The sequence below is a fragment of the Gavia stellata genome, chromosome 8 (genome assembly GCF_030936135.1).
Source record: "Gavia stellata isolate bGavSte3 chromosome 8, bGavSte3.hap2, whole genome shotgun sequence".
Lineage (NCBI taxonomy): Eukaryota > Metazoa > Chordata > Aves > Gaviiformes > Gaviidae > Gavia > Gavia stellata.
Window position 1 is genome coordinate 45,267,825 of NC_082601.1, and position 141,675 is coordinate 45,409,499.

Below are 141,675 nucleotides of genomic sequence, written 5' to 3' on the forward strand. Positions count from 1 at the left end.
AGCGGGGATTCCAAAGTTTCCCATTACCAGGGCTGATGCCTTTAGAAAATCGAATGTTAATAGAAAATCTGACTTGGCGGGTGGAAGCCTTATCGAGAGCCACTCAGAAAGGATTCCAAATTATCAACAAACAAATCCGAGCTAACACTGAAATGATGTTACAAAATAGGCTGGCCTTAGACTTGCTATTAGTCAAAGACCAAGGAGTGTGTGGCTAACTTAAGTTAGACAAAGAGCACTGCTGTATCCACATCCCAAATATCACTGATCACCTGCAAGAACAATTAGACAAAATGAGAAAAGTAGCAAAAGACAACAGAGCGATAAAAGAGGCAGCGGAAAATAATCGGTTCAACAAAAGTCTCCAAGAATTAGGTGGGCGGTCTCTAAAAGGATGGTTAGCTACATTGTTGGAGGGAGTAATTTATGTGATCGTGATTGTGATTATTATAGGAATCTGCATAGGCTGTACTAAAAGAACCATTGAAAGAAACATATGGAAGTAATAAAAATCTAACTACTTCAAAAGGGAGGATTGATACCAAAGAATTAAGAAAAAAACCAAAGTGCCAAACCTAAACCGTGATCATATACGAGCAATTAATGACCCTAACTGCATCGCTGAACTCATATAATGATAATCCCAGAACTTCAGACTGAACTAATATCCAAACCACTGAGAAGACTTGGTATCGACTATGCATAAGATAACTGATTTTTCCACAGAATTGCTTCAATAAGGCTCTTAGAAATTATTATTAATAATATTGATACTATTATAGTATTAATAATATTAATGCGTGCATAATCAGGTTAGAATTGAAATATTTTATATTCTATTTCTTTTTCCAGGTTGTAAGAGGACAGGTAGATTTGAGAATGTGTGACAAGGTTAATCACCTTCTGTTTAGTTGGTGAAATCCAGGTAAGAAGGATTGAGACTTACGGAAATTCTAAAGTATATCCAGAAGTTTCAAAGGGGGGAAATGTTACAGAATATCTTGAAAAACAAGGTCAAAAACAAGTGTTAAAAACAAGCAAGAAGAATCAGAAGAATGTAAAGAAGATACTTCATAACAACTGCACCTGGCACTTAGACATATTACAGATAAAGACTGTCTTCACTAACTCTCTGCTAACTAGCAATAACGATTAGCACAAGGACGAATCGTAGAAAAATAGAATGGACTGCCAAAATAGTACCCTAGAGTTAACTTGTCTCATTATAATGTCATTAGAATGCTAAGGAACACACCTCCTAGCTAGAAAAGCCCCAACCCAATTAAGCCCCCTACTCTCTGAGCATGCGTGGTGAATTAAAAGAGAACTGTAACTTTAAGATGAAGTGAGAAAAGTATTAACCAAGAGTTAATTAAGGGGTAGAACCAGTAGGAATAACTAACATTGTTAACTGTTTTAAATACCTGTCATGATTTTAACCCGGTGTGCATGTCAGGAGGAGAAATCCCCTTGCACCCGGTGCCGCAATAAACATGCCTGCTTTATAACTCTGTGTGAGTTGTGAAGTTTGTTTCCGCGTGTCAATACCTCTTTCCCAGGCTCTCAATTTTATTATTTCCATTCTCAATCATTGTCAATACAAGCACAAGGGAGAGGAACATTTGAATATGCACAGGCATTCTACAATTCAAAAAATAACTTTATAAATAAGGGGAATGATATACTTGGCAATGAGGTATAAAGCATAGAGGAAACCCACAAGACCAAGGGCTGTTGCTTAGCACATACATCACACCTGGCAGAGCCCACAAATAAGGGGTCTTGCTGCATATACTGCAACGGCACCAAAAGATCCAGGACCAATATGTCACTTGCAGAAAAATCACTACCAACTTCAGCAGCGCTAAGGAGGTCTGCTACACACCTTGGGTTTCTCCTCCTCCACAGACATTTGCAGGGAATAATGTGCAGAGCATAGCCCACGCTGCTTGTAACTCACAAACTCACCATGTGGCTCCGTCTCTTTCCTCAAGGGTGGACCAAATTTTACTTGACCAACTAAAGAGGAGAAAAGGAAAACAAGAATCTAAGCTGGACTGCAATTAGTCCCAATTCAGCTCCAAAGGCTAACAAAAAAGACAAATCCCGTTTAATGAGTGCATCACAGCCCCACTGATGGAAACTTCTGACACAGGCACACCCCCAACTTGTGCCTGCTGGAAACTAAGGGGCACAGAAAGTACTCTTCCATCACAAAGGCAGCACGATCGCCACTTGCCCCACCTAGTCATTAGAAAGAGGAGGAAAACCATTCAGCAAACAGGGCCGTCAAGTGCCCTCTTTAGAGCAGCAATACAGATGTAATTTAGATAAAACACACAGCCATTGTGGGAATTCCCTCTGGGACCTGTTCTCTGGGGGGATTCACGAGCACTAAAGAGCCGTGAATGGAGTTTGGAGAGAGCTTATCGCATCTTCCAGGAAAGCTCTTTGGCAGACGCTCATTAACACTCCTCCCCTCAATTTTAGCTTCAGGAAAGACAACTAAAGCGCCAAGGATTGCTCTGATTTAATTCAAACAAAAGAATGACTACAGCTTGGGGGATGGAGTCTGCTTGTAATGGCCAGCGATCAACCACCTCCTCTCCTGATTTCTACAGGACTGTTTCAGTTCAAACTACAACAAGAGACTAAATTAAGGCAGAAAAATCTTCCTCTGCCATTCTGCTACCTAGCACAATCTGGCATCACTCTGAATATCTCTCCTGCAGTGGCATATGAAGCAATACCAGCCAGCTCTCAGAAGAGCTCAGGTTGCGTCCTGTTCAGTTAAGATGAAGCAATAGTGAGATTTGCTGAAGTGCTGACAAAAGGTGTATTCCAATGTTTTACACTAATGTTTCTTTGGCATAGTCATCTAGAACCTATATCCGTAAGTGAAACACCATAAGCTTTTCTTTTCCTCTGTATCGCTAAAAATGTTTCTATATACGCCAGCTATGCAGAATACTAGTTGAAATATGTGAATATCAATGATTATTTTAAGAATATTTAATGTTGTCATATTACACGTGCTTACAGTTTATTTCAGAGCGTGTCTTTTCTCTTCTCCCATTTCTACTTCTCGAGTGAATCCTATGAGGCACTGCCAGAAGCTAGAGGTGAACAATAAAAGACTTCAATACCAAAATATATTCACTTGAAACCCAGTATTGTGTACCTGGTTTTTAGCAGGTTTCTTTAGCATAATAGCAACAAAGAAAGACAGAAATCAAACAGAAGCTAAAAATAAAGATTGCATGTACGTTTTTGTACATGAAAGTTAGAATTATTTGGAGACATTTTATCTGTAGAGTGTCCTCACCTTCAACACAAGGGTTTTTAAAACACTGGATTTGAGCAAGTAAAGACAATGCTGGCCAGCATTTGTCTTTGCTCAGATAACATTTCCTTTTTGGCCTCTCAGTTTAACGGTATTGACAGTTGGAAAGTCTTCACTAACATACAGTTAAGTATGAAGACAGGATGCAGTAACAGAATATCTGTTTTCTCTTGTTTATGAAACACTTCAGTCCTGCACTGCTTATCATCTTACATAAGCGTGTTGGTTTTTCCCAGCTGTTAAAGCAGAAAATCAGAAATTTTGTCTTTGACAAAACCGTAGGTGAAATGGAGTTTCAGAGTATTCCAAGATAGAAAATAGAATCTGCAAGAAACACATACCAAACCCCTTGGCAAAAACAACTACAGGATCATTCTCTTCTTCTCATAGGAAAGTAAATTAGGAACAAAAGAACAAGTTCTACAGAGGTAGAAAATGATTTTTACGAATGCTTGCTTTGCAGATGAATGGAAACATAATTCCACATAGAAACAGAAAGCAGAATGCACGACAGAACTCGGGACTGCAGAAGCAGTCCACACATACTGCTGCAAAATTGTTGAAGGACAACCACAAACAAAATTTTAAAGTGTTTTCATCTCTTTCTCTTTGAGCGTCTCTCCCCCAAATATAATGAATTTTGCTAAGGGCCTGGACGTGTGACAGAGCAGCACAACCAAAAGTAAAAGCAACCCTTCAGCCTGTTCCCAGATCACAAAACATTCTGTGCCTCAATGAACCATAAGCATTTAGTTTTGTCGGCAAATGAAACCTTAATCTGATCCTGCGATTAAAACGTATTCCTACCTCAGGATCATCCTCATCAAAATCACGGTAAGTGGAATGATCAGGATTATTCATTTTATCCAAAAGTTCAATAGCAAGACTTGGATTTAAGGGCTGGGTAACAAAAAGGATGCTGAAAGACAGAAGGAAAAACACCGATTAAAATTCCAACCACTCATATTAAGCACATTTTAATGTTAGAACTTAAAAAAAATCCCACACATAAATTTATACCTGTAGTAACTTTTCAGCTGTCGGTCTTTTTTCAGGATTTTTTTCTAAGTACCGTTTTCACAGAATGATTCAAACTACTGGACCTGTAAAAGGAAGTGGTAAACATGAGAATCAATTCCCAGTGAAATACATGATCATTATCTACTGAAACAGAAAAGTACTTGCCATTTCATTTTGTCCTTTAACTCAGGAGGCTGGCAGTTGCTTTTCATCATTAGCAAAAGCGCTCTAAAAAAACCAACAGTATTTCTGTGGGTGACATGGCAGTACATTATCTGCCATGAATTTTGAATACATTGTTTAGTTGGCAGGAAGAAGTCCATCCGTTTAAGAGACGCTACCAGGACAGCATGACGCATTTATGCAGCAAAAGGAGTCATCACAATTTCTATCACGTACATCCAGAACACTTACAACCCAACACCCCTGCAGTACCCCCAAACACCACAAGCACCCATGCAGCCACTACTCCAAATGGATGATTTGGGAAGCTGTACTTACACACCGCGCTTTAACCCTTTGCTCACCTCACGGGATGTAGGTCAAACATTGGAGGCTGAAGCTCAGCAAGCTCTGTAGCAGTTATTCCAGCTGCCCACAGATCACAGAGGTGCTTATAGCCACCTTTTCTTCCTACTGCAGCAACTTCTGGCGCCATCCTAAAGGGTAAAAGACAGTTTTAGATAATCTTCTCGCCATAAATCAAACATTCTTCTGTATGCAGTGGTTTACTACTCTTTTTCCTAAAGCTCTCAATCTATAAGCTCACAGCATATACACTTCCACATGTGGATACATACACAGGCGTGCGTGTGTGCGCGCACATGTGTGTGCAAAAAGTTACGTAATGTATACATGAAGTTCTCCTCAATCACCTTCTCGTAACTAACAGGCAGTTTCCAAAACAGCTATTTCGCTGTTTTCAGTGGATGAAACCAATCTGCCTCAGGCTGTTCTGCAGGCACACAACAAACTGCCCCTCCACAGCCAAAGAGCCTAAGGGGTAATTACTCAGCTACAGTAAAACCGAATATACGTCTGGATCCGCGTCGCCTGAAAGGAAATGACTCCCCGCTAAAAGGCACAGAAGGGGTCCAGAATGGGACTCCTGTTTCAGGGCGGAATGGGGTTTTTTTTTGGGGGTGGTGGTGTTACACAAAGACGTACCTGTCCAGTGCCAGCAGAACACAAGCTGGCGAGATCTCCGTTTCAAACGTTTATAAAGCCGTTTTCAGCACTAAACAAGCATCGCAAACACACGTCGGTGAAGGATCCACAGCCGTCAGTAACTAAACGGAGTAAATCAGACACGAATTCCACACCTGGGACGTGAACTGGGGCTCCTCGCCCCGCGCACCCCCCCCGCGAGCCAACCCGAGGGGCGGCCCGAGGGAAGGAGGCAGGGCCCCCCTTCTCTCCAGCACCTCCAGCCGGGGCTTCTTCCGCAGCCGCCCCCCAGCCCCGCGTCTGCTCCGCCCGCCCGCCCCGCTCCGTGCCGGAGAAGACCTTTCCCGACGCCGTTCCCCCCCGGGAAGAAGCGGAGCCGAACCCCCGCGGGAAGGCGTTCCGGGCGAGCGCTGCCCGCAGCCCCGCAGCCCCTCAGGCCCGCTCGCCCCGGGCAGGGCGGAGGGCAGCGCAGCCCTCGGCTCAGCGCGGGGGGCGAGGGGACGCGGCCCGCCCGAGCGGCAGATGTCCCTGCCCGCGGCAGGGGCGGCCCGGACGGCCCTGAGGGGTCCCTTCCGACCCGGGACCGGGCCCGGAGCGAAGCGAACGAGGCCGCGTTCCCCGCCGCGCCGCTCTGCTCCGCTCCGGGCCGGTCCGGGCCGCCCCGCCCCGGCCGGGCGCCGCCCCCCCCTCACCTCCGCGGCGCCGAGCCGCGCCCGCCCCTCCCGCTCCAGGGAGGGCTCCGGCAGCGCCCCGCCGCCCTCAGCGCGGGCCGGGGGGCCCGGCGGGACCGGCCCTCCGCGGCGGGGCCCCTCCTCGGGGGCGGCTCTCCCCCCTCGTCGGGGCCGGCGGGAGGCGCTCGGCAGCGCCCGGCCTGCGGGAGGGCAGTCTGCGGACCCCCCCGCGAGGGGTTCCGCGGCCCGGGATGGCGCCAGAAGTTGCTGCAGTAGGAAGAAAAGGTGGCTATAAGCACCTCTGTGGTCTGTGGGCAGCTGGAATAACTGCTACAGAGCTCGCTGAGCTTCAGCCTCCAATGTTTGACCTACATCCCGTGAGGTTAGCAAAGGGTTAAAGCGCGGTGTGTAAGTACAGCTTCCCAAATCATCCATTTGGAGTACTGGCTACATGGGTGCTTGTGGTGTTTGGGGGTACTGCAAGGGTGTTGGGTTGTAAGTGTTCTGGATGTACGTGATAGAAATTGGGACAACTCCTTTTGCTGCATAAACGCGTCATGTTGTCCTGGTAGCGTCTCTTAAACGGATGGACTTCTTCCTGCCAACTAAACAATGTATTCAAAATTCATGGCAGATAATGTACTGCCATGTCACCCACAGAAATACTGTTGGTTTTTTTAGAGCACTTTTCCTAATGATGAAAAGCAACTGCCAGCCTCCTGAGTTAAAGGACAAAATGAAATGGCAAGTACTTTTCTGTTTCAGTAGATAATGATCATGTATTTCACTGGGCAATTGATTCTCATGTTTACCACTTCCTTTTACAGGTCCAATAGTTTCCATCATTCTGTGAAAACGGTACGTAGAAAAAAACCCTGAAAAAAGACCGACAGCTGAAAAGTTACTACAGGTATAAATTTATGTGTGGGATTTTTTTTAAGTTCTAACATTAAAATGTGCTTAATATGAGCGGGTGGAATTTTAATCGGTGTTTTTCCTTCTGTCTTTCAGCATCCTTTCTGTTACCCAGCCCTTAAATCCAAGTCTTGCTATTGAACTTTTGGATAAAATGAATAATCCTGATCATTCCACTTACCGTGATTTTGATGAGGATGATCCTGAGGTAGGAATACGTTTTAATCGCAGGATCAGATTAAGGTTTCATTTGCCGACAAAACTAAATGCTTATGGTTCATTGAGGCACAGAATGTTTTGTGATCTGGGAACAGGCTGAAGGGTTGCTTTTACTTTTGGTTGTGCTGCTCTGTCACACGTCCAGGCCCTTAGCAAAATTCATTATATTTGGGGGAGAGACGCTCAAAGAGAAAGAGATGAAAACACTTTAAAATTTTGTTTGTGGTTGTCCTTCAACAATTTTGCAGCAGTATGTGTGAAATGTGTTCATCTGATTCGTGTCGATATGGAACAATGCTAGGGCCGCATGATGAAATGTGACTTTCTGTCCTACATACCCTTGTTAACCATAAGCCTAAGAGACACAGAGTGGTTAATGTATATAGTTCCCATAAGCCTAAGAAACACAGAGTGGTTAATGTATATAGTTCTTGTATCTTGCAAGGGTTGCCTGTCAAATATTCCAAAACTGGTTTTGTTGCTAACCGCATAGTATTAAGCAAAAGAAGTCTAATGTGAGGGATACCCCCAAAAGCGATTTTATGCGAGTGTGATTTGGATTTCGATCCGAGTGACTATAGTCACGGGGTGGATAATGTGGAGTTTGGATAATGAGGTGGGATTCCTGTGCACAAAGAGCTGTTAAGACTGCCCTTGCTATCTCTTGTGCGACCTGGGGGAGTGGAGACTCACCCGGCTAACACAGGGTGCAGATAAGGAGGGGGCCCTGTGGAGGCAGGATAGCCCTGCTTATGGTCAGCAAAGACAGTAAAATAACAGGAATGTGAGAGGTCCTTTGTTCTTCGAAAAGGCTTCGTGTCCGATAACTGACCTTTGCTTCATTACCTGTGAAATGCATATTACAACTCACACCCCTGCATATGCTAATGAAGATTATAGAGGTCATGCTAAACATATATGACTATAGCACTCGTCTCTCCACCCAAATCATGCTACACGTCACATATGGGGGGGGATGACACCTAATTCATTTACAAAGACCAACCTTTCCTATGAATATGTAGCAGCAAGAGAAATATAAACCGAAAACAAGAACTGTACGGTGTGCGTCTTGGTGGAGCAGAGACTCCCGGCGCACCCAGCGCTGTTTGCTTGCCTTTATTCGTTTAATAAATTGTAAACTTTAATTGCAATCCTATTTGGGGTTGAGTCATTTATCACAGTATGTGTGGACTGCTTCTCCAGTCCCGAGTTCTGTCGTGCATTCTGCTTTCTGTTTCTCTGTGGAATTATGTTTCCATTCATCTCAAAGCAAGCATTCGTAAAAATAATTTTCTACTTCTGTAGAACTTGTTCTTTTGTTCCTAATTTACTTTCCTATGAGAAGAAGAGAATGATCCTGTAGTTGTTTTTGCCAAGGGGTTTGGTATGTGTTTCTTGCAGATTCTATTTTCTATCTTGGAATACTCTGAAACTCCATTTCACCTACGGTTTTGTCAAAGACAAAATTTCTGATTTTCTGCTTTAACAGCTGGGAAAAACCAACACGCTTATGTAAGATGATAAGCAGTGCAGGACTGAAGTGTTTCATAAACAAGAGAAAACAGATATTCTGTTACTGCATCCTGTCTTCATACTTAACTGTATGTTAGTGAAGACTTTCCAACTATCAATACCGTTAAACTGAGAGGCCAAAAAGGAAATGTTATCTGAGCAAAGACAAATGCTGGCCAGCATTGTCTTTACTTGCTCAAATCCAGTGTTTTAAAAACCCTTGTGTTGAAGGTGAGGACACTCTACAGATAAAATGTCTCCAAATAATTCTAACTTTCATGTACAAAAACGTACATGCAATCTTTATTTTTAGCTTCTGTTTGATTTCTGTCTTTCTTTGTTGCTATTATGCTAAAGAAACCTGCTAAAAACCAGGTACACAATACTGGGTTTCAAGTGAATATATTTTGGTATTGAAGTCTTTTATTGTTCACCTCTAGCTTCTGGCAGTGCCTCATAGGATTCACTCGAGAAGTAGAAATGGGAGAAGAGAAAAGACACGCTCTGAAATAAACTGTAAGCACGTGTAATATGACAACATTAAATATTCTTAAAATAATCATTGATATTCACATATTTCAACTAGTATTCTGCATAGCTGGCGTATATAGAAACATTTTTAGTGATACAGAGGAAAAGAAAAGCTTATGGTGTTTCACTTACGGATATAGGTTCTAGATGACTATGCCAAAGAAACATTAGTGTAAAACATTGGAATACACCTTTTGTCAGCACTTCAGCAAATCTCACTATTGCTTCATCTTAACTGAACAGGACGCAACCTGAGCTCTTCTGAGAGCTGGCTGGTATTGCTTCATATGCCACTGCAGGAGAGATATTCAGAGTGATGCCAGATTGTGCTAGGTAGCAGAATGGCAGAGGAAGATTTTTCTGCCTTAATTTAGTCTCTTGTTGTAGTTTGAACTGAAACAGTCCTGTAGAAATCAGGAGAGGAGGTGGTTGATCGCTGGCCATTACAAGCAGACTCCATCCCCCAAGCTGTAGTCATTCTTTTGTTTGAATTAAATCAGAGCAATCCTTGGCGCTTTAGTTGTCTTTCCTGAAGCTAAAATTGAGGGGAGGAGTGTTAATGAGCGTCTGCCAAAGAGCTTTCCTGGAAGATGCGATAAGCTCTCTCCAAACTCCATTCACGGCTCTTTAGTGCTCGTGAATCCCCCCAGAGAACAGGTCCCAGAGGGAATTCCCACAATGGCTGTGTGTTTTATCTAAATTACATCTGTATTGCTGCTCTAAAGAGGGCACTTGACGGCCCTGTTTGCTGAATGGTTTTCCTCCTCTTTCTAATGACTAGGTGGGGCAAGTGGCGATCGTGCTGCCTTTGTGATGGAAGAGTACTTTCTGTGCCCCTTAGCTTCCAGCAGGCACAAGTTGGGGGTGTGCCTGTGCCAGAAGTTTGCATCAGTGGGGCTGTGATGCACTCATTAAACGGGATTTGTCTTTTTTGTTAGCCTTTGGAGCTGAATTGGGACTAATTGCAGTCCAGCTTAGATTCTTGTTTTCCTTTTCTCCTCTTTAGTTGGTCAAGTAAAATTTGGTCCACCCTTGAGGAAAGAGACGGAGCCACATGGTGAGTTTGTGAGTTACAAGCAGCGTGGGCTATGCTCTGCACATTATTCCCTGCAAATGTCTGTGGAGGAGGAGAAACCCAAGGTGTGTAGCAGACCTCCTTAGCGCTGCTGAAGTTGGTAGTGATTTTTCTGCAAGTGACATATTGGTCCTGGATCTTTTGGTGCCGTTGCAGTATATGCAGCAAGACCCCTTATTTGTGGGCTCTGCCAGGTGTGATGTATGTGCTAAGCAACAGCCCTTGGTCTTGTGGGTTTCCTCTATGCTTTATACCTCATTGCCAAGTATATCATTCCCCTTATTTATAAAGTTATTTTTTGAATTGTAGAATGCCTGTGCATATTCAAATGTTCCTCTCCCTTGTGCTTGTATTGACAATGACTGAGAATGGAAATAATAAAATTGAGAGCCTGGGAAAGAGGTATTGACACGCGGAAACAAACTTCACAACTCACACAGAGTTATAAAGCAGGCATGTTTATTGCGGCGCCGGGTGCAAGGGGATTTCTCCTCCTAACATGCACACCGGGTTAAAATCATGACAGGTATTTAAAACAGTTAACAACGTTAGTTATTCCTACTGGTTCTACCCCTTAATTAACTCTTGGTTAATACTTTTCTCACTTCATCTTAAAGTTACAGTTCTCTTTTAATTCACCACGCATGCTCAGAGAGTAGGGGGCTTAACTGGGTTGGGGCTTTTCTAGCTAGGAGGTGTGTTCCTTAGTATTATAATGAGATTATAATGAGACAAGTTAACTCTAGGGTACTATTTTGGCAGTCCATTCTATTTTTCTACGATTCGTCCTTGTGCTAATCATTATTGCTAGTTAGCAGAGAGCTGGTGAAGACAGTCTTTATCTGTCATATGTCTAAGTGCCAGGTGCAGTTGTTATGAAGTATCTTCTTTACATTCTTCTGATTCTTCTTGCTTGTTTTTAACACTTGTTTTTGACCTTGTTTTTCAAGATATTCTGTAACATTTCCCCCCTTTGAAACTTCTGGATATACTTTAGAATTTCCGTAAGTCTCAATCCTTCTTACCTGGATTTCACCAACTAAACAGAAGGTGATTAACCTTGTCACACATTCTCAAATCTACCTGTCCTCTTACAACCTGGAAAAAGAAATAGAATATAAAATATTTCAATTCTAACCTGATTATGCACGCATTAATATTATTAATACTATAATAGTATCAATATTATTAATAATAATTTCTAAGAGCCTTATTGAAGCAATTCTGTGGAAAAATCAGTTATCTTATGCATAGTCGATACCAAGTCTTCTCAGTGGTTTGGATATTAGTTCAGTCTGAAGTTCTGGGATTATCATTATATGAGTTCAGCGATGCAGTTAGGGTCATTAATTGCTCGTATATGATCACGGTTTAGGTTTGGCACTTTGGTTTTTTTCTTAATTCTTTGGTATCAATCCTCCCTTTTGAAGTAGTTAGATTTTTATTACTTCCATATGTTTCTTTCAATGGTTCTTTTAGTACAGCCTATGCAGATTCCTATAATAATCACAATCACGATCACATAAATTACTCCCTCCAACAATGTAGCTAACCATCCTTTTAGAGACCGCCCACCTAATTCTTGGAGACTTTTGTTGAACCGATTATTTTCCGCTGCCTCTTTTATCGCTCTGTTGTCTTTTGCTACTTTTCTCATTTTGTCTAATTGTTCTTGCAGGTGATCAGTGATATTTGGGATGCGGATACAGCAGTGCTCTTTGTCTACCTTAAGATAGCCACTCACTCCTTGTTCTTTGACTAATAGCAAGTCTAAGGCCAGCCTATTTTGTAAAGTCATTTTAGTGTTAGCTTGGATTTGTTTGTTGATAATTTGGAATCCTTTCTGAGTGGCTCTCGATAAGGCTTCCACCTGCCAAGTCAGATTTTCTATTAACATTTGATTTTCTAAAGGCATCAGCCCTGGTAATGGGAAACTTTGGAATCCCCGCTCAAAATGTACTGCTGCGGAAGGCTCCGTCCAAATATCGGTGTCCTTTTCTGTCTCGGTATCTCTTTTAATTCATCCCCAATATTGAGCTTTGATTGGACTCTTTTTCCATATAGGACATAAGGTCAATAATCCTGAAGTTACTTGTCTAGTTATTGTACTAAGTCATAGTCGGGTAGTCCAATACCCATCTGATGTAACCCAGGTCGTGTAGCCTGGGGATGGAACGTCTTGTTTACAATCATTAGTTGAAAAATTTTGGTTCTTACAACATTCTATCATTGTCAAGGTAGAATTTAGGATTGATATTTCACTATAATTTAGAACATTGGGGCACATCCAATTGGTTTGGCTAACATAAGTAGCCTTCGTTCCCCAATTAAAGCCCCAGTCCACATTCCCTATATATTTCCAATGTCCTTCCAAAGGTCTGGTCCAAATTCTGAGTTTTGTTCTAAGGTTAGTACATTCTGGAGCGGTGGTTACGTTAGGTACTGTATTATTAGTGACACAGAGTTTCAGTAATCCTGCGGCCTGTCCGCCGGAGGCTGCCAATGCTATTTGCAGAAACTGGGCATGTAAGGGATGTGATCCCTTGGGGCATTGTTTTTCTGAGCCTCTCTCAAATACTGTTCTGTTGTCCCCTCATCTCCAAAAAGTAGCATCTTGTAAAACATCGCTTCCTCTCTGTCTACGTTTATTGTCTTTGTCTAAATAGTAAGAGACATTGGCCTGCTTAACGGCTCCTGTGATGTTGTCGTGTTCCTCTAGTAAAGATAAATTTACCTGTATGGTGCCCCATGGGATGGGCTGAGCAGCCGAGTGAGGGACTGGGATGCACGCTGTAACACTGGTAAGACTATGCATTTTGCCAAACCCTTGTATCAAAGTTAGAATTAGGTTTTCATCCAAATCTGTATTGACCTCTCCACCTGTATCAACTTCCGCACTTCCTGACATCGCTGCAAGAGATATAACCCAGAACTTCATGATTCCCACGTTAATTTTAAACGTAAAGGTCCCTCTTGTTTGACAGTCCATTGTGGTGACGCGGCTGGCTTGATGCTGCTGCGATGTATCCACGGAGCGACTCCCTCAAGCTTGAAAGCAGTATGGGTGGTGAGTAAAACTTGAAGAGGTCCTTTCCACTTCTCTTTCAACAGCTCGTCTGACCATGTCTTCAGATACACCCAGTCCCCTGGTTGGTAGTGATGCACAGGCACGTCCAAAGATAGTGGCGTGCTCACAGTGATGTACCTGTGGAGAGAGGACAAAACTTTCCCAGAGAGATAACATATTCTTTTAGGTAATGTCTTCCTGCAATTTCAGGATTAACTCCTGTTTCAGTCATCTGATAAGGTTTACCATATATGATCTCAAAAGGACTAACCTTTTCTTTGGTTCTAGGCTGGATGCGTATCCATAGCAAAGCTAAGGGTAAAGCATCCAGCCACTTTATCTGAGCCTCCTGGCAAATTTTACTTCTCTGTCTTTCTAGGCTTTGGTTCATTCTTTCTACTTTTCCACTTGATTGAGATCTCCGTGGGGTATGGAGATCCCATTTTATCCCTAATGCTTTAGTCAAACTTTGAACAGCTTCTGCTATGAAGTGTGGGCCCCTATCTGAAGATAGTCCTATGGGTACCCCAAATCTCGGTATTATTTCTTTAAGTACCACTTTTGCTACTTCTTTTGCCTTGTTGGTGCGACAAGGGAAAGCTTCTGGCCAACCTGAGGAAGTATCTAACGTTACTAAAAGATCTCGGTATCCATTTTGCCGTGGTAATTGGGAAAAGTCTATATGCTAATAGTCTCCTGTTTCGTCTCTTTGTCACCCCTGGTAAAGGTCTTCAGGGTAGGCGAGGATTATTCTTCAGGCATAGCTCACATTTCTTCGCTATGCCCTTAATTATTCCAGTCATTCGTACACTTAGCACTTGTGTTTTTAATGCTTCAACCATTGTTTGAATTCCCCAGTGAGTTTCTTGGTGTTGCCTATTGGCTATTTCACGCATGATTTCTTGTGTAACTATTACTTGGTGTGAAGGAGTTACCCACCATCCTTCTTAATTTTTGTTTGCTTTCAGTAGGTTAGCCAATGGATTGTCTTCTGGTGTATACTGCGGATTCTCAGGTCCCAAGCTCTGAACCCTTTCTGGCAAAACTAGCAATATTTGACCTTCAGCTGCTTCTCTCGCAGCTTTATCTGCCATGCGGTTCCCTATATGCATTGGGCTATTTCCAGTTTGATGTGCCTTGCAATGCATAATTGCCACTAATCGGGGTAGATTAATTGCCGGTAGTAATTGTTGGATCATTGGCCCGTATTTGATTGGGGATCCCTGAGATGTGAGGAGTCCCCTTTCTTTCCAAATGGCTCCATGAGCATGCACCACTCCAAAGGCAAATTTTGAATCTGTCCATATATTAACAATTTCACCTTTTGACAGTTCTAATGCTCTCAGTAAGGCTATGAGTTCTGCTTTCTGGGCCGAAGTGTTGGATGGCAGAGCTTTGGCCTCAGTCACTTCCTTACCAGTTACTACTGCATAACCTGATTTTCGTGTTCCATTCCGCATAAAGCTGCTACCGTCTATGAACAGGTCCCAGTCTGCATTTTCTATCGGTAGGTCTTTCAGGTCTGGTCTGCTGGAGCGCATCTGTTCTACAGTTTGCAAACAGTCGTGTGCTAATTCTTCTCCAGCAGGATCAGTAGTTAGGAAGGTCGCTGGATTCAGGATCGTGGTTACCTTCAGCTCCACGTTGTCTTGTTCCAGAAGAACGGCTTGATATTTCAGCATCCAGCTTGGTGACAACCAGTGTCCTCCTTTTTGTTCCAGCACTGCTGTAACTGCATGGGGTACAAATACAGTTAATTTTTGCCCAAGCGTCAGTTCTCAGGCCTCTTGGATCAGTAATACTGTAGCCGCCACTGCTTGGAGACATGCTGGCCATCCTTTGCTAACATTGTCTAGTTGTTTTGAAGAATACCCCAGGGGTCTTTTCCAGGCTCCCAGCTTCTGGGCCAGTATCCCTGAGACAATATGCAGTCTTTCATGCACAAATAATTCAAATGGTTTTTCCAAATGCGGAAGGCCTAGAGCTGGAGCATTCATTAAAGCTTGTTTCAATTTCATAAATGCATCTCTGCACTCCTGAGTCCAGAAAAGGAGATTTCCTTCCCCTTGTACAGCTTCATATAGGGGTTTGGGAGCGAGTCCAAAATTTATTATCCACAGGCGACACCATCCAGCCATTCCGGGAAATGCTCTGAGCTCTTGTTTCGATTTAGGTTTGGGGATCTGGCCAATGGCCTCTTTTCTTTCAGTTCCAAGACTACACTGGCCCTGGGAAATTGTGTACCCCAACTATATTACCTCCTGCTGAGCGATCTGTGCCTTTTTCGGGGATACTTTGTACCCTGCCGTCCCCAAAAAGTTTAGGAGTTCTATTGTCATTTGTATGGAATCCTTCTTGTCATTTGTTGCTAGCAGTGTGTCATCTACATATTGCAGTAAGGTGGTATTTTTATGCCTCTTTTGCCAGTCTTCTAATTCTCTGGCTAATTGATGTCCAAAGATGGTAAGACTATTTTTAAATCCTTGTGGTAATACTGTCCAACACAATTGAGTTTTTCTTCTGGTCTTAGGGCTTTCCCACTCAAAAGCAAACAGTTCTTGACTTTCGGCTGCTAGCGGAAGGCAAAAGAAAGCATCTTTCAAGTCCAGTACAGTAAACCATTGGTCTGTTTCCTTCAGGATGGTCAAGAGAGTATACGGGTTTGCCACTACTGGGTGAACATCCTGTACAATTTCATTTCTAGCCCTTAAGTCCTGGACCAAGCCATACTCTTCTGAATGCGATTTTTTAATTGGCAAGATCAGGGTGTTGTATTCTGGTTGACATTCCTTTAGTAATCCAAAATTTATGAATCGTTCTATTAATGGTTCTAATCCTTTTCTTGCCTCTAATTTAATTGGATACTCTTTTTGTCTTACCTGTCTGGTGTCTGGTTTCAACTGAATGATTACCGGTTCTGCCGCTCGGGATCGTCCTGGTGCTCCTGAAGCCCATACTAGAGGTGTTACAGCATTTTCAGCTTCTTCTGGTATTTCCTGTAACTCGGCTTCCTTCTGTAACATAAAAACTTGAGCATCCAAAGCTTTATTGTCAGGAATATGGATTTGGATTTTTCCTTTTTCAAAAGTAATTTGTGCATTCAATTGACTTCATATGTCTCGTCCTAATTAGCGGCACAGGGCAATCAGAGAAATCGATGGGTTAACACCCTTTTCCCAATTGTAAACTTCAAAGGCTGGAAAAATGGCCGATTTTCTTTCTGCCCCGTGGCACCAATAACTGATGTACTCTGATTACTCAAATTAGCCTTGCATGTATTCAATACCAAATAAGTGGCCCCCGTATCTACTAAAAATTGTACTTTTTCATTCCCCAACTTTACTCTAAGGAGGGGTTCTGTTGGGGAGGGTTCCGATTCTTCCCCCGGTCTCCCTCAGTCTGAATCTATTGTCATCATGTTAGCAGCCTGATTTGGCATCTCCTCACGACCTTGTCTTCTTAACTGCAGGCACTCCCTTTTCCAGCGTCCTTTCTGTTTGCAGTAAGCACACGGATTTATCTCCAGCAGCTTTCCGACCCTCCGTACTCCACCAGGAAATCTTTTTCGCTTTATGGGAACTCTGAACTTGCTAGTTTCTTGGGCTATGGCTACTGCCAGCATCTTACTATCTTTAAGCCTCTCCTTTCTCTGCTTTACTTCCTCCACCTTTTCCCTGTTGTTGTACACTTTGCAGGCACGCTCTAACACTTTGTGCAATGAGCGGGCATCTGCCCCCTCTAGTTTCTGTAATTTCCGTTTTATGTAGACTGTCCCATAAAGATGTGGCCCAACGAGACAGCGTCTGCTTCATTGTCTGGATTCAAATCAGTGTATTGTCTTGCAGCCTCCATTAGTCTTTCAAAGAAAGAAGAGGGCTCATCATTGTTTCCCTGAATGACCTGATACAATTTAGACCAATTCTTTGATTTTGGAATAGCATTCCAGACACCATACAGAATCACTCGTTGGTACTTGGATAATAATAACCTTTGAGCCTGGATGTTAGGATCCCAATTGGGATTATTGGAAGGGGAATGATCCTATATCCATCCTGCTATTGCAGCTTGAACATGCACGCACTCTGCCTCCTCCTTAGCCAAAAATCAATCTTTTCTCATCATAAGACACTAAATTATTCAAGACAACTTGCAGATCTTTCCAGTCCGGATCCTGATTTTTGATTATAGTCTCCATAACCTTTGCCACCCGCTCGGGGTCCTCCCTATATACACCTGCCATCTCCTTCCATGCCTTTAAATCCGATACCGAAAACGGCACTTTTACCCAAACTGGTGCTCCATCTGGTCCTACGGCTTGTCTGAGGGGGGCTTGTACATTGGCCTGTACATTCCGAGCATTTCCCCTCCTAGTTCTCCCCGCCACCAGACTAAAATCCTCTTGGCTGGAACTGTCAGAATCATTGTCTCACTCTTCTCTCCTTCTGTTCCTACCCCTCCTTGGTACAACCAACACCTCTACCTCTTCCTGTTGCTCTTCTTCACAACTCTCTTTATATTTATTGCATCGCTTGCTGATGCCGCACGCTGAACAACACCACTTAGGCGCTTTCTTTTTCTCTGCCTCTAGGGCTAATACACCACTTTCACTTGCAATCAAGCCACACTCCTTACGTATGTTATAATGATCCCGCAAAGCAAAGAACAAATTCACGTATGGTACCTCATCCCATTTTCCTTCACGCCTACAGAACAGCACTAACTGTAACACAATGTTGTAATTTATACTTCGTTCTTAGGCCATTTCTCCTGATCATCCAGAGTGTACAGAGGCCACCAATGATTGCAATATTCTATCCGTTTTTTCCGAGTAAGGGGATCACCCCCAAACTTGCTCCAGTGGTTTAGTATACACCCCAAAGGGGAACACTTAAGAATCCCCCCTTCAGTAGATTGTCCAGCACCCATGATGTAAAATAACCACGTAGATGTGTCCAAATCAAAATCCAGATTCCGGGCATCCCCATAGTAGCATACGGATTACGCAAAATTATGCAGTAGTGTACTCCCGATATCAATACCAGCAACTTAACAACACGTACTGAATTCAGATACGACTTATTTGCAAGCAACCAATACCAATATCAATATTAATATCAAATACCAATGTTGTTAGTCTCCCAGAGAGCTGTCACAGAAACTCACCCGACCAGGGAATCGGAGGACCTCCCCGAAAATGCTCCAGTGCGCTCAGGAGTCCTCACAATTCGTCTGATCCATCAAGATTCTGGAGAGCAGGTCCCATCTGGGTCGCCAAATTCTGTTACCGAAAATAGTAACGAAGAAAACTCTCCAAACCAAATGATAGTTTAGAAAGCCGACATTGGTTTATTGCAGCGGCGGGTGCATGGGGGATTTCTCCTCCTAACATGCATACCAGGTTAAAATCATGACAGGTATTTAAAACAATTACCAAAGTTAGTTAGGCCTACTGGTTCTACCCCTTAATTAACTCTTGGTTAATACTTTTCTTACTTCATCTTAAATTTGCAGTTCTCTTTTAATTCACCACACCTGCTGAGAGAGTAGGGGGCTTAATTGGGTTGGGGTCTTTTCTAGCTAGGAGGTGTGTTCTTTAGCATTAGAATGAGATTATAGTGAGACAGGTTAACTCTAGGGCACTATTTTGACAGTCCATTCTATTTTTCTAAGATTCGTCCTTGTGCTAATCGTTATTGCTAGTTAGTAGAGAGTTGGTGAAGACAGTCTTTATCTTCAGTATGTCTAAGTGCCAGGTGCAGTTGTTATGAAGTATCTTCTTTACATTCTTCTGATTCTTCTTGTTTGTTTTTAACACTTGTTTTTGACCTTGTTTTTCAAGATGTTCTGTAACATCAAGACCTGATCCAGACTGCCCAATTCTGATTGAAATTGTGTCAGTTGCTCCTGCTTGTGTCTGAAGTAAATAGGAGTTAGGTCAGATTTGCAACTAATACAGATGTGTGCTCAAAACCTCCCCTGAGATCCTAAATTGGTGACTGCTGCTTTCAGGGCCATTAGTTAATGAAAATGCCCTGAAGGCTGCCCAAGTGCAGCAGCCCTCCTGCCTCTGTGTGTGCGTGTGTCTGTGTGTGCGTGTGTGCGTGTGCGTGTGTGCGTGTGTGTGTGTGTGTGTGTTCAGAAGTGCCTTTCTCCACCTTGCTGCTTCTCGGTCTGTTAGTAATTGAGCTGCAAGTCATCTGTGAATGAATGGGTGCTATTTCATTCTAGCCCATGTTGCCACGTGGCTGAACGGGGCTTCATCTTCTGTCTCTGAGCACGGTAAAGCTAGGTAAGCATTAAAAAAGAGAGACATGGAAGTACCATCTTTTGGCGGCGGTCCTCCACTTTTCACAAACTGGAGAGTTCGTGAAACTCTCCAGGCAGGCGGCTGTACCTGACTGCAGATATGCTGGACATCTAACCCCACAGCAAATGTGGAGTATGAGACCTTTTGTCTGCTATGGGACAAGACCCTGCTTGTAGGCAGTTGCTGGAGAACAGCTGATTCGTGTTAAACTTATACCTTAATTTTCCTGTGCAGTATCGTCTGCATTGCAGTTCTATCCACAAAGCCGAAATGCTTTTTCCCCTGCCTTTCAGGATTGCTGCAGGCACGTGTTTTAAAGATATGTTGATCTAGCCAGCATGCTGTAAGGGTATGGATAAGATCAGGTTTCTCAGTGATACTTTTTCTTCCCACCAATTTAGACTGGTAAAAGAGATCATTTTCTACTAAGAAAGCTCATTCTATATGTTGCTAAAAACACTGGGCTGCTCAGACATTAGAGAAGGGGGCTAATTACAGAGAGAGAGGCTAGATAAGTCTCTCCATAGTAGTAACAGCACTGTGTTGAATGTGAGTTGTTTGCTAGCTCTTGTGACTGTCCTTTTCCCAAATAAGTATTGCTGGACTTGCCTCGCAGGTAGGAAAGCTGAGTCCCTGCGAGATCAAACAGCTTGCCTGGTCCCTGGCAGAGCTGTCATTAGATGAGTGCGAATCTGCGACCGTCAATGTCATCCTTGGTGCATCTTCTGTGCTGCCTGTGGCACGGGAGGGATTTTTTCTATCTGTAGGAAAGAGGAAAAGGTTTTGGGTTGGTTAAGAAAATGGGGAAGGTTTCTTCTCTGTGGCCCGGTTGTCCTGGGAGTCCCCGTGCTGCTTTGTAAGGGAAAGTTGCAAGGCTGTCTCTGTGGTGGAGCCCAAGGGGGATGCTCTGGGGACAGCAATGGAGCAGACCCCTCCATTGCAAGTTGAGCCTCAAGGAGGAGAAGGTTTCAGCCCAGGTCACGTTGCCAGCTTTTGGCGGCAGTCCTCCACATTTCACAAACTGGAGAGTTCATGAAACTCTGAGAGGCGTCCCACTGCGAGGAGGATGCTGGTGGCAGCCCACTGCGGTCCAGGAGAGCTCACTTGGGATGGCTGTTTGTAGGTTTGTAAGATGATTGGCTTTAGTCATCAGGAAGTTACTGGAAAGTTACTGGAATTCCAGCAACACTGGTACTGTTTCACTCGGGCTACAGCCCAGGTAAGGGATGTTCCAAGGCTGTCAGGGGATGGCTGGTTATTCCCGCTCTCGTTACCGCCTTGAGTTGGGTAACAGGAGTGCTTGGTACAGTCAGTGCTGCTCCCCACCTCAGCCATGCAAGAGTTCCTGGTACAGTCAAGGGACGCTTAACCGCCCAACTCGTTGCGCAAAGGCCGAGGCCCAGCTGGAATTCCTGAGATCATAGAGCAGCCCAGGAAAAAAGTGGGGGGGGAAGGAATGCACCACCAGAGCCCGGTACTCCCCAGCCTGTGGTGCCCGGTGGCACTGGGTGGGATGGAGAATGCCCTGGCGGGACCCTGCCAGCTGAGGAGAAGGGCTGGGTGTGCGGGAGGGGAGACTGACCCCTGCTCTGCCTCTGTGACCGTGAAGGACCACTGAGCCCTGGTCCTACAGTGTGGTGGTACCGCAGCATGTTTCTGTCCTCAATATCACGGGGACTTAGATGGCTTTTAGCTTCCAGAGGAAACATGAGGCCAAGACTAAGGATTAAGGTAGTGTCAGTCCCAGGAACAGCTATCGAACCGTCCTGTAACTGCGTAAGTGATCAGTGCCCTTGACATCTTTGCGTTTCCTTGTTCAGGCTGAGATGCTGTGGCAGTACCTTGCTGAGTCAGGCCTGAACTTCCATCCAGAGCCTACCCATCTTCTTGTGCATTGTCTCTGGGCAATCACAGCCCCAGTTATTGCCTTGCTAACCTCTATGTCAGACATTCCCCTTGAAATGGGATTAACTTCTTGAGGCTTATAAATGTTCTTCTGCATTTGCGCAAAGACAGCTGGCTGGATTAAATGGTTTCATAGTATTAAGGAAAAAGAAAACCTAGGAGGCATGACACTTGTTGGGGCCAAGGACTTTGTTGTAAAAAGCAGTGGGGAAAAAACAATTTATTTTTGGGGGGGGTTTCATGGCTGTACGGCAAATGGCAGGGTCTCCAAAATGTAGGCGTTTGAAATCTTGTTTTGATTCAGAACAGGAGTAGAGAAGCAGTTCAGGGTTTGGAAGTGAGATGTAAACTAAGTAAAAAGTGAGGAAACAAAATGGATTCCCAGCATGGGAATAAAAAGGGAGAAAGCAAATCCAGGGCTGTGCCTTGAGGTCTGTGCTACCAAAAAACCCGATGTTCTCCCCTGCAATGTGGGATTGCATTGCTCAGAGGAAGGCAGGGGGGAAAATGGCTGAAAGGGGCCAACTCTATTGTCCTTCTTTTTTCAGAAGAAGACAAGTATGAACGCTGCCTGGACAAAGAGGGCTATGGGCTGCCTGTTTGGGACTTCATGATTGGCACTTCACGAGGTTGCAGTTAGGTAAGTGATGTCACTGCAGTTATTCGGGAGGAAGAGTTTTGATAGCATCTAAAATGACTGAGTGTTGCAGTCGTATTCCTTTCTTTAACCAAGTGCTGGAGTTTTACCTTTATGGGTTGAAGTGGAGGTAGTGGATGCTCCCATCTGCATCCCTGTGACGGTGTAAGCTGTCTGCGCCAGCACTTCCCTGCTCTCCCTGGATCCTCATTGCAGCTCTGGTCTTTGCCTTTGCTGTGGCTCTGTCCTCTGCAAGACACCAGATGTGCCCAATTATTCTGTGGGTTTGATCTGGTGAGTGCAGCACTGGTGACAGGACAGCTATGTTTCTGATGTGCCTGTTTCAACCCCCGCCAGGGGCTCTGGTGTTGGTGTTCGGAAGCTAGACAGTGCCTGTGCTGTCAGGTCTCATCTCAGAGCCTGCAGCAGGGCTTTTGGGGATGCCGGCTGATAGTGCTCTGTGTCCCTCTAGCACTGCAGCAAAGGAGAGGTTACTAATGCAACATGGCTGCCTGTTGCCCTTGGCTGTATGCTCTTTTGTTTCTGCAGGAGGGTAAGAGCTATGTAAACAAGGCTTCTCAGGGGATGGGGGGCAGGATTTGGAGCCCTGTAGAGCAGCTCCCTGCATGGACTGTTACCTGTGCCTCTAAGGAGACCAGGGCCAAGAGCCTGGTTTGGTCAGACCCTGCTAGGGTGGAGAAGGGTGGCTTGTCTGAAGTGCTGAGGTGGGTGGCTAGCTTCTGCGCTGGGCTGTGTGCAGGTGTGATCCCCCCCTCTCTGCTTGCTTGGGACTAGCTGCAGTCTGTGCTGCTTGAAATGTGTCCTTTGAGCCAGAAACGCAGGCAGCCGACTGAGAGCCAAGTGTGAATTGGGAATGGTGGCTCCAAGGTGAACCTAATGGTGAGAGTTGGATATTGTGAAGGAAAACAGAGGTGAGCTCATGGGGCAGAGAGGGTGTTGGCAAGGGAAGAGGGGCTTGTTGGTCCCTGTGGGGTTGTATGTACAGCCCCAGGAATGGAGAAGGAGCAGTGATGTAAACCCTGTACCTCCTCTGAGCTGGTGGTCCTGAGCATCCGTGGTGGTGTGAATTTCAGCTTCTGGGCTCTCCTTTTGAAAGCGTGGGTCTCCCCTGGGGAAGATGGCTGATGCTTCACTTTGTGGCTAGTTTGCAAGTGTTCTTGGAACTGATAAGCCCTGTCCTGAGGAAGAAGCCTGGAAGGGACTTGGTCTTCCCTGTCTCAGCTACAGCTGTGTCTCTGGCAGCAAGCTCTGTGAGAGGGATGATCTTTCTACCTCCAAGCATGGTGAAGCCCAAGACTGGGTCAGAAAGCGGTGGCTGCAGTCTTCTACATCGTGCAGGACGTCCTGAACCGTGTGTGTAGGCTTGCAAAGTATGTACACCCATGTTGATTTTAATTTCGGGTCCGTTGCTGTACAAAAATGGCAGCTTGGCAGGGCTGCCTGGTGTCTGTATCCATCAAGAGCCATGGTTATGGTGAAGAAGCTACTGGACAAGCTGGCTGTGGCCTCCCCCTGCTCAGCTGCCAGCACTCTGGCCAGTAGCGTACAGCTGCAGCGACACCTCCCCGCTGTGCTCTCTGGGAATGCAGTGTATTCCTACCCCTCAAAGTCCCCGTTAGCTCGAAAAAGTAATAATCTGTAGTGTTCACCTTCTCTGCCATTGGAAATTAAGCAGCTTTGGCAGAACGTGTGTGTTTTGGGAAACGCTGGAGCCCCCCGAGGGCTTTGTGTGCAAAAGCCAGGAGAATCCAAGAAAGCTGCTTTTTGCAGAGAGCACCGGTCCCCTTCTGCTTGCTCACCAGAGCCTTAAGTTTGGGTGTTAATAAGTGAAAATGAGGGCCCTCGTTCTCCACGGAGAAACGTTCTTGGGCACTGTGGTAATTTCATGCCTGGAAGGAGTCATATTTGCTGGATAATTTTTGTAACTTCAACCAACCAAATTAGCCTTGAGAAACTATAGTTCTTAATCAGAGTATTGAACTCTACGCTCCATTAGTTGGAAGCATCACCAGGCTCCTTGCACAAAGGGTGGACATCGGGTTTGCAAAGTCAGCAAGTAGTCTGATTTTATTAACGCTGGGGGCAGCAGCGATCCCTGGGTTTAAGGGTGTTCATAGTACTCTGAGCACTTAGTAGGGTCAGGCACACAGTCACATCAGGTCAGCTGCCCTGGCAAAATGAAGCAGCTAAGTGACATTTACCTTCCTTCTGTTCCCACCGGAAAACTTGTAAAAAGGAATAAAGGACAGTTTGGCTGCTAATAGAGATTGGGTTAATAATTCCAGTAAATGGGATTCCAAAAGTAATGGGAGCCGGGGAAGGTGAGAAATGCCAGCAGGCCCTGGTGTGTGTTTGTGGCTCGTGGGACAGCACCCACAGCAAGAGGCTGTTTTGGCTCAGGGAATGTTTGTTCTGGGGTTTTACTGCTATGAATGTTGACTGTGCCACTTAAATATGGTCTAATCACGGAACAGGGTGGGGAGGAGGCCTTAAGTTCTCTACTTCGGAAGGATGCTGCAGCCTGGAGACGTGGGTGTGTCCTCTGGCTCTGCCGTGAATGGGATTCTAGAGTTTCAAAGTTCCGTTGTTGCTCCTTCCAGGTGAGCTGAGAGATGGCCACTGGCAAGATGCATCTGTCCATGGGGTCTTCCAAAATGGCTGATGGATTCCAGAGCAAAGTGGTAGCACCTCGTTTTCCGAAGCTAGTCAGAGAGACAGAGGAGTCTGTAACTGTAAGTACCTGCTGTGGCTGGGCAGGCCCTGTGTTAAGGCTGGAAACTCCCCCTGTGTCCCTCCTTCGCCTTCCCCTCCTGTTGTCTAGCAGCACTGTGAAGGATGGAGTTTAGGGATTTCTGATAACTCCTTGCCACTCTCTTCAAAGGCTCAATCTGGCTCAATCCAGCAAAACTAAAGAGAAAACAAATGTCCGAAGAGCAGAAATCCCCAAACATGTCACATCAAATCACGAAGGAGAAGCTAACGGCAGGGTAGAGCCACTTGGTTAGAGCGTGTGTGTTCAGCTCTATATCATTAATTTACTGATGTTAAATATTTCAGCAGGTAACTTAGGGGACTTCCAGGACTATCCTAGTGGCTGTGATCACAAATTATTCATCAGTGGCAGTTGAAGAAGAAAAGTCTTTCTGACCAAAGGCATCTGTGTAACTCTTGCTGGTGTTTTGCATTTCAGCTGACTCCCTCGGCCTTCCTGAAGGAGATGTCTCTCACCACGGAGCAGAGGCTGGCCAGCACTCGGGAGATGAGGCGGCCCCGGATTATCCAGCTTCTAGACATGAGTGAAACCTCCCATCAAAAGGTAGCCTTTTCCTGCCCTTTTCCTTGCTGTTGGTGACATTTGAAGAGGGTGCGTGCTTGTGACAGGCCTGACTCCAGCTTCTCTGAATACCTCGGTGACTAGGTCCTGTTGTCCTTCCCAACTCCCGAGTGACTAGCGATAGGACAAGAAGAAATGACCTCAAGTTGCGCCAGGGGAGGTTTAGACTGGATGTTAGGAAAAATGTCTTTCCAGAGAGAGCAGTGAAGCATTGGAACAGGCTGCCCAGGGAGGTGGTGGAGTCACCATCCCTGGAGGTGTTCAAGGAATGTGTGGACGTGGCACTGCGGGACATGGTTTAGTGGGCATGGTGGGGTTGGGTTGGTGGTTAGACTTGATGATCTTAGAGGTCTTTTCCAACCTTAGTGATTCTGTGAACTGCTGGTGGTGGTGGAGTTCCTTCTGCTGGGGGAAAAGTAAAACATTTTTCCCCCATGAGGCATTGAAGTCCTGATATGCTTAGTAGCCAATACGAATAACCTCTGCTGAACTTGGTGGGTTTTGCTGGAATTTAGCTACCAGTGCTAAAGCACGATACTGGGGGAAGGCTGGGGCAGGACACCAGGGTGCGAGCTTGCCATTTTCCATCCTCCTGCTGAAATAGTCACATCTCGCTTCGGTACAGTTGCTGGCAAATGCTTGGGGCCATAGGACTCCCTCAACGGTGGCAGCATTGGCCTTTGAAAGCTGAGGGCCTACGGTAATTACTCAAGATTTAACAAAACCAACTGCATTAATGCTTTGGGTTGGAACAATGTGTGGGACCCTTGCAGGGTGTTAGAAATTGCAGGCTGCCAGATATACAGGGGAATCACGCCGGGCAGAGGCGATGTGGAGGTGCTTTATCTGGATCAACGTTTACTTTAAAGCTGCTTTTCTTACAGGACTGCTCAGTACAACACGCAGTCCAAATGGGTAGATTGCTGAGGTAGACTGTTGAGTGGAAAATTGCCAGCCAGAGACCTGTAACGAATTGGTTAAGGATTGCCCTAGACAGCACGGGAGGTTGGGAATGCGTCAGACGAGTGCACAACTAACTGGCAGTGTGCCGCCGCCACACATGGAGACCTGCCCATGTTTTTCGAGGGGGAGCAGTGCAGCTGGAAGAGGGGAGACAAAGCAGGGAGGAATTTCCTCAAAGTAATGCCTGTGCTCTGTAAGCATTTGTTGTTTGTGTATGTTTTCAGCCATGCTTCTGCAGTGGTGTTAATTAAGAGCAATAATAGAATACAGTAAAGAATCCCTTTTAAAGCTCATGGCAAAAGGAGATCTCAAGTCCAGTCTTACTCAAGTTGCCCAGTAATGCTGAGAAAAGAGCTGAACCTTATCACCATCCAATGTTCCCCTCACATGTCTTTTTCCTAACTACTGTTACTTTCTTGTTGGCCTTACCTCCTCTGGTACTGTTCTCTTCTTACTGATTTCTAGGCTCTATATCAAAAAATGATATCTGGGGATGTGTGGGACTTGGTCTCTCTGTCTCAGAATAAAGATCATCCTGAAATGGTTTCCCACGGAGTCTCACGTAAATTCTTGGGTTTCGCTTTCTCCGTGAGCGCTCATGGCTCTTTCAGTAAGTGCTCCGGAGCTGTGTGACCCCGTTAGCACAGGGCTCTGCTGGAGGTAAGCGCTGCCTTGTATTTTGGAGAAGGAAACCTGGAGAAACACCTACCAAAGGAGCTTCTTAGCTTGAGCGCGCTCAGCGTGGCCCAGAAACTTTTGCTGAGCTCAGAACACAGGTGGGTGAGCTCCTGTTTCCCTAGTGTGAGCTGGGCAGACGTACTCACCAAGAGACTGTACTTCCCAGGAGATCAATGTAGGAATCTCATTCATGAATCTTTTTGCCAGCAGCTGAACCTCTCACTGCTCTCTCTTGCATCTCCAGTTCTCCTCAGTTGACCTGGACCAGAGCTTGTTTCAGCCTTTTCCATCAGAGGTGGTGTTTCAGAGCTACGTCCCCTGCGAGGTCTATGAAGCGCCGCTGATTCTGAGGAACACCGACAAGGTAAGTGCTGGGACGTGGAGGTTTAATGCCGTGCTGGAAGAGGAGAGCAGTGTAATTCACGTGGTATACAGCATAGCAAGTTATCTGCTGCAGCGCAGCACATCAGAATAAAATGTCTCACCACCTTTATTTTGCAAGCTGGTGGAAATCTTCCCATGCTGGAGATTCTCCCCCTGATTTTGGCCATGCGTTGGTGGTATCTAGCCCAAAGGAGCTTTTCTAGTGAGCATCCTTCCTCTCGAAATCCCCGGACTGAGGGGAATGTCGAGGGCTGTACAGTCCGTATCTGCCCTCATGCTTTACCTCGAGTGTGTATCGTGTCCTGGTGGCTCCTTGGTTAACCTTGGTTTCTGGCAGGGCATCTCTGCCTCTCACAACCTGTTTAGCTGCCTCTGCAGCTCACTGTCAGAGCACAGGGGTTGAGTCTTCTCCGCTTTATGCTGGAATAAGTTACAATTAGTGGTGTTAGCACTCCAGAAAGGGTGTTTTGAAACAGCAGTGGAAGCGGACTGATTTAGCAGGAGCAGTGGGAGGCCTTTAGGGGCCACTTTAGGCTCCTGGTAAGTTTAATTCAGTTCTGCCCAGGTTCTTCTAAGGCAACGTGGCTCTCTGCTTTCCCTTTGGAGAACCACAGCCCATCCACAGTAACATGCTCTTGAAGGTCTCCACCTTTCCTTGAAAAAATTGTGATCATTTTGAGATTTCCCAAGGAAGTTGAGAAGGGAAAAGTTGAAAAACGTCAGCAATTTTGTTCCACTGTAAAGAGGAGAATTGAGACCTTCTGAATTTCATCAGGGGAAACATTTGCTGGAGTGAGGCATGTGCCAAGAGCAAGGTGGTGGGAAAAGAGAGGAGCGAGGAAAGGAGCTGAGTTAGAAGGTGCTCTGGGAGAGAACATTGTACAGGCAAGGGTTTCTCTTGACACTTAGCAGTAAGTGTGCTGGAAGCAGAGAAGGGTCAGAAAAAGAAAGGTGTAATTAAAGACAGTCTTGTGTACTGAAGAGTAAGACGTATCCATGAGAGGAGGGCGGCAGGATGGGAAGGTGGAAGTGTGCACGAGAGCAGGTGAATTAACCCCCTCTCCAAATCTCCCTGTTGGGGGAAACAGGTGGACAAAAAAGCGCTGTTGGGGCATATGGCAGGTGGAGGAACAGCAAGAGAAGTCAAAGTATATTGTGAGATGACAGGTTTTGACAGGGACCCGGTTGAAAAGAAGCCCCTTTGGCAAGGGAGGATGCAGGCATGGCCCCTCAGTTATTCCTGGAGAGTGCTGCGCCATTCCTGGTCTGGCGTTCAGCTCAGGGATATTGGAAAGATGCAGCGTGGATGCCCATGCCCCAGGGATACCATTTATGTGGTCCACAGTGATTCTGGGCACTCTTTGCTGTAGGTATCCTTTCCTGATTAAAGTGTGCCTCAGTTTCTCTTTCCCTATGGCTCTGCTTCATTCCCACTAAGTGTTTTGGCTTCAGTTGCTCCGTTATCCATGTGGCACTTCAAAATGTTTGTCTTTGCCAAGTACCAGCCAACAGGCAAACAGTTAATTTGCTCTATTCCTGCTTCCTCAAGTGGAAAAGAAGATCTGCATCAACATTTCTGCCTTTCCCGGTAAAAAATCCTAAACTTGTACAGCTGCACCTTGGGATTTGTATGCCCTGTAAAGAGGAGGCAATGTGTGAACTGTTGATTTTTTTTTCCAAAACGAATTCGTTTTGAAGCTAGTAAGACCTCAACCATGGGATAGTGCTGGTGTGAAAGTAAGATCGGCTCTAAGGAAAATCCTTGGCATATTTAAGTACACAAAGTTAGAGATGATAGTCCTAAGAGAGGTTATTATATTTTACTTTCGTTGGCTTTTGATAATGTCCTAGAGAAAAGCAACATGTGCTCTGTCTCAGTTTTCTCACCAGTTTCCCAGATTCTTCTGGATCATACTGACTTATACTGCATGGTAGCCTGGTGCTGTCTGCTCCATCAAAATCCAGCTGACAGCAAAGTGTATTCCAAAGAGAGGCTCTGTAATCATTCAAATACAGAAGCGCTTTGCTACATACTTCCTGTTTGTACCTGTGTTTTGTACAAGTGCTTTTCTGTCTTCAGGCTGCTCCTCACGTCTTCTGGGTGGCTTTTGCTGAAGGTCTTAACTCATCTCCCAAGGGACTTGGTGACCAAAATGTTTGTCTGCAGTGTGAAATTGGCTCTGGGAACTCACTGCCCCAGGGCATTGCTGGGAGCAAAGAGTGTTTGGAGAGTTCAGGACTGCCTCAGCCGTGGGTTATCAGGCTCGGGTGGGTGGTGCAGAATGAATCTCCACTTTTGCCAAGCCTCATGTGGGTTCGTTGTTTCTCAGTGAAGCTGCCTGTCAGTCAAAATCACCTGTTTTAGACTTTCTGAGATGAGGTTTGGTGCTCAGGGGTTGATATCCGTGTGCTAGAAAATGCCTGTGTGCAGTCTCTGTGTTTGTGGCATCCCAGAGGGCAGAAACTTGCAGCAGGGTGCCTGCAGGGACTCCCGGGTGTGGGGAGGAATGCCCAGAGATCTGCCTTGCCTGCACTGGCAGCTGCCTGGCTACAATCAGCAGGCAGCAAGAGGCTCCGGAGAGCTGAGATTGGCTTTTAGTAATGAAACCACACTGTGAGTCAGTGCTGGTCATGCATCTCAAGGCAGAAAATGCCTTTGAAGCCCATAATTGATAGGCACAGCCTGGGGGGGTCGTCTGGCTTGCCATTGTTGTGGTAAGTTGACTGCTCTGATCTTCTGCATCAGCCTTTCCTTGTAGAGTATCATGCTTCTTCCTTGCTTCTCTACAGCCCCCTTTAAATTCTCTTAGCCATCTCCTTGTTTCTGGGGTTGTCCCTTTGTTTTCCTATGTTCCTCCTTTTGCTCCTCAGCTTGCTTTTATTCCCAGTAAGGCCACAATGTCTGTGGTCTCCTTCTCTTGTTGGTCTGCCTGCATGACTCTGTAGCATTGCAGCTTGACTGCCCTGCTCAAACCCGGTATGTTAGAGGTGAATTTCTTCCTTGCCCCAGTATAACACGTCCTGTTTTGCCTTCAGATGATACATTCCCCCTTTAGAGGTGTGATGGCATGGATGTGCGCAGGCAGAAGCAAGCAGGTTCTCTGGGTTTGTTGACTATGCAGATGACTTGATTATGGTATCGTATCGCCATGCTGCTGGTGTCTTATCTGCTTGGCACTTCCTTCACAGCAGGGCATTGCCCTACTGCCTCTGGCCTGGAGCTATTTTCCCCTGGCAGAAGGGATTCAGGTCCACCCTTGTGTATTATGTGTATGTACCTTGAGAGGTAAAAGTGCTTTGGAAAGGTGGTTGAGGAAGGATGTCACCAGGGCATGGCTAGGTCTCTTCTCCTCGTGTTTCCACAACTGGCAAAGTCATAGTTTCATGTCTTTCCTGCAGGTTCCTCGGCTGGTGAAGGTCGTCCTGGAGAGCTCACCTTATTTCAAGTTGATCAGCCCCAGGGATGTGTACCGTAAGGTAGCACCTGGCATGCGTTCCACTTTCCGCATTCTTTTCACCCCTGAGGAGAACAAGGTGAGACTGGAGGTGCCAAGAGGTCGGTGCCTTCAGGGGAAGGTGCACCTGCAGGGCCTGATTCAGACCAGGGCATCTGGTGTGGGGTTTGTGGAACTGTCCTGGTTTTGGTGGGGTTGCACTGGATCTAGAACTGGGGGAAACTCTTTCCCCATGGTGAAGATTATGCTCTCACAGGCTGGAGGCTCTTCCGTGTTCCAGACTGTTTTTATCCTTCAGCGCTGGCACATTTAACGTAATGTCTATTGGCTTCAGGGATAAGAGAGTCTACTGTCTGTGGTGGGGCAGCCTCTCAAGGTGTCGGTTTGTAGTATCTGTGCGTTGCTGCATAATTATGGGTTTGCTCCACTAATTATAAATACAAGGCTCTGTTTAAAAGTGACCTGTTATTTGGAGGACCTGAAGTGAGCCTGATCAGAGTGAGGACCACCACCTTTGAAAACTGCCGTCACCTTAACTTATATCACGTTGGACACAGTAGTGACACAGCTGAACGTTGTGTCTAAAGTAATCGCTTTTTTTGCATGCCGGTTCTAGTCCACACCCTGCTGTGAGGTCTGCTCCAGGCTGCAGCTGGTCACATCTTGGCATTGCAGGGTGCTGCTAGGCGCTGCAGCAGGGACTCGCAGGCTGTGCTTTCCCTCCCTGTGCTTTCTTGAGCGTTTGTGAGGGAAGGTGCACGTGGAACAGTAGGAAAGTGGCAGGGAGGGGTGTTGATAAGATGTTTAGCCATCTCAATGGCAGGGGTGTAATTATTATGGAAAATCCTAGAGGCATGAGTAGATCCAGAGAGGTTTTCTCTTTCCCACTTGGCAGCCACTTCCCTGCCTGGCTCTGGACTGGAGCAAAGATGATGCTTTTTCATCCCCTGTGTTTCCAAACCTTGCAGCCGTGCTGTCCCTGAGGATACTTGCCTGTCTGCGATCCAGCTGCGAGTGTAGGGGAGAGGGAGTGCTGTGCCCGTGGCAGGGAGCCAGGCTGGTGCAGAGCCACTGAGCTCTAGATGTCCTTAACTCAGCGGGAGGTTGATGTGCTGCAGATGACAGTGAGACATCAGCCTGGCAGAGCACGTATAGGAATAAAGGGGCAGGTACAGTCTGCAGGCAGACCCCTTACCCCAGAGCCTGTGGGCAGAAATACCAGTGTGGCTGTGTCTTCATGCGTGTTATTGTGGTTGCTCTGTCACCTGGCGCCTATTCCGTGCCACACATACTTTTGCTTGGAGGTTTGAACACCAGTGCCGTGGCCCTGGAAAGTCTGATTCTCAGTGCTGTGATGCGAAGGGTCGGTGCTGTTACCTGGAGGCTTGTTAATACAGAGGATTTAGTCCATGGCAGGGAAGGGAGGAAGCATTGCGGGCAGACAAAGACAGGCAGGCTGACTCCTTCCACCAGCACCCTCCCACCCCTTAGCACTGTTTTTCGCATGACTTTGTTGGAGAGGCAAGGTTAGGGGATAGCTCTGAGCCAGCTGGTGTTTCTGCAGCAGGCCAGAGGTGCAAGATCTCTTTGGGCATAGCTGTTTTCTCATCTTCCATTTGCAGCTGAGATTCAGTTTAACACTTTGTCCTGTCCTCAAACAGTATGGATATAGAAAACTGAAGAGGAAATGCCCTGTGGTGCCTGGCTCCCCATGCTTGTGAAATAATCTGTTCCTTTGGAGGGACTGAGAAATTATTTAACATCATTAATATTTAGGGTAAAAATTATGTTGGCCTCGGGCAGTTCTCCATGCTACCCAAGTGACACGAGAGCTTAATGTCACTGAGGTAGGCTTTGCAAAGTACACTGGTGCCTTTAAAATGTGATTTGTTAGTATAAATTAGTGTTCATCTTTGGGGTGGAAGAGGTAAATGGGTGCCCATGAAGGGTGGCAAAGTGCTGCTCTTCAAGTTTCGAGAGGCAGCAGAGCAACACGTGAACATCACCACAAGTAGAAGTAGGGTGAGATAACTGCCAAGAGCACTAATGTCCAATACTTTGTCCCTTGTCTTGCCCTTGAACAGATGAGCATCTGGAGTAGGGAGCTCTGCCAGCGAGAGGTCCTCCGCACAGCTTCGGCGACAGCCCGGCGGGTTTCTGCTGAACTGGGTTTTGTGCCCCGTGCAGGGGTTGTGCAGGGCATTGGTAGAGGGGTGCGTGCTGCTCGGTGAGGAGCACGTGGGGGTTTATACAGCAGAATCATTTTGTACAAATCGAACATTTTGTCTCGTCCTTGGTGGAGCGTGAGTCAACGAAGTACCCAAGTGCTTTAGCTCAGCTAGAAATGCATCAGTAGCACGGTCAGGAGGTGCACAGCACCTTGAAAACCCCTTAGCGAAGAGGCAGGCTCTGGGAAATGGTTCTGTAAAGCCACCTGCGTTGGGCTTGCAGTTGCTTGCATGCAGAATATCTGTGGTTTAGCTGTGGAAGGCTTATGAGTGCTCCCTTGGCACAACCTCTGCCTCTCTGCTGCTCCATGATCCACTGGGATTGTGGACAACCCAGTGAATCGGGATGCAGGTACAAACCCCTCTGTCAAGGTTGGCGAGTCTTCCTGGTGTGGAGCTGGTTTCTGTAATTCTCTTGATTTGAATCTGTTCTTCCCCAGGGTACGTCTGACTTCAGTGAAGTCGCTCACGATTCAGGGGAGTAAAATTGCAGCTAAGCCCTAACTAAAAGGACCATGGGAGTTGTTAGTGGCTGAAATGCCATGTGCCATGCAGACCTTTCTTGAAAAATGAGCCGTTTCCTATTGTCTCGCAGTCATTTGGGAATGTGCCACGTGATTGGACTGTCAGTGAATAAATAGCTGACATGTCTCTTTGTTTATTGGCACTTGTGTTACAAATATGAAATGCTAACTCTTCTGTTGGGCAACATATGCAATTAGTTGTTCTTGCTGCTTCTGATTGACGCATTTCTGTTTTATGGCTCCGGTTGTACAGCGGGGGTGTTCTCGTGCCACCTGTGTTCCCGGGTGTCCTTGCGCGATGGTCTGACAGTCTCTGCCTAACTGGAAACCATCGTGGAACTGACTGGCAAATAAACAACAGCCAGAAATACTGACGTTTGTGTGTCCTTTAGGCTTATCAATAGATTATCTTAAAGGAAGAAGGAAGGAAGACGACTACAGAACCACAGCACAGCCTATTCTGTTTTGTCCTCTTGCTCTTTTCACTGTAGCAATACAATATTTTCGGGCAATCCAAGTTCAGTCTGTAAGGTTTGCAAAACTCATTGCCGATGCTCAGTGGAGGCTGAATTAATGCTCATTGATTAATATGAAATATGACAGGACGATGAGTTATTGCATTACTGAAATGAACTCCTTTAAAATTCAGTCCAGCCGTGTTAGATGTTTTGTAGCACACGGAAGCTATTCCAAGTATACTTTTAAGAAGACTCCGGGGAGGAGGAAAGGGGCAGAAGATCAAGGCAAATGGCCCTGCGCAAAATGAACCTGGAGCGAAGGGGCTGATTTCAAAGCATCCTGTGACTTGGTAGCTGAGGGAGGCAGGAGGAGGGGTACCCCTTCTCGTCTGAAGCCATCTTCATCCTCCAGCCTCCCTCCTCTCTTTTAACAGCCCTTATTTTCCAGCCTTGATGGTATCATGGTTTCAGCAGGGAGCTTGCCCTGTTTGACTTACTATGCTACCTCCTGCTACAAGGATCTCTTCTTTGCAGTTGCCTGCTGCAAGGAACCCAGTGAGGTGTTTCGGATCGGTTCTACAGTAAAACTGACATCCGAGTTTGCTGGCGTACTGGGCAGTTAAGGCTGCTATCCCTGTGACAGTAATGAATGTTAGCCTGAGTTTGCAAAGAGCTTGAAGTGACACCTTTGATACAAGCAGTTGCTTTAATTTCAGCGGGTGCTAGTTCAAATGCCATCGGTGATGCTTTGCAGGCCAGACCTTGTAACTTACTGCTTATCAAAGGGGAGTAAGAGAAGAGGAACTATCGTACAATGAACTGTATTTTCCCTGAAACTGAGAGCGGAGCTGTATGAAGCATGAAGTTGTATTTTCATGAAAATCTATAGCCTGAAGCTGCATCTAAACACAACGGTCTTTAAAGCATGGAAGTGATGCGACCCCTCCCTCACCCAGGCACGTTTACTTAGAGACCTGGTTTTAAACAGCCTGCTAAGGGTTTGCAGTTGCAAAGTCAAACAAGATTTTAAACTGGCTTGGACTGTACCCCTAGACTGTGAGTAAGTGCATAGCAGAGTTGGTAAGACAGGGCAGTGCTGCAGTGGAGAATTGCAGCCTTGATTTTCCAGGGGAGGGCGATTCAGCTTTCAAAAGCTTACAGGACCATGGATTCACAGCAGCGTGAGCAGCCAGCTTCTGCCTAGCAGCCCTCTTTCCTTGGTTTTTTCCCCCCCCGTTTGGCCTGACGCTGCATTCAGCTTTGCTGCGAGGTCCCACTTTGGGGTCCTAGAGCGCGGTTGAAGGGGCAGCACGTGCTGAAGTGCTTTGAGTCAGGCTTTGTAGAGGATGCAGCGTCCCAGGGTGTCCCTGGAGAAGGGGCTCAGCACACAACATGTGTGTATGTGAATGGCAAGAGGCAGCTTTCTCTCTCAAAGGTCGTGGTTGTCTCTGCGAGGCCAAATCCTTGTTGCTTTAGCCTTGTCTTCGCACACCTGGAGAAGTCCCTTCCCCATGCATTGCTGTGCAGGCAGTCCCAGTGCCCCTCACTGGCAATGGAGCTGGGAAGGCTGCCTGTGCTTGCTTTTGGGGAGGATTGATTCCTTGGGCTCTTATTTACATTGCCGTTGATCCATTCCTTAGCAATGACAACGGCTTGAAAATTGTTTCCTTTTACTTCCCTCAAATGGCTCCAGTTGTTGAAGTTTTCTTTTTTCTTTATCCCCTTGCTGATCTGAACTCCTTGCGTCCTCCTCTGTCTACCTGGCATCTGGAAGGGAGAGATAAGTAAATATGGCATGCCAAGACTTAATAAGGCACGCAGATTTCAATTGGATTTACAATGCCTTTGTTACAGTAGTGTGGCCAAAATAACAAAAAAAAAAGTAAATAGGATTCTTTATTTGCTAATGCAGTTTCTGAGGATCTAAACAGTCCAGGATGTGAAGTACCCAGCTAATAGGTGCTTTAAATTCACATGGACTGCCCATAGCTTTTATTTTAGAGGGCTTAGGCTGCAAGGTTGAGTACAAAATTGCTAATTCAGAAGGCCTTGCTGAAGATGAAATGCATTCCTGAAATGTGATCTTCCAGTCTGTAGGTCGTTTGCTGCAGTTCCTTTCCTGGTATTGTACCTTCCAAATATGAGAAGCAAAAGCCCTTCTGCAATATCCAGTGTGAATATTTGAGATACCCAGAATAAAAGATCCTTCTTTATTCTTTTTCCACCTTGGATGTGACAGCGTCTGTTACTGCAACCTTAAACCCCAGCCGAGCAGGCGGTTGGTAGGCGCTGGGTGTTAGCTGTTGTGCTGAAGCTGTAGGTATGTGTCTGTGCCTCGTCTGGCTGCTGTAGGTCCCTTGCAGGCTTGGAGAGGATGGGTATGGGAGCAGGAAATCCCAAGGGCAGAGGAATCCGAATCTTGTCTGGTTGAGGGGGTTTGCTGCTGCGTGCAAATCCTAAATTGTTTGCTTGCTGCTTCAACAATTATAAAAATACCAAACGAGATAAAAGCACTGAGTGGAAAAAAGATCAGGAGAGGAAGTGAGTGATAAGAGGCAGAGCTTTTATCAACTGGTCAATAAGAGCTGCTGGAGGTAATGGCTCCTGGCCCTACTAAACAGTTTTACCACTGCTTTCAGCGGGGGGCAAGGTGATACTTCCAGCCCAGCTATGCCACACTGTAGATCTGGAGATCGATCTGCTCAACCCTACAGCAGAATGATTTTGGTGATTGGATTCACCTCCCTACTGCTAAATGCCAGACAGCTTGAGGGGGGGGGGGTGTGTCTGTCTGTCTCTTTTCTGAGCAAGCCAATGACTGGGAATAGCAGAGCTGAGTTTGCTCTGGTCGGGATGTCTGACCTGCCTCAGGGAGGCGTGCTAGCAAGGCAGCAAGTCGCTTATTCTGGAGACTGTACAAAAGAGAGGTGATGAAGACATCAGCCATGCAGCGGAGAGGAAGCAAAGCTGTTTGCTGCCTCCCCTGAGGCTAGCAGGAGATGTAAAGGGAAATTGAGATTAGACAGAGGAAGAGCTCTCTTTAAGCCTAGGCCAGAGCTGGAACAGGCTGCTGAGGGCAGGGGTGGAGTTGTTAGTGCTTTCAAGTACTTGTCAAACATCTCTTGAGTGGTTTGGGTACAGAGCTGAGCCAGTTCTGGGGTGGGGAGGTGGATCAGATAGCCTTTTAAGAGTGTGTGTCCCCAGCTTTGTCTCCATAATGCTATGGGAAGGGGTGGGAAATACACCTGTACCCTACACTCAGCTGATATAAACCAATTATCGTGTCCAGCTTGTTAAGTATTTCACCAGACTGACTCTTGATCATGCATGTGGCAAAGTCCTTCTGAAAATGTACCTGAGCATCCCCTGCCAAGCTTCAAGGAGGTCACTGCATTGCTGGGATTGGAGTTGGCCCTGTGGCACAACTGGGTTCTTAGTGGTGCCTTTAATAGTCTGCAGTGGCGATCAAGGCAGGTTCTTGTTACTGCTGTAATCCCGTACATGAAATGACTCTATTTTGGTGCCTCAGAATCCAAGTGTCAGATGATTTTTGTCTGGATCTGCCAGCTTGCTGGGAAAGCAGGTGACTCAAGGGGGTTGTTCCTTCTTTGCGAGTTAGCAGCCCTGTTCAAGTCGTGCTACTGGACTGAAAGGTCATTAAGGCAAAAAGGACTATTATATTATTGGATGCTCCTGTTAGAGTCCTAGAAAACAGCAGCTTTCCTTCTGCCGTGGGGATGGTACTAAACGGACTGTGCTGAGATTGCTTCTTTCCCTGCAGGATTACTTCCACCAGGTCACCTGCATCACGGAAAGGGAAAAGTTCGTTGTGCCGATCCGAGCTATAGGTGCCCGAGCCATCCTGGACTTCCCTGACCAGCTGAACTTCGGTGTCTGTCCCGTCAAGTACAGCACCCAGAAAACACTGCTGGTTCGCAACATCGGGAACCGGGAGGCCCGCTACCGCATGAGCACTCAGAGGTAAAGGAACTCAACATCTTGCTTGTGCAAAACACTGTTGCGTGATTATAGATTTGGTAAGCAGTAACAAAAAAGAACCAGAGCATCTGAGCTGCTGTATTGCAGGCATAGCTGGAACTGGGCAGGACATGTGGGTCTGGCAGTTGCTTACAGTGTTTTAAGCATGATACAACCTTCGATAAAACTCGGCAAGCTGCAGGGAAGTTTCATACTGCAGTGGTGTCTCCAGCACAGCATCTCACAAGACCAATTGTGTTAGTTTGAAAGAACAAGTAAAGGAAGGCAACCTGACCGCCCTTGGGCTGTATGGGATAGTGCGTGGCAGATGACAGCTCTAGGAGCTCAGTTCATGTAGACCAAATGCAGTGTTAGGAAATGACCAGCTATGAGCTGGTGGAAGAGACATTTAAGAGTTTATCAGCAGCTGTGTCTCTATTGGCAAGTAATTCTGAGCAATTGGAGATCAGTCGATCAGAGCTGAGGGTACTGAGGTCCTGACAGTAACACTGTGTGGTCCAGGAACTTTGTTTTCCGGTAGGTTTGGTCTGGTCCCTGGGAGCAAATATTCTTAGGTAGAATGAGCTCTTAAGTGGAGACGAGCAGACACGGGCTTCAAGACTGCACTACAGCCCCCAAGCAGAATGCTACTGAGGGCCCAGGCAAAAGATGCAGCAACTCTGTGGTGCAGGGGTTGGGGGCATTTTCTCCTAGAGCTTTATCTCTCCTAGGCTTCCTGGAGAGTGCTAGAATGTTAGTAGCTAGCTTGCAACCTGCTGATGGTAAGTACCTTCTGAAACGGTTGCATACCACTCTCAGCCAATACACCCGTGCTCTGGGAGGCCACAGCACAGGGTATTCCGGTGGTCCCCTATCAAATGCCTGATGTGAGTGGTGTTGCAGTCAGCCTGTGCTGTTCCTTTTGGTCTCAGAAGGCAGTCACCCATTTTGGGGTTTGCTGAATTGGAGAGGGTAATGCGTTTTTGACACCGCATCTGCAAGGAAACCAGTTCAGTTGGTTGATAATGAGCTGAGAGTTGTTTGGTCCCAGAGGTCTTGGTGTAGGAGCCGAGGTCAAGAATGCAGCAAAGACCCGCTGTCTGACTTGGTGCACCTGAGTAGCCTCAATTTCTTCCCCACGAAAGCAGGGCTTGAAAGAAGACTTCTTACTTTGGTCCTGTGAAACGTGAGGGTCCAAGAGGAGCTTCCACCAAAGCCTGGCAAAGCTATTTAAGCAGGCTTCCAGGATGCTATTTCAGCAGGCTGCTGCTTATCGCTGTGGAGAATACATAGGCAGGAACTTGCAAATCGGTGTACAGTTTTCCTCGGGGCTGTCCAGATCTAGTTGTCACCACCAAACTAAATACCCAGTAAAGTCAGGCATGTTTTTGCAGTGTCCTTGCCAACTGCTCTATTGAGTGCAATGTCATCAGCTGTCACTACTTAGGTGAGCAAAGTTCAGCTGGCGCATGGCTCCAGTTGTTCTCATTATTTTGGTGTGCGCATTGCGTCCTCTAATCATGGTAAAACTCTCCAGAACGTGGTTTTAAGGTGACAAATTGACCACCAGCAAAGCACTAAACCCAGTAACTTTTGTTTTCTAAGTGTGGCTGTACAAGAGCCATGAAGCGCAGCTGCCGTTGTGCAGAAGCATGTTTTATCTGACTTAGCCCTAAGCATTGAAGCATCGAGTTTTGTTTCTATCAGCCAAGAGCTGTTTACCTGGTGACAAATCATAACTGCTCATATTAAATCCACAGTATGCCAACACATTTTCATAATTATTTCCAAGACATTGCACAGACTTTGTCTGGTGGGCCAGGCAAACAGTTACCGAGCTTGGAGTACAACCCGGAGTCCCAGATTGCGTTGCTTGTGAACAGAGAGAAGACCTCCTGTTAAACTCGCCTTGCTATGCTCCTGTTAATGGTGCTTCATTTCGCTAGGGATTTAATTGTTCAGGCTGTAAATGGGATACTCCTTTTGTGTTTTGTTTCCATGCTGTGGTATCACTCCAGTCTGCATTTGCATTCAGATTTTTCCTGTTGTTCTTTTCTTCTTAGAGCAGCTTTCATTGAAATGCCGATAAAACTCGCCCTTTCTTAGGCTAAACCAGGATGCTTTCAAGGTAAAAAAAAAAAAGGATTCTGCAAATTGAACCATAACTAGTCCCGGGTCTTCAAAAAGACTTTTATTCTCTGTCTGATTTCTAGGCTGTGATCTCATTGAAACAGGTATTGCCTTGACATTTGCATCTCTTGAGGTGAGGTTTCTGGGTGGCAGGAAAAGACAGATTCCTGAGGAAATCAGCATCAGGTTGTGCATGCGAATAGCTGTTACCATTTCTGTGCTCTTCACAAGCCGTTCTCTGATGGTATTGCTAGCAGTTGGACTCCTGAGGCTGCAGAGAATCGGACGCAGAGCATGGGGGAGATGAGGTCATTTTATGCCATGGGATCTTCTGAGGGCTGGATCTCTGCAGAAGCGGGAGTCAGTCGCTCTGTTTCTGATCCTGTATGTTGTGTTTGTCTTCTGCTGGCTGTGGTTTGTTTGCTCCTTGCTTGTGCAAGTGAGCTGAAGGGAACTAGACTGCCAAAGGAACACAGTCCCCAAATCTCCCGCAATAGTCCTGATAGCTCTCTTTGCCTTGCAGCCCTTTCTCTGTTGATCCCTCCGTCGGGACTCTTGGGATTGGTGACGCCATGCAAGTGACAGTGGAGTTTCACCCACTGAAGACGGGGCACCATTCTAGGTCCTTGGTAGTTCACTACGACACAGGTAAGTGCTGGGCGCTGCGTGGTGCACGCTCTCTGCGTCCTTCAAAGCAGAGCCCTTTCTAAGCAGAATAATGTTAAGTTTGCTTTGTGGGCAACTTCTAAAACATTTTCTTCCAAAAGCTCTGCATGTTTCAGTGCTTAGAAGTGAACAGATAAGGGGCAGAGGCTGAGCCTGTCCTTGTTCTGTATGTCCTGTGCACTGGTCCCTCGCTGGGGGAGCCTGGTGTCAGCATGGTGTTCTGCACCCAGCACCTTCTCGTGACAGTCTTCTGCCATCCTTCCCCGTTGTCCCAGCCACCTCAATTCCCTGTCCAGGTGTACCTGCCCTGCCCCAGCTTTACCTTGGATAAAAGTGAAGAGTAGTTGGTGTTGAGGGGGTTGTTAAAGTAGATCCCCTTGAATGGGAATGAGATTTTGGAATGCTGTTTTTCTGGGAGTTGCTGAGTGGAGGAGAGAGAAACCTCGACTCTCCATTGCAGCATGCGTATGCACGCATGAAGTTTTAGTCCATGACAACGCTATGTTTGAAGCGTAATGTGGGGAACACATGTCTCTGTCAGACTCTCTCCAGTGCCTGCTGTCTCTTACACACCTCTGTCCCATGTACTGCTTCTCCATCGTCTTGCCACAGACCTTTTTTTCCATGTTGCCCTCTACCCATCTACAGCCCATGCTTCCCAACATCAGGACTAAAGTAGCCAGGAGTTGAGGGCTCTTGGGATTTGGCAGGAAGTGCTCAGTGCCTCCCGAGATAGGTGTGAAATGTATGCTAGGGTACGAGAAGCCAAGATCAGGCCACAGAAATACCGTCAGCTTTGTAAGTCACTTTAAGAGTAAGTGGGGAAAACTCAAGAAAAAGGTGCGACATGTTAAAATGCTTCTGTCGGCCTTGGTTCAGCAGAGGTATCTCGTGATGCTGAACGAGACGCTTTCTCGGTTGCATGTATGCATTTGGTGTGCGTTTTCTCTTGCTTGAAAGAGAGGTTTGTTTTGTCCCTATTCCTGACTGTTGGTCCTGGGGAGCATGATGTCCTAATCCAGGTGATAGTGTGATGCTTTAGCCCAGCAGTGAACATTTTAGTTGTCTCGAGTTTGTAGGAGTTACAAAAATGCTCCTTTATCTTCCAAATGCTCTTTGTGGCTTTATGAGTTGTCACAGCTTTGTTCAATATTTGTCAGTTAATGACATATTCCCAGAGAATGGTTTATGCTCACTCCGAGAAGCTCATGGGATGGGTAGCGCTTTCTTGAAAGAACTACTGAAATTTCAGGTAGAGAAGCACAAAAAAGTGCCTCATTTGTATGCATCTAGAGAATCTATAGGGTAAAATTCCGAGGGCTAGATCTTTCTTTGACTCTTGTTCTTAGTGAAAAAGAGTACTGGAAAAGTACTACTTTTTCCCTGGAAAAGTACTAGTACTTTTGTGTAATTTCTGACTAATAAGATTATTTCAGGCCCTCAGGTTCCTGTTTTGTGACAAATCATGACAAGTCTTTCCTTATTCACATTTCCTGGGCCATTCGTGCTTTTACAAACCTCTCCCATCTATCTCCCATACGGATTCCTCAACCGAGAAATCTGTTCAGTCTTCATGTAGAAGCTGCTCCATACTTTTAATTGTAGTTTCTGCCCTTCTCTATTAATTTCAAATGCTTCAGCTAGTTTTTTTGAGATCAGAACTATACCCAATACTTCAAGACCCATGTGGCCATGGGTTTAGACAGTGAGGTGACAGTTTTCATGGTGTTTATTTTGTAGTAGTTTGTCTTGATCGTTGTGGAGGATTAGCTTGTGTTTCCATAAACCTGAGTTGTGCATGCTCGAAGCACTGTGCCTGTCTCCCATTTCTTGGGTCCTGGCTCATCTGCTTGCCAATGTATGCCAAGGATTCAGCGCAGGGGAAAGGTAATGCTTATAAAGCATGGCCGTCTCTGTAACTCTTCTGAAGTTCAGTTATTTTTATATGCTAAATTGTCCATTCTAGGAGGCAGATTGTCCAGTCCTTGGAAACATTGCTGGTGTTCTCCCAGCGTAACTCAGCTCTGGCCACAAATCCCTGCCACTCCAGACTCCCTTAAGAGCCAAGAAATTGAGGATTGTACAGGCATGAAGGCTGAATTCTCCATGTGCAGACATGAATGACTGACTGTAGAGATCTACTGTTTTAAGGGCGAGTCTTGCCTCATTCCCCAACCCGGCTCCCAGAATGAATGTGATTCTGCTGCATTGCCTGGCTTAGGATTGAAGGAGTCAGTCCAGCTCTCCCCTTGTGGTGTTGCACGGTAGCCTTTTAAAGGCAGGTCCATCCACTGGCTGCCTTGCTGTAAGCCCTGCAGTGAGGAGAAGGCTCTGCCTTTGCAGACGGATGCCCTCCAGGCCATGGCCGGGCTGCTGCACTTGTCAGTTGGGGCTGGCTCGGAGGCTTTAAGCACCACTCCCTAGAAATGCCATTTCTGGAGAGCATGTCTGATGTTTGCTGTTTGCATCTCACCTGGGAAACACTCACCCACAACAGGAAGAGTGGGCTTGGTAGTGATGTTTGAGCTCGGTTGACTCCCAGGAGTTTGTTGGTTGGGAAGAATGAAGGTTTGAAAGCTCTGGGAATGAGGGAGCCTTTGGTGGGAGTCTGTTCTGGAGGGTGCGATGCTGGCAGGTACCCCAGCAAGACTCCAGCCATTAATCAGTTGATGTGCACAGGCAAGGCTCTCTCCTCTTCAGCTTGTTCTGAGGTGGAAAGCAAAGATGTCCTCGCTCTGGTCGTTGAATAGCTTGGGAATATTCAGCGTAGACTTGCACCCTCAGGCATAAGCAACAGGATCCAGGCTGAAGAAATGGGCTTGCAGGACTGTAATGGGCGGGCTGGTGTGGACCGTGCCCTACCAGTCTCATTTTGACATATCTTCACAAACAGCAAGTGATGGCACTGCTTCTACAACACAGTGAAGTTCTCTTCTGCGTGCCATCCTGCGGTGGGCTGTCCCTTCACTTGTTCCTCTGAACCTCCCTTTTCTGCCCACATGCCCCCAGGCATCTTTGCTTGCCAGCAACAAGGGATCCTCAGGAGAGACCCACCACTGGTGGTGTGCCTGCAGGAGACCCTGGTCAAGCTATGACTGTGGTGGGACTCCTCAGAGTCACCTGAATGACTTTGATGCAGAATTCCCCATGACCTGGGTGGGATGGCAACCCAAAGGCCACCTGGGCACGTCTGAAAAATCTCACTGTAAATGCTGTCACCTTGGGGATAAACCTCTACAAACACACCCAGAAATAAGGTGGTTTAGATGGTGTCCAGGACATCCTTGTGCTGTACACAGGCAGCTCTCAGGATGAGATAAATGTGCTGATCCGTGGAACTGCTAATACAGCTAAAAGCTGTAACGCTTTCTTCTGTTACGTGTGGTTTGCTCTCTTCCTGGTACTTCCATCAGCAAGTGAGGTGAGCAAAGACTGCCCTTTGCTTTGTTGCAGGTGAAGATATTCACACGAGCCTTTATGGAGCAGCTGGAGATGTCAACATCAGGCTAGACAGGAACTCCTTGGCAGTTGAGAAGACTTACCTCTCGCTGTCAAACCACGGATCCGTGGTCATCCACAATCGGAGTGAAATCATAGCCCACTTCCAGTGGAAGGCTTTTGCTACACAGGAAGAGGAGGATCAGCGGAAGCTGAGGTTCGTTTGAAAGATTCGCTTCCATAAGATACGCTGCCCAAGGGTAAAACTGACGTGTGGGCTCAGGGGTGTTGGTGCTTTTGAATGGTTTAGGACAAGTAAACCATCCCCAGCATCAGGGTGCGTGTCACTGAGTTTCAGGGTACTGGAGCTCAGCACTTCCCATTCCAGTTCCACCCGTACTCCAGCTGAGGAAGATGTTTTGAAGAGGAAAGGTTGGTTGCAATGACTGGATAGCAAATTGGTGGTTTGTGGGAGCACAAACCACTGAGGTCCAGACATCCCTGGGCTACAGAGGGTCCATGAGGCTGAGGAAAGTGTCAGCACTCGTTACCTGGGACATAATGTAGCTGCAGATAACATAACTATTACGATAGTCACTGCAGTTTATTCCACTCCAGCTTTGATAAGGTGGCAGGCTCCTTTTCCAGCAACGTGCAGGGTAGGGTGAAAGTTGAGGCCACCCTGCTGTAGGGTGTTAATTGCCTCGCGCTGCCCTGGTTTCCAGCACAAGGAGGTATTTGTGCCCTTCCTTCGAGGCTGGGGAGAGTTTGGAGGTGGAGGGTTCTGCAGGGAAGGTAGGGCACCACAGGACCTGGAAGTGCATTTGGGCTTCAGCCACCCATGTCTTCATGGTGGTGAGAGATGGGGCAGGTTCTTGAAAGGGTGTCTTTGCTCAAGCTTTGAAATTCCCATTTCAGGCAGCAGAGAAACACTTGCAGCCCGGGGGGGTGAATTGGAAATGACACTTCAAAGCTTGGGTGATTTAGGGAATCCTTGTGTGACTTTTCAGACTTGGATGGATGTAGGTATATAGGAGTTAGTCTGAACCCATAGCTGGTCAGGAAACTGCCTTAAAGTGGAGCACTTTCTGAGGGCCTCTGAGCAAATAAAGTGCAACGTAATTAGGTCAGAAATGCCTTGAAGGCCAAAACTCATTTTCCACTGTTCTCTCTTTTTAATGACACAGTGTGTGACTTCTGTGCAAGCTCAGTGTGTTGAAAGGAAACCTCCTGACCTTCTCTTGGTACTTCCCTGGCCCATTCCTTGACCATCTCTTCCCAGCTGCCTGTCTCAGCCTGGACCCTGAGTGATCCTCTTTCCCCTCAGAAGCAACCAGGTTTCCCCACAGTAGACTTCAACCGGATTTTTTTTTCTTTTTTTCCAATTACATTTGATCTCGTGCCAGTTTGTGTCTTAGAGTCTGAGCAGGAGGTTTTGTTCTTCCTTACTTGGAAGTCTTAGGGATGGTCATAGCTCTAAGGCCACTGTCCTGCTGTCAGAGAAGCAGGGATCCCCTGGTGGAAGGCAGTCTAGGGAACTGGGAGCAGGCATTGTTTGCTTATCCCCGCTGGTCCAAAAAGGAAGGAAAAAGAGTGATGCTCGTAACCTGCAGCTGAACCCCAGGTGCTTCTCCCCTTGCCAGTGAAGCCCTGCAGTGGGTGCTCCTTGATCTTTATCTGCCTCCCCCGAGCAGCTCTATGGTGGGAAAAGGCAGTTGAGGTTGGTGGATTCTCCATCAGTTGTGGCAGTGGCTTTGAGCCAGGAGGCTCTCTTGAGGGCTGCTAGCTTTCCAAAACCTCTTCTTAACTTGTGAGTGTGGAGTAAAACTACCTGCCACGCCAGGGAGCAACAAGTGATCATCTGATCCATTTGGGACCCCATGGCTCGGGGTCAGCCCCTTGCTGAGCTGCTGCTGGTGCTGCTGTTCCTCCCCGAGTGCGTTGCTGCCCCTGCACTTACCTGGCAGTCTCTGCAAATATGTTGCTTATTGAATTATCTGTTTGGTTTGTCTCTCCCCGTGGCCGCAGGCTGTGTCGCAGGCTGCAGAGGCAGGAAGAGGACAGGACGGATTGCTTCCTCAAGGAGTGCACGGTGGACCCCACTCTCCGAGAACGCCTTTCCCTTCTCTCCCGCACCTTCCGGAACCAGAGGGCAAAGGTGCAAGGAGACTCCATGCTTTTCTCCGATGATGTCTTCACCATTGAGCCGATGGTAAGCTGTAGCTGAGAACCTCCCCTCCTCCTCCTCCTGCTCCTCCCTGAATGAGGTCACTTGGCAGATCCCTGCATCAGCTGCCTTGACGTGCCGAGAGAAAAGGTCAGGTTTCTGGTGAGGCTGGGAGAGCTTGTTACAAAAACCACTTCTGAACTGCGGGCTCCTGACAGGCAGTGAGAGCCTGCCTAAAGCTGAGCTACTGCAAGGGCTATAAATAAGTGTTCTTAGAGTGCTCAGAGGTATTGATTATTATATGTAAGGGCACACCTGAGGCATACTGTATGGGCAGTAACAAAGGGTATTAGAGCATTGTCAGTTCACATATTGACCTGAAGAATGAAATGGTCCTGTGTGGAAAGGAGGCCAAATTCAGCCCAAGTTTAGTCATGGAAACACCAATCCCTTTGTATAAGCTGGACTTACACCATGTCTGAATCTCCCTTCCAATGGCATCTGTGAGCCTGGACACAAGACTGGCAGGTTTTTTTTGAGTTGTATGGCACATAGGTACAGAAAAACCTTTGCTTTTCTGTTTCTGCAAGCAAAACCCCATGCCCTTCAATCAACCAGAGCTCTGATTCTGAGTATTTGCATGGTCTGAGACGAAGAATGCCTGCTGTCTGAGCAGTGCAAAATCCCTTCTCATCTTGGAGTGAACCCTAGAATAAGCCCAACCTCTTCTTTTTTTAAAATAGGTGAAACTAATTTTTTTTTTTTAACCAAGGAAGGGGATCGTGTTCTCTTCTTGGTTACTCCTTTAGCCCATCGAAGGCTGAGAGCCAGCAATGTCAGCACAACTGCAGTTTCACACCACTGTAGCTGACAGCAGCATGGTGTGACCAAGAGACTGTGTCAGAGCAGTAGGAGTATTGTAGAGTGGGAGCTGATGAGCTGAGCCTGAAGGGCATCGTGCGATGCATTAGAGTTGATTTTGGAGTGTGTCCCAGGGCTCCTGCTTCGTTACAGTTGGAGTATGACTCCAGAACTAGCTCAACCCCGCCTTGAGCTCCTGAAGTGCATTAAGGTGAGGTGCAGAAGTCTGGCTGCCCACAGTACTGCGTGCTGGTACTCCATGTAATGATGTACAGACATGAAGTGTAGCCAGGTCCCTTTTCCTTAGACTGGCTGGTACCTCTGAAGAAATCCTGCTTGATTCGCTGGAATTTGTTTGCCAGTTGGGTTGCTTCGTTGTAGCCCTAATTTAACAAAATGCCTCTCCCGGGTGCCAGTAAAGGTAAGGGACTTGGGACAGTTTTTTGCAACTGCTTCCAGACTCTTTTATAAATGTTGTTGGCAAGTGTTGCTTGCTCCTTGCTCTTCACTGATGCTCTAAATATAGGCTACAGGGCTGTGGTTGAAAACAAGACATGTAACGTTTAAAGATAAATGGTTTTCTGTCTGCTTCTCTTTTAGGAGGGAGATGTCTGGCCAAATTCTTCGGCTGAAATCAAGGTGATCTTTAAACCCCGAGAAGCCAGAGTGTATCAACAAGCGGTCTACTGTGAAATCTCAGGTACAGCTCCTTTCTCCTGCTTCTGTTACCCATGGTGAAGGCGAGGCACAAATAGTCTTCCAGCCCCCTCGGTTCTCGTGTAGTTGCTGGGAAGGGTGGGTGGTCAGCAGGTCAGGGCTGGCACATGCCCGCTGTCCCTGCGGTTTCCAGGTGATCTCCTGTCCAAGGCCAGCCCTCGCGATGCCTGGCTACAAGCTTGGATCACTGATCCCAGAACAACCAAGGCAGTGAAGGGATAAGCTTTCATGCCATGGGTTTGCCAGCATTTGCTCTGCTGCAAGGTGCCTGGAAAGGCCAAAGAATGACACAGCAGAACAGCTTTCGTGGACGAGCACTAAGCCCCTATAGACTATATACTTCCAAGATGAATCTTTATTACACGGATGCATCATCAGACGCCTGAGGCAGCAGGAGCTGAGTTACAAATGTGCTCCCAGATCCTGGCTCACCTCCCGCTCCCCAGATGCTGTCAGACCTCAGGTGACTGAGTCCCGCTGAGTGCGGGGTGTCTGTGAAAAGACCACTTCTGGCCAGCCTGTGCTTCTCTCCCTGTGTGGGAATTGTCACCTCGTGGCTCGGCGTCTATGGTGCATACGGGTAGCGTTGCACAGGCCTTGCTGTACTGAGCAGGGTGAACGTCCTCCCTGGGAATCGGAATCCGAGCAGGCCACTAGACAAGCTTTATGCCCATCCTGTCTTACAGAAGTGCTGTCAAGCCTTCTTCTGGGAGCGGTTACTGTTGATGTGCGTATGGCCGTTAGCAGGGAGCTTCGCCTTGCTTGGGCTCGTACTTCTCGGCTCCTGTGCTGTTGTCTCTGATTGCATCAGTATAGATGGCAGATTTTTATCTTCAGTTCTGTTTTGTGAGCTTTGTGCCTTCACTGCATGGATTTCAAAGCTCATCTAAGTGTGTGGGAAGAAATTCAGAGATCGTGTTTTAAACTCAGCATCCCGTTTTCAGGGTGCAAACTGATCACTAAATTAGAAACCAGCCCAAGGGCATATGTCCTGAGGGAGGAGAAGGGTCCCGTATCTTCTCCCTGGAGCATCTAGAGCTGGTCCCATCCATCGTGGAGTCAGGGACTAGCATTGAGGCAGGCTGGAAAATCCAGGGCAACAGAGGGAATTACTGTACTGAAACGGCAATCTCTCCCCAGGCCGAGAGGCCAGGCTGCCCCTGCGCATCAAAGGTGAAGGCATAGGGCCCCGGCTCCGCTTCAACTTTGACCAGCTGGACATCGGGAAGGTTTTCATTGGATCAGCCCACAGCTATGAGGTGAGCAGGAGGGGTTTGCAGGGGTTGGGCTGGATCCTCACGGCTCCCGGGGCAACGCTGAGCCTCATGGACCTGGGGGATTCCTGGCAACTGAGGCAGTTGTGAGCAGGGAATATTTGACATACTAGTCAAGTTTGGGGGGTTTCACAGAATCTGGATACTTTTGGTGGGGTCTGAAAGGTGTATATTTTCGTGAAGCCCTAGTCCCCGCTTTTTGGCAACATCCATTTGAGATCAGCTGGGAGGCTTCATGCAAAAAAACCCCCCTTGACACATGAAAGCAGCACTGGGTCAAAAAGATAAGTATTCAGAGGCTTTTGTTTCAGCCCTAGATGCAAAGCACCTTTGTACTCTGGCTCTTAAAAAGCAGCTGGAACAAATTTACTGTGTTTGAACTCAAGTCCCTTGCAAAGAGTTTTCAGTTAAGTGCATCCTACCGATTCCTGGGAGTCAGAGGAAAGCCGTCCAGCCTCCTGGCTCCGAGCTGTCCCTAGGAAAGAAATTGGGAGTGCTTCCCCTCGCTGACGAGCCCCTCACCACGCTTCGGGCTTGGTGCACCTCTGGCTCTATGAAGAGCAAAGCATTTCTGGAAATGAAGCAAAGGCACTTTCTATATATTTGCCTCCCCCTAATGGTGTCAAGTCTTCTGCAAAAAAAAAAAGATAGAGCAAGTGAAAGAGGTAGAAGATGAGGCAATACATCATGCCAGACACTTTCAAAACCTTGACTGTGGCAGGGAAGGACACATTAAGGTGTTTTCTTACGGAAATACTGTGTGCTCTGTGCATTTTTAATGCTGATACTTAATTGATTCTCTCTCTATCAATTTATGATTTTCATTACTTGAGAAAATGTGATGAAGTAGATGAAGCTGTTAGTGCTTTCCTAAGCAGCTAGACTGGAGGTAAACCTCAGCTCAGCGTAGGATCCCTAAGTGCAATTTGTAACGAAGGTGTAAAACACACAAGAGGCGAGAGTAGTGTTCAAGTTACCATTGTGGAGTTTGAATACATGCATATTTTCAGCAGCAGCTGCAAAGTTGAAAAACAAAGGATGTTTCTATGCTTCTGTCTCAGTTTTTCTGACAGGTTTTGCAAGGACAAAAAATAGGGAAAAGAAATTGAAAGCAGATAGCTAAGTCCACGGAAATGGCAGGATTTCACCCTGCAGCAATCAGAAACTACAGCTTTGCTTTGGGTAGGTTTGTTGGTGATGGACAGCGTGCTGGTACTCACAGGCAGATGTGGGCATTTCTCGCCCAACATGAAAAGAGCTGAATTTCAACAAACGCTGCGGGATTGTGTTACTTGTTCGAGGCAGTAGATCTCTCGAGCGTTCAACAAAATATGGCTTGGTTCTAAATTTGCAGTTTATTCCAATAATGGTAAAATCTTAGATGATGGCTGTGTATATTTAGGAAAGAGAACTTCTTTGGAATAGATGGAGCTGCTATGCACCTCACGCTCATTCTTTCCTGACATGTCTGTTGGAGCAAAGACTAAGAAAGTATCACCTTAAAGAAGAAAGAAGAGAAACCTAACTTCTATACTGTAGCAGAGTTGGGGAGTGCTTCTGAAGTTGGTTATAGTGCTAGCCTGAGGGGTCTTCTACATGCAGTGAACTTGTTGGCTGCAATGGAAGCTGCCCATGTTCTGCCCTTGGCAGGACCAGGCTCATCAGGAGCAGAAGCAGTTGTGTGATGACCCACTAGTAACTGCCCTTCGTTGCTCTTAGGGACAGGTCTGAATCAACTCGCTGATGCTGAGCAGGTCCTCTGCACTGCAAGTCAGAGTGGACTGCTCTGTATCAGTGGAATAAACCCAGCGTGACTCTGTTTAGATGAAGTTATCACTGCTTTGCATGTAAAAACCCAAAGGCAGAACTTGTCCTGTTGCATATTCTTTGGCTTCTGCCAAGCAGCAGCACACGGCATCTTCTGTCTTTTTACAGATGTTACTTGTTTAATGGGAAAGCAAGTCAGCCTTGTGTAAGAAAGGAAGATTCCTTATGTATTTCCATTTTGCTTTCTTGCTGCTGCAGGCGGTCCTGTTTAACAAAGGAGCCATCGATGCTTTCTTCCGGTTGGTCCCTCCAGCTACAGCTCTGGGCTCCTGCTTCACCTTTCTGCCCCGGGAGGGCACCATTTTGCCGGACGGGCTCCAGGTGATCCGGATCTCCTTCAGTTCCACCATCCTGGGGCAGTTCACAGAAGAATTCAAGTTCAGTGTGAATGGATCCCCTGAGCCTGTGACCTTGACTATCAGGTGAGGAGGGTTATAGGAGCTTGGTGGGCACATCTGTAGCTCTCTCTGGGTAATCAGCTCCCCCCTACCTCATTTGATGATGGAGCAGAGAAAAAAGGGGTTGTCTAAGGTCTTTGTCTTGGCTCAGATCCTAGCACCCCCCACTAAGAGCCAAGGCTTTTTAACCTTGACTCCAGTTTGAACCTTGCAATTGCAGCAGCCAAGAAAGTGTAATTGTCTACGAGAGGAAATCATAGAATGGTTTGTGTTGGAAGGGACCTTTAAAGGTCATCTAGTCCAACCCCCCTGCAGTGAGCAGGGACATCTTCAAGTAGACCAGGTTGTTCAGAGCCCCGTCCAGCCTGACCTTGAATGTTTCCATCTACCACCTCTCTGGGCAACCTGTGCCAGTGCCTCACCACCCTCATTGTAAAATATTTCTTCCTTCTATCTAGTCTAAATCTACCCTCTTTCGGTTTAAAGCCATTACCCCTTGTCCTATTGCTACAGGCCCTGCTAAAAAGTCTGTTCCTGTCTTTCTTATAAGCCCCCTTTAAGTATTGAAAGGCCGCAAGAAGGTCTCCCTGGAGCCTTCTCTTCTCCAGGCTGACCAACCCCAACTCTCTCAGCCTTTCTTCATAGGAGAGGTGTTGCATCACTCTGATAGTTTTCGTGTCCCTCCTCTGGACCTGCCTCAACAGGTCCGTGTCTTTCCTGTGCTGAGGACTCCAGAGCTGGACCCAGTCCTGCAGGTGGGGTCTCACCAGAGCGGAGTAGAGGGGCAGGATCACCTCCCTTGAGCTGCTGGCCACCTATGACCATGCCTCCTCTGCTCTCAATACGCAGTTTAACTTTCAAAGTCTTGGGTTCCTCTGGGAAGCAGCTTTACCTTCATGGTTGAGCCAGGGTGGCTCTGTGACTTTCTAGGACACTGTTTGCCCAGAATTTGGCAGCAGCAGATTCCTTTTGTGACCCTTTGACATCTCTGTGTGAGGACCGTGGGGCTTTAAGTGACTGCCCGTGCTGGAAAAAAGTTTGACTGGAGGCCGTACGGGAAAGGTGTGGAGATGCCTGCTGCCCTGTCCCGGTACCCAGGAGCTGAAGTGACTCCTTGCTACAGGTAGCTCATTCCCCCTTGGGCCATGGCAGACAGTGTGATGATGGTATCAGCTTTGGGCAGTAGATGGTCTGGGATGTCCCCCTGAACACCCAGCAGGGCCAAGAGGGCTTTGGAGAGGGGCCAGCCTGGGTGATTCTGCAGCCAGAAGCAGTGTTTTTAAAATCCTCTGTTAACATTCCATACAAAATGGGTAGCAGCAGCATCAACATCATCTCTCATGCTAATGCGTTGGGACAAGCTGTCCTCCCGGCTCTTGTGCAGCGAGTGCTACGGTACCTCCTTTCTGCAGCCAGAAACGTGCTGATGCAGGAGACAGGAAGCTCTGCAGCAAGGACTGTCACAAGGACTCGGGCATCATCCCCTGGGCTAGTGCCATTGCAAAAGAGAATCCTCACCGAGCAAGAAGGGAGAAGGGAAAAAACAAAAAAGCTGATGAAAGGAGAGGCAAAGCTCATTTCTCAGGACCACAGCAGCATGCGAACTTGTCCCAGCAAGTCTTAACCACGAGCTGGTGGGATCATGTGGTGTAGGCAGGGAAGCTGATGCTGGGTGCTCTGGAGCTTTGGGGCTGGTTGAAGTGGTCCTTTTTTCCCCACTGGTGCCCTGGCTGCCAGTGCCCAGCATGTCCTCCCCTTCTCTGTGGCTGCTCTGCCCTGTTCTGCCAGCACGGCCCTGAGCTCGGTGCAGACCTTATGTCTCAGTGAAAGAGGATTGCTGGTCCTTTTTTATTTATTTCTTCCCCATCCTTGTATTCCTCCTTTCTAGGTGGTGGCTCCTATGCAGCCCATCTGAGGGTACCCCAGCATGCCCACCTGCTCCGGTACAGCTGTCCCTCAGCAGTAATTCCCATTGCAGTCCACTCTGCTCTGAGATGTCATCTGCGTCCTTGACTTCTGCCTTGCCTTAGTTTCAGGGATCCCTATCCAGTCCTTATCTCTCATTCTCCAGACCCGTAGCTCAAGCTGTTTGTTTTCAAAGGCCTTTGAGATGTCCACCCACCAGGTCAAGCTGAGCCTCCCTCGTCGGGAAGTTTTAAGCACTGGATTTAGTCCTCCATGGAGAAAAACTCCCAGCTCTTTTGAATGGAGGCAAGCTGGCTGGTGGGAGACTGGGCTGCAAAGGAAGGAAGGAATGGGGATGAGTGTTGAAGCGGTTCCTCTCCCACCTTGTGTTATCCTTCGTGCTCTGCAAGGACCCTGATCTCCCTTCACAAGTGCATTATCTAATGCTACTGTAAAACGCGGTAGTTGCCAAAACCACTGCCTTTTCCCCCATTTTTTTGCAAGCTGTACTGTTATCAGCTGTGGTGCACAGGGTTCTGGGTTGGCTCCTTGCTCGAGCCTTCTGGGCAGTCATTCAGGTTTAACTTCCCTGAGCACAGATACGGTGCACTCAGCAGAAATGGCAGTCATTTCTCCGCTTGCCTGGCAAGGCTCATCCTTGGCAGTTTCCCAGTGTGATCCCCAGTCATGGTTGGTTTGGAGGTAGTTTTCCATCGTCTCGTGGCAAGTGCTGTGGCGGAAAGCACGCCTGCTCCCTTTGCTGTGTCCAAAGCAAGGTGTTAGGGCTTGGGCGGTTAGGTCTGGTTATGTGAGGTCCTTGGAGAGGGAACTTCATCATCATCATCATCAGGGATTTGCTCCCTGACTTAGTCTCAGGAGCTGCTTCAGCTCCAAGAATCGAGAATTAGTATTGGATTGAAACTCCTGAAAGTCAGTTTTTGAGTGCTTTTTAACTATGCAATCAGAAGATGCCCAAACCATAGGTGATTCTTCTTGGGAAGGAACCCAACCTTACAAGGTCCTGAATGCTTGTTTCTTTGGTGTTTAGACAGGGATGCTGGAAATGGGACACCACAGATGAACGCAGGTCCCTCCTGCGGGATGCTGGGGTCTGTTCATGTGCCAAACAGAGTCAGTGGCAGTCCTGTGACTAAAACTAGAAGGCAGCGTTCACTGTGGTCCTTGATTTTTAACTAAGAGGCAGAGCTGGCATTGATTGGCATCAACCATGAAATAAATTAATAGCTGTTGTGCAGCTCCAAGTGCTGATTTCAGGGGATTTTGGTGAGTTTTGGAGTTTGGAGCCTGGCTGCTGAATTTAAGGACAGGTGAGGAGGTGTGGTGGGTTCAGGACACCCGTGTTCGGTGGTTGGAGACGTGTGTTGCTCTTGGATGTGTCAGCTGGTGCACTGGTGACAAGCTGATCCTTTTCCCCAAGATTCAGCTGTCCACTGTGTAGAACTGTTGCTGCTGTTGTTGTGGCCAGTGGGTGTCTGGGAGCTCCCCTGGCATCATGCCTCCAAATCCTGCATGCCTCATGATTGCATGGGTCAAGATGATCTGAGGACAAGATGTTCATATACTCCATGGGAATACCAGTTCCAGCAAAGAAATACCAAAGCAGAGAACCTGCAGCTGGCAAAGCTAGTACAATGGGTCCACTTTTGTGTGGAGACCTCTGTGTCATCATGTTACAGATGGGGAAACTGAGGCACGGAGCCATCACTTGTTCAGGGTCCTTCATCAGGCCAGCAGCAACTTGGGGGCATACCCTGCCTGACATGGTGCCCTAAGGCACATCAGCAGCTATCAGCTGCTGACCACTTTGCTTTGGCTGTCTCCTGTCCACATGGATGCTGTGCTGAGCAGAAAGGCGACGGGTTGATTTGAAACCCGCTGTGGTTCTGAGACCAGCTTTTATCCCTCCGAGCAGTAACGAAAGCCGAACACTTTGCATTTCTCTTTAACTAAACCAATGCCTCCTCTGCCTGTCTTTGTCCTCACAGGGGCTGTGTCATCGGACCGACTTTTCATTTCAACGTACCTTCCCTCCGCTTTGGTGACGTCTCCTTCGGTGAGTGTTCCCTGGGCTTGGAGCATAGGTTGAGAGGTCTGTGCATCACCAAACAGAGCACCTGAACAGAAGAGCACCTGTCACTTGTGTTCCTCCGTAGCAGCCTTCGAGGTGTTAAAACCAGGGCTGCTGGTGGCTTAGGCAGTGTTGTGCCATCATGAGGTCAGGTAGGACCAAAGGAACAGAAAGTCAGTGTTTTCTGGTGTCCCTCATAGTCTGTTCAGCCCCAACCTCCCAATGCTTGGCAGCAGAATGGCTGTGAAAGTCCTTGTGCCAGAAGGGCCCAGGGGATGGGACTGCAGGAGAAGGGAGTTGAAGCCCCATGCTAGCCTGTAGCTGCTCTGGGTCAATGTGCGTGTTGCAAGGGGAGGACACCATTTCCCCCACCTGACCTTCAGTGTGAGCTGTTGATTAGTGCTGTGAGGGCACCTCATTCTCACCTCCCAGGTAATATGCCCAAGCAATAGCTCAGCATCGGGCACTCGTTCTCCACCTCTGTCTCACAAAAGGCTTTGTACTGAGATGTTCTAAAGTTGAATTGTGAAATCAATTGTGATTGAAGGGCCATTATCATTCTGCACCCAGGATGCCTCTGTGTTTTCATGCTGTTCATGGACTTTCTAAGAAAACTCATTACCTTTCCTGAGCTGCTTCCTCCCCTCCCTACATCACCACTCTGCTATTTCTTTATTTCCTTTTGAATAAATAAAACCAGAAACGCAGCAGGCAGAAATATGGTTATGTAATAGGAGCTTCATCCTACTTAATCTGATTTCGTTAATAAGGCCTTTTGAGCTGAAGGCAGCTACTGTATTTTTGCTTCTTTTAGCTCTGCTGCTGACTGTTGTCTGCATCTGGAGACTTCGGTCTCCTTTGGGACTGTGAAGTCTGTGTTTGTCCTTTCTGTGCGCCTCCTGTCTCCCTGCTGGAGTAGTTGCTGGAGGTGGGCAGTGGTCACTGTCGATGGGCATGGATGAACTACCTGCTGTGTCTGCAGTTGGTTTTCCTCCCCACCTGTGTTCAAGTAACGCTTGGTAAGCAGGCCATGGGAGATGTCTCCTTCTCACAGAGCTGGCCATCCAAGGCAGATGTCCACTCCAGAGCAGGCTGTGGGCTGATGTCCTGTCTCTGCAGCACATCCCCACCAGGTGTGGTTGTATCACTGCTTTTCCATTATGGAAAGCAAGTATCAAAGGTAAAGTGACGTAAACCCTTGCGGCAGTAACCAAAGCCAGTGTGCAACATGCATGCGATGTCCCTGTTTGTTAGGTAAGGTGAGACATGGTTCCTGCTAATTTCTAAGCAAGCATCAGGCTTGCCTCCTGTGAAGTGGGCTGCAGGTTGTCACGAGCTGAGTCTGATTGCCCCCAAACAGGAGATGCCTTGAGGATGCTGCCTAGAGAAACTGCATTAGAGTGCTTTGCATCGTGCTGTAGTAGCCAATTGCATCCATCCTTTCTTTTACTGGAGCTTCTCCTCGATGTCAATACACTGCTTTTATATATTGAAAACTGTGGGGGTGTTCGTGGAGTTAACAGGGAATGTTACGGACTGAATTTTCAGAAAAAACGGTCTGTCTGGATGTACGCTCATAAGTGAGAAATAACTGATGCTGGTTTTGGGGCATGTGAGAGCGCTCCTCAGGTAAAGAGAGACAAAATTCTGGTGTTCGGCATCGCTAAGAGTGGGCATTGCCAAGGAAACAATCTCTGTGATCAGCATAAAAGAGAGCTTAAGTGACGATGAATTCCTTGCTTAGCTTCTCAACTAGCTGTGGTTCAGATTGAGAAGAGCTAAACTCCAGGCACAGTTTTATCATAACAGGATATTCACACCAGGACTCAGGGGGATAACTGGGGTGTAAATTCATATTTGTGTCATTTCCTAGGCTTTCCTCGCACCTTGTCGTGTCGCCTCACTAACACCTCCTTGGTGCCCATGACCTTCAACCTTCGCATTCCTGGGGACAGCTCGGGAGAGCCCAGTGTTACCAGTTTTGTTCCTTTGTTGGACAACACTCACTCATACTGGAGAAGGGGAGCCCAAGGTCTTGTGAAGCCAACCGAATTTACCATCACGCCGTGCAGAGGGACCATCCGCTCCCAGGGGGTCGTGGATATTCAGGTATGGAAAGAGTCCGGCCATACGTGCTTCAGCAGGTGGAGCTGAAGCTTCACTGATGCATGAGAGGGCTTTAGTGCTGCCAGCATAACGCGAGTAAGATATATGCATTAGTGTTAGGCTTTTGTTGGCTGGGTTACTCTGGGACGTTTCAGAAGGAGCACCGTTTTGTTTCCAAAATCCTGAGCGGAAGGTCTTGTACCGTATAGTCAGGTACAGAAGCCACTCCTGTGTTTTTGAGAGCTGCTTAGAGCGATCTCTTGGATTTACAGTGGGCAGAGGAAGGATGAGGACAGAAGGTGGCTGTTAAAAAGAGAGATGTCATTGGATAAAGCAGTTTGCCTTTCTTCCCAGTCTAATTTCTCCTGTCCTGTTGAGCAGGAGGAGCTGTATTCACTGCAGCGATCCCCAAGGGGGACTGCAAAAGCTCTGGCAGCCGTGAACTGCACAGCATCTGCTGGGCCACGTTTTGCTCTTTGCTCTCAGCTTCCCCCTGTAAAGCTGAACTCATTCTGTTCAAGTCAGCAGATTTCCTCTGGATTTATGCTATTCTAGTCGAGATTACAAACTGGTCCCTTAATTTTAATACAGTGGTGAGTAGAGCATTAGTCTAATTGTGCTTTAATTTAGCTTGCATATACCCTGATAACTGCACGGTGTATTTAACAGAGCAGATCTTGTCAGAAGACTTTTATTACTCGCAGAGCCTGTGCTCTGTACATGGACCAGCAGAAGAATTAGGGCAAAATCCTCCCTTTCCTTACTGTGGAAGGAGAACCGGAGGACACCACACATGGACGATGGCTTTTGGGAGCGATGAAGTATTTGATGGTCTTCTCTTCCGCCAGGTCACCCTGTGTTCCAACACCGTGAAGAGATACGAGCTGGCACTGGTGGTGGACGTGGACGGTGTTGGCAAGGAGGTGTTGGCATTGCCTCTCACAGCCAGGTATCACCGCTTCCCTTGCAGCTCATCGTCTCTCCTCGTGCACCCCCCACCAGCACACTGCCTTGCACGCGGTTTTCTGGCTCCATCTCCAAATGAGAAGCGTTGCTTAATGAGCTAGTTCTACCCAGCTAGCTAGGAGAACAGCAGTGCTTTGAAAGCAGCCCACGTTGAGAAGCACCTGTGCTCAACGGACAGGCATGGGGCTGAGCCTTTTTCTAAAGGGAACAGTAATTATATTCATGTTTGGCCTGGCTTTTGGTGCTTGAGGTGTAAGAAATTTCCAAAGGGCTGCCTCTCCTTCTTCCTGCAAGTGGTGGACTTGTGCTGGGTTGCAACCAAAATGCAACATTCATTTGGGACACAGTGATCAGCCGGCTGAAAGCTGGTGTCTGGTTCAGTTAACGAAGGCATGTGCAAATGGGGAAGGGGCTTGTGTCAGGACTGGTGAGGGGAAGTAGAGGCAAGATCTTAGGACGGGGAAAATAGTCCTTGATGTGGAAGGTGAGCTCAGGTTTCTCTGCTTTCCTCTGGTCCTTCTGAGACGTACTGTTCTCAGATTTAAGCCAAAAGCTGTTCTTGCTGCAGCCAGATTCGATGCTGTTGTGCTGCAGTGGGTGTCAGTTGAATTGCAAGAGGCAGAGTCTTCCAGTCAGTGCCTGGGCTGCAATTCCGTAAAAGAAGTGCAAATGGGAGCAGACAGTGTATGGACCCGTGAGGGTCAAGGAGCGAGGTGGCTACAGAAGTGGGGAAGGGGTGACCAGCCACTGCGTGAGGCAGGTGGTGGCTTGTGCCCTCTGCTGCTGGGGTAAATGGCTGAGTTTTCAGACAGGGCAAGAGAGGTATGGGAGAGGAGGGAGTAATTTTTACTGAGATTGTGGGGTCTTGTGTTCCCTGAGGCTTGGTGAGCCCTGGTCATGGGTGGGAAGGCTCCCCTGGAGCTCATGCCTTGCTGGGAGCGTCAGGAGGGTGCAAGGTGTCTTTGCAAGCCTCCTGGGGCAAAGGTGCCCATCAGACAGCTCTGGGACAGGGCACAGTGCTCTGCCTGGGCACTTGGCAGCCCCTACAATGCTGAGACTCAGGGTTTGCTCCTCCTTTACAAGAGGTTGTTGTATAAAAAGAAATTAAAGGCAATTTATTGCTGTAGGGGTCTTAAACGTCCATTTGACAGTGACACGTGTTATGCTCCATTTCATGCTATTTGGGGAGTAAACAAATTCTACGTTCTCTCAGTACCTCCAATTCCCTTTTGGTCATCTCTTTGCCTAGATGCATCGTTCCTCAGCTGCGAGTGCTCAACCCGGTCATGACATTTGGACGGTGCTTTCTAAAGTACCCGTATCGGCAGATGCTGACCCTTGAGAACGACAGCAATCTCCCAGGCTGCTACGCAGTTCTTCCTCAGGTTTGGCATCGCATCCACCTCCTTTCCTCAAATGTTGTCAAGGGGTATATTAGGAAACAAGGAGTTTTGGAGAAGACCTTGCTGGTTTATAGTCAAACCTAAAGGTTTGCTGAGAATAGGAACCTACCTGAATAGAAACTTTAGAAAGCAGTTAAATAGGAACCTGCGTGAATATAAACTTTAGGAAGCAGTTCATAGTCTAGTCTTTGGGGTGCTTTCCTGTAGGAGAACTTAAAAGGTCATGAAAGGCTGCTGCAAGGAGGCTGCCAGCACAGGAGCGGGTGTTTGTGCATGCAGCAGCTCTCGGACCCCCTCAGGATGCTAAGCCCATACTAGTCTTGCATCTGTTTTTGTGCCTCTCTGCTTTCTCCTAGGGATTTTTAAAAATGTGCGTGAATTGTCATTGTGGTAGATGTCAAGGAGTTTAGAGTGACCTTTGAGGAAGCTTTAAAGTTGGTTTTGATTCTGTGCCTTATAGGAACACAAGAAGGATGCTCCTGTGTGGTACTCCAGCCCCACGCCATGCGGGATTATCCAGCCTCGCAGCTTGGTGGAGGTCCCGGTTACACTGGAAGCCCAGGTGACGGGAGAGCAGGACACAGTGGCTCGTGTCGCGGTGTTTGGGAGCGAAGGATCCCCGCTGGTGAGTGCTAGGGGAGATGTGTGCCTTTGCGCGACTCATCTTGGTGGGGCATAAAGTGTACAGGGATTCTTCCTGGGAAAACAAGAACTTGTAATATATGGCTGGCGTGGACAAGGAAAGAAGGGATCTGTGGCATGAGCAATGGCTCATGCCCAGAGAAGAGGAGGGATGGTATTCTCTTAGGTGGTAATCTAAGTGTCTGACACAGCATTTCATTATGGATATGTGAGATGGGATAACAAGCCCAGTCTAAAATGCAGCACGATCCCTGCCTCTCCTACTCTGCTGTATTATTAGATGAGCAGCAACCGCTGCTTCATTAGGACTTTTGCTCAGGAGCTCACAGGGACCTCCCTGAATCCTGCTAAAGCAAGCACGTAAGAAAACATGCTGAAGTGATGTTTTGTGCAAAGCTGGATTTAAGCTTTTCTGAAGTCAGGCCCATCATGTTTGAGAAATATCCATCAAATCTCTTTGCCAAAACTCCCAGCCAAAGACATGTGAGTCTCCACATCATCTGCATACACAACAGCAGCAGCGACAACAAAATGTAGTCAAGAGACCGTTGTATGTAGTGTCCTGGCTTCATCTAGCTGAAATCTAGATGAAATTTAGTTACACTTTAAATTAAAAGGATACTAACTTTTGAAGCAGCTGTTTTAAAATGTCTTGTCATCTGTCTGAGCATGAAGGAGGATGTCAGAGGATTGCTGGGAACCTTAAGCTTTCTGTAACAGAAAGGAAGGCTGACATGTTGAAAGTAGTTGCGGGATTTAAACTTCCATGAAAAGGAATGGAAATGATGCTGCTAAATCCCCTGGATGCCACTGAACCTCTCAACCCAGGCCCTTGTGGGTGTGCAATGTAAAGCAGTCAACGGGAAGGCCAGGCAACGCAGGCTTTGCAGGGAAATGTGAAGTTTGACAAAAGAGTTGCTCGTAAATATAAGGCATGCTTCCCTTCAAAAGAAGGGTTTCCCCCCACTAGAATTTATGTCTGTTATTCATATAATACCAGGAATACACACAAGCACAAATCAGAGGCAAGTAACTTGCATGATCTGTACTCTGAAGAGCCTGCTTTGCTTCTGACTTGTGCTGGTTGTCACAGGTGTTGCTTTGGGAGTGTTAACGAAGTTAGTCTCCAAGTGGGGCTGTGCAGCAGCAGAAGTCAGGGAGGGTGGTTTGGGGCAAGGCTGAGCAGGAAAAGGGGTGGGAGCAGGCACAGGGTACAGGGAAGAGAGCTAACAGTGTGGAGGAGGTGTGAAAAAGCAAGCATGGGAAACTGGGTTTCTTTACCCCCTGATACCGGGAGCTTGTGGCTTTCAGATGGGATGGCTCCAGATCCCACACGTGCTCCAGGCCTTCTGTTTCAGTCTTACCACACTGAAAACTTCAAACCACCCTAATTATCCCTCAGTCTAGGAGTACCCTTAGAGCGGTCTAATCTTTTTCAACTTTCCCTGTTCTTTTTGATCTTTCCTACCTGCTTCCTGGAGCAGAAGATCCATTTAGTGAGCGTTGGAGAAGGACCAGTTGTCTCCGTGCACCCGAGTAAAATAAATTTTGGCTGTATCCAAGTTTTACAAGATGCTTCCCAAACTCTCCGCCTCTGCAATCAGACTGTCATCCCTGCATCCTTCTGGGCAGAGATGGTAAGTATCTGTGGGGCTCTTTTCCAGCAAAAATGGTCCATAGCAGCCTGTGACTTGACCTTTCTATGCAACATTTCCATATTGCTCCCCGAGGGAGAAAGGGAGATATTCCATCACAACGCGGGAAGAGGAGCCTGGCTCTGGGGGCAGTTTTCTCTGGGGAACCCCTCAGTAAAATAGAAAGTTTGCGTAGATGTTTGAGCAGAAATGAGTCTGGATCACTTTTACAAGTTGTCCCTTTGTTTTGTGGAAGGTATTTAGCTCTGAGAGTCATGCTTTTGGAGCTCTAGGCGATGAAGGGAACCCTGTGGCCCTTTGCTCCTGAAAGGGCATGGGTTTCCCTGTGGTTTCCCTGTTCCCTCTGCATCTGCTTTGCCTCAACCTCCAGCTGACGACAGAGACTAGGGTGTGAGGTCTGTCCTCCAACTGCTGGTGGTGAGGTGAGTTTCACCCCTACTGGGGGTCACCCCAGCTGGGTTGTTGCCCAAAGATATGCTTGTAAGGGTGGTGTAGTGACGGAGTCTGTGGACTGTGTAGCATTGCAGAGCATCTCTGGAGAGTAGCTGCAGAAGAAGGTTATTTAATTCATGGAGGCTGCCTAGTGTGACAAGCTGCCTAGCAGGAGGAGAGCTTGGCTGCTTCCCTGGCAGGGGGAGCGGGGCTGATGCAGGCGGGAAGGGCTCGGGTGCTGAGGCTGGGTGGGATGTGCTCCCCACTGGAGGGGGGATGGAGGCAGGACAACAGGGTTTGGAGGGGGTTTGTGCTTCTCTGTGCTAGGTGGGTTGAAGTTCTGGGGCTGGTTAACCCAGGCTGAATTTCCCTCTTGCTGCTTTTGCAGCTTGTTCGCTCCAGTTTCTGTGCCCCGGAGCATAAACATAACCTCAAAGTGGGGGATTCCCAGGGCAGCTTTCTTTGGCTCCACAAAGAAAATCTGCTTTCCATCTCTGCAGAGAGCAAGCCACCTCAGATGGGTGGTACTGGTGTATAAATGATGGGGTTTGCATGCTTGTACCCAAGACTGACCTGCAGAGCTCCGTTTAGGTCCTGCCATCGGGGTGTGATGCCTTCCCTCCCTCCCCTGGGCAGCTTGCAGTGCACCCAGGGAGCTTGCAGGGGTGTATGTGCCTCTCCATTGCCTCAGTGCCCTAACTTATGGGACTGGGCAATAAATCCCATCCTGCTTCCCTGCGATCTCTGCAAATATTGTGCTAATCAATAACTCGAACAGTAATATGAGGTGGTTCAGGGATGGCTTCTTTCCCTGCAGCAAAGATGGCCTCTGCTGTTCCATAGCCCCTCTGCTGACTCCCCAGCATGGAGTTACCCCATGGTGAGCATCTCAGCTTCTCAGGATAGCTGCTGCTATCCTGGAGATGTTCAAGGAGGCAGGTGCTGGGAACCTGCTGGATCAGCTGTTTCAGCAAGGGCTCTTCAGACCCTTCAGGACGGTGATGCTGAGCCTGCCTGATGGGAGCAGCATCGTGGCAGGCGAGATGTGCTCCAGCTCCTCCCTTGCCCTCAGCAGCTGCCTACTTTGGTGCTGTTTTGTTGCCTCAGTTGAAGTTTTGCCCTTTGCTGCTGCCTTAGGCTGCCTGGCAGTTTATTGATGGGAAGAAGAGGGGACTGAATAATTTTGGAGATAAAATTTGAGATGCAGTCGGGTGTCAGGGTGGCCTGCACATGTAGCTCTGAGAGCAGAACTGGCTCCGGCTGTCCCTTAGCCTAGCTGGTGGGTGACCTGGGCATCCTTCATTCATTTGTGCCCCTGAACCCAAGTCTTGTGTTCTCGAAGATGCCAAAGCTGCTGCTTTGATTTCCTGCTTGGAGATTGCCGCAGGACAGTGAGCTGGGATTTCCCTGTTTCCCGTTTGATGGCTAATCTCAAAACCCTGGCTCTTTGCAGTTAGGCTTCTAGATCACGGTCCCCACTCGAAAGAAAGAGCTCTTGATTGAAATTTTCAGAGCAGTGTTGGATCAGCAACATTACAGCACGCTGACTGGCAGCTCAACAACCTGAATGAGATTAGATTAAGGGGCAGCAACAGGGCAAATAAAAGGCTGGTGTCTTGTTCAAAACAGAAAAGGAAGATGCTGTAATGCAGATGGCCATGGTGGTATCCTTAACCACCACATGCAAATTGCTGTTCCTGTCAAGTCGAGCTTTCTTCTTGCTTTATGGGAGAAAAGAGCATTATCTGAGCAAGCAGAGATGTTTTTTGTGGATAACTTCACTTTGGGATAGAGACTTCAAGACTTACCTGGAGTACTCCTCATCGTGCACAGGCTTCCCCGTGCCCCTCTTGTGTCTGTCGGATGAGTTGCGGGGAGCAGCACTGAGCATCTCTGCCACCAGAAGGAAGGAAATAAAAAAACCCTCCAAACCCTCCACTGAGATGGGGCTTTTTGGGTTTGTAGTGGAGTGTAGGGACTTCATACCCTAGTCCTCTGTTGGCTTATCCCTGCTTGCCAGGGTAGCTGCAGGGCTGTGACCCTTGGGGCCAGCGTGTCATCCCATGCTCACGCACTGAATCCTGTGTCTGTCTGACGTACCTTTCTTTGTCAGATTGCTTTCCCAGCTGCAGGCAGCCCTGTTAGAGCATCCTGTGGATCCCGCAAGGGGAGGGTTTGCCTTTTTCGTGGTAAAAAAGACTGGAGGAATAGGTCAACATGAAGGAGCTGCTGCAGCTTAGCTGGGGGCTGATGCGACCTGCTGAAAAAAAGTGGCCGTTTCTCCTCCTTGCTGTCGCTGTCATCTTCTTTTCCTGTTTCCCTAAGTGTCTGATTTTTGCTGTATTGACAAGTGCAAAAGAGTTGTATTGATTAATGGAAGCGTTTGCTTTCCCTGCAGAAAGGCAGAGAGAAAAAAGCATCTTTCTTTGATCATTTCCTACTTGTTTGTTGTCACTCTGTCTCCTCAGGCATCTTTTATTTGGCTACCAAGAATGACATGTCTCAGCATCACAGAAGGCAGCTGCGTATCACACCTGTGTGATCAGGAAGGAAAAGACAAGGCCTAGGGTGCAATTTTTGTTAATTAGCAGCAGCTTTCTTCTGCCTGCATAACCACCGCGCTGGGTGTGTTATGTGCTACCGCAGGGAGGCAAACGGTGTTTTCCTGGTGCCTTGTAATGAGGGAGGAGAGAGGAAAGCTTTCTTGGGACTTCCCCTTGTAGTGACGGTGCTCTGTTTCCTAATTTTGGGCTCCTGTCTCCTTTGATGGGATCCTTGACCTCCCTAATCCAGAGCCCTGTGCTCCTGATGGAGCTCACTGCCGCCTGGTTTCCAGCAGCGGTCATCCAGCCAGATGTGTTGTCGTCTTCAGGAGAGTGCCTGGGGAGCAGATCCCCTTCCACCTTCCCAGGGATGAGCTGCCCTCAGATTCAACTGGAGCTGATGTTGCAGAAGAGACCAAGTTTTGTTTATTTAAAAAAAAAAAAAAGCTGCACCTGTTTATCTTCTCACTGGGATTCCCTGGAGAGAATTAAGTGATTTTCAGGCAGCATATAAAGAGTTTTGGTCAAACTCGGTGTAAGCAAGGAGAGAACATGCAGTTCCCATTCCCATATTTGCTTCTCTCCTCATTTAGTGCAGGTTTTGTTTCATTTCCTGATTTCATTGCATATTATCTCAAGCTTTTGATGACATTCCCTTTATTAAAGAAATGGTCATATGGAGAGACAGCAAAACAGGGAGATAAACTTCAAAACAGTGCCGATAAAGAGATGCTGCTTTAGTGATTCTGTTTTTTGTTCTTGCTGATGTGCAATTTTGTTGTTATCTGAGCAATTTGTGCGGGCTGCGGGGAGGGAAGGCTTTGAAGAGCCTGGAACTGAGTTTATTAGTTTTGCCAGTGCCTGGAATAATTTTGATGCCTTTGGCATGGTCCATCCTGGGATGCAGGCATGCAGACCTGACCTGCAGTCAGCCTAAGGAGTTTTCATAGCTGGGGCACCTCCCCACGCTGCCGGGACCCTGAATGCTCAGCAAGTTACTGCTTCCCTGTCCTCCCGCTAGTCTTACCCTCGTTAGCAGAGGTCGTTTTGGGGGGGTTATTTAAAATGCTTTCCATGACTTTGAAGTGCTGCTTGGTTTTCTGGTGTTCTTCTCCCTTGGGCTGGCTGGTGTCTTGTTAGAGCTCAGTGCCACCAGGCTGACAGATGGAAACTCAAGCTGACTTCACCTGGATCAGGCACTTGGATCATGTCAGGCCTGCAAGCTCATCCTTGCTTTTCATTAAAAAAAGAAGAAAAAAGCCTTTTCTCTTAGAATACTGCGGTGTTTTGGGTGAGTAGTGCCTGTCGTCCCAAACAGAGCACTGAACTGTGGGGTGCATGTGCCACTAACACTGTGATGGACGCTTTGAAGCCGTACATCTACATCCCAGTGCATTTCATGCTGGCCAGGGGATGTTGCATGCGTTTCTCTTTGTCTGCTGCAAGCTTGCTCCCTGCGACTGTGCTTTTAAATGGACCGGGGGTCCAGCCCCCTTATTGCCCCATCTGTAGCGCAAGGTGCATGAGAAACCAGAGGAAGAGAATGCTTGGGAAGCCCGGGCCATGCCCACAGGGCATGTCTTGCCCTTTCTTTCTGCTTAGTTCTTTACTGCCCTGCTGTAAACACTTACAGCTGAATGTTTCAAAGCCAAGGACAGTGGGACACCTCGCTGCAGCTGGTGATCAGTGGGGACCGAGTGCTTCAGTCCTTCAGGGGCTGTTGAGAAGCACTGCCTAACTCTTGGGAGAGACGACCGGTTTTGCAGAGTTATTCTTCAGGCTCTCAGCAGTATCCCCCAGGCACGTGGCTGCCACGGTGGGATTTGAGCAGTCCTGGCTTCCTCTGGCCTTGAGCCTTCATGCAAACCCGGCCACCGTTGTTGGGAAGCCAGGAGAGAGAAAGTAGCTTCCCTTGGTGTGCACTCCGAACGAGAGACCAAAAGAGGAGCGGGAATAACATTCTCCTGAGGATGAGCATCTCTTGGGTCGGGCAAAACGGGGTTAATGAAGTGAGTCTGTTAAAGGAGGGTAAACTACAGGTTGTAAAAGCTCCTGCATAGTTGCTGTTTGCAGACACCGTAGCTTAGATTTAGGGAAATGAAGCCTTTCTGGTTTTTACTCTCATATCTTTAGTCCTTCCTTTTCCTGCACCCCACAAGAGACCAGGGTCCATGGCTTCCATGCTAAGTTAGTGTTTGGCTTGTCTTGCAGGCTGGCAAACGCTCGCGCTGGAGGATTGAACCCAGTAAAGGAGTGATCCCCCCCGAGACCGAGGTGTCTGTGACCATCATCGCAAACTTGGACGACATGGAGAAATTCAGGGACGAGGTGAACCTGTTCATAGAGAACAGCCGTTCCTATGTCATCCCCGTCCGGGCTGTCGGCATTGGCACCACCATTGTCACCGACAAACCCTTTGGTCCGGAGCTCAACTTGGGACGCCACTTCAGGTAGGATACCTCTCAGCTCCCGCTTCTGCCGTGGGCTCAGCAAGGAGGAGTTTTGCTGTAGTCCTTCAGGCTAGTTCTCCTTCCGTGCTCAAGGTCCTGGCTCCATTTCACTGAAGCCACAGGAATTCCTTTAGAAGCATTTTGTGGTCATTTGAAAGATGTTAGATGCCCTCAAAAGCCACCAAAATGGACACCGGTTGCTAAATTGTCACTGAATTGCCCTTACTTCTAATACCTTTATTTCCTCACTTCATCAGATAAAAATAGAGGAAAACCAGCAGGTCCCATAAGCCTCCTGCTGGAAAACACTACATCACGAGTATAAACATATTTCCCTTTGCAGTAACATGGCTTGCTTTTTCACTCACTATGGAGTATCGTCTTGCAACAGTGGAAAACCGTGGAGGTAACTTGTTAGCAACTCCTCGAGTAAAGTAATGGTGCTGCTTTATTTCCCCTCTGCCGGGAGTCCTGGAGGAGCAGCAGAATTTGTCTTTGCCCTGTATCATCCCTCAGTTCACTCGTCTTCCCTGGCTCCCCTGCCAGGCTGCTCTTTATTAGACATAGTTGCTCTTTCCTGGTTTCTCCTGCCTGCTTTCCTCCCTGTCTCCTCCGTCAATGCCGCAGCAGCAGCCCGGGGCACGGGCAAGCGAGGGTGGCTGCAGGCCCAGCTCTGAAAGGGAGAGGAGGAGAGGTCTGCTGAGGTTGGGTGGGGTAAATTGAGAGTATTCATTGAAAGAGCTTGGCTCGGAGGAGGGGATTTGTTGATGCTTCCGTGTGTGTCTGAAACCAGGCACGTCCTTCTAAACAGGGGAGGGAAATAAGCCTTTGCAAAGTGCTGCTTGCCTTGCGTTGGAGACCTTTTGGTGCGAGAGGCATCATCTTCTCGAGGTGCCTGTTCCTTTCCCTGGCTGCAAAGAGGGTCCACAGTGCTCCGATACCTACATTTTTGGTTAGAAAGAGCAGGTTAATCCTACCTTAAGCATTTAGGATAGATTTTCAGCAACTTAAATATGCATCCACAAGCCATCCACATCAGCAGGGATGTTGCAGGGAGGTTGGTGCTTGCCCAGCGTGTCCTGTGCTCTGTGCAGCCACAGATTGGCTACACAACACAGGGGACAATGTTGGGGTGGCTCACGTCATTGTGCTCTGCCCCCCTTCACCCGCAGGCTCTGGTTGGAGTTGTTGCCGTTGGTGTCGGCTGCAGAACTGCCACCGAGTGAGCTGTGGTGGGACCCCGGTAACATCTCCGATGAGTTGGGCTTTCCCAGTGTTGTGGTTTAAGCCCAGCCGGACTAATCACCACACAGCTGCTCACTCACTCCCCTTCCTCAGCTGGACAGGAGAGAGAAAATATGAGGAAAAGGCTCGTAGGTTGAGATAAGGACATAGGGAGATCACTCACCAATTACCATCATGGGCAAAACAGACTCAACTTGGGGAAATTAGTTTAATTTATTACCAATCAAAACCAGAGTAGGATAATGAGAAGTAAAACCAAATCTTAAAAAAAACCCAACACCTTCCCCCCACCCCTCCCTTCTTCCTGGGCTCAACTTCACTCCCGATTTTTCTACCTCTTCCCCCCGAGCAGCGCAGGGGGACGGGGAATGGGGGTTGCGGTCAGTTCATCACACGTTGTTTCTGCCGCTCCTTCCTCCTCACACTCTTCCCCTGCTCCAGCGTGGGGTCCCTCCCACAGGAGACAGTTCTCCACGAACTTCTCCAACGTGGGTTCTTCCCACGGGCTGTAGTTGTTTACGAACTGCTCCAGCATGGGTCCTTTCCACGGGGTGCAGTCCTTCAGGAACAGACTGCTCCAGCGTGGGTCCCCCGCGGGATCGCAAGTCCTGCCAGCAAACCTGCTCCAGCGTGGGCTCCTCTCTCCACGGCTCCACAGGTCCTGCCAGGAGCCTGCTCCAGCATGGGTTTCCCACAGGATCACAGCCTCCTTCGGGCATCCACCTGCTCCAGCGTGGGGTCCTCCACGGGCTGCAGGTGGATATCTGCTCCACCGTGGATCTCCATGGGCTGCAGGGGGACAACCTGCTTCACCATGGTCTTCACCACGGGCTGCCGGGGAATCTCTGCTCTGGCACCTGGAGCACCTCCTCCCCCTCCTTCTTCACTGACCTTGGGGTCTGCAGAGTTGTTTCTCTCACATATTCTCACTCCTCTCTTCTCCGGCTGCCTCTTCCCAGTTTTTTCCCCCTTCTTAAATATGTTATCACAGAGGCGCTACCACTGTTGCTGATTAGCTCAGCCTTAGCCAGTGGCAGATCCGTCTTGAAGCCAGCTGGCATTGGCTCTGTCAGACATAGGAGAAGCTTCTAGCAGCTTCTCACAGAAGCCACCCCTGTAGCCCCCCCTGCTACCAAAGCGCTGCCACGCAAACCCAATACACCCAGAGCCACAAATTCTGCATCTCCCCAGAGCTGCTCCGAGCTTTCATCCGTTGGTCTCCACAACACACACCATTTCATATTAAACTTGTAAACCTCGTTATTTTTTTTTTAACAGTCTGTTTCACAGACTTGTTTGTTCTATAGTACATGCTTGTGTGTTTGTATTTAGCTGCTTATGGCAGACATGCATTTTGTAAGCCACATGTTCTGTACCTTTCAAAAAGACAATAACTGTTCCAGGAACTCTTCATTTCCTGGTCATGCTCAGCTTTATAGAGGGTAAAAGAATTACTGCAGACTAGCCTGCGGTTAGTGTTTCTTTACCTGAAGGAATCAATTTCCATTGAATATTCATTTGGCTTTATATCTAGCTCTAGTTCTTCATCTCTGGTTGTCGCTCCGTTCCCTCAGCAGCTAGAGCTGGTCTTGCTGCCGTGTTCGTATTGGGAAAACTTCTGTTGATCCTGTGTTCTCAGAGTGCATTTATCTCCCTAAAACACAAAACTGCACTGTTGAGGCAAAGGGCGATATGTTGGGGGCGATGAGGGTTGGCTGCTCTCTAAGGGATGGGGGGATGAGGGGGGATCCCACCAGTGAGGCAGGTGGTGCCCGGATCACCAGATGAGTCTGTATACCCTGCAGCCTCCCCAATAGCATCTTTGGAGGAAGCCACCTGAGGCAGCAGTTCCCAAGAGGAGGTTAAATGGCAGCGAAGCTGTTCCTCCCTCCACTTGCAGCCAGGCCAGGCCAGCTCAGTGTCTGATGCAGCGAGACCTGCAGGAAGCCCCTTGGAAAAATACTCTGATTATTAAGCCCCAAAGGCTGTTGATGCTCTGTCTGCAGCAACTGAGATGATGTTTGTGTTGGGTCTGGCTGAGATGGAGTTCATTTTCCCCGCAGCAGCCCTCATAGTGCTGTGCTTTGTATTGGTAGCTGGAAGGTGTCGATAAGGCACCGGTGTTTTGGGTACTGCTGAGCAGTGCTCGCACAGCATCTGGGCTGTCTCTCCGACACTCCCCCCTCACTGCTAGGCTGGGGGTGGGCAAGATCTTGGGAGGGGTCATAGCCAGGACAGCTGACCCAAACTGCCCAAAGGGGTATTCCATAGCATATGACGTCTGCTCAGCAATAAAAGCTAAGAGAAGAAGGAGGAAGGGGGGGCATTCGTTATTACGACGTGCGTCTTCTGGAGCAACCGCTAAGCGTACTGAAGCCCTGCTTCCCGGGAAGTGGCTGGACATCGCCTGCTGATGGAAAGCAGAGAATAAATCTTTTCTTTTCCTTTGCTTCTGTGCGCGGCCTTTGCTTTTGCCGTATTAAACTGCCTTTCTCGTGACCCAGGAGTTTTTTTCCATCTTATTTTCTCCCTGCCTTGTCCTGCTGAGGAGGGGAGTGATTGAGCGGCTTGGTGGGCACCTGGCGTCCAGCCGAGGTCAACCCACCACAATGTTCTTCAAGAAGCTTTTCCCTGCTGTGCACAACCAGAGCAGCTGCTGGATGGTGATAAACTTCGGGGCAGCCAAGGTCTGGCTCTTGCTGTAGCTTTGAGCTAGGTCAGCCTTTTTGGAGGTGCCTTTATTGCTGAGTGTGCAGTTGGATAATGCCTTCAGGGTGCTGAAGCTGGGTGATCGCTGGGAAATGGCAGCTCCCATGACATTTTCCATCTCTGCTTCTCTTCTAGCCTGGATCCCTGCTGCTTCCACTTCAAGATGACAAATAAAGGGCGACGCACCCAATACCTGTATTGGACAACAGAAGGTTTCAGCCCGTTTCACCAGCATCATCGTCTCCCTGCCATTGGTACCACCAAGGGCAAAGATTCCGCCCAGAACCCCAAACCTGCCTGCCCTGTGTTTAAGCTTCGGCCTCTGAGGATGGAGCTGATGCCGGGCAAGACTGTGGAGATGATGCTGGAAGGCTTCTCCAGCACTCCGCAGGTGAGGTCCCCCATGAGGGCTGAGCCTTTCCCATCAGATCACGTCCACTGGGACTTCTTTGGCAGCCCCTTGACATTTTCCTGCGAAAATGAGCAAGAGCTTTCCAGAAACTGTTTTAATGCCACAAGTTACCACGGCAGCACCAGTTGCTTTTCTTGCTGGCCACCATCAGTTGCTAAGGCTTTTTTGTGTTTCTAGAGCTACCATAAACCCAACTTGCTGACACCAAAATGGGGGCTGAAGGAAGTATTGCTACTTCAGGGGCCAAGGGCAGGTTATAAGGTGTCGTGTGCTGAGGCAGAAAGGAAGGGCAGGGGAAATAAGTTACACTTGGACTAGGGGGACAGGCAGAAAGTAGATTAAAAAATGCAAGGTCATCTATCTGGGGGAAGCAGCGAGCAAAACAAACCACCTGTGAAGGGGGGGAGTGTCTGGGAGCAGCATCATTTTTCCTCTGTAGACAAACGTAAGCAGAGGGCTTGTCTAGCACTGAGTCCTGGAGGAAAAAAAAACGAACAGGGTGTGTCAGCTCTAATGATCATTCCCCATGTGGGAGCCTGTTCCCAGGGACCTTTATAATTGGCAGCTTGACTTTTGTCAATATTTCCATACCAGCTCGCCCCAGTCTCTCAGCCAGCCCCGGTGTCCCAAGGGCAGCCAGGTCTTGCAGCACCTTGGATGGCAGCTGAGAGGGGGGATTTCAGCAGGGTCACTGGGCGTTCTCCCTGGACCCTTCTTTCCAGGGGGAATCCAACTCTGCAGAGAAACTGCCAGCTACCCCTGGTGTGCATTCCCTGGCTCCAGGACCACTGGGCACAGATGTTTAAGCAACTATGGACTAAATCTGCATTAAGCTCCTGCTGACAGCAGTGCTTTGAAAGGTTTTTTAAAGGGTTGCCTCAGTGGCAGCTTGAGGAAGACTTGATTACTCACTCAATTGACTGTGATGGGATTGTCCCTGGGCAGTTCTGAGCCCAAAGGTTTTGCTGAAGAGGGAAAAAGGTACTGGAAAGGAAACAAAGTGATCAGGGCACTGGTGAGGGTGTCTTGCCTGGAAAGGCCAAAGGGGATCTGTGAGCTCAGCTGTGGCTGCCTGGCTCATGCAGTCAAAGCCCAGACCCTGGGAGTGGGCTTTCCACCTTACTTGGGTCTTGGGAACTTAATTTTCTTCAGGTTGGTCAGAAGCCCAACTGCCTGCACTGCCTGTGCAGCACAGATGATTTTGGAGGCTGTAGACTCCGAGGAGTTGTTGGGTTGTGGTGTTGTACCAGAGGGAAGAATGAGAAATGACAGGAGGAATTTGGGAAAGTGAAACCACGAGAAATCAGGAAAAAGTCTTGAACATAAGAGCATCCAGCTTCAGCAGAGGGTTTTTGTGTGGAGTGCAAGACATCTCTTTCCTAGGGAGATTTCTTTTCAAAGCAGCTCTAGAAGGGCACAGTACATCCTAGGAATGAGTGATCCCCTCTTTACCTGAAGGCAGGCTGGCTGTTTGGGTTTTTCCCATGCATCCTTTCCACTAAGCTTCCAAGGGAGGGTTTGCTGGCATTGGCCCTTCTACCACTTGTTTCCCTTAATATAGTTATATATTTTTTTAATCAGTTCCTACAGCTTTTTGTAAGGATTATGCTTAGCGATGGGGCACATCAAAACAAGCATCATTTGGGGCAGGGATTATTACGATTGTAGACAGCACGTGACTCAAGTGCCTTTTGTGGATGTTGGGGTGTAGTGGTATGGATGTTTGAGTGCAGCATAAATAGGGTGTAGCATAGAAAGAGAGAGGGCTGTTGAGGAGACGAGTGACTGTCACTTTAGGGCAGTAATACCTGTTGATGGTTGATGGCCAAGATCCCATGGCACAGTTTTTATCCAGGCTATCAAAATCCTTTATGTCCACGGTCGGGTGGCTAGCAAATGTGGGGTGTTTTCTGGACGCCCTGCTAGCACCCGCTGGGTGACGTGTGACTCTTGCATGCAGGTAGTGAAGGAGCGGCTGCTGTGTCACGCCATGGTGGGGAGCAAGGCAGGGAAGGCACAGATTATGCAAGTGGACGTCACCTGTGAGTTCGTTGCTCCCATTCTGCAAATATCCTGCAGAGAAATCACTTTCCGGGTGGAGAAGGTAAGTCTTTGGATTGCATGCTGGCATTGAATAGCTTGGCTGATGACTGAGAGCCCGTGGGGTGTGTGTGCTTGTGTTCAAAGGGGGAAGTTAAATATCTTGTCCGAGTCCTCAGGGCTTTGACTATTGATTTGAGCAGGACCAAGTTTTTGCCATTAACACCGAGATCATTATTTCGCTCCTCTGGGCTTGGGGACAGTCTCACCAGCCGTATTCGGCCTTTCTTGAGGTGGATACAGAATTGAGCTGCTGAGCCAAGGGCACAGGGTGAGACGTGTGGGACCCACGAGAACAGCGTGGGCTTTGCGCAGCCCCCTCGTGTGCTGGGGCTGCAGGTGGGAGAGCAGAGAGCTGCAGCTGAGTGATGCTAAACCTGCTCCTCACCCCTCCTGAGGTGCTTTGTAAAGTAAGTGAGGACGTTTTCAGGGATGGGACTGGTTTTTAACTTCACCGAAGTAAAACTGACATTACAGCTGCTCTGCTGAGGGGGATCGTGGCCACTTCTAGAGAGACACCAGTTTCTGTACTCAGGATAAAGGGAGGTTTTTGAGGATCCTCCTTCAAGGCACGGTGAAGTCTGAACACTGATCCTGTAGGGGAGCTGAGAAAAACTGAGAGAGCTGTCAGCTCCTCAGGCTGATGAGGGAAAACTGTCATCTCTTGTCTCTCTTTGCCTTCTCTGCTCTTGGTGTGCTCTTTGCATTTCCCCAAGCCTCACTTTCTTCAAAGGACCCGCAGATGTCCTTCCGCTGCAGTGATGGTAATATCAACACAAAGCAGGAGCCCTCTAGTCTCTGGATCCTGACTCCTGCATCATCTTTCTCTCTCCCGTGAGGTGTCTGAAAAAGAGAAGATACTTCATAATTATTTAGTTTCTGTGTTTTCAGGTCTCTCCTCTGGTTCCCAGGCTTCCAGAGAAGCACAAAATCCTGTGAGCAGGGAGTTCAGATTTAATTAGAAGCTTTTCAGCTCTGCCTGATGTCTGCCTGTGGTCTGCTTGATGCCCCACGCTCTGATTTATCGAGTACTACGAAGCTGCAGCTGATTGATGTCAATACACCCCAAAGTAGTTTCCCAAAGCCTGTCTAGTTTATATAAACCATGCAGAGACAAAAGCTCTGGGTTCACTTTCTCTTTTGATCTTGTTCAAGCAGCTGCCTCCTCTCGGGGTCCTATCCCCCCATCTGTACGTGAGACTGTTTCCCTGTCCCCCGGGGGATGCTGTAGTTTCTAAAGATGAAAAGCATCTGATCTACTTCAAGGAAACCTTTCTAGAAGGGTAGAAGTGAATAAAAATAGTAAATAGAGATGTATGCTCTTTTGGGGTTGAAAACCTTGAAATGCATCAGAAAAGGGAAGGAGGTCCGTGGCCGCTTCAGGTTGCTTTTTTTCCTTGTCTCCTGTTTCTGTAGCAACCCAGTGATGTCCTAACTCTTCAGTACCAGCCTCTTTCATTAAAAAACATGTCCTCCCTGCCACTCAGCGTTGTCCTGGCCTTGGAGCAACCCTTCATGATCTGCGATGCGGACCGGCAGCCCCTCCCCGCAGATGTTCAGGTGAGCAGCCGTGGACCTTGGTGCTGGTGGGGTTTGAAGAGGGAGGAGTGTGGTGGTGCGCTTCTGTTGGGAGGTCCTCTGGTAGAGAGGTTTATTCTTTAGAATCAGCAGTAGACTGGCCTGAACTAAATCAGATTTGAAACGAGTTGCTGAAGGAAACGAAATATCATCTGAATTGGGGAAATATGTCCTGGCTCTAAGCCATGAGGAGAGGGGAGCGTGCAACTAGGTCTGGGCACGCCATGTAGTAAAGGTGTCTCCTGGAAACCATCCTAGCTCTCCAGCAGCCATCCTTGGATAACCTCAAGAGCAGCTTGCTCCCTTCAAGGGCAGCCCTGCTTTCAGGAAGGCTGAGGATGCTCCTCCAGCTGCTCCCTGGCACCTGCCCCGTTGTTGGTGGAAGGTGTTGGGTATGGACTCTGCTAAACGTGTTGTGGTAGGCACGGCCACCATTTCTGTGCCGTGCCAGTGACTAGCACCTGCAAGGGTGAGGCTGCAATGCCGTTGCGCTTGTGCTGTGAGGAAAAAGATGTTCCTCTGGAGTCAGGGCAAAAGGCCCGGGCTTGCCAGAGTGCTGGTTTAGTTATGTATTTAGCATATAGCTTCTGTGGGTCCAGAATTCAGGAGGACAGTCTTTCTTTCCCTCTTGTACTGATGCAGAGCCCAGAGGCATGAGCGTGAGATAGTCTCAGACCAGAGTGTTGTGGTGCTTGCGGGCAGGCGCACACTGTGAAGAAAAGGAAGGATGAACTGAGAAGGCCACGTTGGGGTCACACGTTGAATATTTACATTTTCATGCCGTCAGACCTTGGGACTTCATCACACTGGTGGTTAATACTCTTCATCTCCTTGCAGCCCATGAAGCTGGAGATAGGAGAGGAACTTCATCTCTCCATCAGCTTTAACCCTGCTTATGAAGAGGGTTTGAATACCTGGGTAGCAGAGAAGGCTCTGAAGATACGCTTTCTCGAGCACCCTCAGGAGGAGCAGGTCACCGTTCGGGGAGAAGTCTACTTCCCCAATCTCCATTTCCCGACCATGGCCGTGGACTTTGGGTGCCTCTTGAATGACACCGAAGCTGTGCGTTACGTCAGGATGACAAACTGCAGCCCACTTCCTGTCCGGTACCACTGGTCCTTCCTGATGGACAGCCACGTGAACCAGATGAGGTATGTGCACCTCCACCCTCTCCTTGAAGCTCTTCTTCCCGGTGTCCTGTTTGTACTTTGCAAAGACCAAGCTGTTTGCCTGGCATCCGACGAATTGCTTTCAACTTTCCCTTGCGGAAAGAACACCTACCAGCTGTGGTCAGGCTAGATGCGCAGGGAATAGGTGATCTCCACCAGTTTGATGCTGGGAAAGAGGCAGCATTCTCCAGGAAAGCTGGTGTGGAAAGCTGCTTTCTCAGACCTTCATGGCCTGAGGCAATTACCACCTTGCTGAAGTGAGTTTTCATCTGCTCAACTGCACGTTACATTCGCCAAACAGCTCTTTAGTGTTTTACAGTGAAATGGCAGGTTCTGCTGCAGCTTTGGGTACAGCTGTAGGTGTTGGTGGGAGGACTTGTCTGAACATCCCCTGGGAGCAGGGCCACCCAGCGCTGGTCTGTGGTTTCCAAGCCAATCATGCAGTCCTGCTGGAGCAGATCTATAAACACATTTCTAGCAGTTCCTCCTGCTGTGGCCTCTCTGCATAGTACAAAAGTCTAGTCTGGGCAGTTTTGATTACAGTAGCAAATGGGTTTTCCATAATGCCTTAGGAAACCGAGCAAAGTTAGCCATTGTGCATTGAAGTGCTGCTATTACAAATAGTAGAGATCCTCAATAAACAGTTTTGTTTAGGGCATTGGGATCTGTCTCAGAGGAGACAACCTACTGGGAAGTGGAAATTAGCTATGGTTATGAGGAGGGCTTGGGGGAGAAGACCTGGGCATTGGGGTAGCCCATTCACAGCTGGCTCTTGGCAAGTAACAAGAAGTCTTTAGTGTGGCCCTTCTTGATGCACGGCACCTTCAAGAACAGACCCTAAAATGCAGAGGAAAGTCTGCAAAAGCAGGTGGAGAGAGGTGGGCAGGGGAAGAGGAGCAGGGCTGTAAGCTCTGCTTGGAGGCCCCTGTCATCTCCTGGTAAATGAGATTAGGGTTTAAATACTAGCTAAAGGGAAAATCTAATTTTGATGATAGAACAATGCATGTATTTTATAGTAAGAGAAACAAACGTATTACAGCAAAGCCTGTGTGGAATTAATTTCCTCTGGAGCCACTTGTTGGCCGATTGCCTGTTTATCTTGACTCTTCTTTTTTTAGAATCAGTTTAGGTTTTTGGAAATGTAAATGCTGAATCAGTTTTCAGCTTTTAATTACCCCGGTCTCCACCTAAAAAGGCTTTGCTGGACCTGAGCCTGCAGGTGCTCATTCTTCCAGTGGACGCAGAGTCACCCAACTCTGCTGAGTTGGTAGCAGCTGAGGGTCCGGAGCATCTGGCAGGATAGCAGCCTCGGCTCCAAAGGGTTTGGCATAGCCCCTTTGCTGGCTCGTTAGCACTGTGGATGTTACAACAGCTCCCTTTTCTGCTCTGCATTTTAATTAAGCAGTAATGTACTCTCTCTGGGTCCCTCAGCAGACACCATGTGATCCTCTGTGGCAGAGCTGGAAATGAAGACTGTCTCCAAGCTATTCACACCTCAAATGGCTCGTGAAGAGCCCTGCAGAAGGGCAACATGTCAGATGTTATTTCTGGTCCACATTAAGCACTGTTGGTATTCTAAATTGTCCGATCAAGGTCACTCAGTCTGACACTGAGGGAATCAAACACGAGGTCCCATGAAGGTGAGATCAATAGAATTTAACCATCCATACATCTAACCTTGCTGGAGCCAATCATCAGAGGCTCCCAGCGTCAATCAGACACACACACACATTTATTTTGGCCAGAAGAGAAAAGTGTTGTTTCTCTGCCTGGAGAAGATGCTGTGTGCTTGGATCTCTTTTCTTTTTTCCTCTAATTGTTCAACCCATTTTTTCCTCCTTACTCTTCAGTCACTGCTGCTACTTTGAGCAGAGCAATCATAGAAGCAGCAGAGTCCAACCGTTGCTGTGTGGCTGGACATGCCCAACTCACACCAACCCATGCCCCTTCTCTGACACTGCTGAGCCATAAATCTCTCCTGGGTACTCTTCTTCTCTGTGGTTAGAGACAGAGTGAGAATAGGCTCTCCTTACCTCTTGGACCTTTGATAGCTCAAAGCCAAGTTAAGCCTTTGCACCCAGATGTTTTCTGCGGTGTTGGAAAGGATCTCCAGAATGGCCCAGCAGGAGATAATAGATCTGGAGTCAATTTCAAACATTCCATCATCTTTCTTATCTTAAAGGTTTCTTCTTGAAAGACAGATTTGTCCCCCTTTCTAAGGGCAGTACCCAGCTCCTCAGCTTTGTTTGGGATTCCCATCAAAAGGAAGACATTAAATCCAAGGGATATACAAGGATTTTCTTAGAGACCTGTGACAAAGGCTGCCAAAGGCTCACCCCCAAACTTAGCTGTTCTCTAGAGTTGTTATCCTTTATTAAGGATCCATGCCTTGTCATTTCCTTTGAGCATTGCTGTTCCTGCATCACCTCTTTGTCCCCTTCACGCGAGCCATGTTCCCTCCCTGGGATAGAGCTAACACACGCCTTGCGCTCCGTGTGCCAGGATGGATCAGCAGGGGCTCTGCACCTCCGTGGCACATGTCAGGCCCCCTCCATGTGTTGATCCGACGTCTCTGGAGAGTGGGAGAGTCTTGGCTACAAATCCAGCATAATGAATTGCCAGTAGATTCTTTGGGGAAAGGGATTGTTGGGCTAAACATGTAGAAGATGACTCTTTCCTGTCCATCCAGGATTTTTCAGCCAATTTGTTTTGAACAAACCAGCAGCCTTTCTCCTCCCAAGTGGATCTTCCTATAGCATTAGTAATTCCTCATGCCTCTGCCCTCTCTCCGTCCATGTCCCCTGGCAGGTTGCATTGCAGGGACCCTGCGAGCCAGATCCCAGCCTTGTTACTGACAAAAAACCCCCACAACCCCAAGTCTGTGTTATACTTGATGAGTTTTTTTGCTTTGTTGTTGGTTTTATAAGAAGGAAGAAATGGAAAACGTAGAGAGTGAGAAACCGGGCAAGGCAAAAATCTGACAGCAGTGCTGTGTCAGCCACCGGAGGGGAGAGGTAGCAACATGAGCAGCGAGAATATACATCCAAAATGCCTACGTCCACCATGCCCCTGATGGCGGGGAGTCTGGGATGGGTGACAGTAGAGCATACCCCCTTGTCACCCCCCAGTGCTATCAGCTCCTTGGGGCAGTATGTTTTGGGCTTTGGTAGCCCTATGGGTGGTCTTTCTCCTGCTTCAATCCCATGGGTAACTTAGAAAAGGAGGACTGAGTCGTGATGGAAGTGTGCTGCTGAAGGTGTCCTTCAGCTGCGTGTGGTTTGGCAGCAGCCGAGAAGCGGTTTGCTCAGTGTAACAGAGAAGTGGCCTCTTATTTTTTGGAGACGGAGTCTCTTGGAGCAAGGGCTGGGTGCCGCGCAGGCTTCACTTCTGGGGTGGCAGTCCGGCTGCCGTGAACGGCTTACAGAGAGGCTCTGTACTCATGGACAGAGGCACTGGGGAGCTGAAGCAAGGGAGACTTGGGGAAATTTGCAACCTGTTCCCCTCCAGAAAGGATAAAAAGTAAATACAGTGAGTGCCAAGGTGGGGTTTGGAGCCAGGAGTAAGTGAGCATATGTTGTTACCAAGTCTGTATTAGAGACATAAACCCGTATACTAGGTGTGGTACAGTGATGCTTTATCAGAACAAAGGTTGGAGGGTGATAATTTCCTATTTGAAATGTGTCTGTAAACTTGCTTCTTCTCTACGTTCACCTTCAGCATGGTGACCCTCGCCATGTACCCTCCAGCTCTGTGCCTTCCAGCACGACACTGCTTTTTCCCAGCTCATTTGCTGGGAAGCTGCAGGTTTGCGACAGCTTCTGCTGCCCCGGGGCTTCTGACCAACGGTTTCACTGTTGAGCACCTGGAGGACTTTTACCTGGGCCATCGCGATGGAGGTTGGAGCCCAGAACGGCTGCGTGGGAATCACTTCAAGTATTACACTTGGGTTTTCTGAGGCTCAGCCTCCTCCTTTGTATGAGGGTGACAGACCCCGAGAGCTTTCCTTTGCCCTGGCAGATGGGGGAGCAGCCCCAGGGTGTTGGAGGAGTGGATTTAGGGCAAGGGAGGTGAAGGAGAACCCATTGCTTGGGTGAAAAGCGCTGCACATCCCCCCTGAGGTGCTGTCAGGCAGCTGACTTTCTCCCTGGCTTTGTCCTGTGCCATCAGGACAAAGCTTGGGAGATGTCCATGTGTCATCCACGCCCTGAGTGGGCTGCGGTTAGATGGGGGTTGCCTTCTGGTTTTACAGCTGGCCAGCAAATGCTGGCTGGAAGGTGACTTCTTGCTGTGCCAGCAATGTTCAGCTAGGGAAACTGGGGAGCAGCCGACTTCTCTCTTTGCTTTCTGAATGTCTTCATTACCCAAGGCACAGAGTGGGAACCCAAGGTACGTTTGCACTGCAAACAGCATCCCTCTCCCTATAAATGCCATTATGCCTGTGCTGCCGGGATGGCTCATGCTTTAATTGCTGCTGGGCTGCTGCTCAAGGCCCCGTCTCCGCAGAGCTTTACTGTTTATGAAACAAAATGTTGATTTTTCCAGACCTCGTTTCTCTTAATCTCTCCAGCTGTTTCTCACCCATTACACTTTTCCTACATTCTGCAAGCTGTGCATCACACAGCTTTCCTTAAGGGAAAACCCATCTGAACCCACTGGCATCACTCTGCCCAAGAGTGTCATTTCTAGTATTGCTGTGCTCTTTGCTGGTGCATCCCTGTCTTCACAGGGGAGCTGAGAAGTCTTTGCACTCTTAGGAGTGGGAGCTCAAGCCAAATTTGAATCCCTGTGTCAAATCTTCACGTGTTTTTGGGTATAAATCTGCACTGGGGATTTTTGTGCTGACTCCTTCTAGTCCAAGGTGCTTGCTAGCAGACAGGTGATGGAGAGCTCAGCTCCCTGCCAGTCCCATCATCCGCCCGGAGCTGGCTGCTGCCGAGACAGGGATTGACATCAAAAACCCTTCCAGAGAACGGGGATTTTGTCCTGTGTGAGGCTGGACTCTGCCAGGACAGTGAAGCTGATGCTCCTCCTTCTGTACAGCCACTCTTTCCCCTCGAGAGGCTAATACTGGGATGGTGGATGGACAGCAAGGGTTTTGGGTTGGCTTCAGATCCCTTGCAGCTTACTGGCTGGTTTAAGGCAGACAAGGAGAGTACCAGTCAGGGAGATCATTTCCCAAGACATCATCACGCATTTGTGACCACAGTGTTGTGGTCCCCAATGGCTTCTTTGCCAATGGTTTCTTTGGCCACAGCCACCAGCTCCATGTGCTGTAGGTGAGGAGCCACTCCGTGCTGCGATAGACTCTGTTAAATGACACTGTTAAAAAAGAAAAAATTGTCTCTCATCCAGCTGGCCCATCTCTTCATCCCTGAAAATAGCCACAGTGTGAAGAACCACCATTCCTGCTGCCCTCGTAGCTGCCAGGCGCATTGATTCACAGAATCATAGAATATCTCAGGTTGGAAGGGATCTATAAGGTTTATTGAGTCCAACTCCCTTCTCCTCGCAGGACTATCTAAAACTAAACCATATGCCTAAGAACATTGCCCAGATGATCCTTGAACTCTGACAGATTGCCGTGCTGCTCGCAGAATCAGGTGGATTGTCTTTGCCCACTCAACAAACAAGTAGCAATTGGGTTAAGAGAGTATGGCCCCTGTGTTCAAACAGCCCTGGTGAGGACTTTGGGATGTTGAGGAGGTATCACCATAAATCTACACCTCCTGACTCAGAGAGGGAGGCAGGCAGGGGCAAAGTGGGGGGAACCCTTTAGCTCTCTACAGCAGAGCAGCTTGGGGAGGACTTCAGCTCCCAGGGAGATTTCATGGGGCTCTGCAAAGGAGCTGGAGTTGTTATTAACAACTCTCAGGAGTTGTTTTTAACCGGCAGTATTCATCAGAAGCGCTCTAAGAGCCGCAGTTTCTTTTCCTTGCTAGGGTGGATCACAGGTAGGAGTTTTGGGACAGCCACTGTGATGATGGCCAGGCTCATGCGCCGAACTGGTGCGCGGCCTGGTGCGTAGCTGGAGGGCTTCAAGGTGCTCCTGGCCCTGGATATTTGTACTCCCATGCTGCAGGCATCTCCCTTACCACCCAGGAGAAGTAGTGTTCAGCTGCAGGCTGCCCAGAGGCACTGCTGTTGCAGCGGAGCTCAATTTATTTCATCCTTATGTAGATGCCCAAGATCGTGGCTGCTGGAGGTGTTGAGCAGTTTGGTCGCCCATCGGTGCACCCCAACACATATTAAGGTGCCTCGGATGAGAGGGGCGAAGGTTGTGCAGATGGGCCTGGAGATGGGTGACGCTCTGCAGGGGCAAGCGAATGCCTTCGTCCCCTCCAGTCCTGGTTTGTTCTTCCACGCAGACAGTGCCGCGGTCGTCTTTGGGGTCCCCCATGGGGTCCCAGCAGGAGGCAGAGGGAGGGCTGGGGAGGGGTGATAGCACCGCTGCTCATCGGTCCCTGCTTGGGGAAGGTCGCCTGGGCCAAGCCTTGTTCTTGCATGTGGTTGCAGGAAGGCCAAGTCAGGTGAGACCTCCTGGGGGTTGTGAAGAGCAGAGCCTCTAATCCAGAAAAGAAAACCAGCCTTAAATAATAAGCTACAAAGCTAAGGAGAAATATTCATTTGGGAGCATGTCAGTAAAGGCACCAAATTCCCAGCTGGGAAGGAAGCATCCAGGCTGCTGTAAAAAAATCTGCCTTGTTTGCCTATGGGGAACACTTGCAAATAGGCACAGTGACAGGCAGGCATGGTTCGAGTGCGTGGCATTAGAAATAGGAGCAGAGTTACTGTGCGATTTGAAACAGGGAACATAATCTGAGTCACCTGGGAACATTTGAAAAAGTTATACCATGTACTTTTTCCTGAGAGATGTTGGTCAAACCATAAACTCAGCTCTGTTTGTAAAACGAGCCGTAGAACTGCTTTGTGAATCATTTGCCAAATTGCCGGTTTGCATTTAGAAACTGCTGGGGAGGTAACCACTCTGTCAGTAAGTGCCACGTCAGTTCCAACCTTCTTTCAGCAGAGCTGCTGCCCTTTTAGCGCGAGGTGCTATTGGAGCCATTGTTCTGGGATCGGGGAATACCTGCAGCACAGCAGGGAGCTGAATGTTGTCATCGGCGTTTGCTGTATATTGATTAAAAATGGCCAGAGCTTCCATCCCCAAAGTACTAATCGCTGCTGCTTTGGCGCTCATCAGGGATCAATGGGCTGCTTAATTGTGAGTCTCTGCCTGGAATTGCTCGACGTGTCTTTCCGTGTTGCCTTGCGCGTGCGAGGGTGTCCCACGCTGGGCTCCGTGGGTGCCCCGAGCGGTGCTGGGCTCTGTCCGGTCCGGGCACAGCAGGCTGCGGGCTCCACCCCTGCTCCTGCCTGATGGTGCTTTGAGAAAGCCACCAGCATCCCTGCTTGCTCGTAGTGACCTGTGGCTGCGGGTAATTATCAGGGGAAATATTCAGGATAAAGGTGTAGTAGAGCTGCAAAATTTCTTGCTTTGGCCCTCTGGGTGAGGAAGACATGGTCCGTGGTGGTGGGTGCTTTCAGGAGGGCACCGGTGGGTCTGTACTGGCTCATCGCGGTCCAGATCTGCCCCTTTGCATCTCAGCCTCACCTTTTTGCACAGTTTGTGTCTCTTCTCCTTTTCTGCTGCACTTTTCACCTCCCTACAAGCCATTCCCCTCTGTCCTCTTCCATTTCTCCTTGCAGCCAGTTGCCAGCTGCCTGCACAGCCGCTATAGCAGCATCGTCCCTGGGCAGCCCCAAGTGTTGTCCTGCTCCATCCTGGTTTCGGAGCTGCTGGGTCAGACCCATCACTGAGCTCACACCACCAGTGCCCACCCAGGGGCCGCATCCTGCCAAGGGGCCGCTGGTGCAGGCTCCCCTCCCTCCCACTGCAGGTCTGTGACCAAAGTTATGTTCTTTTCCAGGTTCAGCCCTCCAGCACCTAAATTTTTCATCAAAGTCCAACCACCAAGGAAGGAGGGAGGCCAGTTGGAGCGCTCAGCATCTGCAGAGAGCAGCTCCAGGGACGGGGGTGCGGAGGAGCCGGCCAAAGCCCTGGCAGCAGCAGGGGATCCTGCCCAGGAGCCAGCAGTTGCAGAGGACTCCCTGGAAGCAAAGGTAGCTTTTCTTCTGCGCCTACCACCTGCGTTGCCTCCCCCAGCTTGCCACCAAAAAGCCGTGCTCGTGCCAACCTCCCTTTTTGCTGCCCTGCTGCCACATGCCCTGAGAGTGGGCTGGGCATCAGGGCCAGCGGCTGGACACGGGGCTTCTGGGGAGGGAGAAATAGGACAGTTTTGCTTGGAGAAGGCCACTCAGATTCTCCTGACTCACGTTGGGTTTGGGTTTGGGTTTTTTTTGTTGTTTTTGTTTGGTTTTGGGGTTTTTTGTTTACAACATCAAAGGAGGCTTTTATCTGCATCATGATGTGAGGGCTTCCAGTTTCCTTTCTGTCTCAAGCTGTGCCAAGTACTGATCTGCATGTAGCAGCTTCTCAAGCCCAGCTGGAGCCACCCGCTTTCACGCTTCTGCCTTCCCCCAAGAGCCGGTGTTGCAGTGATGGCCGCAGAGACAACTTTTTATAAAAAGAAGGCTTTGCAGACAAAGTTGCCTTTGATGTGCTGACCTTCCTGGTGAACCTCGCTGCTTTGGAGCTTGACCTTGGTACTAGTGGGAGCTGGCACCTTGTTGAGAAAACGGTGTAAGAGAGCCCGAGAGGCTCTGAAAGAGCCAGTGTTGACATTAAGTTCAAGGAGGGGAGCTGCACCTGCTTACATTCAAATATCAGCAGTTTTAATGTTGTAACTCTGCACATTTTTTCTGAATCAGGAGAAGTTATACCCTGTAGACGTAAAGAATAGTGTGGCTGAATGTTTTTGGATAGAAGCATGAAATCATCTTTATTTCCTGCTTTGTTGCCATGTATGCCCAAGAAGTAAACCAGGGAAATACAAGTGGACGTGGCTAAGTAGGATCCAAAATTGCTTCAAAGGATTCTTCTGGATTCAAAGGATGCTTCTAGATTGCAGTTTGGTCTTCTGCTTGTGTCACTCTCTCAAGGCAATCTCCATATAACCTTCATGGGGAGGTGGGAGACCACAGGCCTAGGAAAGATGTGGGTTAGCATCTTTGGGAATATACACTTGACAAAGCTTTGCTAAGTTTGAAAATGTGGAGACAGTAGAAAGAGCATTGAGATGAGAGAAAACTCTTCTCTCCCCAGTGCTTTATCTACTGGGGAGATGGAGCCTCTGACTAGGTCCAAGGATGTCCTGTAAATATTCTTGCAGATTGTGCTGAAGTCAAGGCCACAGCACAAAGCACTTCTTGACATTAGTGAACAAGGGGGTGTTCTTAAACTTCAAGAGCAGTCACAAAGCCCTCTTTTATAAATAGGGGTCAGAAGTCCAGGGATGAGGTTCCTCTTGAGAGACGGAGCCTTTGAGGTTCAATACCAGCTCTCGGCTGCTGCAAGACAGAAAAACATCTCAGCTGCCTTCTTCAGGAAGGTGCTGTTGGAGAAGAATGACCGAGCAGAGATCCTCAGCTCTCCAGCACTGATGAGTGCGTGAGATGAAACCTAAGCACCATCTGAAACGGGATAGTTGTGCTGAGCACTTTCTAAGTCCTTATTTTCCTGTTTTTAATACATCTCACTTGCAGTTGTGTTCCTCTTTTTGTCACAGAAAACCAAACCTGTCCCGGCATGGGGTTCTCGGTGTGTTCCTTGGGCAGGAGTGAGCAAAGCCAGGCTGGCACGAGGGTGCAAAGTACCCTTGAGGTCTCTGCTAGGACTCAGTGCTGGGCGCACGCAGCTTCCTCGTGCAAGCTTGCATGTAGGAAGTGCAGATGGAGCCCGTGTCTCATCTGTGGGTGGGCTCGGACCCACGCTCAACTGATGTGAGGGACATACCCCTGCTTGATTTGTGCCCAGGTCCCATCTCAGCTGCTCCTGGCTTGGTGAGGTGGTGGAGCCTGCAGCAGAGTGGTCTCACCCAGACCAGGCAGCTGCTTTCTGCAGCTCATGGTGCTTGTTTTCCAGTTGCTGCCGTCCACTGCTGCGGAGCTGGAAGGTACTGCAGAGATGGAGGGTGCTGCGGAGACTCAGAGCCGGGTGAAGATCAAGGAGTTGATGCCGTTCACGGAGGTAGAGCCCCTCACCTTGGGAGTGGAGGAGGTAAGTGGGAATCTGACTTGCTTATGTAGCCCCCGCTCCCACTGGTGGCCCTTGGCGCTGCTCACAGAGTGGCGTCACAGCCCTCCCAGCACGTCGCACAGCACTGCTGAATCAACTGGTCATTGGAGAGGCCATGCAGGACATGTCGTAGGGTTGGCCAAGGACGTTACCTGTGCGGCACCTATGGAGGGCATTATTCGTCCCGCTCTTACTAATCAAGTGGTTGATAGGAAATTTTTGCAGTAAATTTTGCTGTGGCATCTTGAGAGAGCAGCATGCAAATGGGAGAGAGAGAGAGACCTCCCAAGTTACTTTGATGTAGTGTATTAATGAATGTATTAATTGGTGAGTATGGGAGATTTTTCCCATGGTTTCTCCACTGGAAAGTGTAATGGATGCAGGATGAGATTAGGATGATTGTGCCTGTGTTTGAGGAGCAGGCCCCTCCAGTCATGTCTGTCCTTTGCTTCAAGCCATGGCTCTTCTTCTGCATCAATTTGGATGCTTGACATCTTGATCTCTCCTCCCCTCCCTCCAGGTTTTTGACATCCTGCCGCTGTATGGTGTGCTGCAGCCGGGCGAGAGCCAGCAGGTCACATTCACCTTCTTTGGCCACACAAACATCGTTGCCAGCGTCACGGCGCTGTGCAAGGTGGAGGGAGGCCCGACCTACAAGATCGCGCTGAGTGGGGAGGCTTCGCTCATTGACTACGTCCTAGACACCACGGAGATCGACTGCGGGCTGAAGGTACCACGCACTTCTCTTGGCAGCGGTCTTTAAAACCATCACCGGCGGGTTGCTGCTGACCTTGGTCTAGGGGTCTCTCCCCTTCCCAGCTACTTTGTCAGCTGTACAACCTTTGAGTGATAGGTCCTGCATCCGAGGTGGTTTTTAATGGCCATCTCCATCCGCCCCAAAGTTGGGAATTGCTCCTCTTCAAGGTTACTAACGCTGCCTCCTGGGGCAGGCAGGATCCCAGCAGTGATCTCGAGAGGGACATGCCCCGAGACATCCACACACTGATCTGCTCCTAAAGCCTGAGGTGCAAGGAGATGCTCTTTTTCAGTGCTTTTGATTAATCAACAAAATAAACCAGGGAGGGAGTTAACTTGGACTTCCTGTCGCTGAAGCTGGAGAGAATGTCCCAGAATAATCCCCACTTTACTTCTTTTGGGTTAAAAACCCCACAGATACTTCCAGCTCTTGGTCTTGCATGTGTTGCACCATTTGTCTCCCTTTTTGCTGGTGTTTTGCTTGCAAGTACTTGTATGCAGGTGGCTTTTCCTCTGAAATGCCTCGATGCCTCCTTCTTTGTTTCAGCTAGATGTTGGATGACACCTTAAAGGGCAGAGGGCTTGTATCCCCTGGTTTCTTTGTTACTGGTCTTTACATGGTTGTTATTGCACCTCCGTGCTGCCGTAAATATCTGTTCCTGTGTCGGGCTAAGAGGTACCCAGTGGCTGTCGGTTCCCCGGGTTAACCCGGGAGAGTCAAGTGCCCATATGTCCTCTGCGGTCCCTGCTGCTGTGCTGTGTTCATTTCCTTTCAAGCCAATGAAAGAGGAAGGAGATTCCCAGCATCAGGCCTGTGTCTGTAACTTCCCGCTCCTCTGTCCTCTCTTCAGCTGTTTAACAAAGTCACCAAAGCAGAGGTCACCCTGCAGAACAGCGGCAAGGTGGGATTCACCTATGCGGTGCTCAGCCCCAGCGCGGCCGCTGCCGACAGCCCTCTGCCCGGCGTGCCCCTGGTCGTGCCCAGCACGGTGAGTACGGAGGTAGCACAAGCGATTAACCCTGGCCCTTTGTCAGGCTGCCTAGGAGAGGGTTGTAGGTTAAAAAGGGAAAAAAGCCATGAAAAAACCCACAAAAGCAGCCAGGAGAGAGAGGGCTGTAAGCAATTGCTGCTGGGGGGCAGAGAAGGTCAGGCAAGCGCGGTCCTAATAGACTGCCTTGAATGGCCTTTGCTGGCGGGTGGCTCTGCTGTCATTCAGCAGCCACGGGCGGGAGGCACGAGTGCTTTGGTAGCTCTCCGGACCCCAGCTACTGAGCTCTCTGGTTGTGCCGGCACTGGCGCTGGCCGGTGCAGGCTCTTCCGAGGGTCACCGTACCCAGGTTGTGTGATCGGAGAGGACTTAGTCCTCATCCCTGCCTGTAACAAACCCTGCCTGCCCCCTGCCAGCACTGACCAGGTGAGACTTCAATACTCTCTGGCTTGGGCATGACGCTCTTTGGCCAGAAATTGTAACAGCCCCTGTACCGCTCCCTCGCTCCTCCAGCTTTGCTGCTCTGCAGCAGCTTTGTGGGGCAGTGAGGGGGCCAGGGAGGAGCAGGGCTGGAATAGCAAGGAGAGGAGTTTGCAGCGTCCCACCATCCCAGCTTCTCAGTCCTGCATGGATGTCTTTGAGCTGAAGCAGTGTTCCTATCTTGGACACTTTTTGCAATGGGAAGAGGAAGCCAAATGGCTTTCACGTTCCCCCATGCCTGTCTCCTACAAGGGATGACACGCTGATGCCCTCTTCCTGCAAGCTTCTGAAGAGACAGCTCTGCTCAGACCCGCGCAGTTGTTGCCGTAAGCAGCATTGTCAGCCCTGGCAGCTTGACAGGGCTCACTTTTGCTGGAGCTGTGTTGTGTGCTGGAGTAAGGGCTCGGGGGACCAAGTGGCAGGATCCGTCCCACTCAGTAGCTTGTCCCTGCAGCGTGGAGGGGAGCGGGGAGCTGAGGGTCCAGCCCCGCGTGCAGAGGGCGAGCCGAGGAAAGCTGCGGCTGTGTCCTGTCACCCCGAGCTGTGTTGCCGTCTGCTTGAGTTTGCTCTCGACCTGGCTGGCGTGAGCCCAGCCCGGGGATCGGACAGTCCTTCTGGAAGCCCGGAGAGGAGGTGACCTTCCTGGCAACACCTTCTTCCTGAGATCTCATCCTGGTCTCTGCTCCTGCGTTTCCAGAGATGTATGTTTGCAGGTCATTGTGAGTCCAGATGGGCTCGTGCACCCTCGGTGTAACTGCACAGGCAGGAGATGTTTGGTTGGGGTCGTTAATAAGGGGTGAGGCCCTTCGACAGCAGCCTGGGAACCACTGACATGCTGTGAGAGGAGCTGCTGGGTCTGCTGAGAGTGCAGGCAGTTCACTCATCTTCCACAGCAGCTGGTAAAAGAGCTTTTATTTATTTGGTCTGGCTCTTGCTAGCAGAGGTGTGCTCATGCTGAGCGAAGGGTAGTCTGTGCTGTGAGAATGCATCCCTACGAGCCCTCTGAAGGACACGGTGCATCCTGGTGTAGGAGACTTGAGCTTTTGGGTAGAAGAGAGCTAGAAGGCGATGTTGTCTGATGCTTTCTTATCTTTGAGAACCTGCCTTCTCTTCTCAGTGTGTCTATCGTCTGAGCCATCCCTCCACCAATCCCTCTTTGGTTTGCATTCCCTCCCTCTTCTCTCATGCCCTGCAGGGTTACATTGGACCAGGCAAGGAGCAAGTGCTGAAAGTCTCCTACCTGCCAGGAGTGCCGGGAGTCTTTTGCAGGACTTTCCAGGTCCAAGTGGGTCACCTGGAGCCGAAAGCGATCTCCCTCAAAGGAGAGGGGATCTTTCCCAGGACCTACTTGGACCTGCCCAAGAACACCAAAGGTGAGCACTGCCTGTCTGCTCCCCAGGTAGGTCCCTGGCTTTTTCCCCCATGTCATATCATATGGCCATAGGGCAGCTCCCACCCATCTCCACCAGGCCTGGAGGTTTCAGGGCTGTCAGACCAACACTCAACCCTCTGCTTGCTTCCTGAGTGTCTAGCAGACGAGCCCATGTGGGCTTTGCCCCGGGAACCATCCTGCAGAGCTTGCCAGCGTATCTGTTGGTGGCCTGCAAAGATGATGCCTAGACAGAAAAGCTTGGGAAAGCTGTAATGCAGGCTGGCAGGGATTTTGTCAGGGTTGGCTTTGCATCGCATTGCAGGGGATGAGGTGCTCCTCTGTGGGGAGGAAGATGGGTGGGAGTGAACATCAGGATTCAGAGAGGAGTAGCAGCATAGATTGCTCGAGGAGTTTGTTTCTGGGAGAGGCCAGCATCCGGGGAGTGGGACTTCCCAGCTTAAATGGGCATGGTGCAGTGCCCACACTTCTATTTGTGGATGTTTTCTTCCTTCAGGAACCAAACAGTATGAGAAGATCCTCAGAGGCAAGAGCAAAGATGGACTAAGACAGCCAGAGGGATGAAGCAGTGGTTCTGGGGGAGGCTGCGGCTGTGGAGCCACCCACGGACAACTCGGGCACCGTGGTGAGAACGGCTGCTGCCCCGTTTGTCATGTGCCACCCTCCCGCCGTGTCACTTGGTCCCCTTGCACCCTGCAGCAGTCTTCCCGGGGCCCTGCTGGCACTTGGGATCTCCCTGCCCGCATCTGGCCATGATCACGCATCAGCTCAGCGTTGCCCTGGGGGCTGCCCACCTCTGGTAGTTGTCCCTCCTGTAGATGCACCAGCTACCTGACTACCCCAGGGAGAGATCCTGAAGACTATGCTCATGTGATTGAATTTATGGTACTTTGTGAATGGCGGCGCAGGTCATCGCTGGGGTGTTTGTGACTCACACGCCAAGCCCTGCCAAGTTTACAGAGCTTCATAGCAGCAGCCTGACTGCACTCTGGGACCATGCTGTCACTGTTTGTCTCCAAGAGGCACCAGCTTTGTCGTGGTTCCTTTTTGGAGAGAGCTTTTGTCCAAGCTGCTTTGGCAGTGGCTGGGGTCAGGCAAATACTTGGAGCGCTGGAAGGTTCCTGGCTTGTCTGTCTGTTTGTCTGGCCAGATCAGCTTTTATAACAGTGACCGGACAGGCAAAGATGCTGGAGTTCATTTCCCCCCAGTTCAGGTCCTGTCTAAGAGAGCAGGAGGTGTCACAGAGACTGAGCAGCGAGACAGGAGGACCCCATCGCCCCTCTCAACAAAGCAGGGTGGGATCCTCTTTCATAGACAAGCCTCTCCCTTGGGAAGGGCCTTTGCTAACCAGCCACTGTCTTTGCTTTCCTCAGTTCGACACTCGGCTGCAGATGCAGACGGAGCAGGTGCTGATGGAGGAACACGCCCTGGAGCAGCAGAAAGCTCTCGCTTCCGGTCCCTCTGAGGAGACTGTCTTTGACCAGCGTGCTCGTCGGAGGCTTCTCAAGTTAGTGGGGACTCCCGTACCCTATCTCCAGGCACCCTGAGGGCAACACCCGGCGGCACACCCCTGCTCCTGAGAGCTCCTTGTGCCTGCAGAGCTGGGAATAGCTGGGCACTCAGCTCCCCACCGATGATGGGTTCTGTTCTTAGAGCTGAAGGGGTCCAGTGCTGACCGTCAAGCCCATCCAAACAGCACAGACAGCATCCCTGCTGACCAGCTCTGAAAGAGGGAACTCAAAGCTGGCATCTTTGTTCCAACTAACAGATCCCACTAAGCAAAAAGAGCCGGGAACGGCACAGGTTGACAAAGCCTTGACAAGCCCTACATGAGGTGGCTTGGGTGCTGGTGGGACTGCAGGGCTTGCCTAGGTAACTTGTCCTTCCTTTTGCTCCTTCATGAGGAGGGACGGGCACCGTAGGCTCCAGTTCAGGAGGAAGAGGCTCTGCAAAACAGATTGTTTAGGTGTTTTCCTGAGTGGGATTGCTCTGGCAAAGGACCTTCCCATGAATCTTATAGGTGTTGGTTACTGTGTTTACCGGTGCTCCTCTGGGGACAGATCTGGTTGCAGAGCAGTACAAATGAATTTTTTGTTAAGGTCCCATTGGTAGCTGATAAAACCTAGGACCTACCCTCCCTGTGACTTACCAGAGACTTATTACCAGGTGGTCAGGCTTGGGTTTCACTGGCTAGAGTTGAGCTTTTACAGCAGTGAATACAGAAATATCCATTTCATTGGCATCTTCCATCCACTTGGAAACATAGCCAGGCTGTGGTTTAAGGGCGCTCCTTACTCCTCCTTTCAGAGCTGAGCTGCCCGAGTACGTCCTGGACTTTGGCTATGTCATTCTCGGGAACATCCACACACACATCATGAAGATCACCAACACCGGGCAGTTCCCTGTGTCCTTTCACACTGACGGACGTGTCCTGTGTGACACAGGTAACCAGTGCTGGGGAGACTTGACGTGGGCTTGAAGGAGCTGTCTCTGACAGATTAGCTTAAGCCACTGGACGTGGGGAGTTTTCCTGAGTGCTTGTTTGTACAGCTTTGTCCTCCTTAGTACGCCCTGCTTGGTGCCTCGGAGCCTGAGTTCTCCTGGCCAGCAGTGCCCAGAGACCTGGCCTGCCTGTGGCTGCCCTAACACGTGATTGCAGGGGTGAGCTGTGCTGATCACCGTGGTCACCTCTCAGCATGTTCTGCTCTTGGCTACCGTGAGCATCATCTTGAGTTTTTGTGCACGCAGTGGGTTTGCGTTGCAAACAGATGGCCCCTTGGTGGTTTGGAAGTGCTTTGGTTTGGCGTTCATAATGTCACAGCACTTCTGTTCAGCCTTTATTAAGAAAACAGCCTGTGAGGTCCTCTGGTGTATCAAAATAGGCTTCCGAAACAGGCCTTGAGGTAAGGCTGCAGTGCCATCAAATGGTGACTCGCTGTGTCTGAGGGCTGGTCAGGTGTCTCCTCTAAGTTGTTTTCCAGGGAGCACCACAGCACAGGGGAATCATAGTTGGAAATTCTCCTTTGGAGAGGTCTGCGCATCCTTCCCTGGGATGCCTGATAAAGGAATTACCAGCGCTCCTCAGCTAGTATGTTTCCTTTTGACTGTGCAAACCTTGGATTCTGGCTGTGAAAAGCCTTTCTCCTGGAGCGGTGACATGGGAGAAAGAGTGGCAGGCTTCTCTGGAGAGGCAAAGAGCCCTCTTCTTCACAGACCTGCCAGCCAGGACACCCCTATGGCCTTAACGTGCTTGTGACACATTTCCTGTCACTTGAGCGTCTCAGCTGCTTTATTTTCATCTGTTCAAGGTTTCAGCGTGGACCTGGACCATGTGAAGCACCTGCCCTGCTGCAAGACCAAGACATTCGAAGCGCACTTCGACCCACCAAGTGCCAACCGCCACTGGGAGCGGTGGACGTGCTCCTGCCCATCAAGGTACCTCACGGTCCCTCATCTCCCTGTGCCCGCACCACCTTTTGGGGCAGGCAGCAGGTTGGGGACAGCAGTAGATGTCACTTGGGCTCTTAGCTGGATGCTCTGTCCTTCACTAGGCAGCAAGAGGCCCCACGTTTCACGTCCACCTCCGTCCCAACATGACTGTGCCATCCCTCTGCTTGTCCAGGGACAGACCGGAGTTCGCTGTCCAGTGTGGGCAGTGCCAGGAAGAAACCATGCAGCTCCACAATCAGCTCCAGGTCCCCTGTAAATGGTTCATCACCATGAATGAGCCTGTTAAGAAGGTAAAGCACAGACAACGTGTAGCGCCTAACTTCTTGGTTGGGTTTTCTTTGCCTCTCTTGCCTTTTCTGCCCCTGTGGCTGCCTGAGCACTTGGGCTACAGCTCGTTGAGGAAGCTTTAGAGAGTACCGAGCAAATCTGGTTTGCCTGGACCTGTTCACTAGCTGATGCTTCACTTCTCTGCCGTCTTCCCCCATTCCTCCTCCAAGGACAGTGCCTCCCCATCTGCCTGCCCTGCCTATGTGTCTTCCCTCCAGTTCTAGACCAGTGGTGGCCGCGGCTGGTTTGAATGTGGATGCTCTCAGCACCGTGACAGTATCTCAGAGCACTGCAGGACCTGAGGGTCTGTCCTCGCAGACCAAGGAGACCTCCCACAATTGTTTTTTGTGCTCAGGTGGACAAACGTTTGCCAGCGAGGGTGCATCAGAAGCTGCTGCAGGAGTCGAAGGCCAAGCCCTGTGTTTTCAAGGTGCTGCCCTCGGCTGGAGCCCTGGCCCCAGGACAGCGCTGCAACATTCGAGTCAGGCTTTCCCCCCCAGAAGAGGTGAGATCGGCCGGTGTCACCCCCAGGAGGTGTGGCAGGGCAGTGTGGTAACAAGAGCCCAGCACAGGGAGGAGGAGATGAGGTCTGCCTGCACATGGAGCTTTCTGCAAGCCCCGTACCCACGGTGCCTCAGTTTCCCCTGCAGCGCACTCTTCTGAGAGGGGCTTTGAAATGCCAATGGGGAGCTGGCACAGAGAACATCAGGGCACTGCGGTGTGGCTCCCTCTCGGCGCATGGGGGGAAATCTGCCTGTTTCCCCTCGTTTTCCCCCTTGCATGGGCGTGTTTGCAGGCTGCAACGCCCTGGTGCAGAGCGGCTGGCACGCTCGCAGGGGATAACTAACCCTGGAAGGGCCGATCTAGGCTAATCCTGCTGCTGGTACCAGCAGACAAAACAGCCACCAGACCCCTTCCTGGGCATGGCAGGACGGTCACCTGTAGTGGTATGCTGCCAGCAGTCCCTGTGGCTCTGGCCCAGCCTGCCTGCACGTTCCCAGGCAGTTTGGGAGTCAGCATAAAAGATGGAGCATTCCCAAAGGCAGTCTGTGTGTAGCCACCATGACTTCGAAACTGGCAGTGTGTAACAGTATGGACACGAGTGCTTCCACACCTAGGAAGCGTCCCAGGGATGTTTGAATTGCTAGTAGAGCTGTAACCATCTTGTCTCTGGCTTTAACCAGAGCCAAGCATTGAGCAGAGAGGAAGACCCTTATCTCTAGCCAGTGAGAGCTCATCTGCCTCCTTCATGTAGCTGATGTTTGCCTGATGCAGCAGAGCCAGGACTGTGTCTGGGCAACATCATAACCCTGAAGAAGGAGGTGAAGCAGCCCCTGAGTGCTATGGGAGCTGAGTCCACCCACGAGGACCTTTCTTATGAGCATTGTGCTCCCTCATGACTAGGTGGAAACATGTGGTAGTCTGTTTTAGATCCATCTGATCCCCAAATACGCAGTTCCACTTCACAGCAGGATTCATCCCAATTACTCAGAGCCAGCATGCAGGTGCCATAGCCCCTGCTATAAGTTACTATCTGTTTTCCATTCACCTTAGAGGTACTGGTAGCATCCCTGACCTTGGGGCAAGGGTTAACTTTGAGGCCCTGTCACCTGGGACTTCATGGAGGAGCTCTCTGCACTTCTCTCTTTTCAGAAGTCCTACAGAAGCAAGCTGAAGGTTAACATTTGCTAGAGCAGCCAGCCCCTCCAGCTGCAGGTCTCGGGGCAGGGGCTGGAGCCACAGCTGGAGTTGAGCACCGCAGTGCTCGAGCTGGGAGCGGTGCTGCCGTACAGCCGTGGGGCGGAGGGGGACGGTGGTGGTGAAGAACCCATGCGAGTTCCCCATCGAGTTTTACTCACTGGAGTTCGACCAGCAGTACCTTGCTGAGGAGCAGGTGAGAGGGAAGGTCTGGTCTGCACGTGCATGCTCCCATAGCTCCACAGGGCTCCAGCGTTCCCAGGCTTGTGCCGGGGAGATGGAGGCAGTCCCCAGGGCAAAGCCTGGTGGCATTTCAGGGTTAGCCAGCTCGGCTGGCAGGCTGTGGAGGGGCTTGGATAGTCCATGTTGTTGGGAGGAAGGAATGAGGGAGAAGACAGGTTGGCTGGGGAGTCTGTTCATGGGATGCAGGTCAAGAAACACATCCCATCTATGGTTTCTCTTCCCTACGCACACAGATCCTGCGGATGCTCAAGGACTAAAATTGCCACACCACTTTCTTGCTGCCTCCGCATGCCCCGGGTGAGAAGCTGCCCCCAGAGGTGCTGGAGTACTATCAGGACCAGAAAAGACTGCAGGATGAGCAGGCAAAGCACAAGACTGGGGAACCAGCAGGCCAGGACAACGGTGAGGGTTTGGCATTGGCTGTCCTGAGTGTGGACACAGCAGGGAGTCCAGCCCACCTCCCCTGAGCTCTCCATGACCTCATTCTCCATGGAAAGCCCATGCTTTTAGCAGCCACCGGTTCCCCAGCTTGGTGGAGGAATTCCCGGGTGAAAGTCTGTGGTTTGGAATGCGCATCCTCTGCCAGCCCTGCGTGCAGTCTAAGCAAGCTCATATCTGCCTAGCATGGACTGGGGAAATAATCAGGTTATCCCCTTGTGTCCCTCATCCACAAGGAGTAGGACTGGATGAGTTCTTCAGCCGGTAGACCCAGGTCTAATATCACTAGCTCTTTTGTGTTTGCTCCTTCCCAGCAACAAAAGCACAAGCTCAAAATTCTCCTGAGGGCAGAGACAGCCTGGGCAGGCTTCCCTGGGCAGGGAAACTGCCTTGGGAGTTTGCTTTCTTGGGAAAATTTTCTGTCTTTTGCATGCGGCCATGCAAAGTGGCGAATGGCAAAGAGCAGGTTGCCTGGCCATGTTCACCCTCTTCTTCCCTCCCCATGTCCTTCCTCCTCAGCAAACTTTGAAGATGTCCAGTCTGTGTCAGACCAAGGAGGAAAGCACTCTGCTGGGATTGTTCACACCATCTCATCCCATAACTCAGTTGTTCTCTCCTCCATTTTTGAGGAAAGCCAGTCCAGCAAGGTGGACTCTGAAGTTGAATGTGGAGAGGAGGAGGAGGAGGAGGAAGGCGCTGAAGAAAGACGCGGGACAGGTAATAACGCAAAGCCCTTCACCTATTTTATGTCTGTTGTGGCAGCAGGGCCTCAGTGGAGGACTTCATTGTCATCTCCATCACTTCACTGCAGCCTGGTGCCATCTTCGCTCCTGTGGGCCCTGAATGCACTCTTGCATATGAAGTCTGTAGGATCCTGAGAAGAGTCTGGGGCAGGGACAAGGGAGGGGCAGGGACAAGGGAGAGGCCAGGGAGGTTTTGCCCAGCTGGCTGGGCTAGCATCCCTTTTTCTCCCAGCAATTCCCAGTCTCTTGCTCAAGCATTCCTTGCTGGCTTCGATATCCTATAACAGCCACGAGCTCCATAGCCCCGCAGCAATGCTGTGCCATGGGCGTCTCGATGCATTTGTATCTTGTCTGCTGGTTGCAGAGCAGTCCAGTTGTTCCTCATCTGCCTTTTGTTGGATACACTTGTAACACCAAGCTGCCCCCCAAGGACCTCACCTCTCAGACTTGTGACATAGAGAAACCATTAAAATATGGTTTCATACACATGGCTAGGGCTACTCCAAGTTGCATTCAGTTGCAAGGCTAGCACGACCGTTGAGCAACCGGTGCTGAGTGTCGTCTTGTCTCTACAGGAGGGACAGCGAGACCCTGGTGCTGCGAACCAGCACCCCACCGCCCGTGGCCTGGCGGGTCAGTGGGCTGGAAAACCTCGGCAAGGAATTCTCCGCGTCACAAGATGAGGGCATCGTTGCTCCCCGCACGGAATTTGGTGTGCATCTCTATTTCAAGGCCACGAAGGCTCTAAGCATTAAGAAGATGATCCGACTAGAGGTGAGGGGGACTGTGCCCTCCCTGGCAGAGCAGGGCAGAGTGATCGCTGTGCTTTTACGGATGGAGACTGTGCTTGAAGGGTACCCTGCCAAGAAGGCAAAAGGGTGAGCCTTCCTGAGATTCCTTTCTACCTGCATTGCCGGGGGCCAGGCCCTTAGCAGCAAGGGACTCTCACTGAAGGACAACATTTTGGAAACTAGGTGACTACTAGGGTGCTCTTGTAGCTGAACTTCACGGGGCAAATACGTTGTGGAGTCTGGAAGAGATGTACTGCTGTACAGCACCTCAGGAAGAGGTGCTGCCTCTGCGTGGCTTACATCTGGGTTACAAGGCTTCATCCTGAGCCCGTGCATAAATTTGCTGCTGTGCATGGTTGAATGCTGTCGTTTGGTTGTCCAGACTTGGGTGTGCTCCCTGCAGCCATCCTGGAGTCTGTCTGGGGCTCTTAACATAGAGCAACAAACTCTCAGCCTGGGATTTTGTTCCCCATGGTTTAGGGGCTGTGTTTCAGTGAGGGTGCTGGGTGGTTGAAGAGGAGAGGGTTGGTCGTCAATGCTCTGGGACACCTCACACTTCTTGTGGTTGCTCTAACATCGCCTTGCTTCCCAGGGTGCTTTAGCAGCAACACTGCTGCTAGAGGAGTGCCGAGGTGGGCTGACAGGGTTTCTTCCTGCGTCAGAATCTCGCTGGGTCAGCCCATGAGATGAACAGGTTAGGAAAGCTTGGGAGTCGCACAAATGCTTGTCAAGCAGGGGAGGCCAGGGTGGAAGCAGCCGGCAGAGGCAAGGCCTCTTCGTATGTTGTCTACAAAAGAATTGAGGAGAATGGTCTAAGCAGTGTTTGTTTCATGCCATCTCAGGTTTCAGGTGCAGAAAACGTGCTGGGGATCATTCAGATTGAAAATATCCAAATCCTTGCGGAGGTCTATGATGTTGCTCTGAGCATCAGCATGTCTAAAGGTGAGTGGATGCCCCCGAAGCCAAGTAGTCCGGGTGCATTGCATTGCCTTGGCAGGTGGGCAACCAAAGCACTTGGGACGGGATGGGGTACCATGCAATCGTGGCACGGATACGTAATGCACGTATCCTGCAAGCTGCGTGGAGTGAAGCACTGTCAGGGCACAGAGAGAGCCTTGAGTCTCCCACCTCCAAGCTTTGAAGTGTGCAACTTCATGTGCAGATGGATTTGGGGGCTTTGAAACAACAGTGATGTGAACAAGCAGTTGGCAACTTCCGAAGGCTCGGCATGGCACAGAGAGTGGTTGGATCTGTGCTTGGAAGCAAGGAGATGGAAAGCGAGCTCCTTAGCTGCTAAACCCTACAGATATTCTCTGAGTAAGGGAAGGGGCAGCAAAGTAGCTAGAGAAAACTTCCCAGAAGGGAAACTTGCCGAGAAGGGTTTTGTGCCACCTGAGAACTCCAAATCTGTATCTTGTCACCTGTTGTAGTCTGCAGCAGCTCACAAATACTCACCATTTCTTACCTCTCTCTGCAGGTTTTCTGCAGGTACAGGCAGCAGCGTGGATTTTGGGATGCTTAAGGTCCTGGATGATGCAAAGCAAGTGCTGACTCTGAAGAACCAAGGGAAGTACGAGATTGCGTGCAGGTGGGTCCAGCTCCCTGGTCCGTGAGTGCATGGTGCCACCACCTGCCCAGGCCTGCATTCTCCTTCTGTCCATGGTTAGAACCTGTTCCCATGCTGGCTACCTCATGGTGCAAGTAAATACAAAACCGGGGCTCTCTAATCTCAAATACTTTAATAGAGCATCCAGCCACGCACCAGCAGTTGTTCACAGCTCAGCAGGAACCAGAAGGAGAGACCCTGAAATGTAAGCCCCTCACTGCTGAGATTCATTGCCGCCTTTGAGGGTCAGCTCATTTCTCTTTATGAGACTCTTGAAAGGAGGGAATGAAGAACTTTGATGTCAGCTTACAGCAGTGCTGATTGTCTGCTGTCTGTGTCAAGATCTGGGATTCCCCGAGCAGAGCTGTACCCTTTACCTTGTATTACTTTTTATGGTCCTATGCAAAGTCCCGGCTGTGCTGGTGGCACCGGTACTTTTAACTGCAGAGGTCTGTTCCTTCCCTTTCACCCCAGTTTCAAGCTGGAAACCATGGATACCGACATAGGCGACTTGGCATCCCACTTCACTCTCCAGCCGCAGAAGGGCATGCTGACTGCCTCCGGGCACCCCGTGCAGGTCCAGCTGCTCTTCCACCCCAAGATGGAAATGAACATTGAGGACAAACCCATCCTGCAGTGCCAGGTGAGCTGCCTGGGCCAGGTGGTGTTAGCACACCATGTCTTGGGAGTGTAAGCAGGACCTGTGTCTTCGGGAAGGAAGGCTTTAGTTGGGGAATCCTCTCTCATCCATATGCAATAAAGTCTTTCAGAAACCATTTGTGATGCTTCCTAAGCAGAGCTGAAGCTCTGGCTCTGGAGGAGGCATTTAAGCAGGGAGGGTGAGATGATGGGGACAGAGATGGGGTGGCATCAGGGGACAGAGATAGAGGCTGTCCTCTGCTGCATTTACCAACCCCTCCTCCGTTTGCAGGTGATTGAGCCCAGCATCTGTGAAGGAGGTGAGACCATCGCCATCATCCCAGTAAGGGTGACAGCGAAAGCTGTGTTCAGCAAGTCCAGCACTTACCCTGCCTCGCTCATCAACTTCAGTGCCACGATGAACGGCAAGAGGAAAACCTGCACCTTCTACGGCAAGCAGAGTCCTAAAGCCCTGGGTTAAAGGACAAGTTCTGTTTTGGTTTTGTGATCCCCTGCAGAGAAATAAAGGCGAGCTTAACACCAAGTGACCGGGAGTCAATAGAAATCCTTTATTAGTTGCAGACAAAAGTGATAGAATATCCCTAACTCCCTGTATAGTTATATAATTCTCAAACAAGGGGTAAAAGGAAAAAGAAGGAAGAGTCAGCGTAAAGAAGGAAGAGTAAGTGTGAAGAAGGAAGAGTAAGGTGAGTGCTCCCTCAGCAAGTTTGCACACCACACCAAGTTGGGCAGGAGGGTCGGAAGGCTCTGCAGAGGGATCTGGACAGGCTGGATCGATGGGCCCAGGCCAATTGTATGAGGTTCAACAAGGCCAAGTGCCGGGTCCTGCACTTGGGTCACAACAAACCCACGCAATGCTACAGGCTTGGGGACGAGTGGCTGGAAAGCTGCCCCGCAGAAGAGGACCCCTGGGTGTTGATTGACAGCCGGCTGAATGTGAGCCGGCAGCGTGCCCAGGTGGCCAAGAAGGCATCCTGGCTTGTGTCAGAAATGGTGTGGCCAGCAGGAGCAGGGAGGTGATTGTGCCCCTGTACTTGGCGCTGGTGAGGCCGCACCTCGAATGCTGTGTTCAGTTTTTGGCCCCTCACTCCAAGAAGGACCTTGAGGTGCTGGAGCGTGTCCAGAGAAGGGCGACGGAGCTGGTGGGGGCTCTGGAGCACAAGTCTTGTGAGGAGCGGCTGAGAGAACTGGGGTTGTTCAGTCTGGAGAAGAGGAGGCTGAGGGGAGACCTCATCACTCTCTACCTGAAAGGGGGTTGTGCTGAGGTGGGTGTTGGTCTCTTGTCCCAGGTGACAAGTGACAGGACAAGAGGAAATGGCCTCAAGTTGCGCCAGGGGAGGTTTAGGCTGGATATTAGGAAAAACTTTACTGAGAGAGTGGTGAAACACTGGAAGAGGCTGCCCAGGGAGGTGGTGGAGTCACCCTCCCTGGAAGCGTTCAAGGAACTTGTGGACGTGGCACTGCGAGACATGGTTTAATGGTGGTGGTGTTAGTTGATGGTTGGACTTGATGATCTTACAGGTCTTTTCCAACCTTAGTGATTCTGTGATACGGGATAAACATGTTTTCCAACATTAAAGAAATTACCATCCCTGGGGTATAACAGTCAGGTATCTCAACTCTGTGTGTCGCCCACCCGGGCCGTGCTGTGGGGTTATTACTGTGTTCTGTGTGTGTTCTGTGGTGGTGGGATGTGAAACTAAATACTCTAGAGGGGCACAAAGAGGGGATTCCAACACCACACTTCAATCCCGCACGTTGTTCCAATGTTAAATATGAATAAAACTTTCCATCGGAACATCCCCAAGCCAATTCCAGAGGAGCCGTGTATACAGCTGCCTTGCAATTATAATGGTCAGCAAACCTTACGACAGTTATTTGCGGCTCTGTCTCGGGGGGGTTCCCTTTATAGGACAATGCGTATGTGGCATGCCGCCTGAGGGAATGTAGGAGGTATTGGTGGTGTTACAAGGTGAATCTTGATTTTGCCACCCTTTTGATGCATATCCCCAACAGGTGCACGTATCTCTGATCAGGGTCCTGAGCCTACTAATCAACCATGTTTCAGGAGGATCTCCAGGTCCAGTGTCACATGTCATCACCTTGGTACAGTTAAAAAGAGGACTGGGTGCCCCCCTAATGGGTGGTTTGAATTGAGGGTCTTGGGGTGGTTGCATTGTGGTAGATCCAGAGCAGGCCCAGATCAGATTAGTTCCGTCTTTTGGAGACCTTTATGTTCTCTTGGGGAGTTGGATGCGCCAACTTGGTTCCCACTTTGTGGTATAGTTGGCTTCAAAGGCATCAGGCTTCCGGAGAGGATGGAGCATCGGATCCCACGGATAAGGTCTACATGGATACTGACAATTACTGTTTTCAAAATTAATATTACCGCTAGACAAATTGCCACATCGTAACAAAGGGTTTGATCCTTCTATTGGAACCAGGACCGTTACATTAAACAAAGGCCTGGTAACATTACAGAGCAGATTCATTAACGTGGCATTCCTCGACAAATTAGGAGGCTCCTTCCATGTTTCACAGATGTCACCTCCCATCAGTGGCTTACCCTTCCATCGTACCTGGCTATCAGGGTTTACAGTCGTCCACTTCTTTGCCAAAAATGTAAGAGAGGTGGCATTAGTCGTGTTCAAAATAAACCTCAAATTCACCGGCATCATGAAAAATCTCAGCCCCTCTTCAGCTGCTCGGGGTAAAGTAATATATCCTCCTTGATCCGGTTGCCCCCATATTCTCATAAAGCCCTTTATCATTTCCCAGGCAAGGTTTGGGGCCTCGTCTCCCCAGCCGCTTGTGGCAGTAAGGGCGAGGAAAAGGATCCCCCAAACCAACGTTTGTGGTGCCAATAGACACATTCCGCAAAGATCAGCGAGCCAGCAGCTATGGTTTGTGCAGTTACTAGCCTGTCGATCTACGCCGGCTGCAAATGCTCACAATCACTGTTCATTATAGGCTTGACTGTAGGTCTTCTCTAACCACCTGTGATATTTCCTCCTAAAAGAGAACAGAAAACCCAGAAACCCCAGTCCAACGAGGACCGGTTTTAAAAGGAAGGGATAATGCACCGAGTGTCAATTTTATGCTCCCCTCTATGGGCATCGGTGGCTGTGCAGGCATACAGGTTAAGGGGAGTTTCCCAAACCAGGGCCCCTTAAATCAATCAAGTCCCTATGCGGTGGGTTGGAGAGGGCGTTTGGCTCCGGCCTTTCTCAGGATAGGAGGGAGCCATTGGCTTTCCTGGAGTCCTTTCCATGTCCTGATTAATGCCTCCAGGTTAGGCGTGGGCAATTTGTCCATGACCTCCCTTGGAATCCCTTTTGCAATGCCTTCGGCCCACAGAGCGTATCTCCTATGATCCCGAGTGTTCAGCATCCTTCTTTGATGGGTTTGGGAACAGGGGCCTGTGGGATGCTGCTGTTTCCGTTCCCCTTGTCCCGCTATCCTTCGGAGGTTTCCCTGAGACTTAGTCCCTCCTGTGTTCATAAACCCCATTCTCTGTCCATAATTGAGTGACTCCTGGGCACCTCCTCGGACAACATGATGGTATCCCCACCCGTAAGCGAGACTCTCCACACATATTCTGTCTCTGTTTCTCCTGATTCTCTTGAGTATTTCTCCTGAATTTTTGCTATATCGGTGGGGGAATAAGGAATGGTGTCGGTCGTTATTTCCGGTTCCTCATCAGCCTCATGTTGCGTTAAAAGGAATGGGGTTTCAAAATTTGTCTGTCAGAGTCCCGGGACTTTCACTGATTCGTTTATCAGAGCCCCAGAGAAAGGACTTGCACTGAGCAGGTGCACAAAAATCGAAATCAGTTATTTTATTGAAAGCGACAGAACCAGATTCGAGATTGCTGTTGATAAATTCACTAACTGCAATAGTGCTACTAATTAAGGTTAATCTTGCTAGCAAACTTGACAGTAATACACGAACCCGGGGATAACTGTCACCCGGAGGGTGGGAGACACAGCGCGTACCCAGAGAGGCGTCCCTGCCTGGGGTGGGGGAAGAGAACGCAGCCCCTCGACTGCTCCGTCAGGTGTCAGGTTCTTCTCTCCCACTTTAACAATCATTTTCTCTGTCTTTCATCCCCCAAAAACTACGAGGTCCCCCCCATATGTGACATGTAGCATGATTTGGGTGGAGAGACGAGTGCTATAGTCATACATGTTTAGCACGATCTCTGTAGTCTTCATTAGCATATGCAGGGTGTGAGTTGGAATATGCATTTCACCGGTAATGAGGCAAAGGTCAGTGATGGGACACGAAGCCTTTGGAAGAAACAAAGACCCATTCAGGCTTCTGTTATCTCGCTGTCTTTGCTGACCACAAGCAGAGCTGTCCTGCCTCCACGGGGCCCCCTCCTTATCTGCAGGCGAGTCTCCACTCCCCCGGGTCGCACAAGAGATGCCAAGAGATGCCAAGGTCAGTCTTAATGGTTCTTTGAGCACAGGAATCCCACCTCATTATCCAAATTCCACACCCCGACAGTTATTTCTGTCTTTATAAGGGGCCTCAGGGCCGCCTCCTGGTCATCTCTAAGGTGCTTTTCTCTTGCACGGTCTAAATCGCCGAAGGGGTAGCGTATGTCCGACTCCCTATCTTCCCCTATGACGCTGTAAAACCCCTGGTTAAAGAATGAAACGACAAATTACATGAAAGATTAAAATGAAATTCAATGAAAAGAAAGGAAATGAAAGAAGGAGATGAAAAATGAAAGAAAATGGAAAATGAAAAGAGAGAGTGAAAGAAAAAATGAAAGAAACCAAATGAATGAAAGAAATGAAAAATTAAATGAAGGAATGACATGAAATGACATGGCATGAAATGAAATGAAACTTAAGAATGAAATAGTGACATGAGAAAATGAACTACTAACAAAAAGAAATAATGAAAAGAATAATAAAATAAGGAAACAATGAAATAAAGACATACTGTAAAGATATAATGAAATAATTAAATAACTCAATTAAATAATGCTATAAAGAAATAAAATATTTTCATTTCAATTCATTCTTTCATTTCATTTAATTCCACTTCATTTCATTTCATTTCATTTCATATTGTCATTTCATGATTCCACTTTATGATTTCATCTCATTTCATAATTTCATTTCATAATATCATTTCATTTAATTTCAATGTTTAATTTAACTTAATTTAATTACTTTTCATTTAAATTCATTTAATTTCTAGTAATTTCACATTTCATTTTCATTCTTTCATTTATTTTAATGTCTTTTTATTTAATTTCATTCTTTCATTACCTTCTTTCCTTTCATTTCATGTCATTTCATGTCATTTCATTTCATGTCATTTCATTTCATCCTTAATTTAATTTAATACAATTTCATTTGATTTTTTCATGTAATCTTTATTCATTTTTCAATTTCATTCCTTCATTTCAAGTTTTTAATTATTTCATTTCAGTATTTCATTTCATTACATTACAATACATTTAATTACATTTAATTTTATTCAATTTCATTCCTACATTCTTTCACTTCATTCTTCAATATCATTCTTTCATTTGATTTCATTTTGTTTTGTTTTAATTTAATTTAGTTTAATTTCAGTTCAGTTCAGTGCATTATTTCATTATTTCCTTTCAGTGCATATTTGCATTTCATTTCAGTGCATGATTTCATTTCAGTGCATGATTTCATTTCATGAATTCATTCTTTCATTTCATTCTATCATTCTTTCATTTTTGTTTTTCATTTACTACACTTATTACTTTCTTTTGATTTTTAATTTTATTTCATTGCCTTTCATTCCTTAATTTAATTTAATTTCATTGCATTTGATTTCATTTCATTCTTCCATTCAATTTCATTTAAAATTTAATTTTATTTCATTGAATGTCATTTTATTTCATTGCATTCTTTAATTTCATTTTTCATTTAATTTTTCATTTTTCATTTAATTTCATTTTGTTCTCTCATGTCATTTTTCAAGTCATTCTTTCATTTTATTCTCTTTCATTCTTTCATTTATTTTCATGCCTTTTATTTAAATTCATTCTTTCCTTTAATTTCCCTCTTTCATTTCATTTCCTTTTTTAATCATTTCATTTCATTTCATTTCATTTCATTAAATTCGGTTACATTACATTACATTTCATTACATTTAAACTAATTCCTTCATTTTTCACTTCATTCTTTGATATCATTCTTTAACTTAATTTCATTTAGTTTTGTTTCACTTAATATGATTTAGTTTAATTTAATTTAATTTCTTTTTTCTTTCAAGTTCATTATTTCATTTAATTTCATTATTTCATACTTTCACTTCATTCTTTTAATTTCATTCATATTATTCTTCAGTTTAATCCTGTCATTACTTTCTTTCTTTTCATTTTTTATTTTTCAATTAATTTCCTATAATTTTTCCATTGCATTGCATTGCATTGTATTTCATTCTTTCAACCCATTCTTCGGTTATTTCATTATTTCATTTCATTTCATTTCATTTCATTTCGTTTCGTTTCGTTTCGTTTCATTTCATATAATACAGTCTTTTCATTCTTTCTTTGCATGTAATTTTTCATTTCATTCTCTTATTCCTTTATTGTTTCATTATTTCATTTCATTTTTACATCTCATTCTTTCATTTCAATTCCTTCATTTAATTTTTCTTACATTTCATTTTTTCATTTCATTTCCTTTCATTTCACTTGCTCATTTCATGATAGTCATTTAAATTCATTTTATAATTTTCTTCCATTCTCTCATGCCATTTAATTATTTCAATCTTTAAATAGATTCTCTCATTTCATTTAATTTTATTTTATTTCATTTCATGCCTTCATTTCATGTCAGTCTTTCAATTTCATGTCATTCTTACATTTCATTATCATTAATTTCATTTAATTTTCTTTCATTTCATTTAATTTTCTTTCATTTCATTTCATTATTTTATTGCATTTCACTCTTTTGTTTGATTTCCATTAATTGCTTCATTTCATTTCATTCTTACATTTCATTTCATCATTTAATTTCATTGCTTTTTTTAGTTTCATTCTTTCAATTGTTTTTATTCTTCCATTTAATTTCAATCTTTGATTTGTTTAGTCTTCTGTTTAATGTCAATATTTTTAAAAAATTCCTTCATTTCTTCATCTGATTTCATTCTTTTTTCTCATTTCATTTCATTCCATGTAATTTTATTTTATTTTTTTATTTTATTTTATATTTTATTTTTTATTTTATTCTTTCATTTCATTTTATTTCATTAACTCATTTTTTCATTTCAGTTCATGATTTCCTTTTTTTAATGAATTCATTATTTCATTTAGTTTCGTTTGATGATTTTATTTAATTTCTTTTCATTCTTTCAATTAATTTTTTTGGTTTTTTTTTTCATTATTTCATATCATTTAATTGCATTGCATTTCATTCCTTCATTTATTATTGGACTTAATTATTTCATTCTTACTTTTCATTCTTTCATTTCATTTCATTTCATTTTTTATTTCCCTTGATTCGTTTACTGCATGATAGTTCATTATTTTATTTAATTCTTTAATTTCAATTTCTTTTTAAATCTTATTAATGTTATTTATTCTGTCATTTAAATTTCTTTCATTTCTGTTCGTTCTTTCATTTCATTTTAGTTCACTTCATCTTACTGCATTATTTCCTTTCAGTTCATTATTTCATTTCATTTCACCATTTCATCTCATTGTTTCATTGAATTTCATTGCATTATTTCCTTTAATTTCCTTTAATTTCAGTTCAGTTCAGTTCATTCCATTTCATCCTTTCACTTCTTTTCATTATTTCATTCGATTTCTTTTCATTATTTAATAACTTCATTTTTCATTTCATTTAATTTTGTTTCATTTTATTTCATTTGATTTCATACTTTAATTCTTACATTTCATGTCATGATTTCATTTAATTTCATTCTTTCATTACATTCTTTCCTTTTAGCCTTCCACTTAATATACTTATCACTTTCCTTTCAGATTTTCCTTTTATTCATTGCCTTTCATTTTAAAAAATAATTTAATTTCATGTCATGTAATTTCATTTCATTCTTTCATTTGAGTTTTCATTTCCTCCTTTAATTTAATTTAATTTAATTTAATTTAATTTAATTTAATTTCACCCTTCATTTAATGTAATATCATTTAGTTTATTTTTTCCATTCAATTTCATTTCCATTCGCCTTTTCATTTCATTTCATTTCATTCAGTGCATTTAATGCAATGAGATGAAATCATGAAGTGAAATCATGAAATGACAATATGAAATGAAATTAAATAAGGCAAAACGAAACGAAATGAAAGAATGAATTGAAAAAAATTATTTCCTTTCGTTGTATCATTATTTCATTTAATTATTTCATTATTTCATTATATCATTATATGATGTCATTATTTCATGGTTTCATTATTGTATTATTCTATTTAATTATTTTGTTTTGTCAGTCGTTCATTCTTTCGTTTTGCCAGTAGTTCATTTTTTCATGTCACTAATACATTCTTAGGTTCCATTTCATTTCATTTCATTACATTATTTCACTTTATGTCTGTCTTTCATTTAATTTTATTTCATTTCATTTTATGTCACTCTTTCATGTAATTTTTTATTTCATTCTCTTAATTTCATTCTTTCATTTCATTTAATGTCTTTTTATTTTATTTCATTGGTAATACTGAAGTGATAAAGTAAAAAAAAAATAATGAAGGAATGAAAGAATGAAAAGAAATAATGCCATGAAAAAATGAAAATAAAAAAAATACTGACATGAAACAATGAAAAAATGAAACAATGAACCAATGAAAAAATGAAATGAAAGTGTGAATTGAAGAATGAAATGAAATCACAACATGAAACGAAATTAAATTAAAGGATAAAATGAATGAGTGAAAAGAAATTAAACAATAACATGAAATAATGAAATTAAGACATGAAATGAAAATATGAAATTAAATCATGAAATTAAAATATGAAATGAAAAGAAATGAAATTAAGTGAAATCAAAAGAAATTAGACAAAGCAAAATGAAAGAATGAAATGAAATAACATTAAATTAAACAAAATTATATATTTAATTGAAATTAAATGAAATTCTTAAATGAAATGACATGAAATTAATTTAAGAAATGAAAGAATGAAATGAAAAAATGAAATAATAAAATGAAATTTAAAATGAGATAATGCAATGAAATGGAGACATGAAAAATGAAACAATTAAATGAGATGAAAGATTGAAATGTAAAATGAAATTAAATGAAAGAATGAAATGAAGTGACATAAAACAATATCAAAGAATTACAAGAATTTAAACGGAAAAATGCAATGAAAGGAACGAATTAAATTAAACATTAAATTAAAGAATGAAATGAAATGAAAGAATGAAAAGAAATGACATGAAATCACATGAAATGAAAAAATGAAATGAAATGACATGAAATGAAATGAAATTATGAAATGAGCTGAAATAATGAAGTGAAAACATTACGTGAAATCCTGAAATGGCAGAATGGAATGGAATGGAATGAAGTTAATTGAATTAAATTAAATTAAAAGAAAGAATTCATTATAATGAAATTAAAGTATTGTATTTCATTCTATCATGATTTCATTTCATTATTTCATTATAGCGTTACAGCGTTACATTATGTCATTATTCCATTGTTTCATTATTTTATTATTCTATTTCACCATTTGGTTTTGTCAGTCATTCATTCTTTCGTTTTGTCATTAGTGCATTTTTGTGTGTCACTATTTTGTTCTTTCATTTTGTTTCATTTAACTGAATTTCATCTCATTTCATTTCATTTCATTTAATCCATTTTTAATTTCATTCTTCCATGTAATTTCATTCTTTCATTTATTTTCTTCCATTTCGTTCTTTTGTTTCATTCTTTCATGTTGTTTTTAATTTCCTTCCTTTCATTTTCCAACTCCTCCTTTCATCTCAGTCCATTCTTTTATTTCCTTCTTTAATTTAATTCCATTTAAATTTATTTTATTTCCTTTTTTATGTTATTTTTCATTTCATTCTTTCATTTGATTTTGTTGCTTCATTTCATGTGTTTTTGATTCATTTCATGAAATGATGAAATGAAGACATAAAAAAATGAAAGAAAGAATGAAGAAATGAAAAGAAAAAATGATATGAACAGATTAAAGAGTGAAAAGGAGTAATGATATGAAATATTGACAGAATGAAAGAATGAAATAATGCAAAAATGAAACAAAAGTATGAATGGAAGAATGAAATGAAATGACAAAATGAAACAATGAAAGAATGAAAAGAAAAACATTGCATTTAAGGATGAAACAAAACTAACAAAAAATCAAATAAAAGAATTAAATGAAATGAAATGAAATGAAATAAAATGACATAAAATTATGAAATTAAATGAAATCATGACACGAAATCATGAAATGAAAATATGAAAAGAAATGAAATGGCAAAATGAAATGAAATTTTCTTACATTTAATTATATTTCTTCATTTCATTTTACAATTTTACATATATTTTCTGTCTTTCATTTATTTTCATTCTTTCATTTAATTTTTTTAGTCATTTCCTTTTTTCATTATTTCACTATTATATTTCCTTTCATTCCTTCATTTAATGAGTTCACTTTTTTTCATTTCATTTCATTCTTAAATTTCATTTCTCTCTTTAATTTAAATTTGTCATTCTTTCATTTAATTTATTCATTTGATTCATTCTTTCACCTTATTTTTCATTTTCTCATTTCATTATTCCAATTTATTCTTTCATTTCATTTCATTTCATTTCATTTCATTTCATTCTATCATTTCCTTGTCCATTTAATTTCATTTCATTTAATTTCATTTCATTATTTCATTTAATTTAATCTCATTTAATTTCATTTACTCATTTCATCTTCTTTTCTCTTCTTTTCTCTTCTTTTCTTTTTCTTCACATTTTTCCCTCTTATTTTATGATATTTTATTATATTTTACTATGTCGTTTTATTATAATTTTTTATTTTACTGTACGTATTTTATATTCATTATTTTTCTCTTATTTCAGTTTAGTTTAGTTTAGGTTTTTTTTCCTTTACTTTGTTTGGGTTTACTTTGCTTTGTTTTATTTTATGGCATGTTATGTTATGGTTTGTTATTTTAAGGCTTATTATGTGGTTTTATGTGATTTTATGTTGTTTTTCTGAATCCCTTGCAGAGCCAATGCTCACTAGCGCTAACACAGTGCGCGTGTGTAGCCAGGAGCAGGCGGATGCATTCTTCAGTGTAGCTTGAAAAAACCAGCCCTTGCTGTCTGGCAAAGGAATGCCACAGAGCCACGGAAAGTCACAGCAGGAATACAGGCCAAGCAGTCCCTGGTTCCTGAAGAGCGACAACTTGAACTATGAGCATCGGTCCCGACCACACACAAAAGGACAAGAAGAAGAAGAGGTGTGTGGTACCGTGGGGTATTTTCCAAAGTATGACACGTATCGATGACAAGCACACTTTCTGCCTTCCCAAACCTGCTCCGCTGCGCTTCTTGGCCAGTGACGCATGAAAAGCGCTCTCGGGCCCGCTTGTCCTGCACGCCGGGACAGCTGAAAAGTGGCAGCTCCAGATGGTGCAGCGAGCCTGGAGCCCTTCCAAGCGCAGGCAAGAGCCCCTGGGGAAATGGAGCCGAGGGAAGAGCAGAGCTCGCTCCCGCTCCAAAGTGGCACTGGGCAAGAGCGCTCGAGCAAGCCAGGGCACGAGTGGCGCCTCGGAGGTGCAAGAGCAGCAGGCAAGAAGCGAGGCGAAAGGGCCCGGAGGAGCTCTGCCAAGGGGCTGTGCTCAATGCTACAGAGGAGGAGAAGCAAGCCCTGGGGGCCACCCTGGGGGCCGCCCTGGGAGTCTAGAGAGATTCCTCCCCCCGCATGCGGGGCACGAGGGCCACCTTCGTGGAGCAGGAGCAGCAGGCACCTAGCCACAATGGCCAAAGGAACCCTGGCAGGTGGCTGGGCTCCGCGCTGCAGAGGAAGGCAAAAAACCCCCAGGAACACTCGCTAGCCCACCGTGGGGGAAAAAAAGCCTTCCTCCCCCCAGCTGCAGGGCACGAGAGGCCGTCTTCGTGGTGCATGAGCAGCAGGCAGCGACCCAGCCAAAAGGGACCTGAGGAGCCCTGACAAGCGGCCGTGCTCAATGCTGCAGAGGAAGGCAAAAAACCCCCACGGACCAATGCCAATCTGCCCGGGGGAAAATTCCTTCCTGACCCCAGCGCTGGCGATCAGCTAGTCCCTGAGCATGTGAGCAAGACCTGCCTCCTCCTCCCACAGGCTGCTCACGCCTCCCAGGAGATGCCTCAGCCCTATTCTCCCTTAACCTGGAGCCACCTCAGGGGCTTCCTAGAGTGGCCAAAGGCCCCCGGCCTGATCGACCCTGCGGGCAAAATCCTTCCCGCGCCTGGCAGGGCACCAGTGGGTGCTCCAAAGCACTGGGACCCCGTCAACATCTCTGTATCCCATTTCTTACAGCTGCTGCCACTGGCTCCGCAGAGGGTGAGGACGGCGAGCTCTGCAGGGCTCCTCCAGAAGGCATTCCCTTGGTCTTGCCACCGCTTATCCAGCTGAAGAGGCCTGAGAGCCTTGGGCACCTCCAGGCCTGGGTGCTTCTTCTCATCTCCTGAGCAGCTGCTGTCTGATCCCTGAAGGCTGAGGCAGGATTTTCATCCATCAGATGGGCTGTGAAGGGGGCCCTGTCGGGAGCTGGCCTGGCAGTGGGGAACCTCCAGCAGCCTCGTCCCACCTCCTCCGCTCTTCCTCCCTCAGCCCCCTCTCCAAGTAATTCCACCGTCTCCTCATGGGCTTCCTCTCGGATGTCTTCGGGCTGCCCTCTGGCAGCGGGACAGGGGACGATGCTCCCTTTTATCCTGTCCCAGGGCATTGTGATTGCGCCGTTGCCGGGCGGTGGCCCTGTGACGTGGGGGCGACGAGGCCCGCCATGCGCAGCCCCGCCCTCCGCCCTCCGCCCAGCACCCTTCCTCGGTGCTGGCCCCGAGGCAGTCCCCGTGCCCTGGAGGCCCAGCGGGCCGTCCCTGCCCTTGGTGGCCATGCACTGGGCAGAGCTGCTGGGCATCCCTCTCAATTCATCTGCGTGTCCAGACTAGGTAAAGAAGGGCTTTTGCACCATAGACATGCCTTTGGATGTGGGGATGCCCGAGCTGAAAGAAAGGCTTTTGGTTCCCTCCGCATGAACTCTGCAGAGACGTAGAGAGCATGTGTCGTGGTTTAAGCCCAGCTGGACTAATCACCACACAGCTGCTCACTCACTCCCCTTCCTCAGCTGGACAGGAGAGAGAAAATATGAGGAAAAGGCTCATAGGTCGAGATAAGGACATAGGGAGATCACTCACCAATTACCATCATGGGCAAAATAGACTTGACTTGGGGAAATTAGTTTAATTTATTACCAATCAAAATCAGAGTAGGATAATGAGAAGTAAAACCAAATCTTAAAAAAAAACCAACACCTTCCCCCCACCCCTCCCTTCTTCCCGGGCTCAACTTCACTCCCGAACCTCTTCCCACCCCGAGCGGCACAGGGGGACGGGGAATGGGGGTTGCGGTCAGTTCATCACACGTTGTTTCTGCCACTCCTTCCTCCTCACACTCTTCCCCTGCTCCAGCGTGGGGTCCCTCCCACAGGAGACAGTTCTCCACGAACTTCTCCAACGTGGGTTCTTCCCACGGGCTGCAGTTCTTCACGAACTGCTCCAGCATGGGTCCGTTCCACGGGGTGCAGTCCTTCAGGAACAGACTGCTCCAGCGTGGGTCCCCCGCGGGATCGCAAGTCCTGCCAGCAAACCTGCTCCAGCGTGGGCTCCTGTCTCCACGGCTCCACAGGTCCTGCTAGGAGCCTGCTCCAGCATGGGCTTCCCACAGGATCACAGCCTCCTTCGGGCATCCACCTGCTCCAGCGTGGGGTCCTCCACGGGCTGCAGGTGGATATCTGCTCCACCGTGGACCTCCATGGGCTGCAGGGGGACAACCTGCTTCACCATGGTCTTCACCACGGGCTGCAGGGGAATCTCTGCTCCGGCACCTGGAGCCTCTCCTCCCCCTCCTTCTTCACTGACCTTGGGGTCTGCAGAGTTGTTTCTCTCACATATTCTCACTCCTCTCTTCTCTGGCTGCCGCTTCCCGGTTTTTTTCCCCCTTCTTAAATATGTTATCACAGAGGCGCTACCACTGTTGCTGATTAGCTCAGCCTTAGCCAGTGGCAGATCCGTCTTGAAGCCAGCTGGCATTGGCTCTATCAGACATAGGAGAAGCTTCTAGCAGCTTCTCACAGAAGCCACCCCTGTAGCCCCCCCTGCTACCAAAGCACTGCCACGCAAACCCAATACAGCATGCAGCATTTCCTCACCATTCCTTACCAATGTAGGTAAGGTCTCCTGCTCCATCGAGGAGAGCGGCTCTCTGCAGTGCAGGTCTCTGGAATTATTGCTGGAGGTGACTTAGAAATTAAATTTATATTCGCATTTTAAGGAAAGGTACAGCATTGAAGAAACTTTCAGGGTGGAGCATGGAGGTTATGGAAGGCTTCCATCCCACAGAAGTTCCCTAGGCGACCTTAGATGTTGGCAACACCTGGGGAACATGGTGTGCCAACTCTGAGAGAAACAGTACGGAGGGTGGAGCGGCGTGGAGACACTGCGGCCAGGCTCTGTGATAAGACGGGAACTGGAAGGTACTATGGGACACAGAGATGGAGACCCACCCTGGTAACCAGGATACGCATACCTGGTCAAAGACAATGCTACTGTACAAAGATACAAGAACCTATTTAGTGTGTGTAATGCTGTGCAGTGAAGCATTTTTGAATCTGATAAATATGCCTGGGAATGGGCCCCCAGACTCTCACTTTTCTGACAAAATACTATCCTTGGGTGAACTTTGCTCATTATAATCTCATCATAACAGCAAAACACACCTCCATCCCAAAAACTACCCGTCTCCAAGGTGTGACCACCCTTCGCTGAGCTTGCGCTCTGAATTTTTCTTGGTCTATACCTTTACAAGCAAAGCAAGAAACTTTGACACCAATTCCAACAAAGATATGTATGACTAGAGTCACTCAAGCTCCACCTGTAACGTAAAAATTAGTGTCAAAAGGCTTGAGAGGGGAGGGATGTTAGGGAACATACCATGGCAGACCACCTCTGACATCTGGGATCAGTCGACAGGCTGAGCCTGTAATGCCAGGGGTTCTTCAGCTCTAAAATGAAATTTCAAGCACACAAATCACAAAGGTTATGGGTTGAAGCAGGATTTCTTTTCATATGTCTTTGTTTTCTTTTCTTTTCTTTTCTCTTTTCTTTTTTTTCTTTTATTTTCATTCCCTTGCCTTGCCTTGCCTTGCCTTTCCTTGCCTTTTCTTTCATTTCCTTTCATTCCCTTTCATTTCCTTTTCTTTTTTCTTTCATTTACTTTCCTTTTATTTTCTTTTTTCTTCTCTTTTCTTTTCTTTTCCTTTCTTTTCCTCATCTTTTCTTTTCTTTTCTTTTCTTTTCTTTTCTTTTCTTTTCTTTTCTTTTCTTTTCTTTTCTTTTCTTTTCTTTTCTTTTCTTTTCTTTTCTTTTCTTTTCTTTTCTTTTCTTTTCTTTTCTTTTCTTTTCTTTTCTTTTCTTTCTTTTTTCTTTTCCTTTCTTTTCATTTTGTATTTTCTTTCATCTTTTATCTTCTCTTTTCTTCTTTCCTCTTTCCTTCTCTTTTCTTTTCTTCTCTTTTCTTTTTTCTCTCTTTTTTAATGCGTTTTTCTCTTATTTTATGATTTTTTTATTATACTGTATTATTGCAAAATAGATTTTATATTAAATTCTTTCTTTTCTAATTTATTTTATATTGCTTTATGTTATTATACTTTCTTTTATTTTATTTAATTTTTTAATTTATTTTATTTTATATTATGTTATGTTGTTATGTGCAATTTCATGTGATTTTTATGTTATTTTTATCAATTTGTTGCTAAGCAGATGCAAAAGAAAGAAGAAGAAGATGCAGAAGAAGATGCAAAAGTCAGCCAGAAGAAGAAGCAGAAGAAGAAGTAGAAGAAGAAGCCCAGAAGAACCAGAAGAAGAAGAAGAAGTAGAAGACGCAGAAGCAGAAGCAGTGGAAGCAGAAAAAGAAGAAGCAGAACAAAAAGCAGAAAAAGGAGCAGAAGCAGAAAAAGCAGAAGAACAAGAAGAAGCAGAGGAAGAAGCACAAGGTGCAGAAGAAGCAGAAGAAGAAGAAGCAGAGGAAAAAAAAGCAGCAGCAGCAGAAGAAGCAGAAGAAGAAGAAGCAGAAGAAGAAGCAGTAGAAGAAGCAGCAGAAGAAGAAGCAGAAGAAGAAGAAGAAGCAGAAGAAAAAGTAGAAAAAAAGAAGCAGAAGAAAAAGAAATGGAAGAAAAAGCAGTAGAAGAAGAACAAGCAGAAAAAGAAGCAGAAGAAGAAGAAGCAGTAGAAGAAGCTGAAGAAGAAGCAGTAGAAGAAGCTGAAGAAGAAGCAAAAGAAAAAAAGAAGCAGAAGAAAAAGAAATGGAAGAAAAAGCAGCAGCAGCAGAAGAAGCAGAAAAAGAAGCAGAAGAATAAGCAGAAGTAGAAGCAAATGAAGAAGAAAAAGAAGCAGCAGAAGAAAAAGCAGAAGAATCCGAAGAAGTATACATAGAAGAAACAGTAAAAAAGCAGCAGAAGAGGAAGAAGTATCAGAAGAAGCAAAAGCAGAAGCAGATGAAGAAGAATCAGAAGAATCAGAAGCAGATGAAGCAGTAGCAGCAGTAGTAGGAAAAGAAGAAGCAGAAGAAAAATGAGTAGAAAAAACAGAAGCAGAAGAAGCAGGAAAAGCAGAAGAAGAGGCAGAAGAAGAAGCAGAAGAATTAGAAAAAGCAGAAGAAGAGGATGCAGAAGCAGCAGAAGCAGCAGAAGCAGAAATAGAAAGAGAACGAGCAGCTTAAGAAGTAGAACAAGAAGCAGAAGCAAAAGAAGCAGAAGCAGAAAAAAACAGAAGCAGAAGAAGCAGAAGAAGAAGACGAAGATGCAGAAGAAGAAGACAAAGAAGAAGACGAAGAAGCAGAAGCAGCAGAAAAATCAGAATCAGAAGAAGCAGAAGAAGCAGAAAAATCAGAATCAGAAGAAGCAGAAGAAAAAGAAGCAGGAGAAGGAGAACCAGAAGAAGCAGAAGTAGTAGAAGCAGAAGGAAAAACACAAGCAGAAGTAGTAGAAGCAGAAGGAAAAACACAAGCAGAAGTAGCAGAAGCAGAATGAAAAACACAAGCAGAAGCAGAAGCAGGAGCAGAAGAAGCAGAAGAAGAAAAAGCAGAAGAGGAAGAAGCAGAAGAAGAAGCAGAAGCAGAAGAAGCAGAAGAAGAAGCAGCAGCAGAAGAAGCAGAAGCAGAAGAAGAAGCGGAAGAAGCAGAAGAAGAAGAAGCAGAAGAAGCAGAAGAAGAAGCTGAAGCAGAAAAAGCAGAAGAAGCAGCAGAAGAAGTAGCAGAAGAAGAAAAAGAAGACAGAAAAGAAGTCGAAGAAACAGTAGAAGAAGCAGAAGAAGAATCAGAAGAAGCAAAAGCAGAAGCACATGAAGAAGCAGCAGAAGAATGACAAGCAGATGAAGCAGGATCAGAAGCAGAAGTAGAAGTAGAAGGAAAAACAGAAGCAGAGGTAGAAGAAAAAGAAACAGAAGCAAAAGTAGAACAGAAGAAGAAGCAGCAGAAGTATCAGATGTAGAAGAAGCTGAAGAATGAGAACCGCAAGAAAAAAAAGCAGAAGCAGAATAAGAAGCAGAATGAGAAGCTTAAGAAGCAGAAGAAGAAGCAGAAGCAGAAGAAATAGAAGGAGAAGAAGCAGAAGAAGTAGAAGAAGCTGAATCAGAAGAACAGGAAGAAGCAGAAGGAGAAGGAAAACCAGAAGCAGAAGCAGAAGTATAATAAAAAGCAGGAGCGGAAGCAGAACCAGAAACAGAAGCATCAGAAGCAGCAGCAGAAGAAGCACAAGTCGAAGCAGAAGAAACCAAGAAGCAGAAGCATCAGAAGAAGCAGAAGCAGAAGAATCATAAGCAAAAGAAGCAGAAGCAGAAGTAGTAGAAGGAGCAGAAGAAGAAAAAAGGGAGAAGAAGCTGAAACAGAAAAAGGAGAAGCAAAAGAAGCAGAAGAAGCAGAAGCAGAAGAATCAGAATCAGAAGCAGCAGAACCAGAAGCAGAAGAAGCAGAAGTAGTAGAAGGAGCAGAAGAAGAAAAAAGGGAGAAGAAGCAGAAGAAAAAGTAGAAGAAGGGGAAGCAGAAGAAGCAGAAGCCCAAGAAGCAGAAGCCGAAAAAGAAGCAGCAGAAGAAGAAAATGCAGAAGGAGAAGAAAAGAAGCAGAAGTAGTAGAAGAAGCAGAAGAAGCAGAAGCAGAAGTAGTATTAGAAGTATTAGAAGGACAAGATACAGAAGAAGCAGAAGAATAGGAAGCAGAAGAAGAAGCAGAAGCAGCAGAAGCAGAAGCAGAAGATGAAGAAGCAGAAGAAGTAGAAGGAGAAGGAGAAGAAGAAGAAGAAGAATCAGAAGGAGAAACAGAAGCAGAAAAACCAGAAGAAGAAGCAGAAGAAGAAGAAGAAAAAGGTAAAATAGCAGAAGCAAAAGTGGGACAAGAAGCAGAATAAGCAGAAGAAAAAGCAGAAGAAGTGGAAGGAGCAGAACAAGAAGAAAAGTGTAAGAAACAGAAAAAGAAGCAGAAGCAAAAGCAGAAAAACCAGGAGGAAAAGAAGCAGAAGGAGAAGAAGCAGAAGAAGCAGAAGTAGAAGGCGAAACAGAAGCAGAAGGAGAAGGAGAACGAGAACCTTAAGAAGCAGAAGAAACAGAAGCAGAAGAAAAAGAAGCAGAAGAAGCAGAAGAAAAAGGAGAACCAGAAAAAGCAGAGGAAGAAGCAGAAGAAACAGAAGGAAAAACACAAGCAGATACAGTAGAAGCAATAGCAAAGAGGAAGAAGAAGAAGAAAAAGAAGAAGAATCAGAAGTAGAAGCAGACAAAGCAAAAGAAGCAGAGGAAGCAGGAGCAGCAGAAACTGAAGCAAAAGAAGAAGAAACAGCAAAAGAAGAAGTAAAAGAATAAGATGAAGCAGAATAGCAGAAATAGCAGAAGAAGCAGAAGAAAAACAGAATAAGCAGCAGAAGAAGCAGAAGAAAAAACAGAATAAGCAGCAGAAGCAGCAGAAGAAGCAGAAGAAGCAGAACTAGAAGCAGAAGAAGAAGCAGATGAAGCAGAAGCAGAAGAAGAAGCAGCAGCAGAAGAAGCTGAAGCATAAAAAGGAGAAACAGCAGAAGCAGAAGAAGCAGAATTAGTCTAAGAAGCAGAAGAAGAAACTGAGAAGAAGCAGAACAAATCAAGCAGGAGAAGCAGAAGAAGCAGAAGAAGTATAAGCGAAAAGAGAAGCAGAACCAGAAGTAGAAGAGAAGACGTAGTAGAAGAATCAGAAGCAGACGAAGCAGAAGCAAAAGAAATAATAAGAAGCAGAAAAAGAAGCAGAAACAAAGAATCTGAAGCAGAAGCAGAAGAAGCAGAAGCACAAGAAGAATTAATAGCAGAAATAGCAGAAGCAGTAGTAGAAGAAGAAACATAAGGGGAAGCAAAAGAAGAAGCAGCAGAAGTAGCAGAAGAAACAGAAGAAGCAGCAGAAGAAGAAGCAGCAGAAGCAGAAGAAGCAGCAGTAGAAGCAGAAGAAGAAGCAGAAGAAGAAGCAGAATTAGCAGAAGAAACAGAATCAGAATCGGAAGAAGAAGAAGCAGAAGTAGAAGAAAGAAGGAGCAGAAGAAGAAGAAGAAGGAGAAGAAGAAGAAGAAAAAGCAGAGCCAGAAGTGGAATAAGTAGAAGGAGAAGAAGAATCACAAGAAGTAGCAGAAGAAGAAGCAGAAGTAGCAGAAGAAACAGAATCAGAATCAGAAGAAAAAGAAGCAGAAGAAGAACAAGAAGCAGAAGCAGCAGAAGTAAAAGCAGAAGTAGAAGGCGAAGCAGAAGCAGAAGAAGCATCAGCAGAAGAAGCAGAAGTACTAGAAGCAGCAGAAACCGAGGTGGAAACAGAAATGGAAGAAGAAGCATAGAAAGAAAAAGCAGAAAAGAAGAAGCAGAAACAGAAGAAGCAGAAGAAAAAGGAAAGAAGAAAGAGAACAAGAAGAATAAGAAGAATAACAAGAAGAAGAAGAAGTAGGACGAGAAGAAAAAGAAGCAAAATGAGAAGCAGAAGGAGAAGCAGAAGCAGCAGCAGAAGATGCAGAAGCAGAAGCAGCAGAAGCAGAAGAAGGAGAATCAGAAAAGGCAGAGGAAGAAGCAGAAGAAGTAGAAGCAGTAGAAGCAGAAGGCAAAACACAAGCGGAAGCAGAAGATGGAAGCAGAAAAAGAAGAAGCAGAAATAGCAGAAGAAGAAGAAGAAAAAACAAAATAAGCAGCAGAAGAATCAGAAACAGAAGAAGCAGAAGTAAAAGAAGCAGAAGCAGAAGAAGCAGAAACAGAAGAAGAAGCAGAAGAAACAGAAGGAGAAGGTGAAGCACAAAAAGAGCAGAAGCAGAAGAAGCAGAAGCAGAAGGAACAATAGAAGCAGAAGAAAAAGAAAGAGAAGCGGAAGTAGAAGAAAAGAAGTAGTAGCAGAATCAGAAGCAGAAGAATCAGAAGCAAAAGAAACAGAAGAAGAAGAAGAAGAAGCAGAAGCTAAGAATCTGAGTCAGAAGCAGAAGAAGCAGAAGCAAAAGAAGAAAAAAGAGAACCAGAAAAAACAGAAGAAGAAGCAGAAAAAGCAGAAGTAGTAGAAGCAGAAGGAAATACACAAGCAGAAGCAGAAGAAAAAGAAGAAGAAGTGGAAATGAAGCAGCAGCGGAAATAGAAGCAGACAAAGCAGAAGTAGCACAGGAAGCAGGAGCAGCAGAAACCTAAGCAGAAGAAGCAGCAGCAGCAAAAGAAGAAGAAGCAAAAGAATAAGCAGAAGAAGCAGAAATAGCAGAAGAAGAAGTAGAAGAAGAACCAGAATAAGCAGCAGAAGAAGCAGAAGCAGAAGCAGCAGAAGAAGCAGAGAAAGCAGAAGCAACAGCAGCAGAAGCAGCAGAATAATAGGCAGCAGCAGAAGCAGAATAAGAGGCAGCAGAAGAAGAAGCAGCAGAAGAAAAAAAAAAAGAAGAGGAAGAAGAAGAAGAAGAAGAAAAAGAAGCAGAAAGGTAAGAGAAGAAGAAGCCAAGTAGAAGAAAGATGAAGAAGAGGAAGAAGGTGAAGAAGAGGAAGAAGTAGAAGAAGAAAAGGAAGAAGAAGAAGAGGAAGAGGAAGAAGAAGGAGAAGAAGAAGGAGAAGAAGAAGTAGAAGGAGAAGAAGAACAAGATAGAGAAGAAGAACAAGATAGAGAAGAAGAAGATAGAGAAGAAGAAGATAGAGAAGAAAAAGAAGATAAAGAAGACAGAGAAGAAGAAGAAAAAGATAGAGAAGAAGGAGGTGAAGAAGATAGAGAAGAAGATAGAGAAGAAGAAGATAGAGAAGAATAAGATAGAGAAGAAGATGAAGAAGAAGATGAAGAAAAAGAAGAAGAAGAAGAAGATAAGAAGAAGTTAGAATATGAAGAAGATGATGAAGAAGAAGAAGATGAAAAAGAAGAAGAAGAAGATAGAGAAGCGGAAGAAGATAGAGGAGAAGTAGAAGAAGATAATGAAGAAGAAGACAGAGAAGATTTAGAAGAAGATAATGAAGAAAATGATGAAGAAGAAGAGATAGAGAAGAAGTAGAAGATGAAGAATATGAAGAAGAAGAAGAAGCGGAAGAAGAAGAAGATAGACAAGACGAAGAAGAAGAAGAAGCAGAAGAAGAAGAAGTAGAAGATAGACAAGACAAAGAAGAAGTTAGAGAAGAAGAAGCAGAAGAAGAAGTAGTAGAAGATAGACAAGACGAAGAAGAAGTTAGAGAAGAAGAAGAAGAAGAAGTTAGAGAAGAAGAAGAAGAAGAAGAAGAAGTTAGAGAAGAAGAAGAAGAACAAGAAGAAGAAGTTAGAGAAGAAGAAGATAGAGAAGCAGAAGAAGAAGAAGATAGAGAAGTGGAAGAAGAAGAAGATAGAGAAGAAGAAGAAGAAGATAGAGAAGAAGAAGATAGAGATGAAGAAGATGAAGAAGATGAAGAAGATGAAAATGAAGAAGAAGAAGATAGAGAAGAACATAAGAAGATAGAGAAGAAAGAGAAGAAGAAGAAGATAGAGAAGCAGAAGAGAAGCGAAAGAAGAAGATACAGAAGAAGACAGAGATGAAGAAGATGAAGAAGATAGAGATGAAGAAGATGAAGAAGATAGAGATGAAGAAGATGAAAATGAAGAAGATAGAGAAGAAGACAAGAAGATAGAGAAGAAGAGAAGAAGAAGATAGAAAATAACAAGAGAAGAAGATGAAGTTGATGATGAAGATAGAAAAGAAGAAGATAGAGAAGAGAAGATGAAGATGAAGAAGATGAAAATGAAGAAGTTAGAAAAGATAGAGAAGAAGAAGAAGAAGAAGATAGAGAAGAAGAAGAAGAAGAAGAAGAAGAAGAAGAAGAAGAAGACGATGAAGAAGAAGAAGCTGTTAAGAAGAAGTAGAAGAAGATAGAGAAGCGGAAGAAGAAGAAGAAGAAGATAGAGAAGTGGAAGAAGATAGAGAAGAATGAGAAGAAGACAGAGAAGAAGAGGATAGAGAAGATTTAGAATAAGATAGAGAAAAAGAAGATAGAGAAGAAGAAGAAGATAGAGAAGGAGATGCTGAAGATGAAGAACACAGAGAAGAAGTGGAAGAAGAAGAAGAAGAAGAAGAGAAGAAGAAGATAGAGAAGAAGAAGAAGAAGATAGAGAAGGAGAAGATAGAGGTGAAGAAGATGAAGAAGATGAAGAAGATGAAAATGAAGAAGAAGATAGAGAACATAAGAAGATAGAGAAGAAGATAAGAAGAAGAAGAAGAAGAAGATAGAGAAGCAGAAGAAGAAGGAGAAGCGAAAGAAGAAGATACAGAAGACGAAGATAGAGATGAAGAAGATGAAGATAGAGATGAGGAAGATGAAGAAGAAGATGAAGATAGAGAAGAAGATAAGAAGATAGAGAAGAAGAGAAGAAGAAGATAGAAAATAAGAAGAGAAGATGAAGTCGATGATGAAGATAGAAAAGAAGAAGATAGAGAAGAAGATAGAGAAGATGAAGATGAAGAAGATGAAAATGAAGAAGAAGAAGTTAGAAAAGATAGAGAAGAAGAAGAAGAAATGAGAAGAAGAAGAAGATGAAGAAAAAGAAGAAAAAGCAGAAGAAGAAGCAGAAGGAGAAGCAGCAGAATAAAAAGGAGAAGCGGAAGAAGAAGATAGGGAAGATAGAGAAAACGAAGAAGAAAACAGAGAAGAAGAACAAGAAGAATAAGATAGAGAAGAAGAAAAAAAGAAGAAGATAGAGAAGAAGATAGAGAAGAAGAAGAAGAACAAGAAGAACATAGAGAAGGAGAAGAAGAAGAAGAAGATAAAGAAGCGGAAGAAGAAGAAGAAAAAGAAGAAAAGAAGATAAGAAGAAGAAGAAAGAGAAGAAGATGAAGGTGAAGAATATGAAGAAGAAGAAGAAGATAGAGGAGAAAAATAAGAAGTTAGAGAAGAAGAAGATGAAGTTTTTAGAGAAGAAGAAGATAGAGAAGAAGAAGAAGATGAACAACAATAAGAATGAGAAGAACATAGAGAAGCAGAAGAAGAAGAAGAAGAAAAAGTAGATAGAGAAGAAAATGAAGGTGAAGAATATGAAGAAGAAGATAGAGAAGAAGAAGAAGAAGATAGAGAAGAAGAAGAAGAAGTTAGAGAAGAAGAAGAAGAAGTTAGAGAAGAAGAATAAAAAGAAGATAGAGAAGAAAATGAAGGTGAAGAATATGAAGAAGAAGAAGATAGAGAAGGAGAAGAAGAAGAAGTTAGAGAAGAAGAAGAAGAAGACGAGGAAGAGGTAGAGGAAGAAGAAGGGGAAGGAGAAGGAGAAGAAGAACAAGATAGAGAAGGAGAAGATAGAGAAGAAGAAGATAGAGAAGAAAAAGAAGATAAAGAAGAAAGAGAAGACGAAAAAGATAGAAAAGAAGGTGAAAAAGATAGAGAAGAAGAGAAGATGATAGTAGAAGAATAAGATAGAGAAGAAGAAGATGAAGAAAAAGAAAAAGAAGAAGATAATAGAAGATGATAGAAAAGAATAAGATAGAGAAGAAGAAGATGAAGAAGAAGAAGAAGAAGAAGAAGATAGAGAAGCAGAAGAAGAAGAAGAAGAAGAAGAAGATAGAGAAGAAGAAGAAGAAGTTAGAGAAGAAGAAGAAGAAGAAGTTAGAGAAGAAGAATAAAAAGAAGAAGATAGAGAAGAAAATGAAGGTGAAGAATATGAAGAAGAAGAAGATAGAGAAGGAGAAGAAGAAGAAGTTAGAGAAGGAGAAGAAGAAGAAGACGAGGAAGAGGTAGAGGAAGAAGAAGGGGAAGGAGAAGGAGAAGAAGAACAAGATAGAGAAGGAGAAGATAGAGAAGAAGAAGATAGAGAAGAAAAAGAAGATAAAGAAGAAAGAGAAGATGAAAAAGATAGAAAAGAAGGTGAAAAAGATAGAGAAGAAGAAGAGAAGATGATAGTAGAAGAATAAGATAGAGAAGAAGAAGAAGATGAAGAAAAAGAAAAAGAAGAAGAAGAAGATAATAGAAGATGATAGAAAAGAATAAGATAGAGAAGAAGAAGAAGATGAAGAAGAAGAAGAAGAAGAAGAAGAAGAAGAAGATAGAGAAGCAGAAGAAGAAGAAGAAGAAGATAGAGAAGAAGAAGAGGAAGATAGAGAAGCAGAAGAAGATAGAGAAGAAGAAAAAGAAAGATAAGAAGAAGATAGAGAAGAAGCAGAAGAAGATAGAGAAGAAGAGAGAGAAGAAGAGAGAGAAGAGAGAGAACAAGAAGATGAAGATGAAGCAGAAGATGAAGCAGAAGAAGAGAAGAAGATCATAGCGAAGAAGATGATAGAACAGAAAAAGAAGAAGATAGAGAAGAAGAAGATAGAGAAGAAGAAGACAGAGAAGAAGATAGAGATGAAGAAGATGATGAAGATGAAGAAGAAGAAAAAGAAGATAGAGATGAAGAAGATGAAGAAGATGATGAAGAAGATGATGAAGAAGAAGATGAAGAAGAAGATAGAGAAGAAATAGAAAAAGAAGAAGATAGAGATGAAGAAGACAGAGAAGAAGAAGAGAGAGAAGAAGAAGAGAGAGATGGAGAAGATGAAGAAGAAGAAGAAGAATATAGAGAAGAAGAAGAAGAAGATAAGAAGAAGAAGATAGTGAGGAAGAAGATAGAGAAGGAGAAGATAAAGAAGAAGAAGATAAAGATGAAGAAGATGACGAAGAAGAAGTAGAAGAAGAAGATAAAGAAGAAGAACAAGAAGAAGCGGAAGAAGAAGAAGAAGAAGATAGACAAGACGAAGAAGAAGAAGTTAGAGAAGAAGAAGAAGGAGAAGATAGAGAAGATGAAGGTGAAGAATATGAATAATAAGAAGTTAGAGAAGAAGAAGAAGGAGAAGATAGAGAAGATGAAGGTGAAGAATATGAATAATAAGAAGAAGTTAGAGAAGAAGAAGAAGAAGAAGAAGAAGAAGAAGATAGAGAAGCGGAAGAAGAAGAAGAAGAAGATAGAGAAGAAGAAGAAGAAGATAGAGAAGAAGAAGATAGAGAAGAAGAAGATGAAGAAGAAGATGAAGAAGGAGAAGAAGAAGAAGACGAAGAACAAGAAGATAGAAAAGAAGAAGAAAATAGAGAAGATGAAAAAGATGAAGATGAAGAAGATGAAATTGAAGAAGAATACAGAGAAGCAGAAGAAGAGAAGCGAAAGAAGAAGATACAGAATAAGAAGATAGAGATGAAGAAGATGAAGAAGATGAAAAAGAAGAAGATAAAGAAGATAAGAAGATAGAGAAGAAGAAGAGAAGAAGAAGATAGAAAATAATAAGAGAAGAAGATGAAGTTGATGATGAAGATAGAAGATAGAGAAGAAGAAGATACAGAAGATGAAGATGAAGAAGATGAAAATGAAGAAGAAGTTAGAAAAGATAGAGAAGAAGAAGAAGAAGAAGATAAGAAGAAGAAGAAGAAGATGAAGAAGAAGAAGCTGTTAAAGAAGAAGAAGTAGAAGAAGAAGATAGAGAAGCGGAAGAAGAAGAAGAAGAAGAAGATAGAGAAGCAGAAGAAGATGAAGAAGAAGATAGAGATGAAGAAGATGAAGAAGATGAAGACGAAGAAGATGAAAATGAAGAAGATAGAGAAGAAGATAAGAAGATAGAGAAGAAGAAGAGAAGAAGAGAAGAAGAAGAAGAAAGAAAATAAGAAGAGAAGATGAAGTTGATGATGAAGATAGAAAAGAAGATAGAGAAGAAGATAGAGAAGATGAAGAAGATGAAAATGAAGAATTTAGAAAAGATAGAGAAGAAGAAGAAGATGAAGACGAAGAAGATGAAAATGAAGAAGATGATAGAGAAGAAGATAAGAAGATAGAGAAGAAGAAGAGAAGAAGATAGAAAATAAGAAGAGAAGATGATGAAGTTAGAAAATAAGATAGAGAAGAAGAAGATAGAGAAGATGAAGAAGATAAAAATGAAGAATTTAGAAAAGAGAGAAGAAGAAGATGAAGACGAAGAAGATGAAAATGAAGAAGATGATAGAGAACAAGATAAGAAGATAAGAAGAAGAGAAGAAGAGAAGAAGATAGAAAATAAGAAGAGAAGATGATGAAGATAGAAAAGAAGATAGAGAAGAAGAAGATAGAGAAGCAGAAGAGAAGCGAAAGAAGATAGATAAGCAGAAGAAGAGAAGCGAAAAAAGAAGATACAGAAGAAGACAGAGATGAAGAAGATGAAGAAGAAGATAGGGATGAAGAATATGAAGAAGATAGCGATGAAGAAGATGAAGATGAAGACGAAGAAGATGAAAATGAAGAAGATGATAAAGAAGAAGATAAGAAGATAGACAAGAAGAAGAGAAGACTGAAAATAAGAAGAGAGAAGATGATGATGAAGATAGAAAAGAAGATAGAGAAGAAGAAGATAGAGAAGAAGATGAAGAAGATGAAAATGAAGAAATTAGAAAAGATAGAGAAGAAGAAGAAGAAGATAGAGAGAAGAAGAAGATGAAGAAGATGAAGAATAATTTGTTAAAGAAGAAGAAGTAGAAGAAGAAGATAGAGAAGCGGAAGAAGAAGAAGAAGATGATGAAGAATAAGAAGACGAAGAAGAATAAGAAGACGAAGAAGAATAAGAAGATGAAGAAGAAGAAGATGAAGAAGAAGAAGAAGAAGAAGACGAAGAAGAAGAAGAAGAAAACAAAGAAGAAGAAGAAGAAGACGAAGAAGAAGAAGACGAAGAAGAAGATGAAGAAGAAGACGAAGAAGAAGAAGAAGAAAACAGAACAAGAAGATGAAGAAGAAGAAGAAGAAGATGAAGAAGAAGACGAAGAAGAATAAGAAGAAAACAGAAGAAGAAGATGAAGAAGAAGAAGAAGAAGAAGATAGAGAAGAAGATAGAGAAGAAGAAGAAGACGACGAAGAAGAAAACAAAGAAGATAGAAAAGAAGAAGAAGAAAATAGAGAAGAAGAAGATGAAAAAGATGAAGATGAGGAAGATGAAATTGAAGAAGAAGAAGATAGAGAAGTAGAAGATGGAGAAGAAGAAGATAGAGAAGAAGAAGAAGAAGAAGATAGAGAAGAAGAAGACGAAGTAGATGAAGAAGAACATGAGGAAGAAGAACAAGATGAAGATGAAGAAGGAGAAGGAGGAGAAGAAGAAGAAGGAGAAGATATAGAAGCAGAAGAAGAAGAAGATAGAGAAGTGGAAGCAGAAGAAGAATATAGAGAAGCGGAAGAAGATAGAGAAGAAAAAGCAAAAGAGAGAGAAGAAGAAGAAGAAGAAGAGAGAGAAGAAGAAGATAGAGATTAAGAAGATGGAGAAGAAGCAGAAGCAGAGGAAGAGGAAGAAGCAGAAGAAGCAGAAGTGGTAGAAGGAGAAGGAAAAACAGAAGCAGTAGTACAATAAGAAGCAGAACCAGAAGTAGAAGCAGAAGAAGCAGCAGCAGCAGAAGTAGAAGTAGAAGCAGAAGAAACAGAAGAAGCAGAAGCAGATGAAGCACAAGAAGGAGAAGAAGAAGAAGCAGAAGCAGAAGAAGGAGAAGCAGAAGCAGAAGCAGCAGAAGAGGGAGAAGCAGCAGAAGCAGAAAAAGAATAAGAAGCAGAAGAAGCTAAAGATGCAGAAGAAGAAGCAGAAGAAGTAGAATAAGAAGCAGAAGACTCAGAAGAAGCTGAAGCTGAAGAATCAGAAGCAGAGGAAGAAGAAGAAGAAGTAGAATAAGAAGCAGAAGACTCAGAAGAAGCAGAAGCTGAAGAATCAGAAGCAGAGGAAGAAGAAGAAGAAGAAGAAGAAGCAGAGGAAGAAGAAGCAGAGGCGGAAGCAGAAGCAGAAGAAGAAGCAGAAGCAGAAGCAGAAGAAGAAGAAAGAGAAGAAGAAGAAGAAGAAAGAGAAGAAGAAGAAGATAGAGAAGTGGAAGAAGATAGAGAAGAAGGAGAAGAAGACAGAGAAGAAGAGGATAGAGAAGATTTAGAAGAAGATAGAGAAAAAGAAGATAGAGAAGGAGAAGAAGATCGAGAAGAAGATAGAGAAGGAGATGATGAACATAAAGAACATAGAGAAGAAGCAGAAGAAGAAGAAGAAGAGAAGAAGAAGAAGAAGAGAAGAAGAAGATAGAGAAGAAGAAGAAGATGATAGAGAAGGAGAAGATAAGAGATGAAGAAGATGAAGAAGAAGATAAAGAAGATGAAAATGAAGAAGAAGAAGATAGAGAAGAACATAAGAAGGTAGAGAACAACGTAGAGAAGAAGAAGAAGAAGAAGACAGAGACGCAGAAGAAGGAGAAGCAAAAGAAGAAGATACAGAAGATGAAGATAGAGATGAAGAAGATGAAGAAGAAGATGAAGATAGAGAAGAAAAGAAGAAGAAGATAGAAAATAAGAAGAGAAGAAGATTAAGTTGATGATGAAGATAGAGAAGAAGAAGATGAAGAAGAAGAAGAAGAAGGAGGAGTAGGAGGAGGAGGAGAAGGAGAAGCAGCAGAATAAAAGAAGGAGAAGCGGAAGAAGAAGAAGAAGATAGAGAAAACGCAGAAGAAGATAGAGAAGAAGAACAAGAAGAAGAAGACAGAGAAGAAGAATAAAAAGAAGATAGAGAAGAAGAAGAAAAAGAAGATAGAGAAGATGAAGGTGACGACTATGAAGAAGAAGAAGAAGAGAAGAAGAAGATAGAGAAGCAGATGAAGAAGATAGAAAAGAAGATAGAGGAGAAGAAGAACAAAGAGAAGAAGGAGAAGGAGAAGAAGAAGAAGAAGATAAAGAAGCGGAAGAAGAAGAAGAATATAGAGAATAAGAAGAAGAAGATAGAGAAGAAGAAGAAGAAGTGAAGAAGAAGAAGAAAGAGAAGAAAATGAAGGTGAAGAATATGAAGAAGAAAAAGGACATAGAGGAAAAGAAGAAGAAGTTAGAGAATAAGAAGAAGATGTTAAGAAGAAGAAGATGAAGTTTTTAGAGAAGAAGAAGAAGATAGAGAAGAAGTAGAAGATGAAGAACAAGAAGAGGAATGAGAAGAAGAACATAGAGAAGCAGAAGAAGAAGAAGAAGAAGAAGAAAAGAAGAAGAAGAAAAGAAGAAGAAGAAGGAGAAGAAGAAGGAGAAGAAGAAGAAGGAGAAGAAGGAGAAGAAGAAGAAGAAGAAGAAGGAGAAGAAGAAGGAGAAGAAGGAGGAGGAGGAGAAGTGGAAGGAGAAGAAGGAGAAGAAGAAGAAGTGGAAGGAGAAGAAGGAGAAAAAGAAGAAGTGGAAGAAGAAGAAGAAGAAGTGGAAGAAGAAGAAGAAGAAGTGGAAGAAGTGGAAGAAGAAGAAGAAGAAGTGGAAGAAGAAGAAGAAGAAGAAGAAGTGGAAGAAGAAGAAGAAGAAGAAAAAGAAGAACATAGAGAAGAAGCAGAAGAAGAAGAAGACAAGAAGAAGAAGAAGAGAAGAAGAAGAAGAAGAGAAGAAGAAGATAGAGAAGAAGAAGAAGATGATAGAGAAGGAGAAGATAAGAGATGAAGAAGATGAAAAAGAGGATGAAGAAGATGAAAATGAAGAAGAAGAAGAAGATAGAGAAGCAGAAGAATGAGAAGCGAAAGAAGAAGATACAGAAGACGAAGATAGAGTTGAAGAAGAAGATAGAGATGAAGATGAAGAAGAAGACGAAGATAGAGAAGACGATAAGTACAGAAGAAGAGAAGAAGAAGAAGAAGAAGAAGATAGAAAATAAGAAGAGAAGATGAAGCTGATGATGGAGACAGAAAATAAGAAGATAGAGAAGAAGAAGATAGAGAAGATGTAGATGAAGAAGATGAAAATGAAGAACGAGAAGTTAGAAAAGATAGAGAAGAAGAAGAAGAAGATAGAAAAGAAGATGATGAAGAAGAAGAAGAAGAAGAAGTTGTTAAAGAAGAAGAAGTAGAAGAAGAAGATACAGAAGTGGAAGAAGAAGAAGAAGAAGATAGAGAATTGGAAGAAGATAGAGAAGAAGGAGAAGAAGACAGAGAAGAAGAGGATAGAGAAGACTTAGAAGAAGATAGAGAAAACGAAGATAGAGAAGAAGAAGAAGAAGAGCAAGAAGAAGATAGAGAAGGAGATGATGAAGATGAAAAACATAGAGAAGAAGAAGGAGAAGAAGAAGAAGAAGAAGATAGAAAAGAAGAAGAAAACAGAGACGATAGAGAAGAAAACAGAGACGATCTTCTTAGAGAAGAAGAAGATGAAGAAGAAGAAGGAGAAGGAGAAGAAGATAGAGAAGAAGAAGATGAAGGAGAAGAAGACGAAGATAGAGAAGAAGAAGAAGAAGAAGAAGATGAAGAAGGAGAAGAAGAAGAAGATGAAGAAGAAGAAGAAGAAGATAGAGAAGTAGAAGATGTAGAAGAAGAAGATAGAGAAGAAGCAGAAGAAGAAGAAGAAGAAGAAGAAGAAGAAGATGAAGAAGAACAAGATGAAGAAGAAGAAGAAGATGAAGAAGAACAAGATGAAGAAGAAGAAGAAGAAGAATGAGAAGAAGAAGAAGATTAAGAAGAACAAGATGAAGAAGAAGAAGAAGAATGAGAAGAAGAAGAAGATGAAGAAGAACAAGATGAAGAAGAAGAAGAAGAATGAGAAGAAGAAGAAGAAGAAGAAGATGAAGAAGAACAAGATGAAGAAGAAGAAGATAGAGAATAAGAAGAAGGTAGTGAAGAAGAAGAAGAAGATAGAGAAGAAATGAAGAATATGTAGAAGAAGAAGAAGAAGATCGAGAAGAAGAAAAAGTTAGAGAAGAAGAAGAAGAAGTTAGAGATGAGGAAGATAGAGATGAAGAAGATGGAGATGAAGAACGAGATGAAGAAGAAGAAGCAGAAGAACGAGGAAAAGCGGAAGAAGAAGAAGAAGGAGGAAAAGCGGAAGAACAAGAAGAAGGAAAAGCGGAAGAAGAAGAAGAAGTAGAAGCGGCAGAAGACAAAGAAGGAGAAGCAAAAGAAGAAAATAAAGAAGATAGAGAAGAAGAAGAAGTAGAAGTTAGAGAAGAAGAATAAAACGAAGAAGATAGAGAAGAAAATGAAGGTGAAGAATATGAAGAAGAAGAAGAAGATAGAGAAGACGAAGAAGAAGTTACAGAAGAAGAAGAAGATAGAGAAGAAGAAGAAGGAGAAGAAGAAGAACATAGAGAAGCGGAAGAAAAAGAAGAAGATAGAGAAGCAGAAGAAAAAGAAGAAGATAGAGAAGTGGAAGAAGAAGAAGAAGAAGATAGAGAAGAAGAAGAAGAAGAAGATAGAGAAGAAAAAGAGAAGAAGAAGAAGATAGAGAAGAAGATGAAGAAGAAGAAGAAAAAGAAGACAGACAAAAGAAGAAGAAGATAGAGAATAATAAGAAGATAGAGAAGAAGATAGTGAAGAAGAAGAAGAAGATAGAAAAGGAGAAGATAGTGAAGAAGAAGATAGAGAAGAAGAAGATATAGAAGAAGAAGATAGAGGTGAATAAGATGAAGAAGAAGAAGAAGAAGAAGAAGAAGAAGATAGAAAATAAGAAGAAGATAGAGAAGAAGAAGGTAGTGAAGAAGAAGAAGAAGATAGAGAAGAAGATGAAGAATATGAAGAAAAGAAGATAGAGAAGAAGAAGAAAAAGTTAGAGAAGAAGAAGAAAAAGAAGGTAGAGAAGAAGATGAAGAAAAAGAAAAAGAAGATAGACAAAAGAAGAAGAAGATGATAGAGAATAATAAGAAAAAGATATAGAAGAAGACGACAGAGAAGAAGAAGATATAGAAGAAGAAGATAGAGGTGAATAAGACGAAGACGAAGAAAGAAGCAGAAGCAGAAGAAGAAGAAGAAGAAGAAGATAGAGAAGAAGAAGATAGAGAAGAAGAAGAATACAAAGATAGAGAAGATAGAGAATAAGAAGATAGAGAAGAAGAATACAAAGATAGAGAAGATAGAGAGGAAGAAGAAGAAGATAGAGAGGAAGAAGAAGATAGAGAAGGAGAAGATAAAGATGAAGAAGATAAAGATGAAGAAGTAGAAGAAGAAGAAGATAGGGAAGACGAAGAAGAAGATAGGGAAGACGAAGAAGAAGATAGGGAAGACGAAGAAGAAGAAGTTAGAGAAGACGAAGAATAAGAAGTTAGAGAAGAAGAAGAAGAAGTTACAGAAGAAGAAAAAGAAGAAGATAGAGAAGAAGAGGAAGAAGATAGAGAAGAAGAAGAAGAAGAAGAAGAAGAAGAAGAAGAAGAAGAAGAAGAAGAAGAAGAAGAAGAAGAAGAAAGAGAAGAAGAAAGAGAAGAAGAAGAAGAAGATAGAGAAGCGGAAGAAGAAGAAGATAGAGAAGATGAAGATAGAGATGAAGAAGAAGATGAAGAAGAAGAAGATAGAGAAGAACATAAGAAGATAGAGAAGCGAAAGAAGATAGAGAAGCAAAAGAAGAGAAGGGAAAGAAGATACAGAAGAAGATAGAGATGAAGAAGATGAAGAAGATAGAGATGAAGAAGATGAAGATAGAGATGAAGAAGATGAAGACGAAGAAGATGAAAATGAAGAAGAAGATAGAGAAGATAAGAAGATAGAGAAGAAGAGAAGAGAAGAAAAAGAAGATAGAAAATAAGAAGAGAAGAAGATGAAGTTGATGATGAAGATAGAAAAGAATATAGAGAAGAAAAAGATAGAGAAGATGAAGAAGATGAAAATGAAGAAGAAGAATTTAGAAAAGATAGAGAAGAAGAAGATAGAGAAGAAGAAGATGAAGAAGAAGAAGTTGTTGAAGAAGAAGATAGAGAAGCAGAAGAAGAAGAAGATAGAGAAGAAGAAGATAGAGAAGAAGATAGAGATGAAGAAGATGAAGATAGAGAAGAAGATAGAGATGAAGAAGATGAAGAAGATGAAGAAGATGAAGAAGATGAAGAAGAAGATGAAGAAGATAGAGAAGATCATAAGAAGACAGAGAAGCAGAAGAAGAAGATAGAGAAGCAGAAGAGAAGCGAAAGAAGAAGATAGAGAAGCAGAAGAAGAGAAGCGAAAGACACAGAAGACAGAGATGAAGAAGATGAAGAAGAAGATAGAGATGAAGAAGATGAAGAAGATAGAGATGAAGAAGATGAAAATGAAGAAGATGATAGAGAAGAAGATAAGAAGATAGAGAGGAAGAAGAGAAGAAGAGAAGAAGAAGAAGATAGAAAATAAGAGAAGATGATGATGAAGATAGAAAAGAAGATAGAGAAGAAGAAGAGAAGATGAAGATGAAGAAGATGAAAATGAAGAATAAGAAGTTAGAAAAGATAGAGAAGAAGAAGATAGAGAAGAAGAAGAAGATGAAGAAGATGAAGTTGTTAAAGAAGAAAAAGTAGAAGAAGAAGATAAAGAAGCGGAAGAAGAAGAAGAAGAAGATAGAGAAGTGGAAGAAGATAGAGAAGAAGGAGAAGAAGACAGAGAAGAAGAGAATAGAAAAGATTTAGAAGAAGATAGAGAAAAGGAAGATAGAGAAGAAGAAGAAGATCGAGAAAAAGAAGATAGAGAAGGAGAAGATGAAGATGAAGAACATAGAGAAGAAGCGGAAGACGAAGAAGAAGAAGATGAAGAAGAAGAAGACAGAGAAGAAGAAGAAGAAGAAGAAGAAGAAGAATAAGAAGAAGACGAAGAAGAAGGAGAAGAAGTAGATGAAGAAGAAGAAGAAGAAGATAGAAAAGAAGAAAATAGAGAAGAAGAAGAGGAAATAGATGAAGATGAAGAAGATGAAATTGAAGAAGACAGAGAAGTAGAAGATGGAGAAGAAGAAGATAGAGAAGAAGCAGAAGAAGCAGAAGAAGAAGAAGATAGAGAAGATGAAGACGAAGAAGATGAAGACGAAGAAGATGAAGAAGAACAAGATGAAGAACAAGATGAAGATGAAGAAGGAGAAGGAGAAGAAGAAGAAGATAGAGAAGTGGAAGGAGAAGAAGAAGATAGAGAAGTGGAGGAAGATAGAGAAGAAAAAGAAGAAGAGAGAGAAGAAGAAGATAGAGATAAAGAAGATGAAGAAGAAGCAGAAGAAGAAGGAGAAGAAGCAGAAGAAGAAGAAGGAGAAGAAGAAGGAGAAGGAGAAGAAGAAGGAGAAGAAGAAGGAGAAGAAGAAGGAGAAGAAGAAGAAGAAGGAGAAGGAGAAGAAGAAGGAGAAGAAGAAGGAGAAGAAGGAGGAGGAGGAGGAGAAGGAGAAGAAGGAGGAGAAGGAGGAGAAGAAGAAGGAGAAGAAGGAGAAGAAGGAGAAGTGGAAGGAGAAGAAGGAGAAGTGGAAGCAGAAGTGGAAGGAGAAGAAGGAGAAGTGGAAGGAGAAGAAGGAGAAGAAGGAGAAGTGGAAGGAGAAGAAGGAGAAGTGGAAGAAGAAGAAAGAGAAGTGGAAGAAGAAGAAGAAGGAGAAGTGGAAGAAGAAAAAGAAGAAGAAGTGGAAGAAGAAGGAGAAGTGGAAGAAGAAGAAAGAGAAGTGGAAGAAGAAGAAGAAGGAGAAGTGGAAGAAGAAAAAGAAGAAGAAGTGGAAGAAGAAGGAGAAGTGGAAGAAGAAGAAGAAGAAGCAGTGGAAGAAGAAGAAGAAGAAGCAGTGGAAGAAGAAGAAGAAGAAGAAGAAGCAGTGGAAGAAGAGGAAGAAGAAGAAGCAGTGGAAGAAGAAGAAGAAGAAGAAGAAGAAGAAGAAGAAGAAGAAGAAGAAGTGGAAGAAGAAGAAGAAGAAGTGGAAGAAGAAGAAGAAGTGGAAGAGGAAGAAGAAGTGGAAGAAGAAGAAGAAGAAGAAAGAGAAGTGGAAGAAGAAGAAGAAGAAAGAGAAGTGGAAGAAGAAGAAGAAGAAGAAAGAGAGGTGGAAGAAGAAGAAGAAGAAGAAAGAGAAGTGGAAGAAGAAGAAGAAGAAGAAGAAGAAGAAGAAGAAGAAAGAGAACTGGAAGAAGAAGAAGAAGAAGAAAGAGAACTGGAAGAAGAAGAAGAAGAAGAATGAGAAGTGGAAGAAGAAGAAGAAGAAGAATAGAAGTGGAAGAAGAAGAAGAAAGAGAAGGGAAAGAAGAAGAAGAAGAAGAAGATAGAGAAGTGGAAGAAGATAGAGGAGAAGGAGAAGAAGACAGAGAAGGAGAAGACAGAGAAGGAGAAGACAGAGAAGGAGAAGACAGAGATGAAGAAGATAGAGATGAAGACAGAGAAGGAGAAGATAGAGATGAAGAAGATAGAGATGAAGACAGAAAAGGAGAAGATAGAGATGAAGAAGATGAAGAAGAAGCTGAAGCTGAAGAATCAGAAGAAGTAGAAGAAGAAGCAGAGGAAGAAGAAGAAGAAGTAGAAGCAGAGGAAGAAGAAGGAGAAGCAGCAGTACAAGTACAAGCAGGAAAAGATGAAGAAGCAGAAGCAGAAGCAGAAGAAGAGGTGTGTGGTACCGTGGGGTATTTTCCAAAGCTTGACACATATCGATGACAAGCACACTTTCTGCCTTCCAAAAGTTGCTCCGCTGTGCTTCTTGGCCAGTGACACATGAAAAGCGCTCTCGGGCCTTCCTGTTCCCCTGTGAACCAATGAAAACAGTGGGACAATGAGCTCTGCTGAAACGCATGAAGCACTGCGTATGTGGAAATAAAACTTACCTTGTCTTCCAACAAACTGCTAACTGACAGAGAGGAAAATTTAGGAAGTTCAGCAGCACTCACCAGAGCAGCAGGAGGTGTAAGAGTCATGACCGGTGGTGGAGGGGGTGGCGGTGGCGGCTGCTGCTGCTTTTGCTGCTGAATCAGCTTATGGAGCCTTTTTGTGTAGCCAGTTCCATTTTTGAAGTTGTTCACAGCCTAGAGCCAGGAAAACATTGACAAAATGTAATACGAAACACAATAGATAGATGAAAAAAAGCCTGCAGAGTAAAATTCCTTGTGTATTCCTGTAAATGCTACCAAGCCTAAAATAAATCACCATACAGATCTATGAATACATCACATTAAACTCTGATATTAATGATGGGTAACTCAGAGTATCTGTATTTAAAGTACTTCAGTGTTAGCTCTGAACTTGAAAGTGAGGCAATCGTGTTAAACAAAAGTGTGACCTGAACTTGCCAGGTTGTCTCTTAACTGTAAGCTTCTGTAACAACAGAGAATGTATTTGAACAGTGAATTTAGCCTTATTCAACTCAGCCTTGCTGAAGGAGATTTATAGTAATATTTTCTTCCCTTTCAGCTTTTTACAAATAGCCTTTTCTTACAGTTGACGTAAAAGTCATCGTGTTACCTTGCATAGGAACTGGTTGGCGATTAAAGCATCAGGAGAAACATCTGTGTGATTACCCGCTGGGCATGTATGTTCCTCGGATTCCAGTAATGCTGTTCTAATACCTGTGAATCATTAGAATCATCAAAATACTCTTTAGCCAAACGAAGGAAATTTGGGGGGTTCTAATCAATCATAAAAACACGTATATGATTAATGGGTGAATATGGACTTGAATTCAGAGCATGAAGTTCTAAATGTTCAATAGTGTAAAAAATTCCTAGCATCAATTCTAGATCCTTAAAATAAAGATGAAAAGTCAAAACCGCTACATGGTAATTTTTATCCTCTTGGCACTATTTTGAAATGTGTAGTTACACACTGTTTTCGAGCCAAGTGTCAAATCAAGATCGAGACCATTACCAGTCAAGTATTTCCTTGTGTTACTTATTCATATATTAGGAGCAGAATGAGAGCATTTTAAAACCTGAAGAAAAATGCTAACCCTTTTCCAAATGTAAATTCAGAGTGGTGGTATACTAAAAAAGGCTTAACCTTTGGGAAATTAAAGCAGCATCCAACCCTCGAGTCACCCAGATCCAAACATGGACTGCAGGCAGAAGTTAAGAAAAATGGCAGGGATTTGACCCACAAATGCATCAGGCTCCAACCTTGTGCCAGAATTTGTATACCAGGTTTTAGACATTTTCATTTGCAGGCAAACTACTGAACTAAACTGCTTTGTCAGGTAACGTGGAAAGATCAAACGCAGACCTTCAGAATACCACTTTGTGTAGCAACGATATTTAAATTCACAGCAATCTATTAAAGGCATTTATGTACTCAGAGGGGCCCAAACAATATCGCTTCAATGATACAGTCTTAGGAACAAAGACCCAAGTATTTAAGGACATCAGAAGGAATCATTTAGCTGCACAGAACTGCCCTCAAGAGGTATGGGATAGGTTTGTTTGGGTATTTCTTTGAACCCCCAAGCCAAAAGTAAGAAACAGTACCAAGTTTAATAATCATGGATTCTCAGTGGGTTTTGATAACATTCTCAAAAACCATTAGGCAAAAAAAGTATTTAAAAACAAAAGCTAAGTGATACAATGTCAAAATGGCAAAAAATACACTCCAATCAATTTTTATTGCAGGAAACAAAAAGCACACAACCACCTAGACCAACATCCATATTACTAGCTGTAGGCAGACAGCTGTAGAACGTGGCGCCATGTTCAGTTGTGCAAACCTTGAGCCTACGTGATCTACAAACGATCGTACGTTATCCGTAGATCACAAAGTCACTCAGGAAATATTCTGGCATATTCAATATGAAATACAATGCATTACTAGGCACAAGCACCAAGATTCACTTTACAACTGTGCAATGGCATGACTCAGTTTTTCCTTTGCTGAATCAACTACATGGTATTTACAACACAGACTATGTTTTACTGGGAAATACATTAAGTTAATGGTTGGAAAATTAATACAAGGCTTCATTGTTGAGATCTAAGTGCAGCGTGTAGAAAAAAGTCTGAGATTGTGTTTTTACATACCGCTTTTGGTGTTCCACTCACTGGCTCAGTTCGACTTCTAGAAGAAGAAATAAAGGTGATCAGAACTTAAACTAAAGTACTTGTACCCAACATCAAGCAGTGAAAACAGATTATAAAACCTCAACATCAAAACATTCTGTTCTGATAGTCTAGTGGAAATTTATTCATATACATAAATACTTCTCTCTTCGTACATTCAGTGCAACTAAAAAAAAACCCCAAAATCCCATTTCTGCTTTGTCACAAATTACTCTAAGACTTACAGATGTAGAACACAACAGTGCAAGACAAAGTCCTCAGCTATTTTGTCTCTGCTGCATACGTATCGAAAATATGAAGTCTGTACCACGGTTTTGTGTTCTTAAACAATCAGCCATCAACATATGAAGGTAACTTTAGCCACCTGTATATCCCCAGTATTACAAATAGGTACCAGAGAGAGTACTTTAGTCTCTAAGAAAGAACAGGGGTAGTTGAGACCCTTTGAAGTGCAAGTTTACTTAAGGGAAAAAAATCAGTCATCTGCCAGAGAAATAACAACAATGTCAGCAGCAGAGTCTTTAGAACAGTGTTTCTTTGTGGAAGCCTAAGCACTGTGTTCAGATATCGACTGCAATTAGCCATGAAAGTGCCAAAATGCTACATGCGTTACATATGCTATATTGGCTAAAAATAGTAGTAGAAATGTCACCTGAAAGCAGTTCCTAGGATTTTGTGCGATTTAGGAGTCCCATGACAAAAACACAAAAGGTCTTAATTGCCAGAATGTGCTTTAAGATAATCTTGAAAATGCTACAATATCTTAGGAAATTTCTATTACATTTGAAACCTTGCTGAGCTTCCACATACTCATTGATCTCTATTTGCATGCTGCTCGTCACGAATCGGACATGCAACCATTGATACAGTTAACAAACCATTCATACATCATCCAAAGCATCCCATGAGCAGAGGCAATTCAAAGGCTCCTATGGACCTGATGTACAAATAGAAAGGCTCATGCTTCCTGCCACTGCTAGAACACCACCAGGCTCGCAGCTACAGCCACGTACCTCCTGAAGATGAGGAAGTACGAGGAAACACTTTAGATTGCCACACGATGGTTTCTTCATCCATTGACCTTGAAGAACATACTCCAAGGTGAGTAACGCATTTTGAAGGCCTCTCCACCATTACAGCCCACATTCATCATCCCCAAATGTTAACCACTCTACCAGTTGTTTCTGCAATGTTTTCAGCTGAAGGAATAGAAAGCTAATCTGCCTGGTTAATTTTCAACGTTAGAACAGCAGTGCCATTCCTTCCTTATCCCCACATCCAGCTATTTCTTTGATCTTTGATGCTAGCAGCACCTATCCTCTCCTTTTAGGGCAGCATCACAACAGCAGGAGAGGGTGCCATCCAACCAGAAACGGAGGATGCACTGACAAGACAGTACTAAGCATACATATTTCAATTAATCTCCCAAACAAAGCCATGTTTATAAGAACCATGCTGTGGCATCCAGAATTGCTAGGGAGTGCCTGAAAGCACTGCAGCAACTACTGCAGTCATATGCCCAAAGTTTACATGCAGAGCCACATAAATTCATGGGTTTTTGCTTGCAGATGCTTCATGGGCACCAGGATGCTGCTGTACTGTTTGTTCGAGACACACTGTAACTCATCAGTCTACTTTATTTCTTGAGAACCAACATCAGAAAGGCACGGCAAAACCACAAGCTAGTAATACCTACTGATTGTGGTGAAGAGGCATATCTTTAAGGTGGGTGGAAAACATGGCCATTCAAACAACGCTAATGGAGCTGCTACATGAATGGGGCTGTAGGAATATGTAAATGACAGCCATAATCCTGTAGTAAGGATTGCATTTGAATAGCTGTAATTTTAACCCATACACCCGATTCTCTGTCCTCTGTAAACCTTAGGAACACAGAATTAAAACCTGGAGCACAGATAATCAGCTTAGGGTAAAAACAGACATAGAAAGACAACTCCTAACATTTGGTAAGGTGCTGCACTGCTTACTGAGTTTCAAGTTTGGAAAGGATTAACTGTTCCTTCATCGTACTCACACAAAAGGCAATCCACTTTAGCATATTGTTCTTTTTCTCTTGCCTGAAACCGGCGTTGTCTTTAGGAAACTAACAGGAATCACTTATGAATGGAACTTCTTGTTTGCATGGTTCGCCAGCTGGTAGCCCTTGCTCTTTATAGCTGGTACGCAAAACACCCATATTTGGGGCGTACGAATACCTGCCATATCCCGCCCCCCCTTCTCCAAATGCAAGAAATAGGCAAACACTCGGACTCTTCTGAGATGGGAACAAATTA

General features: G+C 45.8%; 1 protein-coding gene and 1 pseudogene across 1 annotated transcript; both read left to right on the forward strand.

The window, feature by feature from the left end:
* Window positions 1-25,022: 25,022 nt before the first annotated feature.
* On the forward strand, window positions 25,023-68,068 carry LOC132317383 (hydrocephalus-inducing protein homolog). The gene is made up of 18 exons (XM_059820200.1): window positions 25,023-25,125; window positions 25,584-25,709; window positions 27,613-27,732; window positions 31,152-31,286; window positions 38,199-38,398; window positions 41,049-41,173; window positions 44,645-44,846; window positions 46,658-46,841; window positions 48,258-48,357; window positions 49,515-49,633; window positions 51,674-51,897; window positions 55,785-55,852; window positions 57,741-57,976; window positions 58,822-58,922; window positions 60,189-60,324; window positions 60,803-60,967; window positions 62,469-62,621; window positions 67,826-68,068. Exons 1-18 carry the CDS (start codon window positions 25,033-25,035, stop codon window positions 68,066-68,068), a joined length of 2,730 nt encoding a protein of 909 aa, XP_059676183.1. The 5' UTR covers window positions 25,023-25,032.
* Window positions 68,069-72,181: 4,113 nt separating this feature from the next.
* On the forward strand, window positions 72,182-101,503 carry LOC132317444 (hydrocephalus-inducing protein homolog; annotated as a pseudogene).
* The last annotated feature ends 40,172 nt before the right edge of the window (window positions 101,504-141,675 follow it).

Excerpts from the sequence above, each read along its gene's own strand:
- LOC132317383 (XM_059820200.1), top strand. The coding sequence starts at position 25,033 with ATGGGGTCTTCCAAAATGGCTGATGGATTCCAGAGCAAAGTGGTAGCA. Across the intron at positions 41,174-44,644 it reads GGTAGTTCACTACGACACAG|GTGAAGATATTCACACGAGC; the intron begins GTAAGTGCTGGG and ends GCTTTGTTGCAG. Across the intron at positions 60,325-60,802 it reads GCTACGCAGTTCTTCCTCAG|GAACACAAGAAGGATGCTCC; the intron begins GTTTGGCATCGC and ends TGTGCCTTATAG.